The following is a 141,151-nucleotide window of genomic DNA, read 5'->3' on the forward strand; positions in this document are numbered from 1 at the left end:
GTACAGGTTTCTGTTGTGGGCATAGACCTAGGATTGGGATTACTGGGTCTTAGGATAGTTCCATGTTCCTTTTGAGGAGCCACCAAAGTTTTCCATAGCAACTGCACCATGTTGCATTCCCACCAGCAGTGGGTGAGGGTTCCAGTTTCTCCACATCCTCTCCAACACCTCGTGTTTAATTTTTTTGATCATTGCCATTCTAACAGGGGGTGAGGTGGTATCTTACTGTGGTTTTGATTTGCATCTTAATGGCCAGTGAAGAATCCCTAGTGGCATAGTGGTTAAGAGCTCATTTGCTAACCAAAAGGTCAGCAGTTTGAATCCACCAGCTGCTTCTTGGAAACCCTATGGGGCAGTTCTACTCTGTCGTACAGGGTTGCTATGAGTCGAAATCGACTTGACAGCAACAGGTTTGAGTTTTTTTGTTTGTTTGGTTTAATGGCTAATGAAGGAGCCCGGGTGGCACAATGGTTAAGCACTCGACACCGAACCAAAAAGGTTTGCACCAGCAGCTCCACAGGAGAAAAGACCTGGAATCTGCTCCTCTAAAGATTACAGCCCTGGAAACCCTATGGGGCAGTTCTGCTCTATCCTATAGGGTCACCGTGAGTTGGAATTGACAGTACAGAGTAACAGTGGCTAATGACGGTGAGCGTCTTTTCATGTGCTTGTTGACTATTTGAACATCCTCCGGTGAACTGTCTATTTTTTGATTGGGTTCATTGAGTTGTAGGAGTTTGTGTGTGTGTGTGTGTGTATGCACACCAGGCTCTCCACCGATGGGACAGAGGACTCTTTTCTACCATAAACCTTGTAGTTCAACTTTAATTTAACTTTGTGCAGGAGAGGCAGTTGCGCATAATTGTCAAGAGTCTGAGTTTTGGAGCTAAAATTGTCAGGGTTCCAATCCTGGCTCAGCTTTTTATTAGCCTGGTGACCCTGGGCAAGTCATTTCCCTCGTAAGTGATGGTAAATGTTGAACTAATATGTGAGTGGTCTTATATTATTTTGACAAAAAGTAGAATGTAATAATAAGCATACAGGAACAAAAGTAACCTTTTTTACAACACTTAAAATATATGTAAACTGGAGTAAAGGAGAATGAAGAACATCAAAGACACAAGGAAAATATTAGCTCAAGAGATGAAAGGGCCACATAAACCAGAGACCCCATCAGCCTGAGACCAGAAGAATTAGATGGTACTCAATGACCGGCCTGACAGGGAACACAACAGAGTCCCTGATGGAGCAGGAGAAAAGTGGGGTGCAGAACTCAAATTCGTGTAAAAAGACCAGGCTAATTGGTCTGACTGAGACTAGAGGAACTCTCGAAGACATGGCCCCCAGACTCTCTGTTAACCCAGAACTGAAACCATTCCCGAAGCCCACTCTTGAGACAAAGATTAGAGTGGACAATAACACATAAAATAATACTCTTGAAGAGTGTGCTTCTTAGTTCAAGTAGGTGTTGTTAGGTGCCATCGAGTCAACTCCGACTCATAGCCACCCTGTGTACAACAGAACAAAACACTGCTTGGTCCTGCACCATCCTTACGATCATCGTTGTGCTTAAGCCTGTTGTTGCAGCCGCATGTCAGTCCATCTCACTGAGGGTCTTCCTCTTTTTCACTGACCCTCTACCAAGCATGATGTCCTTCTCCAGGCACTGATCCGTCCTGACCATGTGTCCAATGGATGTGAGACGTAGTCTTGCCATCTTTGCTTCTAAGGAGCATTCTGGTTGTACTTCTTCCAAGACAGATTTATTCATTCTTTTGGCAGTGAGTGATAAAGTGAATATTCTTCACCAACACCACAATTAAAAGGTGTCAGTTCTTTTTTTCATCACCTTTATTCATCATCCTGTTTTCACATGCATAGGAGGCAATTGAAAACACCATGGCTTCGGTCAGGTGCACCTCAGTCTTCAAGGTGACATCTTTGCTTTTCAACACTTTAAAGAGGTCTTTCGCAGCAGATTTGCCCAATGCAATGCGTCTTTTGATTTCTTGATCGCTGCTTCCATGGGTGTTAATTGTGGATCCAAGTAAAATGAAATCCTTGGCAACTTCAATCTTTTCCCCGTTGATCATGATATTGTTTATTGGTCCAGTTGTGAGGATTTTTGTTTTCTTTATGTTGAGATGTAATCCAAACTGAAGGCTGTAGTCTTTGATCTTCATTAGTAGGTGTTTCAAAGCCTCTTCATTTTCAGCAAGCGAGATTGTGTCATCTGCACAATGCCGGTGGTTAATGAGTTTTCCTCCAATCCTGATGCCCCGTTCTTCTTCATATAGTCCAGCTTCTTGGATTATTTGTTCAGCACACAGATTGAATAGGTATGGTGAAAGGATACAACCCTGACGCACACCTTTCCTGACTTTAAACCACACAGTATCCCCTGTTCTGTTCGAACAACTGCCACTTGATCTATTTACAGGTTCCTCATGAGCACAATGAAGTGTTCTGGAATTCCCGTTCTTCGCAATGTTACGCATAACTTGTTATGATCCACACAGTCGAATGCCTTTGCATAGTCAAAACACAGGTAAACATCTTTTTGGTATTCTCTGCTTTCAGCCAGGATCCATCTAACATCAGCAACAATATCCCTGGTTCTGTGTCGTCTTCCGAATCTGGCTTGAATTAGTGGCAGTTCCCTGTCAATATACTGCTGCAGCCACTTGCTTTTGAATGGTCTTCAGCAAGATTTCACTTGGGTGTGATATTAATGATATTGCTCGATAATTTCCACATTTGGTGGGATCACCTTTCTTGGGAATAGGTGTAAATACAGATCTCTTCCAGTCTTTTGGCCAGGTAGCTGTCTTCCAAATGTCTTGGCATAGCACTGGAAGTGAATACTTCCAGTGCTGCATCCGTTTATTGAAACATGTCAATGGATATTCTGTCAATTCCTGGAGACTTGTTTTTCGCCAGTGCCTTCAGTGCAGTTCAAGTAGATCCACGAGATTAAATGGGCAGCTCCTGTCTGGAGGCAGGATGAGAAGGCAGAAAGGGATAGGAGCTGGTTGAATGGACACAGGAAACCCGGGGTGGAAAGGGGGAGTGTGCTATCACGTTATAGGGATTGCAAGTGGTGTCACATAATGATACGTGTATAAGTTTTTGTATGAGAAATTAACTTGAGCTGTAAACTTTCACCTAAAGCACAGTTACAAAAAAAAACTTACTACTAAAAAAAATGTAAAAATGTAGAAGTCTCATTCTACAAACTGAGGAGAGACATTTTTCTCTACAACATAATTTCTATTTCAAGCTCTTATTCTGCCTTGGTGGTGGAAAAATACAATCTATCCTTTTCCGGAAAATTGTGTGAAGTGCCAAAGCATTGGGGGATGCAAGGGGGGGTGTTTGGCTCTGCCCACACAGCATGTGCCCATCATTGCTCCTGTGCCATGATTCAAGTCCTGCTATGGTCCTTGAACTCACCACGCAGCCACCCCCTCTCCAGAGTCTTGCCCTCTCTTGGAGCTCTGGCCCTTCTGCCCTGAACTCAGAACTGCATCTCATCACTTCCACACCTTCTCTCTTCCAAACAGGTGGAGCTCTTTCTGGCTTGTCGGATAAGCTCTCCTCTCTTCCCTGGCTTCTCTCAAATGTTGTATCTGAACCACAAATTCTCAGATTCTTTAAGAGGGCTGTTGGGCTTTTGAGACCAAAAACCAGAGATACCAACAGACAACCGTGTCACTCCTAGCCCTGTCACATCTCTCCTTTGAAGCTCAGAAACAGCTTGCTTGCAAGGAAGGAAGAGAAAAGGAAGTACTGGGAAAAACAAAATTGGTTATTATCTCAAAATACTACTCTGATTTGTAATTGAGTTTTTATGGCTATTTTACTTTCTCAGTGTGGTAAGGCTAGCCCGTCTAGGACCTTGTGTTTCAGCCTCAGGAATTGAGGCACGTCAGGATCGGCTGCCTGGGCTTCTTTCTGCATTAGGCTCAAGGGGCCTACAGAAAGAACGGATCGCTCAGGGAGGAGCTGGTGGTTTCCCAAAAGGGCGGCTGCAATGAGGAGGTCAGACTGAAGGGCTGCCTCTTCCAAGGAAAGTGATGCCTGAGGTGGGGCAGTCCCTCACTGAAATTGAAGGCCACTAGATTTTTCTGGGAGATCTGCTTGGGGAGGCACAATAAAGATCATGACTGTATTGTCACCTCTTCTTCCACAGAAGCCACAAAGAAAACTAATCCCAATGTCCTGGAGAGACTAGGCTAAACTCAAGGAACGAATCATATTAAAAAGATGTTCACCAATGTTCTCTGAGGGCATAAGGCAGGCATATGCAGAGTGTGGTGCCTACCTAAACTTATTGAAGCCTCTTCATTACCTCTGAAGCAGACAGTGCTCTCCCTGTTGGGATGTTGCTTCTTCAAGAGGTTAGTCACCAACTTTACACAGCTATTAAATTGTGGCACCAGTTCAAACCCTCATGGGCCTAGTTCTAGAGACCACAAGGACTGTTTTCACTGTAGCAGGGCTTGGGCTGTTGCTGCAGAGATTTCACGTAAATGTCAAGGCAGGAAGTTGTCATTACCAGACCTGTGTCATCTTGCTTGTACCTCCAGGACAAAGTGGGAGGAGGCCAGCAATGCAGGCTTGATGATGCAGGGCTTAATGTTGCTAGGTTTCATGACCTTTTATGTCTCTGGAGTCCAAAATTCTGGAGACTGTTCAGGAACAGCCAAGGAAGTGCTGAAAAAGGACAAGGGAGACTTGCCCTGACATATTAAAACATAAAAATATTCTAGTTAGATTTGTGGTATTGAAACAGGACTAAACAAATAAGGCAGTAGACATGAGAATCCAGAAGTAGGTCCATTTTCTGTAGGAATTTAATTTACAAACAAGGTGAGAGAGCCTGTTCAACAGGTAGTTTGGGGACATCTAGCTCTCCACTTAAAATGTTACTGCAAATTTATACCAACCCCAAAATAAAATTCTTCATGGAGTAAGAATAAACCCTTCATAGAGTTAAGCATAAAAATAAAACTATAGACATATCTTTGTAATCTCAGCCTTCCTAGGCCATACACAAAGTCCAGAAATGATAAAGGATTGATAGTTTTAACCTCCTGAAAATTAAAAGGGGAATGAGAAGGCTGGTGAAGAAGAACTTTGCTGTTTTCCATTCTTCTACATTATATGAATCTTACACCATGAGACCTTACCAAGGTACCCTTTTAAAAGGGAGAGCATGTGGCTTACAAGATTGAAAAAAAAATACAAATATTGGTGAATAATTAAATTTGTACCACGGGTTTTAACCCACCCATCAGCAAGTATTTATTGATTTCCTTTATGTACTTTTTGTGGGGGTTGAAAGAAAGATGGGCCTTTCCTCCAGGGCTTGGAGTTAACCTGTGAAAACTGACTTCCACCCCAACAGCCACAGCCCAGGGTCTACTGAGAGCCTGGCTTAGTGGTGGCCTGCCATCAGTGCAATGGTTGTACAAGAAGGAAATATATAACTCTGGGGCGCTTCCTGGAAGTGGTTCCTGGAGCTGGGGCTTGCAAAGTAGGTAGGATGTCAGTAGGTGGGAGAAAAGGGTCTTCCAGACCAGAGAGAGAGAGGCCAGCAGCCCTAGATGCCCCCAGTGTTCCATACCCACCCTGTGATATGGCAAATCGAAGTGGATCAGTATTGCGCAGATCTCACACCCTGGCCCTGGAACAGCAATGGAGAAAGTGGTGAAAACAGGCACAAGCTGGGTTTGGGGACTGGTACATTGGCCTGAGAGAAGGTTAAAGGTCAAGAGAATGCTAACTGGGGTGGGAGCAGTGATGTGATTGACCTGGAAAGCCTGCTGATCTAGGCTCCTGTGAAGACCATGTCACAGAGCTTAAGGTGTGGGTGGGGTGACAGAGTTTACCCAGAAGACTGGAGGGGTATGGCTGGCATCACAGGATTAAAAATGCTGAGTCTCGGCACATGGGCAAGCCAGGCCTCAGAGAGGACTACAGCCCTGGGGCAGGGCTGTCCTTCAGTTCTCACCACACCCTGGACAAACTCTTCCCAAAGACAGAGCCCTTGATTCTAACCCTGAGCTCACTCAGCTACTTGCTGTCCCCGGATTCAGGCTCACAGCACCAGAGGATAAGACAGGACCACAAAGCTTTTTGATTCCTGGCAAGTGTCAGAGGTCACTGCACAGACAGCAGAGTCCTAGTTGGTTTGCATTCCTTATACGCTCAAAAACAAGAAAGCAATTTGGAACAACACTTTTTGGGAGGAGAAAACAGAACTTGTGATTCACTCGACAGCCAGGAGGATGCCCTCCACTCCAGCCACCACTGTGGAGGCCAGGCCCTGGCGAGCAAGCATCAGCCTCTTCTCCTAGCTGACTCCAAGTCCAGGTGTTTTAATTGAACACGTTTGTAGGCTAGTGAGGTAAGAGGAGAGGTCCAAGTGATGTGGGTCACGTGAGGCCTTAGAGGCCCTTGCTCTGAATGGAATGGGATGAGCAAGGGAGTGGTGTGACCAGCTGGTGCAGGTTTCCTGACAGGATCACGCTGCCCACTTTATTGAGAATGGATAGAAGAAAAGCAGAGGTTGAAGCAGGGAGACCAGCTAGAAATTCAGAAATCCGGGTGATGGTGGTTTGAATCAGGAGGTGGCAATGGAGGTGAGGAGACATGGTCAGTTGGTCTGGATGGGAAAGCCCACAGGATTTCCTGTTAGGTTGAAAGGGAAAGAAGAGTCAAAGATGACTATGTTCTTGGCCTGGGGGGACTGGAAGAAATTGTCATCGAGGGGATGGGGACGGCTGGAGATGGAGCAGAGTTCAGTTTTGGGCAAGTCAAGTCTGCAATGTTTGTACCCCCAAGAAGATGACAAGTAGGCAGCTGGATACCCGAGATTGGAGTTCAGGAGTGTGGTCAGGGCTAGAGAGGTTAATGTGGGACTCATTGGCACATAACCAGTATCAGCTGCCATCAAGTTGTTCGGACTCATGACGATCCCATGTGCGTCAGAGTAGAATTGTGCTCCATAGGGTTTTCAACGGCCGATTTTTCAGAAGTAATTGCCAGGCCTTTCTTCCAAGGCACCTCTGGGTGGACTTGAGCTGCCAGTATTTCCGTTAGCAGCTGAACACTTAACTGTTTGCACCACCAAGGGACTCCCATTAGCACATCCAAAACCAAAAAACCAAGCGTGCTGCTGTCAAGTCGATTCCAACTCATTTCGACCCTATAGAACAAAGTAGAGCTACCCCACAGGGTTTCCAAGGAGCAGCTGGTGGATTTGAACTGCTGACCTTTTGGTTAGCAGCCAAGCTCTTAACCACTGCATCACCAAGGTTCCCACTGGCACAAAAAGGGTGTTTAAAGGCCAGTTCAGGTGTCCTCAGTAAATACGTGGGGGGCCAAACTGAGGTTGGTTCTTATGTAGCTTCCCTGCCGGCCTCTGCTTACAGAATTTTCCTCTTCCCAAATTCCTCACATCCTTTCCCCTTAGCTGGATGAGGGGCAGGGCTCAGAGACTCGTTCCTAATGAGAAACCAGGTGATTCTTTGGAGCATTCGCCTAGAGCGTGTCTCCCTCCCTCATCCCAGCATCCTTCCCAGGGCCTGTGCTAGCAAGCAGGTGGCTTGTGAAAGGAACCTGAGCCTGGACTGCCCTGCTCACACAAAAACACAGTCTTTGTGGACAGGGGAAAGCTTGTCATTATCACTTTAAGTCTCCTGAGGGTAAGTCCCTGGGTTACCAACGCCCTACAGACAACTCATACTTCTACTTGCCCCTCAATGTCATGTAAATTTGTCCTCACTTTGAGATGATTGAACAAACCCCAACTCACAATAAATTCTCCATCACAATCATCTTCACTTGCCACGCATGCGGCTTTTAAATCATTGAAAAGCCTTCCAGCCTTTTCTTGCACTAAAGTAAGGCTAGATAAGGACTACACGCACCTGTTTCTTCCTCTTACCTACAATTCTTAAAGACGTGCTTGAAAACGGATCTCATTTGTAGCCTGGGGACCGCTGGTATTCACCATCTCTGAAGCGACAACAAGAACAGGAAGCGGGGTTGGGCTGCCGCCCCCACCCCACCTGCTCCCAACATGAAAACTTCCCGTAATGAGAACGGAAACAGAGGTGCTGTCCCCCACAGCCCCAGAACCTGGGCAGAGGGGAGCCATGGCCGGGCCCAAGCCCTTGGCTCTGCTCTTGACCCTGCTGACCCTCTGCCTCACTGCTGGTGAGTAGGAGGCCCGGCTGGGCTGGGCTGAGCCAGGCTGGAGGCCACAGCCTGGAGGAGAGGTCAGAGAGACATAGGGGCCACCCTAGGGAGAGGTGGAAACACAGCCTTAGACCTTTCTATCTCCGTATTCCACAGGGACCCCTGAGGTGTGGGTGCAGATTCAGATGGAGTCCACTAAGGTCCCATCCTTCACTGTCCGCTGTGGATTCCTGGGATCGGGCTCCATTTCCCTGGTGACTGTGAGCTGGGGGGGGCCGGACGTTGCCGGAGGGACCAGGCTGGCTGTGCTACACCCTGACTTAGGCACCCAGCAGTGGGCCCCTGCTCACCAGGCCCACTGGGAAGCCAGAACCAACATCTCCCTCACCCTGGGAGGGTCAGAGGGGAAAAGCCCCAGTCCCAACAGCACCTTCTGCTGCAAGTTTGTGTCCTTCCCTGAGGGCTCTCAGGAGGCCTGTGGGAACCTCCTCCTCAGCACAGACCAAGGTAGGTCTGATGAAGAGACGGGCCCAGGGAGGGAAGGGCTTGGGGACCAGGGAGGGCAGGGAGAGGATCGAGGACCCTGGTTGCCCAGCTGGTGCATCTCTCTCCCTGGCAGAGCCCCCTGCCCCTACTCCAGCCTACATTCTGAGGGCAGACTTGGCCGGGATCTTTGGGGTGTCCGGGGTCCTCCTCTTTGGCTGCATCTTCCTCCTGCACCTGCTTCAGCAGAGGCATTGGTAAGACTAGGCCCCCAGCCCAGCGTCAGCCCCAGCTCCAATCAAAATCCCCACACTGCTGAGCTAACACAAGCTTTGCCTCTGACTCCCTCTTTCTCCCAGGTCAGTCCCTAGGCTTCAGACGCCCCACACCAGCCCCCGGACACAAGTGCGAGCTCAGGTGAGGACTGGGGATCATGTTTGGAGTGGGGAGCAAGTGGGGTTGGAGTTGGGGGGTCATGAGCTAGGTAGAGTCTCACTTGGCCCTCTTTCCCCGTTACTCCTGCAGGCCACTGGCCAGGCCTCCCGGGCCTCCCTCCATATTCCCTACACCACCGTCAACACTAACTACTTCTGCCCAGCAACCCTGGAGATGGCCCACCACCAGCAGCAACTCTCCCGGTGGCCACCGCTCCCCACCCCCACGGCATCCCAGCCCCAGGCACCGGCCCCTGGGGCACCCCTGCCTGCCTCTGCCCACAGCAGTTTCATCTTTGTTGAGAATGGACTCTATGCTCAGGCAGGAGAGAGGCCTCCTCACTCTGGCCCAGGTGGCCCCAGCCTCATCCTTTTCCCTGACCCTCCGAAGCACAAGCCATGGAGGAATGCTTAGTTCAATGAGCGAGGCCCCAAGTCCACCTGGCCTTCCTTGCCTCCCAGGCCTCTGGAACTTGCCATCTGGCGGGAGTCTGTGTTCCTGGGCTCCCACCATCTTTGCACATCATGTTTTATTCTTAGGCCTCCATGAAGTGTCACCACACATACACAACCAGAGCCCAGTTGCCACGGATGTGGTCAGTGTGCGCACGTATGCACGTGTGTGCATGTGAGATGATAACACCACGTCCCAAATTGTTTCCTGTTTTGAACACTTCCCCAGGTGATGTTGATAAATTAAGTCAGCAAAATGGTTTGTCTGATTTGGGCCTTGGCTGTGCTTTTTTTGTTTTTTTAGGGGGGTAAGGGGTGCATAAGAGGTTGGAGGCAAGTTCAGGAGCCATGTTACACCCAGGTGGAGGGGACCTCAGGGTGGAGGCCGGAGGAGAGGGGAGAGTATCCCAATCTCAGTTGTCTTTCCCCACTGCCCCCGCAACGGTTTTTTTCTAGGCCTTTGGAGCTGGAGCAGCAGTGCCAGGCAGGGAGCCTTCCTGGCTCTGCAGATTTCCCTGAGGGACACCAGGGGCTGGGCAGGCAGGACCAGGGGCTTGATGGGCTCAGATAGGATATGCTCTGCACTCAAATCTCACCACATTCTAGGACAGCAGCAAGGGCTCCTGGGGCAGGATGTGGCCATGGCAGTAGTCTCAACCCCAGAAAGGTCCCTGTGGTGTGACCTGACATCTCTCTGACAGGGATCCCTAAGATGGCCTCAGGGTGGGGCCCTGATGCCCTCCTTCCACAGATTGACATTCATCAGGGGGGGAGTTCACCTCACATCTGTCCACAGTGACTTCCTCCCATTCTTCTCCTGTAACGAGGGTACCAGGAACTACTTCCTGTTGGCCACCCAAGGGGCAGGCAGAGAGGCCCACTCAGATATATGCTCACCTACCCACCAATCTTCCCATCCAGTAGCCTTTGCCCCATGAGGCAACTTGGGTGAGAGGGCCCTGTAAGCTTCAAGATTCCACAGGAACATGGTGGATTCTGGTGGCAAGAGGGCAGTGTGGTTTTGGAGCAGAGTGAATACCCCCTATCAGGGTGGATACGGGCAAGAATGGGGGAGAGGAAGGGACACCTGCCACTTGACCCCTTCTTTGGTTCTGCATGTGAGAAATCCCAGGTGATGCCTGGTTCAGGGAGTGCCTGCCCAGAGGCTGTCCAACCAGAATCCTCTGGCAATCCAATCCAGCCTGCTGCTGAGTGGACCCAGCCCTATCCAGGCACCAGCTCTATCCTGGGCTGGGGGGAGGTGCACCAGGCAGAGTGGATGGAGTGGTTAAGGGGTCATGGGGCCTGCCTTCCTCAGCCAGTGATCACCATCATCCTCCAAGAAGCCCTCAGCTCTGGCCTAGTCAACTCAGTGGTCACTGCAGGACTGGGGGCTTAAAGGGGAGAGGAGGATGCTGCTGAGGTCCCCAAGGCAGGCCAGAGAGGCAGCTTCAGGGGAGGGAGATGTCAGTGAGAGAACAGGTGAATCAGGGTCCGGCAGCCCTGGGACCCTGTGAGGACCAGGGACTAGGTGTGAGGAGATGGAGCTGCAGTGGTTTCAGGGGGAAGACTTGGGGGATCCCCAGGAAACCTAGCTTCTCTAGGAAGAGAATGTTCAAGGAATAAGGAGGGATCCCAGATCCCCAGCCCAGCCCCAGCCTAGAGGAGGGTTGTGCCCTGGCCTAAGCCTTTCATCCACAGCTCAGGAGACCAGCCTGGCCCCTGTAGCACTTAAAGCCAAAGATTTCAGGAACCCAGAAGTCTCCCCACGGTTGGCCTGATCCCCTCTGCCCAGATCCAAATGCCAGAACCAGCAGTCACTGATGGGAGCCCCTGAGAGAGGAGAGTGTAGAGGTGTGCTGGTGGGGCCGTGGCTTATGGGAAGTATGTGGGTGGGTGGTGGCTAGACTATAGGTCAGGAGTGGCCCTAGTCCCCGGTCTCCAGGCCTGCTTTTCGGAACGCAATCTCTACTGTTGGTTCATTCAGTGCTGTCATAAATTGAATTATGTCCCCCACCCCCAAATGTGTGTATCAATTTGGCTGAGTCATGATTCCCACTATTGGGTGGTTGTCCTCCATTTTGTAACTGTAATTTTACGTTAAAGAGGATTAGGGCGGGATTGTAACACCTTTACCAAGGTTGCATCCCTAATCCACTGTAATGGGAGTTTCCCTGGGGTGTGGCCTGCACCACTCTTTATCTTACAAGAGATAAAAAGAAAGGGAAGCTGGCAGAGAGCTGGAGACCTCATACCACCAAGAAAGAAGCACCAGGAGCAGAGTGCGTCCTTTGGACCCTGAGTTCCCTGGTGGAGAAGCTCCTAGTTCAGGGGAAGATTGACCAGAAGGACCTTCCTCCAGAGCAAAGAAAGCCTTCCCCTGGAGGTGACACCCTGAATTTGTACTTCTAGCCTACTAGACTGTGAAAAAATTTCTCTTTGTTAAAGCCACACACCTGAGGTATTTCTGTTACAGCAGCACTAGATAACTAAGACAAGTGAGTGTGGAAAGTGAAGCCCAGAGAGAGGCCGCTTGCCCAGGGCAACAGAACTGAGTCAGGCCAGCAACTCCACACCTCCCTCGGCTTCAGCTACCACAGGCGCCCAGGGCAGACCTGGGTTTGAATCCCACTGGCTGAGTGACACCCGAGCCCTTACTTAGCCTCTCCCAGACTCACTCTGCTCATCGGGTACGTTAGGGTGAGGGCACAGTGAAGACTGTAAACCAGCGAGAGTCCCACGTACTAAGTGACTTTGCTTGGAAAGTCTGATTTATGATTTACACCACCCCCAAGAGTTAGGTGTTATTAAGTCCATTTAATAGATGTGTAGCCTGAGGTTCAGAGAGGCTTTGAAACCAGCCGGAGGTCCCAGAGCTGGTCGGCAGAAATGTTCTTCTCCCCCCACGGGGTCACAGATGCTGCCGACACAAATGAGAGACGGAGGCTCCAGGCCTGGACACTTTGGATCCCCTGCTCGGGGCGCGGCCTTGGTGGGCGGTGCGGGGAGGCCAGGCAGGCTGGCAGGATCCCTCGGAGGTTGGCACCGGGCTCTGAGCGGAGGGCGATCCCCAGCCGGTTCCAGCTGGTGGGACCCTGCCCCGGCGGCTTGTGTGGGCTGGCGTTGACCGCCAGGGGGCGCCCTCAGCAGAAGTTGCCAGGCACACTGGGCTGGGTCCCGCTCGGGGGCGCTGAAGGCCGGGTGGAGACGGAGTCGTATCCCACCTGGCTCCACTACCCCATCCCCTCCAGACCCGGGCCCTCAGCCCCCGGACTGTGGCCCACCCCGTGGCAGGCCCAGCAGCCCCCTTCGGAACCTGGACCCTAGCTTGCCCTCCCAGATCACCACCCTCAAGACCTGTCAGCCTCTCCCAAGACCACCCCCCATCAGACTGCCCCCTCGCCCTCACCCTCAACCCCCAGCGCAGTCCACCCGCCAGGCCCCGAGGACCCATCCGCCCCGACTGTGTGCCTCTCTTAACTACCCCAGAGCCAGCCTTCCCAGTCCGGCCCTCCGCCACCCGGCGGCTCGCTTCCCAGGCCCGGGCTCGGAGATTGTCCCCACTCCCCAGGCCTCTGGAGCATCCTCCCCAGCGGTCCCCGGAGCCCGCTCCTTCACCTGCAGCTTGTCCCTGGCCGGAGCCCTCTTCCGTCCCCGCCAGGCTGACCCCCGCTCCTGTCCCAGCCATCCTGTCTTTGCCCTAGGCCAAGATGAGATGTGGCTGAAGGGGCCTAGAACGCCGCTGTGAGAGCCTCCGGCCTCTCTCCCCTGGATTTTTCCCAAGCTCCATCCCGGAAATATCTCCCGGAAGACACACCACAGACTGTGCCCCCCATCCCTAAGAGACACACATGCAAACGCACACCAAAGAGCGCATGCTCCCAGAAGCGCGCATGTTCTCACAAGCTCACAGGAGCCTAGATCCTGCTGGCGCAGTTATGCATGTGGGGGAGGAGGGCTCTCCAAGCTTGATTCCAGCCAAGCCCTTGCTGAGAGGGACTGGTGACGCCTGGAATTTCCATAGCTGGGCTCCCGACAACTTTTCATGTCGGGGTCTGTGAAATGGGTCAACTCACACAGAAAGGTGAGCCGTTTGGAGGAAAGTGGGGATCTGGTCCTTGTTAAGTGATGGCCCTCTATGTGAGAGGCACTAGGGGGCAGGGCTGGAAGCCACAGTTGCCTGGCTCTCTGAATAAAATTGAGTCAAATTCACCACCACAACAAAGAATAGAGTGGGGATGCGGTAGATTTTAGTTGCCTGGCAGCCTTGGCACTGCCTGGCCCCCTCCGGTCTCCCTTGCCACCTCTCCACAGAGTGTCCAGCAGGCAGAACTTTGAGTTCAGGACATAGCTGTCCAGAGCTGGTGCCAGCACCTGTGTCTCCCCTGTGATTGCAAAATAGCTGAGACAGCAAGCCTGGGAGACCTACACCCAAACAGAAGCTGCAGCTGGGACTTGCCAGCCCAGGGGAGACGATGCCCAGGGAGGTAGGAGGTGAGGGCAAAAAGAGGCTGCCAGTCTGTCCCATGCCCTGTGAAGGACTGGCCCATAAGGCTCTCCACACAGGATACATAGAGGGAAAGAGCAAGTTTCCCCTACCACGCTCCCCTCCTGGCCCCTGCCAGACCCTCTTCTCCACCTCCTCCGCATTTCCATCCTTTCATTTATGCATTTCCTTCCTTTATAAATATTTATTGAGTCCAACAAGGTGCCAGGCACTGTGCTAGGTGCTAGGGATACATTTGTTCTAGAAGGGGAAGCAATCATTATATAAATAAATTGATACGTGTTACAAATCTGAAAAGGAAAAGATCAGGTGTTCTGAGATGGAATAATGAGACATTCAAAATCAGATGACATTCAAAATAAATGAGTGGGCGTTATCTAGGCAAAGATTGTGGAGGGACCATTCCAGGCAGGGAAAGTCATGGGCAAAGGCCCTGAGGCTGAAAAGTGCTTGGCATTGCCAGGGCCCAAAGAAGGTCGGTGTGTTTGAAACAAGGTGAGCAAAGGAGAAAGTAGTAGGGAATGAGGTGAGAGCAGTAGGCAGAGCCCATATAAGGGATTTGGATTTTATTATAACGGCAGTAGTCACCTTACGGAGCCCTAGTAACACAGTGGGTAAGGTGCTCGACTGCTAGCTGGAAGGTCAGCTGTTCAAACCACCAGCAGCTCTGCAGGAGAAAGATGTGGCAGTCTGCTTCTGTAGAGATTTACAGCCTTGGAAACCCTACGGTGGGTTTTAAGCAGAGCAGGAAAACTATTAGATCTACATTATAAAAAGGTCACTCTGGCTGCTGCTGGGCAGAGAACATATTTGCTGGAGAGCATGTGCTTGAATCTGGGGTGTGTGGGTGGGTGGGGGAGGGAAGGGGTGCAAGAGTAGAAGTAGGAAGAACAGTTGGGAAGCTTGTGCAATAGTCCAAGTGGGAGATGGGGGTGCCCAGCCTAAGGTGATGGAATGTAGATGAAAAGAAGTGAATGGATTAAAAATACGTTTTGGAGGCAGAGGTGTTCCTGGCTGTAAGGAGAGAGGATCAGGATGGTCTCGTGGGTGACATCCAGTTTTCTAGCTTGAGCAACTAAGTGGAAGATTCAGGGAAGGAGTGACAATCAGAGGGCCTGCGGATCATTTCGTGTGGCCTTTCTAGCCATAGTCTTGTAACCCCCACCTAAGTGATTGGGCAGAACTGTGCAGATATGATAATTGTGGCCCACCAAAGGGATTGGTCAGTTTTACCATCCCGCTGAGCTTGAAATACGTGACCCCAGAGATGGGAAAGAGAAGAGCCCACCACCACTAAGGAAGGAGAGACCCGCAGGAGACAGTGCAGTGGGCTTCCCAGCCCCACGGAGAGAGAAGCTGAGTGCCTTTGGGCAGAGACTGAGGGACAGGAAGAGGCATGCCTGAGAGCACACTGGGAAGAGGCTGTCCTGATGGAAGAATTGTATTCCTTAAGTGTTCTTGAGCCTGAATTGTAACCTATTACTTCCCCCAATAAACCCCATAATTGTGAGTATGGTCTGTGAGTTCTTTGTGGCCATTGCAGTGAATTATCAAACCCAGCAGAGAAGTGGAGAGTGCTGTGAGAGAGACAGTTGGTGTCAGAATTGGTAAAGATGGCGGAGAGAGGAGGCGTGTCTGACCTCCACCTCATAGGAATCAGCCTTGGGCTGTTGATCTTGATTCTCCTTCCCCCTTGTGAAGTTAGAGGAGGTCAGAAGCCGCCCCCATGCCATTTTTTTACAGGGCCAATAAAAAACAGCTTAAGTTGAGATACCTGAGACACAAAATTAATGGAGAGATAGTCCATGTTCCTATATTGGAAAGCTTATTGTTAAGATGTCAGTTTTCCCCAAATGGATCTACAGATTCAAAGTATTGTTAATCAAAATTCCAGCAGGCTTTTTGTAGAAACTGGCAAGCTGACTTTAAAATTTGCATGGAAAACAAAGTACCTAGGATAGCCAAAACGATTTTGAAAAAGAAGAACAAAGTTTAAGGATTCATACTATTGGGTACAAAACTTACGTGAAGCTACAGTAATCAAGACAGTGAGGTATAGGAGAAAGTATGGACATAGAGATCAGTGGAACAGGATTAAGAGTCCAGGAATAGACCCACACATATATAGCCAACTGATTTCTAACAAAAGTGCCAAGGTTGTTCAATGAAGGAGGAATAGTTTTCTTAACAAATGATGCTGAAATAATTGGATATCCATTTGCAAAAAAGAAAAGAACCTCAACCTATATCTCCCACTATATATTAAAATAGATTATATACCTAATGTTAAACCTAAAACTATAAAACTTCCTGAAGAAAAAATCTTTGTGACTTGAGTTAGGCAAAGATTTCTTAGATTCGACATCAAAAGTATGATCCATAAAAGAAAAATTTAATAAATCGGACTTCATCAAAATCAACAACTTCTGCTCTCCAAAAGACACTGTTAAAAATGAAAATACAACCTAAAGGCTGGGAGAAAATATTTGCAAAACACGTCTGATAAAGGATTTGTAACCAGACTATGTAAGGAATCCTCAAAACTCAATAACAAAACAAAAATCCCAATTTTTAAAAAATGGACAAAGATTTGAACAGATACTTCATCATGGAAGAATTACAGATGACAAACACGTGAAATGATGTTCAAAATCATTAGTCATTAGGGAAATGCAAATGAAAACCACAATGAAGTACCACTGCACACCTATTACCCATTGCTGTCGAGTGGATTCTGGCTCACAGTGACCCTATAGGACAGGGTAGAACTGCCCCATAGGGTTTCCAAGGAGCAGCTGGTGGATTCCAACTGCTGACCTTTTGGTTAACAGCTGGGCTTTTAAGGCCCTGCACCACCAGAGCTCCTACACACCTATTAGAATGGCTACAGTTTTAACAAAAACTGACAATACCAAGTGCTGCCGGGGATGCAGAGCAACTGGAACCCTCATAGTTGGCTAATGGAAATTCAAAATGGTGCAATTACTTTGGAAAACATTTTGGTAATTTCTTATAAGTAATACATATACCATATGGCCCAGCAATCTCACTGCTAGGAAGGCCAGAGAAGTGAAAACATATGTTCTCACAAAAATCTGTATGCTAATGTTTATAGCAGCTTTATTTATAGCCATCCAAAACTGGGGGCGGGGGGAACAAATGCCAATCAACCAATCAACTGATGACTGAATAAACAAGCTGTGGTACATCTATACAGTGGAATGCTACTCAGCAGTAACTACTGATCCGTGCAATAACATGGAGTCTCGAAAGCATTTTGCTAAGTGAAAGAAGCTAAATCTGAAAGGCCACATACTGCATAATTCCATTTACATGACATTACAGAAAAGGCAAAATTATAGGGACAGAACTCAGATCAGTGCTTGCCAGGGGTAAGAGTGGAAAGGGAGCCCTGGTGCCATAGTAGTTAAGAACATGGCTGCTAACCAAAAGGTCAGCTGATCGAATCCACCAGGTGCTCCTTGGAAACCCTACTGTGCAGTTCTGCTCTGTCCTCTAGGGTGGCTATAGTGTCACTATGAGTCAGAATCGACTTGGCAGTGATGGGTTTTTGGTTTGGTAAATGTTTTTTTTAAACCTGAATTAATAAAAGCAAAAAATACAATTGTCTAAAACAGCAAATTATAAGGTACATAAGAATGAATCTAACAAAAGATATATAAGACCTTTGTGGGGGGAAAAAAAACTTCATTGAAATTTATTTTAAAAGGCATAAATAGAGTTACACACCCTAGTCATGGACAGAAAAACTCAATATCACAAAGATGTCAGTCCTCCTCAGATTAGTCCACAAACACATGCCATTCCAATAAATAGTCTAACAGGTTTTTTTTCCCTTCATGGCAATCAACAAACTGGTTTTAAAATCCCATTGGAAAAGCAAAGCACCTAGAATGAATATAAATAATTTAAAGAACAAAAGCTAGATAAGGTTAGATATGACACCAAAAACACAAGCAAAAAAAGCAAAATTGATTTCATCGAAGTTAAAGCCTTTGCCCACCAAAGGACATTATCAAGGAAGTGAAAAGACAACCTACAAAACGGGAGAAAATATTTGTAAATCATGTAACTGATAACGGTCTAGTGAGGGCAGTGATTAAGAGCTACCTGCTAACCAAAAGTCTGGCAGTTTGAATCCACCAGCCACTCCTCGGAAACCCCGTGGGGTAGTTCCACTCTGTCCTGTAAGGGTCGCTGTGAGTTGGAATCGACTCGACAGCGGTGGGCTTGGTTTTTTATCCAGAATATATAAAGAATTCTTACATCTCAACAACAAAAGGACAAAAACCCAATTTAGAAACAGGCAAAGATTCGTTCATCAAAGAACTTTATCAAAAAAGTGAAAAAACAACCCCAGACTGGGAGAAAAATTTTGAAAACCGTATATATGATAAGGGTCTAATATCCAAAAATATATATACACATATATTAAACAAAAAAACTTCTATACCTTAACAAAAAGACAAAGAACCCTATGAAAAAATGGGCAAGGGACTTGAACAGACATTACACCTAAGAGGATACTCAAATGGCCAATAAGTACATGAAAAGATGCTCAATGTCATTAAAGAAAAAAAAAAAAAACTAGCCATTAAAAAAATAGTCCGTTTCCTTGGAGTCTGTTCTGACTTGTATCAATCCTGTAGCGACCCTGTAAAACCAAAAAAACAAACCTGTTGCTGTTGAATCAGTTCTGACTCATAGTGACTGCAGTGGCTCCATAGGACAGAGTAGAGCTGCCCCATAGGGTGTCCGAGGAGTGCTGGTGAATTCAAACTACTGATCTTTTGGTTAGCAGCCGAGCTCTTAACCACTGCACCATGAGGTACAAATCAAAACCACAATGAGATACCACCTCATTACCATTAGAATGCCAATGATAAAAACCAAAAACAGTAGGCATTGAAGAGGTTGTGAACAAACCTCTGAAGAAACCTATGTAAAATGGTACAACTCTGGAAAACAGTTTGGTGGTTCCTCAAAAGGTTGAACATGGAACTACCATATGACCCAGTAATCCCAATCTAGCCATATACCCAGAAGAAGTAAAAGGAGAGACACAAATAGAAACCTGTACACCAGCATTCATTTTAGCACTTTTCACAATAGCCAAAATGTCAATCAACAGATAAGTAAGCAAAATGTGGTATGTACATACAATTGAGTATTACTCAGCCATAAAGAGAAATGAAGTTCTAAGGCTTGCCACACATGGATAGACCTTGAAAGCATCATGCAGAACAAATTCGGTCAGTCGCAAAAGAACAAACACCATACGATTTCACTTAGATGAAATAAGCAAATATACAGAAGCCAAAGATTACTAGTGGTTACCAGGAGTGGGATGGTAGGAAAAGGGAAGTTTTTGCTTAGGGGACGTGAAGTTTATGTTCATGGTGGTGAGATAATACTAAAAATGTGTAAGAATATGTATAACAAGAATTAGGACAGAGCAGGAGAAAAATGTAGAACAAAATTCAAACTCACAAAACAAGATCAGACTTACTGAAGTGGCAGAGCCTGGAGAAACCCCGAGAGTATGGCCCCAGATACCCTTTAACTCAGTACTAAATGAGCACACAAGACCAGGGGCAAGGTTGAGAAGGCAGGAGGGGACAGGAAAGCTGGTAATGGGGAACCCAAGGTCGAGAAGGAGAGAGTGTTGACGTGGCAGGGGGTTGGCAACCAGTGTCACAAAATAATATGTGTATTAATTGTTTAACGAGAAACTAATTTGCTCTGTAAACCTTCATCTAAAGCACAATAAAAAAAAATAATTGCACGAGTTGAAGAATGTGATCAGTGTCACTGAGTTGTACATGTAGAGTTTTTTTTTATGTGTTTTGTTATGTATATTTCTACCACAATTAAAAAGAATGTTTTTAAGGAGCAAAGGATTTAAATAGACATTTTTCTAAAGAAGGTATACAAATGGCTAAGAAGCACATGAAAAGATACCATCATTAGTTATTAGAGAAAGCAAATCAAAGCCACAATATCACATTACACGCACTAGGATGACTATAATCCAAAAGTCAGATAACAAGTGTTGCCAAGGATACGGAGAAATAGGAACTCTTGCGTATTGTTGGTGGGAATAGAAACTGTTGCAGCCACTGTAGAAAAGTTTGGCCATTCTATAAGTTAAATGTAGAATCACCATAAAAACCAAAATATGACCCAGAAATTCTACTCCCAGGTGTATATGCAAAAGAATTAAAAAACAGGTGCTCAAAAAAAATCCTTGTACGCAAATGTCCATAGCAGCATTATTCACAATGGTCAAAAGGTAAAAGCAACCCAAATGTCCATCTACAGATGATTGGAGAAACAAATTGTGTTATATCCACACAATGGAATATCACTCAGCCACTAAAAGGAATGAAGTACTAATACATGCTGCAACGTGGATGAACTTCGAAAACATTATGCTAAGTGAAAAAAAGACCAGACACAAAAGATCACACATTTATGATTCCATTTATATGAAATACCCAGAATAGGTAAACCCATAAAGATAGATAGCAGAATCGTTGTTGCCAGGAGCTGGGGGGAAGGGAAGAAGGGTGATGGGGAGTGATTACTTAATGGGTATATATATATATATATATATATATATATATATATATATATATATATATATATATATATATATATATATATATATATATATATATATATATGTATTATTTTTTTAAAGCACCAATAGTGACCTTCTAGGACAGAATAGAACTGCCCCATAGGGTTTCCAAGGCTGTAAATCTTTAAGGAAGCAGACTGCCACATCTTTCTCCCACAGAGTGGCTGGTGGGTTCCAACTGCTGACATTTCAGTTAGCAGCCAGGCACTTTAGCCACTGTGCAACCAGGGCTCCTTACTAATGGATCTAGGGTTTTGTTTTAAGATGATGAAAATGTTTTAGAACTGGATAGAGGTGACGGTTGTACAACATTGTCAATGTACTAAATGCCATTGAATCATACACTTTAATGTGGCTAATTTTATGTTATGTGAATTTTACCTCAGTTAAAAGCTACACAAGGAAATATAGTCAAAATTTCAACAGATAAATAAGTTAAATTGGAAAACATAAAAACACTCAAATAATCCAAAGAAAGTCAGGAAATGGGAAACAGACATAACAATAATTACAGTAACTATAAATGCTCTAAATAGACCAAATAAAAACAGAGATTGTCAGAATGGATAAAAACAACACAAGGCCCAACTCTAGGTTATCTACAAGAAAGCCAACTTTCTACATATATTACATCATTATTTAAGTATAATGATATAGATAAATTAAAAGAATAGGAAAAGATAAACCATTAAAATAGTGAATATGTATAAGAAGCCTAGAATGGCTATATTAACATCATAAAAAATAGACTCCAGAACAAGGACTATTATCAGGAATAAAGAGAGATATTAGATTATGATAAAATGCTCAGTTCTCCAAACATAACAATCCTAAATGTGTGTGCCCCTAACAACAACAAAAAAACAATAAACAATAGATGCTTCAAAATAAATGAAGCAAAAATTGACAGATAAGGAGTACTGAGTTTCGATTTGGGAGGATGAAAAACTTTCAGAAGTAGATAGTAGTGATGGTTGCATGTATGTAATTAATGTCACTGAATTGTGCAAATGGTTAAAAATGGCAAATTTTGTGTTATATATATTTTACCACAATTAAAAAAAAAAACTTGATAGAATTGAAAGTAAAAATAGACAAATCCCAAGATTAGAGGCTTCAGTACTCCTCTCAAAAAATCCATAGGAAAAAAAATCAGGCTTCAGTACTCCTCTCAAAAAATCAGTAGAACAAATAGGCCAAAAAAAATCAACAAAGATATAGATGAACAACACCATCAACCAACTTGACTTAAAGGGCATTTATGGAACGCTTTACCAGCACCAGCAGAATACACATTATTTTCAATGTATGTGGCACATTCACCAAGATAGACCATATCCTGGGTCATCAAAAAACAGTAACACAGTCTAAAGAATTTGAATCATACAAACTGTGTTCTCTGATTATGTGGAATTAAACTAGAAATCAATAACAGAAATGTATCTGGAAAATTCCCCCAAATAATTGGAAATTGAAAAACACACTACCAAATAATCCATGAGTCAAAGAGGGAGTCTCAAGGGAAATTAAAATATTAAGGTAGAGCTAAAATATTAGCCAAAAAGAACAACTGGGGAGAGTGGTTGAAATTAAGGCCCTTCTGACTGGATAGCAATGGTGCCTTAGTTATCTAAAAAAACCCCAAAAACCCATTGCCATCAGTCGATTCTGACTCATAGCAACCCCACAGGACAGAGTAGAAATGCCCCATAGGGTTTCCAAGAAGCCACTGGTGGATTTGAACTGCTGGCCTTTTGATTGGAAGCCATAGCACTTAACCACTGTGCCACCAGGGCTCGCTTAGTTATCTAGTGCTGCTGTAACAGAAATGCCACAGGTGAATGGCTTTAACAAATAGAAATTTATTCTGTCACAGTTTAAGAGGCTAGAAATCCGAATTCAGGGTGCTAGCTCCAGGGGAAGGCTTTCTCTCTCTGTTGGCTCTGAGGGAAGGTCCTTGTCCTCAGTATTCCCCTAGGTTTAACAGTTTCTCAGGGAAGGGACCCCCCAGTCCCAGCTCTTCTTTCTTGGAGGTAGGAGCTCCCACCCTCTCTTCTCCCTTCTCTCTTCTATATCTGAAAAGAGATTGACTCAAGATGTAGCCTAATCCTGTAGATTGTGTCCTGCCTCATTAACATAACTGCCTCTAATTCTGCCTCATTAACATCATAGAGGTTAGGATTTACAACCCATAGGATAATTACATCAGATCACAAAATGGAGGACAACACACAAAACTAGGAATCATAGCCTAGCCAAGTTGACACATACTTTTGGGGGACACAATTCAACCCATAACAAGTGAATTTTTTTTTCTTTTTGGTGAAGCATGATGTTGCAACTGGGTCCCAAAACTGGGCCTGACCCACAGGAAGAAGAAGCAGGCAACCCCTGGTAGTCAGGGTGGGGAGTTCACAAATCTCCCAGCAAGGGGTGTAATTATCAGTATCATTTCTCTGCCTGTGTTATGAACACGAGCAGAAAGAAGCAAAGCAGCACTGGAGGAAATTTTAGTAAATAACAAGCTGCAAATTTTGTGACTTCCAAGAGCCCAGGAGTAGTCCAAGAACTGCTCTCTTGGCCCTCAGTTATGGATTGAATAGTGTCCCCCCTCAAAATATGTTGAAGTCTTCACCCCTGTACCTGTGAATGTGATCCTGTTTGGAAATATAGTTTTGTTGTTGTTATGTTGAGGTGCTGTCAGGATAGGGTGGGTCCTAAACCTAATCCCCTCTGAGTGGTATCTTATAAAGGGGAGTACAGACATAGAAAGAGACACATAGAGGGAGATACCATGTGATAACAAAGGCAAATGCATCTATAAGCAGCAAAGGAAAGCCAAGAATTATGGCAACCACCAAAAACTAGGAGAAGGAATAGACATGCAATTTGTCCATCACCTTAAACTGAAACTCAGTACCCCATAAGCAATAACTCCCCCTTTCCCTTTTCCTCCCACCCCTGGTAACTTCTATCATTTCCTTTTAAAGCTTCACCAGAAGCACATTTAACATCCTCGTTTCCAGCAACATTCTGTTGGTGACGCCATATGTATTCTCTAAGATGATAAAGACTTTCTCTATAGCTCTCCTCACTTCTTTCTTAGCCCTCACTAGAATTGCCTTTGTTGGCCATAATTCTACCAACAGTCTTTTTAAGGCAATCCAGGCTTTTACTATTAAAAAAAATTAGGCACCCTAAAACTCTGCCAACCTCCACCAATTACCCAACTCCAAGACCACTTTCGTATTTTAGATATTTGTTGGAGCAGCACCCCACTCTCTGGTACTAAATTCTGTCTTAGTTATCTAGTGCCGCTGTAACAGAAATACCACAAGTGGGTGGCTTTAACAAGCAGAAATTAATTTTCTCACAGTTTAGAAGGCTAGAAGTCTGAATTCAGGACACCAGCTTTAGGGAAAGGCCTTCTCTCTGTGTTGGCTCCTTGGTGATCTCCATGGGGCTTGGCATCTGTCTTCCCTTCATCTTTGCTAGGTGAATCTGCTCCTTTAATATATCAAAAGAGATTGACTCAAGACACACCCTGCTCTAATACTACATCATTAACATAACAAAGAAAACCCATTCCCAAATGGGATTATAGTCACAGGTATAAGGGTCAGGATTTATAGCACATATTTTAGGGGGACACAATTCAATCCACAGTAAGGGCAGCGAGGCCTAGTTAGCTCCGGCACCTCTGCCACCCTCAGTTCTTTACTTGGTGGGTGACCCCAGGTTGTATTACTAGAAATCTTGAGCTCAGAGGTCCTTGAAACTTTTTTGGACTTTTGCATACATTTGTTTGCCCAGATTTTGGTGGGGGCAGAGGCCAGGGCCAAAACTGGCACTAAGATCAGAGAAATGCCTCCCTCCACCTCAGGGACTGTATGTCCCAGGGGACACACCCTGTGTAGCCAATGAGAGTCCAGGCTACACCAGGAAAGAATGAGGTAAGTCGCCCATCTTCTTTGCCCATTAGAGGAGGAAGCTGCAGAAACACCCTCTGGGCCAAAAGGTAAGAAGCCTGCTATATTTCAAGGTTAGTCAGGGATCTAATAGAGAAAATGCACAGGTGGGAGCTCAGAGTGAAGGAATGTAACTGCCAAAGAGAGGAGTCAAGGAGGACTTCTTGGAGGTGGTGGCTTTAAACACCCAGGGAAAGAAAAAATGATGGAAAAAGGAAGGCATGGAGAGGAGTTGACACCAATTCTACTGAAACTCTTCCAAAACATAGAAGGGGAAAGAAAACCCCCTAATTCATTCCATAAAGCCAGTATCACCCTTATTTGGAAGGTAAAGGCACTCCCAAATAAGAAAATTACAGACCAATATCTCTCATGAATATAGACGCAAAATTCTAGCGAACAGAATTCAACAACATGTTAAGAAAATCATACGTCATGATCAAGTGGGATTCATGCCAGGAATGCAAGGGTGGTTCAACATCAGAAAATCAATCAATGTAAATAAAACAAAGGAAAAGAACCACATGATCATCTCGATTGATGCAGAAAAGGCATTTGATAAAATCCAACACCCTTTCCTGATAACAACTTTCAGCAAAAAAGAAGGAAAAATTCTCAACATATTAAGTGCATATATGCAAAACCAACTGCCAACATTTTTCTCTGTAGAGAAAGGCTGATACCCTTCCCGCTGAGAATGGGAATAAGACATTGTCACCATTCATATTCAATATTGCACTGGAAGTCTTAGCCAGGCAAGAAAAATAAAATAAAGGGTATCCAAATCAGAAAGGAAGAAGTAAAACCATCCCTATACACGGATGGCATGATCCTATACAAAGAAAATCCCAAAGATTCCACAAGAAAGCTTTTGGATCTAATAGAATTCAGCAATGTTGCAGGTTACAAGATCAACACACAAAAATCAGTTGAGTTCCTTTATATTAACAGGGAGAACTCCAAAAAGGAAACAAGAAAACAATACCACTTGCAATAGTCCCCTAAATGATAAAATACCTGGGAATAAACCTAATCAGGGATGTAAAAGACTTACACAATGTAAACTATAAAACACTACTACAAGAAATGGAAGGACATCTGCCCTCTTGGATTGGAAGACTTAGTATTGTGAAAATGTTGATACTACCCAAAACCACCTATAGATACAATGCAACCCCGATCCAAATTCCAACAACATTCTTTACTGAAATGGAAAAACTAATCACCAACTTTATATGGAAAGGAAAGAAGCCACTAATAGTCAAAGCATTATTGAAAAAGAAGAAAAAAGTAGGAGGCCTCACACTTTTTTATCTCAAAACATACTATACAGCCACAGTAATAAAAATGGCCTGGTACTGGTTCAACGATAGAAGCATAGGCCAGTGGACTAGAATCAAGAACCCAGAAATAAATCTATCCATCTCTGGACAACTGATTTTCAACAAGGTCCATTCAGTGGAGAAGAAGCAGTTTCTTTAACAAATGATGCTGGCAAAATTGGATATCCACATGCAGAAAAATCAAACAGGATCCATACCTCACACCATACACAAAAACTAACTCAAAATGAATCAAAGACCTAAATGTTAAAGCTAAAACTATACAGTTCTTGGGAGAAAATATAGGGACAAAGCTACGGGACCTAATTAAAAAATACATAAATTATCAAATGCAACTATTAATGCATGAACAGGAGAATCAGATTAGATAATTGGAATCTCAAAAAAATTAAATACTTATGTGCATCGAAAGATTTTATTGATCAAACCGAACAACAGTTTAGCCTAAAAAAAAAAATCAGTTTAGCCTAACTAGTGAAAAAGGTCTGCCTTGAGCATTATGACCCTTTAAGAACTATCTATGTGGGATCAAACCGACAACAGCAACTTTAAAGATTAGATAGGAATCTTAGGGGGCAGTGAGTTTATGTTAGTGAGGGAGGAACAACTCAGAGAAGAAGGGTGAGAATGGTACATGTAGAAACTTGAATTGGTGCATGTTTTGCTGTGTATATTCTCAACAACAACAAAATAAATGAAATTTAGGAAAAAAACGAACTGAGAAAAAAAAGGATTTTATCAAAAAGAAGAAGAGGACAACTACAGACTGAGAAAAAGTCTTCAGGCACAACATATCTGATAAGGGTTTAATCTCTAAAATATATAGGAACCTTCAACAACTCAACAACAAAAAGACAAACAACCCAGTTAAAAAATGGGCAAAGGACATGAACAGACACTTTGACAAAGAGGAGGACATTCAAGTGGCCAATAAACATGTGATCATCAGCCTTTAGCCTACCTACCCATTGCCTTTGAGTCCATTCCAACTCACAGCAACCATATAGGACATAGTAGAACTGCTCAATAGGGTTTCCAAGGCTATAACCTTTACAGAAACAGACTGCTGCATCTTTCTCCCGTGCAGCAGTTGGTGGGTTTGTAGTGCTGACCTTTCATTTAGCAGCCAAGCACATAACCACTTTGCCACTTCATCTGCCTACCTCCACCCATTGGACTTTAACCCAGGGGCAAATGCCCACCTCTAATCTCCCTTGCTGGGCCTCTGCAAAACAGTGCCTGACACATAGTGGGTGTTCAGTAAATACGTGCTGAGTGAATGAATGGTAAGTAGGGCCACTGTGTGGCTGGTGGGGAAGCCAGGGACCTCAGAGAGCAGGACTGCCATAGTCTCCTCATTGCCTCCCCAGGTAACTACAGCCTGGAAGTAACATGAGCTTTAGATAATGTCTCTCCTTTACCACATTGCCACTGGCTCATGGTCGGAACTGGTCCAGCTTCCTAGTCTTTCTGAGCCCACTGGATGACCCAAGAGACCATGCCGGCCACCTTTCTCAGAGTGGAGGGTGCCAGTCCACTGTATCTGGGACTCCTCCCTGGCTTCTCCAAGGGCCCATGCTCCATCCCTCTTTCTGTCTCTGCCCCTGAGCTGGTGTGCCCATTTGGTCTCATTTTGTTTTATGTGTCTGTCTAATCTTTGGCTGAAGGGTGAACCTCAGGAGTGACTTCAGTACAGAGTTAAAAGGGTATCCAGGGGGGTACCTTTCAATTTATCAAGAGCCTTAGGTCAGAAGCAAAGAAATTATCTCAGATGAGAGAGAAAATAAGGCCAACTTCACTCTCCAACTAAAACCCAGATCAGTAAAATTTGGGTGAGCAGTAAGATTGAGTAGAAGTGGTTCTAAGTTTGGAGGCAGAAGGCCTGGGGCTAAACCCCAGCTCTGCTACTTTTCTGCTGTGGGAATATCTAATGCAAGTCATTAACCCTCTCAGCCTGTTTTCTCATCTATAGTGGTAATAATAATACCGCTGAACAGGTGTGTTTTTAGGATTAACTGAGACGGAGATACTGCTGAATCTGGGTCTGCAGGTTTGGCCATGCTAGAGGAGCACAAACCTTCGGGCCTGGGGAAGTCATATTTCAGGCCTTCCAAGAAAATAGCATGAGATCCCCTTCTGGAAGAAAAAAAACTGAATTTCTGGTTTATGTGAAGAGATGAGATGAATGATGGGATCAAAGTCTAGAACACAGGAAGTAGGTTTGGGGAAACGTGGTAGGTTTCATTTTGTGCATGTAATGATTCTGTTACTCAAATGGCGCCGTCCAGCAGGTAGGAAGATATACAGGCTTGACGAGGAGGGGAGAGAGCTGTACTAAGGATGAGGACTTGTCAGTCATCAGCAGAAAGAGGAGCGATAACCACAAGAATGGAGGAAATCAGACAGAGAGAGTATATGAAGTGGAAAAAGACTCACCGATGTACTCTTGGGGAAGACCAGCATGCAAGCGACCAGCAGAAGAAAGACTTCAGAGAAGTGGGCACTGTCTGTCCAGAGAGTGGGATGTCACAGAACCCAAGGGCAGCAAAACTTCAAAAGTGAGGATGAGTCCTACAATGCCAAATGCAGCAAGTAGGACCTAGAAGATAAGGACACAGAAAGAGAAGGATCTTCTGTGCCTGCAAATTAGGTGACCTTGGTGAGAATCACCTGATGACACAGAGTTGAGGAGTAAATGAGAGATGAGAAAGTAATACGGTTGAGGCAGAGAGACAGAGGCTAGAGAGAGAGACAGGATTAAGGGAAGGTGTTTTCTTTCTCCAGTATGGGGGCTACCTGAGCAAGTTCAAGTGTTGATGGGGAGAGAGAGGCAGTACATACAGGAGAGAGGTTGAGGGAGAGCTACAGCAAAATGCCTGAGGAAATTGGAAGGTAGGGCCCAAACCCAGGTAACCAGACTATCCTTGGACGAGAGAAGGGGGCTTAAGGCCATGCCAGGGATCAATTTATTGCCTCTTAGCTCCAAATCCACCCTCCATTGCTCTGCTTTGTGATACTGGAGCTGGTCTGGACCTTGTAAATATTTCGTCTTTGCCACTGGCTCCTTTGTCAACAGAGATCTCTGGAGGGACACTGCAGGCCATAGCAAGAGAAGGGGGCTTCTCGTCTTCTTTTTCTGGTTCCATTGGGTTCCTTCAGCAGGGCTATTACCAGGTTACCTTGTGAGAGGCCCCGTGGCTCTCAACCCAGCTCTAGTTTTTAAAATTGGGACATAATTCATGTACCATAAGTTTCGTCCTTTAAAAATATCCAATTCAAGGGTTTAGTATATTCACAGTTGTACAAGCATCACCACCATCAATTCCAGAACATTTCATCACCCCTCTAGTAGTCTACTTTTATGGGCCAGCTCCAGCCTGTCCCCGCCTTCCAGTGAGTTCTGCAACCACCCAGTAGGCTGTTCCCATGGACCAGCTCTGGTTCCACCCTCTGGCAAGTTTCTTTGCCACTGGCAGGCTGCATGGTCCTGTGGCAGCCACACCCTCTCCATCGAGGGCTCAACAGCAGCCTGCAGAGGCCCTTTCCCAACTTCTGAATTCCTTCCTTGTTCACTCTTCCTCAGCCCCCAAGGTAGCTGCTTTCTGCATTTGCTGTTTGTGTATTCCTTAAAGTCTTCTTTACTCTTTTTGGTAGTTACCAAGCGTTTACTACTTAATATTTACTGGTATTAATTTTTCCCTGTTGAAATTGGTGTGTTTTCTGCCTCCTGACTGGACCCTGACTGATACAGGGACCTTCACGGACCTGGACACTCTGAACTGCATGTATTCTACCAAACGTGCTAAGATGTACCTACCTCCCACACTGAATGTTTAAGGAAAAAAATTTTTTTCTTATTGAAATCTTTGAAAGAATTTTTATCAATTAAAAAAAAATTGGCTAATAAGCAGCTCATTTAATTTATAGTTGTCTGTAATTTCCAAGCAATCGAAATACAAACTCAGGGATTCTGTGAAGTGAAAAAAATCTTAACACAATTTTTATGGACATTAACATTCAGACTGAAATTGACATTACATTATCTTGGTTCCCAGTTAAATCAGCACACATTTTGATTTTATAGTTTTCTTTTTGTATTTCAGAGCCAATAATTTGTCTTCTAGTTCTAAAACATTTTCTTAGGCCCTTGGGGAGCTTGAGGGACAAAGCAGTCAGCACCGAAGGGAAACACCTGCTGGATGGATGTTCAGTGACAGCCTCATGGAGTCAACTGAAGATGAAATGTTGAAGAGCATGTTCTGCCTTCAGCTAAGATGATTCTTTTTCCTTCTAGGCCTGCAGGAAGGCCTTGCATCTAGGTAAAGCCATGTAGCTGAGTTCTGACCAGTGGAATGTGGGCAGAAGTGATGGCCTGGCCATAAAGCTGCCTATAAAGGCTTTTATGTTCTCTCTCCCCATATGTCTGAAAGTGAAGGGTTCCAAGATGGCAGAACTACCTGATGGAAAGAGCCTGTACCCTGAGTCACTGCTTGGAAGAAAGCCACCCAGGAACACTGAGGATCCACACTGGCCTAAGATACGATCAAGAAACAAATCTGTATTGTGTTAATCCACTGGAGTTGTATGTTTATTTATTACTGCAGCATAGCTAGCCTATTCTGATTAATACATGAGGGAAGATTGAGTTGTGGATACAGATATAGTTACATGTAGAGACAGAAAGTTGGGGGGCTCACACCAGAGAGGAATCACATTATTTTGTTGAAGGGCGACAGGCAAAGGCAAGGTCAAGGGTTTGAAGATTGAGGGGGTGAAGGTTTACAGGCCACTGAAGGAAGGCTGAAGGAGCAGCTTTGAGGACCCAGCCCATCTAAGATGTTCTAGAACTGCCCAAGCTGGGGGCATTGACTGAGTTTTCTCCAGTGATGTCCTGCAGCTACTGTGGTGGAGTGGAGAAGACAGATGGCTTCATGTAGAGCTAGTAGGTGGCTGATGGACTCAGAGAAGGGAGAGTCAAAGGCCTGGAGAAGACAATTAAGTCAGAGTGGACTCATGGCACCAGGGAAGGAGGGGGAGTGTAGCCAACGCAGTTTGCTGGGGGGTGAAGATCTCAAGGGAGAATATTTGTGAGGATGGCAAGATCCAGCAGGTTGGCTGAGCTGGGATAAACCTAAAAGTGACTTAACCCTGAGCATGGCACCATCAGCCACATGGACACTCAAGACCCCCAGAAGTCAGAGGGCTGGGGACTGGGGAGGTCGACGATCATTCCGTGGACCTCTGATCCTGAAGGTAAAGGGATAACTCGGACTCTTGCTATTGTGAGAGTTTTGAGAAGGCAAACACGGTTTGGATTGGAAAAGTCAGGGAGACTTTGTGGGAGAAGGGGATGGGTTTGGGTAGGCAAAGGGGCACAGGAGAGAGATGAAACTGGCTTCCAGGAGAGGTTCAGGCCTGAGAAAGCTGCAGTGTTTGAGGTTCCCCTCTCCCATGGGCTGATTGAGCTTGCTAAGAAACCAGCTTTGGGTTGGGCAATAAAAGATAAGATTTGTCTCAGAGTGGGCAACAAGAGGAGGGTGGAGCAGGGAGAGAAGTGAGAGGAGCATCCAGAAGACCTAAAGACACAAAACCTCCAAAGAAACAGGAAAGCTCCATCTCTGGGATGTGATCATTTTCTAAAAGGAGAACCACACCCCTCACTCAGCGGCTTCAGATGACAAACTATAATGAAACCCTGACAGCTGGAACTCAACAGGACTGCCTTGTTTTTCCAGGTCTTATAAGTTTTCCATCTTTGACAAGCTGCAGTCTTACCACTTTTCTATCACTTGTTTTAGTGGAAAATATTTGAGTTTTCTTTCTCTGACAGGTTTCCACCTTACGCAATTTCTGGCTTCTGACCATGCCCCTGTTTTCCTCATCTGTGAAATGGGAGTAACATTGTAGTGAACTAAATAACCAAAAAAACTTGCTGTCTTCGAGTTGATTCCGACTCATAGCCACCCTACGAAACAGAGTAGGGGATTTGAACTGACGATCTTTTAGTTAACAGCTGATATCTCAACCACTACGCCACCAGGACTCCAGCAGACTAAATAGTGGACCCCAAAAAGATATGATCAAGTCCTAACCTCCCCACCCAGGAACCTGTGAATATCATCTAATTTGGAAAAAGGGGTCTTTGCAGATGTGATTAAGAATCTTGAGATAAGATCATTCTTGATTTAGGGTGGGCCTTATATCCAAGCCACCACCACTCGTCTGACAGTTTGTCATACTGTGGTGACTTGCGTGCTACCGTGATGCTGGAAGCTATGCCATTGGTATTTCAAATACCAGCAAGGTCACCCGTGGTGGACACGTTTCAGTGGAGCTTCCAGACTAAGACAGACTAGGAAGAAGGACCTGGTGATCTACTTCTAAAAAAAATCGGCCAGTGAAAACCTTATGAATAGCATTGCTTTGGGCTAATCTGCTGCAAAAGACCTCTTTAAAATGTTAAAAAGCAATGATATCAAGTTGAGCACTGAGGTCCATCTAACCCAAGCCATGGTATTTTTAATCACCTCATATGCATGTGAAAGCTGGACGATGAATAAGGAAGACTGAAGAAGAACTGATGCCTTTGAATTATGGTGTTGGTGAAGAATATTGAATATACCATGGACAGCCAGAAGAAGAAACAAATCTGTCTCGGAAGAAGTACAGCCAGAATGCTCTTTAGAAGCGAGGACAACAAAACATCATCTCACGTACTTTGGACATATTATCAGGAGGGACCAGTCCCTGGAGAAGAAAGTCATGCTTGGTAAAGCAGTGCGTCAGAAAAAAAAAGATGAAGACGCTTAAGGAGATGGATTGACACACTGGCTGGGACAATGGGCTCAAGCATAGCAACAATTGAGAGGATGTTGAAGGACTGGGCAGTGTTTCGTTCTGTTGTACGTAGGGTCTCTATGAGTCAGAACCAATTTGATGGCACCTAACAACTATATTCAATAACAGGTAGCCTTATAAAAGAAAGGAGAGGGAGGTTTGACACACAAGGAAGAAGGCAGAGATTGGAGTGATGCTGCCACAAGCAAGGGACACCTGGAGCCACCAGAAGCTAGAGGAGTCAAGGAAAGATTTTCCCCTAGAGCCTCCAGAGGGAGTGTGGCCCTGCTGATACCTTGATTTCAAACTTACAGCCTCCAGAACTGTGAGTGAATAAATTTCTGTTGCTTTAAAGCACCTGGTTTGTGGGAATTTGTAACAGCAGCCCTAAAGAACTGATACAAATATCTACATATTAGGGTTGTTTTAAGGATTACAGCATAGTGCTGGGAAGGATGGAGGACTCATTATTATGTAATAAACAATTGCTGTGAAGTTTATTCTGACACCTGGTGACCCCACGTGTGTCAGAGTAGAATCGTGCTCGATAGGGTTTTCAATTGCTCATTTTTTGGAAGTAGATTGCCAGGCCTTTCTTCCAAGGTGCCTCTGGATGGAACTGACCCTCCAAAATTTTGGTTAGCAGCCTAGGGCATTACCAGCTTGCACCACCCAGAGACTCCTACTATAAAATAGGTACCTAGTCATACATTCATAGGACATTTACAAAAATCAATCTCGTATTTGACCACATAGAAATCTTAACAAATTTCTAAAAATAAATTTATTGTAAGCCATATTCTCCAATCAGAAGTGAATGTATTTAGTAATACATGATAAAAATAAGACCAAAGACATCTTAACAATATGTACTTGGAAAAGAAGATACACGCTCTTAAATAACTTTTGGATAAAAATAAAATTAAAAAGGGAAATAACAAACTACTTAGAAAGCAACGAGCAGGAAAACATGTCGCACCAGGACCCTGGGATACAATGAAAGCTGTATGCAGAGAAAAATATGCTATCTTAAATGCATTTATTATTAAAGAAGAAAGATGAAAAATATAATAAAGATAAAAAATAAAGTGTGGGGTGCTGGCAGAGACAACTATGTGCTCATTAAAACCTAGAATTCGTTTTGTACCGGGCACATAAAAATGTGTGCCCCTTTGTATACGTTACTATGCAATTTTTAGTGGATAATTTTTTGCCAGAACATTAAAGTAGTTGAAAAATGGAAAAGTTGGAGGAGTATTTAAAAATTTAAGTATTTTACTTACGCCAAAACCAAAATTTATTATAATTACTTTCCTGGCTTTAATGGAACCAAACTTATCAATAATACTTTCAGAATCTACTGAGTTTTTTGGCATCCCTTAAATCTTATGTCCTGGGTGAGTGTCTTACTTGCCTCACCCTACATCTTGGCCCTAGCCTCTCCTGCAGATAGGTGGAGTCAAGCAACTGATGTTTGGCTAAAGCAGTGTGGGAGGAAGTGATGTATATTGCCTCCAGAGGAAGTGAGGTAAAACCCTCTGGTACAACCCTCCATACTCTATGTCTTAGTTATCTAGTGCTGCTGTTACCGGAATAAGGTTCTTGCCTCTCACTGGTCAAGAATGAGCGGGTAAGGCACATAGTTAGTTTTCCACACAAGCAAAGCTTTATTGAAGAGGCTTGCAAGCAGAGACGAGGAGGGCCTAGAGCAACACTTACCCTCATCTCTCAGAACAAAAGATGGGCCCAAGTTTTTAAAAGTTCTTGGGCAGGAAGAGATTCATGTTTATCCATAGACACAGGCAGGGATATGTTAACTAAGGTGTGCGTGCAGCAGCTTTCCAAGATGGCTCCTGTCCCAGAGGCCTCTGGGATTCGTACCAGGACTTATTATGGGGTGTCACGCCTGCTCAGTCTCTCGGTCCCTGGGTTCAATTCCCTGGCTGGGGCTGTAGCCCCTCACTGCTCCTGGTAGGCGGCCACATAGCGGTCACAGGTGGATGTTCTGCACATGTCCCTGGGCCTGGTTTTCTCCGGCTGCTTCTGAAAGGCAACTTTAAAGACGTTTGCAGCTATTTTTAGATACCCTGCCCCATTGCTTTGTTTCTGTGCCCTGGCCCATTTCTTGTTACTTTGTTTGCAGATTTGGGGGCCCTTCTGTTCCCTGTCTTACTAAGTCTCTATGTTCCACACTTAACCCCCTATTACCTCCCGGATAGTGGAGTCTATTTCTCTTTTACTTGCTTCTTCTCTAACTACACCAGCCTCTTAGCTATTTCTCAAGCAAGCACCCTCCGATCTCAGGGCCTTTTCTCCCTGTCTTACTGCTATAACAGAAATACCACAAGTGGATGGCTTTAACAAAGAGAAATTTACTCCCTCACGGTCTAGTAGGCTAGAAGTCCAGATTTAGGGTGTCAGCTCCAGGGGAAGGCTTTCTCTCTCCGTCAGTTGTGGGGAAGGTCCTTGTCGTAGTCTTCCCGGTCAAGGAGCTTCTCAGTGCAGGGACCCTGGGTCCAAAAGATGCACTATTCTCCTGACTCTTGTTTCTTGGTGGTATGAGGTTCCCATGCCTCTCCACTCGCTTCTCTCTTTTATATCTCAAGAGGGATTGACTTAAAACACAACCTAATCTTGTAGACTGAGTCCTGCTTCATTAACATAACTGCCGCTAATCTCACCTCATTAACATCGTAGAGGTAAGATTTACAACACACGGAAAAATCACATCAGATGACAAAATGGTGGATAATCACACAATACTGGAAATCACAGCCTAGCCAAGTTCGCACGTAGTTTGGGGGGACACAATTCAATCCATAACACTCTGTTTCCCCACCTACTAGATGATTGGAGAGGATCCTGAGGACCCAGAGGAAAGTGAAACTGCAAGATGGAAGGAGCCTGGGTCCCTGAATCCCCAACTGGAGGAGAGACACCCAAGAGAGCCTTTGATTAGGAACATCTACACTAGAAAGTATATGAACGAGGACTAAACATTTATTGTATTCAACCACTGTCTTTTTGGGCTTGTTCGTTAGACTAGTAGTAAAATTTACTTAGTTTTCTGTGCAAGAATGAAACAAAGTAAGATACAATTTCTTTTGTTTGACTGTAAACCCCTTTTCTTTCTGTCCACATTTCACAGTTTATGTCATGGTTTTATTCTCCTGTAGCAGGGGTTTTCAGCAATCAACAAAGCAAAAGCTGCTGAGCACTTCTCCCTTTGTATCCATCACACGTAAGCGAAGAGCTGACGCATACCCTGCAGTACCTCTGTCCAATCCTGAAGCAGTGAGGGTCCAGACTAGAGACAGATGGCATTCTCAGATTAGGGCCATTTAAAAAGAACTTAATAAAGGAACTACAGTCATGTGTCACTTAATGCCTGCTCTACATCTCATTCTGTGAAACAGGAAATTATGCAATTTGGACATTGTATGAACACCATATTATATACAGTAGTCCCTGGATTAAGAACACATTTCATTCCTAAATCTGTCTTTATATCGAATTTGTACGTAAATCAGAACAGTTAGGTACAGTGGTATCTAAGGTCATTTAGTCAAATGTTTGTCTTAGTATATAGTGTACCTTTGTCTGCATAAGAAGCATTAAAGAAACACTTCTAAATACACTAAAATATCTTTAACATAATAATAATAATAATAATGTTTTGATGGGTGTTGCAAAGTAGCTCCTGTTTGTTATTACACCATTGTATGTACCTCAAATTTTTAATAGGCTTTACGGGGGTTGGTTCATAACTACAGGTTGTATGTTAAGTCAGATGTTCATAACTTGGGGACGATAGAAAGCGTAATGCGGTACATACTAAGCCCATAACATAGGCGTTTATTGTGACTATCAGGACACGTGTGTAGGTTATAGATGTGCTGTACCCTTATACGGAGCCCTAGTGACACAGTTGTTAAGAGCTATGGCTGCTAACCAAAAGGTCAGCAATTCAAATCCAACAGCCACTCCTTGGAAACCCTATAGGGCAGTTCTACTCTTTCCAATAGGGTCTCTATGAGTCAGAATCGACTCGAAGGCCATGGGATTGGTACCATTATACACCTGGCAGAGCAATTGCTTTGTATACCAGATACAGGAGATACATGTGTTGCGTGCAGGAAGCTGTTGTGCTCGCTACGTCAGGTTACTTCCGCTGAACTGTATTATAGCCTTATGGGACCCTGGAAGTATATGTGGTTGGACAGGGCCTGAACGGACTTTATGGGGTGCATGACTATACTTAGAGAGGAAGCAGTGAGCAGCATGTGGGAACACTGCAAGACACAGTGAGGTAGCCCAAGGCTGGTACAGCAAGCTCCTGTAGTTAGCAGAATCTAGTAAGAGCTGTGTGGAGAGGGCTGCTTGACAGGAGCTGTGATCAGCACCCCCCTTAGATTCAGGCAAGAGGGATCCTGCCCTGGTCCCAGGCTCTAGGGAGTCCTGTTTATCACAGATACACAGTCGACTCTATAAAAGACGCAAGAACATCTGGGTCACTTGGAATCTAGCACCCGATCCTCGCCCTGTGCAGCCTGTAACTTCTGAAGAGAAGGTCTCATGACTAACACACTTTGGTCCCCAGAAAAGTGCTTTTCCAGTAGCTTTCCCATTCCTTGACACAATAGGGAACTGGGCCCAAATGCCACAAAGGCCTGTGGGTTGTGCCCTTGGTAACATTGAAGACTAGCTCTTCTTTCGCCTGGGCAAGGAAATTGAGCACAGAAAGTACTTAGGTAACAGAAAAGACAAATTAATTAACTTGTTGAATCCTGTCCCTCAGATAGAGTCCTAGTGGCACAGTGGTTAGGAGCCATGGCTGCTAACCAAAAGGTCGGTAGTTGGAATCCACCAGCCGCTCCTTGGAAACCCTATGGGGCAGTTCTGCTCTGTCCTAAAGGGTCACTATGAGTCAGAGTCGCCTCCACCGCAATGGGTTAAATTTTTTTTGGTCCCTCAGATGACTCGAATGCAGTAGATTCTTGAATAACAAAAAAACTGACTTTCAGTTATAACAAGCAGCCCCTTTCTTTTCTTCCTGTTCCAATTCATGGTTCCAGAGGTACTCACAAATTAGCACACTATTTTTAACAGTTGTACATGCAACTGCAGAAGTTTGAACAATTTTTTCACATTTTTTAAAATTGTGCTAAATATATAGGTAACAAAACATCTGCCCTTTCAACAATCACAATTCTTGTTGTTAATTGGCGTCGAGTCGATTCTGACTCAGGGAGACCCCATGTGTGCAGAGTAGAACTGCTCCATCGGGTTTTCTTGGCTGTAACTCTTTAGAGAAGCAGATCGCCAGGCCCTTTCTTCTTTGGTGCCACCAAGCAAGTTCAAACCAACAACTTTCCAGTTACCAGCTGAGTACAAACCATTTGCACCACCCAGAGATCTACACATATGTGTACTCGACAGCAGTGAATTTGGTTTTGGGTTTGGTTTATACACACACACACATACAAGGGGTTGTATGTAACCCATGGCCATTGAGTTGATTCCAATGCACAGAGACCCTACGGAACAGAGTAGTACTGCCCCCTAGGGTTTCTAAGGTTGTGATCTTTATGGAAGCAGACTGCCACGTCTAGCGGCTGGTGGGTTCAAGCTGCTGACCTCTTGATTAGCAGCTGAGCACTTTAACCACTGCACCACCAGGGCTCCTTGGGTTGTATATATGACCCATATATATATGGGTTTGACATATAATACATGAAGTAAACTATCAAGTTGTTTTAAGAGGTAGAGAAAATCATGATAAAAGTGATAGCAGTTTAAAACCCACTGCCGTTGAGTTGATTCCGACTCACAGCGACTCTATAGGACAGAGTAGAACTGCCCCATAGAGCTTCCAAGGAGCGCCTGGTGGATTTGAACTGCCAACCTTTTGGTTAGCAGCCATAGCTCTTAACCACTACCTCACCAGGGTTTGACATTAAGGCATTTTGTAATACTTCCTGCAATAATGATAACATCGTATGTGACCCCACTGCAACACTGAAATGTGTTGTGTAAAATCCGCGACTTGTTTCTAGATACAGGTGCTGCTTTAAATATTGACAATTCCAGCTATTACTGCCTCAGCAGAAAGAAGTGGAAACTAATAAACAGCCTAAGAGCTACAATGATTCAAGAAAGGTTGTCTAATTTGGCATTGCTATTGTTGATTACTGTCAATTTAAAAAACAAATTATATGAAAATATTTGTTCTAATAACATATTTAGTGATTTTACTGAGAGAAGGCTAAAAAGTACATTTAAAAATATATATATATAATAATTTAAGAAGCTGATGTCTTCGACGGCACTGAGTTGGGTTCTGGGTAATGCCTTTATAAGTCCTCCAAATATCATCAGCCCATTAACAGAACATACAGGGTTATGCAATAGTTATTAGAGTTGTCTTTGTTTTGCCAACTTCCATTCATATAAAAACCATACTGTTCAAATTTTGCATTACGAAGGTGTACTTAGGAAAGTAGAGAGGTAGAGCATCTCTTATTTAGCAGACTATAAGCTTGATTTACAACTTTCCAGTATTTCGAAATAAGGGATGGGGGCCTCCAGTTATGCTCTTGCAAATGGTAGGGACAAGCCTGGCTTTGACTTCTGCCCACCGTGAAGCTGCAGGGACCCTCAGGGAGGAGGCCAGGAGAAGTCACTGCCAACCTCAATATCTGCCCTTCCTCCATCAGACCCTGGCACTGCTCCCCATTGTCCGAACACAGCTGGACAACAGTCCATGAAGCCTCCCAGGACACAGAGCCCAGAGCCGAGCAGACAAATGTGAGAGTGGATCCAGAAGGAAAATTGAAGATGTCCAGCACGTTGCATGAGATCCAACAGCAGGACTTGTACCCTGTTTTACTACAGGAAGTGCAACTTCATCTTCTCTACCGATAGAACAAAATTCACCAATTTGTGCTAAAGGGCATTGTTCTGTGCTTGTACCTTATTTGATCGTGATCGTGATCGAATAAGGTTCCGAGACAGGTTACACAGCAGGTCCAGTAAAGTCCAATTTCCAGATAGCATTTCTGTCTTCCAGAGAAGCCTTTTTCTCCTTTGATTCCTTGTGTGAGGAAACAAACTGATAGGCTTTATTCAGCCTGGGGTGTCATCATCGTTATACTTACTATTTTCTGAGTTCCACTGTTAACTATTTTCATTACAATTCTTACCATTCAGTGAACTGCTTTAGATCCACTGGTCCGATTTTGTGAACCAGGGATATAATGAAGCCCAACTGGAGCAATGAAAAACAGACATTGGACAAATATGAGCCACTGACACACAATGACCTGAAGTTCCATGGGCTGAGGTGAGATCAACCTGCCAGTTCAGGCCTTGAAAGCAGTGCTCAGCCTTTCAGAGAGAAAGGTTACTGAAAACATGTTGCAAGAAGGGAAAAAAGAAAAAGGATTTCCGTGTCAGTCATAACTAATCTTAGGTTTCATTCTGTGAAATACACATAAACAAAATAATTTCAGGGCCTTTTCTCCTAAATTGGCCAAACCGCTTGAAGACCACTTGAGGACCCCAGGGGCTGGAATGTGCTAGAGCCAACTGTTATATTTTCAGGAGTGTTGTTGAGCTCGTTGTTAAACACAGCCATTATTGAAAATTTAAGAATGTAAACTTGAAATAAATTATATCAAAAATGATAATAAATTCTCAAAACTCATCACTCCCTAAATATTTTATCGCATGTTACTATTATCTTGAGGTAATTTATCCTGTCCTATATTATCTGTATGGTTTTTTTTGTTTGTTTGTTTTTTTATCTGTATGGTGGGAATACTGTACAATGACATGCAACTTCACTCTCAGTGACCCTTCGTTGGCAGTTAAATCGGTTATTGTGGGAGTATTTACACTACGGAAATAGGCAAATGCTACAAATCAGGGCTCTTTTTGGGAGAACTATTTTCTAAACATCGACCAGCATACCTCCATAGGAGGGGGACCATTAAGACAGGGAACAGAGGGGCCCCCATATCTGCAATTCACATGAACAAATTAAAGCAACAAAGTAACAGGAAATGGGCCAGGGTGCAGAAACAAAGGCATTCTCCAGAACAACGGGGCAGGGTATCAGAAAACAGCCCACAATCTTCTTTAAAGTTGCCTTTCAGAAGCAGTCAGATGAAACCAGCCCCAGGGACATGCGCAGAATATCCATCTGTGACCACTGTGTGACCTTCTGCCAGGGGCAGCAATGGGCTACAGCCACAGCTGGAGAATCAAACTTGGGGAGCAAGAGACTACACAGGTACAACACCCCATAATAAGCCTGCTACAAATCCCAGAGGCCTCCGGGACAGGAACCATCTTAAAAAGCAGTTGCGTGCGCACCTTAGTTAACCTATCCCCACCCAAAACCGGCTACTTGCAGGAAAAGCCCACCTATGCCTCTAAATAAACATGAATCCCCCTCCCAAGAATTTTTAAAAACCCATGCAAGTCCTTTGTTCTGTGAGACGGGGGTAAGCATTACCTAGGTCCTCCTCGTCTCGACTTGCAAGCCTCTTCAATAAAGCTTTGCTTGTGTGGAAAATTCTCCATGCCTTACCTGCTCATTCTTGACCAGTGAGAGGCAAAAACCTTATTCAGTTCCAGCAACACCATGATCTGTTTCCACTGTGTGTGAGTGTCCTTTCTGTCCTCTAGGAGTTCCACAGGGTCAGGGGTCAGCTTTTGCCTCCTAGTTCTCAGCCCTCTGCTCCCATCTCCGAGGACTCAATCAGCCTACCAGCTAGTCAAAAGTCAAAATGTAGGCCCATGGCTCAAGAAAGTGGAGGACAGGCGAGAAAGCCTCAGTCACACAGCAAATGAAACTGAGCTTGACAGAGGCAGAGACCCCAGTTGACAGGCTCTGGAATTAGACTGCTGGGGCAAATGACTTAACTTCTCTGAGCCTCAGTTTCCTCATCCATAAAATGGGGATAATAACAGTACCACCCGTAGAGGACCTGAGTGAGGACAGAATAAGATAACACACAGAAAACACTGCAGAGTGCCTGGAAAGCTACGCCAATTACCACCATTTGATACCCATCCTTTTAAGATTTCTCTTTCCATAGGCATTTGGTCGACATTGACTGCCTCGCACAGTTTGACTGGTGACAAGAACCCAAGGCAGCACCTCAGCCCTCAAGGAGCTCCCTGTGTAGAAGAAAGACAACAGAAAAAAGGGAACCATTGGTTTTTAATGATGCCTAAGGACTACTGGCTGTTGTCACCGCATAAGGAAGTGGTTGGAAGCATGAGCTCTGGGCTCAGACCCAACACCACTGCAGCCATTTATTGGCTGGGTTGTCTCAAGCAAGTGAGGCTTATAACATCGCTCAGGACCTCAGGTCCCCCTTGCGTAAAAACAGGCCGGCCTACATCGTGGGGTTGTTGGGAGGGTTAAATGCAAAGCGCTGGTACACAGCAAGAGACAGATAGCGTCCCTGCCTGTTTCGACATTAACTTTTTAGGACTGGCCTTCTCTCTAATTGTTTCACATTGAGAGGCTTCTCTTCCCAGCCAAACTCCAATTTCTACAGGGCTCACTCCAGGCCTGTCCCCAACCAGGGGCAAGGAGAATTATCTCTGGGCCCCTTTCTCCAGATGGGAGACAAGAGCAACTAACTGAGAGGCTTCTATAGTAGAAACGCATCACAGAAACCGATGAAGATCTGTTACCGCAAATTGCGGGTTCGAGCTGCCTGTGGCAAAGCCAATACTGAGACAAGAGGAGGTAAGCAGTAAGAAGGCTTTATAGAATACCGGTATTCAAGAGACAGAGAGGGTTAAATTTCTCCCAAGTTCTGTCTGCCCTAAAGGGTTGATGGGAGGGTTTTATATGGGAAAGATCAGGGTTACCTAATGTTTTGAGCACCTAGTCCACAAATGGTCTTATACATCACAAAACAACCACAAAACCTCTTTATTAAACTAAAGGTGAACATGCCGGGCATCTGGACTCTAATCAGTATATTTATAACAGGCTGAAAAGCTTTCATAAGAATCTCTCAGCTAGTGGAGCTGTTTTGCCAAGTCCACTGTGGCTGAGATAGGGACCAAGAAAGAAAACCTTCCCGTCAGTTTGCAGGCTGAAGGCCATTTCTCAAGAGAACAAAGAAAGAAGAAGAAAGACCAAGGCCACAGGAGCTGAGATAGCTCCGCACCCCTTTGGAAGAGACTGGTGCAGCTGGTGCAATTTAAAAAAAAGTTTAGAGATTATGTAGAGCATCATTATGGCGTTAGTCATGTCAAGTTCTCAATCACCTATTTTGAATAGGGAAAAACAGGTTGTAAGGTATTAGGGCGTTCGTTATGTTTAAGAGTGGAACTGGCTGCTCAGCTATATTTTGAACAGAGCCTGCACCATTTTCCAAGGACTAGAGATTAATCACAGTTTATACAGCTATACTAAAACAAATGAGAGAATATATTCTCCCTAATATTAAAACGCTAAAGAAAATGCATTTTCGCTACTTCAGATCTACACAGCAGCGTTATTCAGAATGGCCTCACACTGGGGACAGCTCAATTGTCCACCAACATTAAAATGGAGTGATAAATAGCATCCATCCAATGGAATACTACCCAGCAATGACCATTACAAACAAGAGACAGTCCATGGGAATGGCGACGACTAAGACCTGTCCCCCTTCCTTGCCCTGCAGTGAATCACTTGTCCTCTTTCCTTGCCTTGTGTAGCCAACCTCAGCATGCTGACATCCCTCCTGTTTTGTCTCCCCAGACCTTGATAAGCTGCTGACTGAATGAAGCACTCTCTCTAGGGAGGACTTTGGGAGGACGGGGTGGAGAAGGAGATTAAACTGCTGGTCAGCTCACAAATCAGACAAACTTGAGCATGGTCCAATCTCCAGTCCTGGCCGGCAGAGGGACCAGGAATAACTGAGGTGACCTCTCTGAGTCTCAGTTTCTTCCTCTGGCAACTGGGAATAGCATTCCATTATCTCACAGGGTTGCTGTAAAAAGTAAAGGCAATGCACAAGGCAGGAGGTATTCAATGAATGTAGTTTTCCTTGCCCTAAGGCAGTGGTCCTTAAACATTAGCAGGTCTGAGATGAGGTCTAAGAATTTGCATTTCTAACAAGTTTCCCTGTGTCTGGCAGTTTGTCTTACTGTGGTGGCTTCCCTGTTGCTGTGTTGCTGGAGGCTATGCCACCGATATTTCAAATACCAGCAGGGTCAGGTTTCAGCTGAGCTTCCAGACTAAAACAGACTAGGAAGAAGGACCCAGCGGTCTACCTCTGAAAAGAATTAGCCAGTGAAAACCTTATGAATATCAGCAGAACATTGTCTAATATAGTGCTAGAAGATGAGCCCCCCAGGTTGGAAGGCACTCAAAATACGGCTGGGAAAGAGCTGCCACCTCAAAGCAGAGTTGACCTTAATGACATGGATGGAGTCAAGCTTTTAGGACCTTCGTTTGTTGATGTGTCATGACTTAAAATGAGAAGGAACATCTGGAAACATCCATTAATAATCAGAATGTGGAATGTATGAAATACAAATCTAGGAAAACTGGAAATCGTCAAAATTAAATGGAACACAATAAACATTGATATCCTTGGCGTTAGTGGGCTGAAAGGGACTGGTATTGGCAATTTTGAATCGGACAAGCATATGATGAAGACTAAAGACCACAGCCTTCAGTATGATCTACACTTTAACATAAAGAAAACGAAAATCCTCACAACAGGACCAATAAACAACCTCATGATAAAGACAGAAGTTGTCAAGGATTTCATTTTTTTTGGATCTACAATTAACACCCACTGAAGCAGTAGTTAAGAAATTAAAAGACACATTGCATTGGGTAAATCAACTACAAAAGACCTCTTTAAAGTGTTGAAAAGCAAAGATGTCATCTTGAACACTAAAGTGCATCTGACCCAAGCCGTGGTGATTGTAATTGTCTCTTATGCATGCAAAAGCCAGACGATGAGTAATGAAAACTGATGAAGAATTCGTACCTTTAAATTGTGCTGCTGGCAAAGAATACTGAATAAGCCACTGGTATTTCAAATAACAGCAGGGTCACCCATGGCAGACAGGTTTCAGCAGAGCTTCTAAACTAAAGGAAGAAAGGCCTGGTGATCTACTGAAAATTAGCCAATGAAAACCCTATGGATCACAACAGAATATTGTCTGATATAGTGCTGGAAGATGAGCGCCTCACCAGTCAGAACAACAGACTCACGCGTACCAATGATCGAGAACAGAGGCAGGACTGGGCAACCTTTCGTTCTGTTGTACACATGGGGTAGTCATGAGCCAAAGCTGACTTGAGTTGAACTAACAACAACAATGGTATCTCATGGTGGTTTTCATTTGCATTTTTTTTTAACAATGTTAAACATCTTTGCATGTACTTATTTTTTATCTGTGTATCTTCTTTGATAAAAGTATTCAAATCTTTTGCCCTTTTTTTAAACTGAAATTTTGTTTTCTTACTAAGTTTTTAGAGTTCTTACATATTCTGGATACAAGTCCTTTGTCAGTTACGTGATTTGCAAATATTTTCTCCTGGTCTGTAGCTTGTCATTTCATTTTCTTAATAGTATATTTCAATGAACAGAAGTTGTTCTTTTTTGTTTTTTTAAACATGCTGGGAAAAGTTTAATTATACATTGAAAAAAAATTTTTTTTGCCAATGATATTTTTAATGAATCTTAAATTAGAAAGCCAGTTACATTTTTTTTTAATTTATTGTGCTTTAAGTGAAAGTTCACAAATAAAGTCAGACTCTCATACAAAAACTTACACATAACTTGCTATGTACTCCTAGCTGCTCTCCCCCTAATGAGACAGTACACTCCTTCTCTCCACCGTGTATTCCCCATGCCCATTCAACCAGCTCCTGTCCCCCTCTGCCTTCTCATCTCCCCTCCAGACAGGAGTTGCCCACAGAGGACCAGTTACATTTTTAATGCTTCCTTTAGTTTTAACAACCCGAAATGCAGAGCTGTTAATTTGTGTGTGTGTGTGTGTGTGTGTGTGTGTGTGCTCAAAGTGAAAGTCTATAAATCAAGTGAGTCTCTCATACAAAAACCTATACACATCTTACTATGTACCCCTAGCTGCTCTCCTCCCAATGTGACAGCACACTCCTCCTCTCCACCCTGTATTCCCTGTGACCATTCAGCCAGCTCCTGTCCCCCTCTGCCCTTTCATCTCCCCTCTAGGCAGGAGCTGCCCACATAGTCTCATGTGTTACCTTGAGCCAAGAAGCTCACTCCTCACCAGTATCATTGCCTGTCTTATAGTCCACTGCAATCCCTGCCTGAAGAGTTGGCTCTGGGAATGCTTCCAGTCTTGGGCTAACAGAGAGTTCGGGGGCCATGACCTCTGGGGTTCCTCCAGTCTCAGTCAGACCATTAAGTCTGGTCTTCTTATGAGAATTTGAGGACTGCATCTCCATCAGGCGTTTCTCCGTTGTGTTCCCTGTCAGGGCATTGATCAGTGGTAGCTGGGCACCATCTAGTTCTTCCAGTCTCAGGCTGATAGAGTCTCTGGTTTATGTGGCCCTTAGAAGTTGTTCTTTTTGATGAAGTCCAATTTATCAGTATTTTCTTTTATGAATCATGCTTCAGGTGTTGAATCTAAGAAATCTTCATCTAATCCAAGGTCACAGAAATTTTCTCCTGTTTCTTTTTTCCTAATGTTTTATAATTTGAGTTTACATATAGATCTTTGATTCATTTTGTATATAGTTTAAGGTATGAATCAAAGTTGATTTCTTTTTGCATTGCATGTGGATGTCCAATTGTTCCAGGACCATTTATTTAAGGTATTGTCTTTTCTTCACTGAATTGCCTTTGCACTTTTGTTGGAAATTGATTGAACCTGTATGTGTGTAGGTCTGTTTCTGTACTCTCTATTTTGTTCCATTGATCCATCTGACTACCTTGACACCAATACCACACTATCTTGAATACAGTATTTTTTAATAAGTCTTAAAGTTAGGCAGTGTAAGTCCTCCAACTTTGTTCTCCATTTTAAAAGTAGGTTTTGGGCATTGTAGGTACTTTGAATTCTGATATGGATTTTAGGATTGTCTTCTCAATTTCTACAAAGAAGCCTGCTGAGATTTTTACTGAAATTTTGTTATATCTACAGATTAATTTGGGGACAATTGACATCTTAACAATATCAAGTCTTCTCATCTATGAACTCTCCATTTATTAGTCTTCAATTTCTTTCAGCAACATTTTGTAGTTTTCAGCGTACAGATCTTGTACATTTTTGTCATTTATTCCTAAGTATTTCATATTTTTGATGCTGTTGTAAATGGTATTGTTTTCATTTTTATTTCCAATTCTTTGTTGCTATTATATAGAAAGGCCATTGATTTTTATATATTGATCTTGTATCCTGCAACCTTGCTTAACTCATTTATTAGCTCAGTAGTTTTTGGTAGATTCCATTGAATTTCTACATAAAGAATCAAATTATCTGTGAATAAGAGTTTTTACTTCTTTCTTTCCAATCTGGATTTTTTTTTTTTTTTTTCGTATTGCACTGGCTAGAATCTTCAGTACAATAAATAGCGGTAGTGAGAGAAGACATTCTTGCCTTGTTTCTGATCTTAGGAGGAAAGCAGAAACAGGGTAAGTTGCCATGGAGGGGCAACAGCCTGGGGCAACGATGGGTATAGCCAGTAAGGAAATGAGAGCAGAAGCCTGAGAGAATTTAGGGGGACACCTAAAGCAGTAGCTCTAAAACTATGGTGCATAGCTTACCCTCACTGTGACCCTGCTCCTGATCACATTGCTTGTGAATCCCTTCCCCCACGGTCACCACCTGGGCTAGAGAGTTGTATTTAGGCTCTAGCCACAGTTGAATCATGAACTCCAGGCTCTCTTCCTCCTAGAAGCCCCCTCTGTGAGTAGAGAAATGGTTGTCATAGCTCAAAGCTGATTCCCAGGCTCCTATTCTTATTGGGGAAGAGGAAGATGAACAAACAAACCCAGGAGACCATATCTGGTCCCTGAGCTGAAATCACGCCCCACAATTCCTCATCTCGTGGGGATTTTATAGGGTCCAGGGGCCTGAAAATGACATAAAATGTTCGATTTGCATCTAAGGAGGCCACATGTGGGAGCATCAGGGCCTGAAGGCAACTAGACAGCACGTACCCTGCAGAAGTCACCTGAAGCCTATTTTGTAAAAGTTCTGGGTGGCCCAAGGCAATGGACCGTGGTGCTCCCTGATGGGTCCAGCCCTCTCCTCCTTGGGTAGCCCGGTGAGCATGTGACTTTCCATCTAGGTCCCACATCTGGTGGGGCAAGAAGACAGATCCCAAGTGTCACTCCGCAGACAGTGAAGGCCACCCTCTCAAGGCCCTGCCCAGACGGCCAGTGGGCCCTCGTCCTTTCTTCTGCCCAACTTTCTGGCTGTTATCAGTTCACTCCAGACACCTTTTACAGCCCAGAGGACACCAGGACATTAAGCCTCTGTGACTCAGTTTACCCATGGGTAAAATGGAGATAATAACACGTGCACACAGTCTTGTAAGCTGGATTAAGGCAATTGGCGTTTAGGCCCTGACTCAGAGGAGGAAGTTTCATAAACATGTGGACCTCATTTCCTGAGCCCATGAGGAAAGGTAAGAAAAGCAGATGCAGAGAGAAGGCAGAGTCACTTGGCTGCTAGTGGAGGAGAAATGTGGAAAGAAACTATTAAGAATAGGGAAGAAACTAAGAAAAGAAGAGGGGAAGTTTGTCTCTGCTTGCTTCAGCCTCCAGAAAGCTGATGCCACTTCCTCTGATGAAATCATGCCCTTCTCCCCACTCCCTACAGTTCACTCAACAAGCCAATGCCAACTTCATCCTAGAGAAGGAGTTGGGCAAAGCCTCTTACAGGATGAGCCCTGTGGGTTACTAAAGCCCCCAGTCCCCATGTCTCACCATCACCGACCTGTCCACAGCTGTCACAGTTGAGACAACGTGTTGGTCCATCTTCAGCCCACAGAGCTGTGTCACCGGGTAAGTCATTAAATGTTCTGAGCCTTCATTTCCTCCTCTGTCCAAGGAAGGCTTTGGATTAGCCAGGAAGTCTCAGACTCAGCTGTGGACAGAATCATCTAAGGAATTTATGAAAATACAGGCTCCTAAGGCCCACCCCCTAGAGCTTCTGCCCTCAGAAGTCAAGGCCCAGAGGTTCTATGGCACCAGCAGGCCGAAGCATCTGAAAGGAGTGGGAGGTACTGTGGATTCAGAGAGACTGGAGGTTGAGGCTTGGCTCTAGTCCCGCCTGGGGGCCCCCGCAGGAGAATGAGAGGGGGTAGAGCAAGCTGGGTGGAACTGGTGCGGCAAGAGTTGGGGCTGAGGGCACTGACCATCAGTTTCTTCCCCTCTTGTTTTCTCTAAGGGCAGAATCAGGGGCCCACTGGCAGACTCATGCTGCCTTTCTCTCACTGAGAAAGTCTGCACTGGGCCTCCTCCTGTGAGAGAGACAGACAGACTGACTCCAAAGGAGACATTAAGGAAGCCATCAGAGGCTGGAGAATGAAGGTGGGTGATCAGAGACCCCAGCCAGTCAAGGCCAGGGCCACTCCCCTCAGCCTGAGGTGGAGGCTGGAGGACCTATGAACATAACTCTCTTGCCATTGGTGCCAAGAGAAGCTCTTTTGCAATACAGTATAGGAAAAGAAGAAACCAGACTGTTGAAGGAAGTGCTGGTCATCTTGGGATGGGTGGGTTTAGGGAAGGTTCTCACACTTCCGTATAACAGAGTCCCCTCCAGAAGTGAGAAGGAGCCTGATCCTCGGTCTCCCACATTCTCCTGGGGGCTTTATCCCCAGTCCTGTGAGTCCCCCAGGTATTCCCTCTCAGAGCTCCTCTCTTGCCTCCACAACTCTGCTTGTCTTCTCATCATCCCCTGGAAGATACTGAGGTGATGAGTGTGCCCCTGCTACTGCTGGTGCTGCTGCCAGCACTTGCACAGGCAGGTGAGTAGCCAGGAGATCCCTGGTGGCGGCTCTGCCAGGGGCAATGGGAGAAGTCCCCTGGGAGAGGCTATGGCTGGGCATCTAGGTGATGGGTCTGCTGAAAGAGCCAGCCAGGCCTCCACCCCCAAAAAAGGATGATCCCAGGCTACCTCATCCTACTCACAGTGGTAGATCTACCCCAACCCCTCACCTTCCTCCTCCCCCAAACCTGGAGAGGAGACACCCAGGCCAGAGGACCATCTGTCACACTATTTCCTGTGAGAGAAGGTGCCAGACCATCCGGGGTTATCCTGTTTGTCTCCCATGGTGGCTTCAAAGTCTCTCCCCCTCTCTCCCTCCCTCCTTTAGATAACTATGGCTTTGGGGTTGAGCAGCCAGCACACCTCTCAGCCCCCAAAGGTGACACCATCCACATCCCCTTCAGCTTCTATCACCACTGGGAGTCAATCGACGTGAGTATATCCTGGAGGCGGGGTCACTTCCATGGGAAGTTCTTCTACAACATGACCCCACTTTTCATCCATGAGGATTACAAGGACCGGCTCTCACTGAACTGGACAAAGGGTCAGACTAAAGGCTACCTCAGGATCTCGGACCTGCGGAGTGAGGACGAGAATGAGTACTTCTGTCGAATCCGAATAAACACACAGAGGCATGGTGTACAGCAGTGGCAGTCCATCTACGGGACCACACTCACCATCATTAGTGGTGAGTCCAGCTGCCCTGAGAAGCCACTGTGTCCACCCACCTGAGGCTTTGAAGGCCACTGGTGTCCTCAACTCCTAGGCTTCACCCCAGGCCCCACTCCTTCTGAACTTTCTCTCAAATTCCTCTGCCCCCATCCAGCCCTCTGCCAACTTTACCCTTTTCTTCACTTTCATTTTCCCCAAACCTGAGCTGCCTTCCCTGCCCATCTTCCTCACTGCCACCACCCCAGGCCTCAGCACCTGCCAGGCCCCCTTCTTCAGACTGGGACTCCAGCCTGCCTCCCTCTGCCCTAGCCCCCATGTCCTTTAGGTTGAGTTCACCTTTTCAGGATGTGGCTCGATTCATTAGGCCTAATTTTTAAGTTCTTTTGTAGAATAGCACCCATTTCTGATCTGTCCATTCTGTTTCACAGATCTGTCTTTTCTTATATCAGTACCACACTGTTTTAATAATTGTAACTTTATCATGTGCTTCAATGGCTGATAAGACTATTTCCATCTCAACCATAGTACTCCTTCATCAAAAACTTTATTATTGCTGTCTGCCTATTCTTTCGCGTGTACTCTCTAATAAGTTTTAAAAAAATTAGAATTGCATTAAACCTTTAAAGCAATTGATAGAAACTGAGATCAGCATAATATATAACCTTCTCTTCCAGGAACAGGTCTCATTTTACATCCCTCAGTAAGACTTGCCAGTGTTCTTATAAAGATCATGTAAATGTCTCATGAGTTTTTGTTTGTTTGTTTGGTAATCAGTGTGCAAGGTTATGTTTTGTTGTAAAAGTCACGTATAAATTCTGGCCAAAATATGGGTTATATACACATGTTAACCTCTACTCCTTCCCAAAATCTACTAAAATGACAGTGAAGGGAATTTTTTAAGGCAAAACCCAGTTGCCGTCAAGTTGATTTTGACTCACAGCAACCCTATAGAACAGAGTAGAACTGCCCCATAGGGTTTCCTAAGCTGTAATCTTTATGAAGGCAGGCTCCCACGTCTTTCTTCCAAGTAGCTGGTGGGTTCGAACTGCAGCCAAGTGCTTAACCACTGCCCCACCAGGACTCCTGATTGCATTGGGCAAATCTCCTGCAAAAGAACTCTTTAAAGTGTTGAAAAGCAAAGGAGACACTTTCAGGACTAAGATGTGTCTGACCCCAGCCAGGGTATTTTCAGTCACCTCATATGCATGCAAAAGCTGGACAATGAATAAGGAAGACCAAAGAAGAATTGATGCATTTGTACTATGGTGTTGGCAAAGAATATTGAACATACCATGGAGTGCCAGAAGAATGAACAAGTCTATCTTGGAAAAATTATACCCAGAATGCTCCCTAGAAGCAAGTATGGCAAGAATTTCTCTCATTTAGTTTGGGCATGATATCAGGAGGGACCAATCCCTGGAGAAAGACACCATGCTTGTTAAAGTAGAGGTTCAGTGAAAAAGACAAAGACCCTCGATGAGAGGGATTGACATAGTGGCTGCAACAACGAGCCCAAACAGCAAAGATTGTGAGGCTAGCACAAGACTGGCAACATTTCATTCTGCTATACATAAGGTCGCTATGAATCAGAACTGACTCAATGGCACCTAACAACAACAACAACGACAAACAGGGAAGGCCTCTGGATATTAGTCAGAGCCTCTGAAGGAAACAACCACTCAAACAGGTAATTGAGGAGAGTTTTGAGTGGGCGTAGTTTAGAGAAAGCAATCAAAGATGGTGAGACACCCTGGGCCTAGCGGCAGGCCTGAAGGAACAAGGGAAGGGAATCATTACTAGAACCCTGAGGGAACTGTAGCGACAGAAGAGGGTACCCACCAGCAAGGGGCAGTGGCCCGTAGAGAGGCATACCCAACCTGCCTATCAGGAAGGCAGCCAAGGAATGAATATGGTCACCTGCTCTCCCCTTGCCCTCCTCCTTTGGGGCCTCCCATTGTCTGAACCAGAAACCAGACAGCAAAAGAGATCATGGGTGCCATCCACCAATGCCAGAAATCTCTTCCATCTGATTTCTTCCAAGGCACAGAGAGAAATCAGGCAAAGGGCTCAGTAGGAATGTCTTCAAGAAGATGAAGTAACAGAACACCTGATATATCTGACGATGAAAGAATGAAAAGTACACAGATAACAAAGCAAATTAAAAAATAATAATGATTAGTTTTAGTTTCAGTGAAAATCAGAAGTCCTACAGAAAAGGAAGTGTAGTCATAGACTCTACTTCCTGTGGCTGAGGCTAGCTCATAACTCAGCTGAGAATTACTATTTAATCAAATAATGTAAACACCAAACATTGGTCCAAATCAAAATTATGGTGTACAGTTGAAATAATTCTATATAAATTATGATAGAACTATATAGGGGAAAAGGAGAAGATGGAAGTGTAAGGGTTCTAAAACCTCAATTTCAATAGTAGGAAGTGAATATTTTTTTTTTTTTAAAGCAGCAAAATCAAGTAACAACAGTATAAGCATGTTTTTGAGAAATATAAGGTGTTGAATAACTTTTAAGAGTTAAAACAATGGTAGAGCTTTATTAATTGATCGTATTATTTGCAAATTGGACAAGACACAGTATGAGACTGGGTGTTATACCTGAGATGAGACAGTATGGAGTTTTTATAGTCCAAGGAACAAAAAAAAATGTCAGGGAAGTCTAAGTGGTTTTGGCGAGTCTTTTGGATGTTTATCAAGCTGTCCCTTGAAATCCTTTCTTCTTTAAAATTTTATTTGGCTAAGACAACACAGGTCTCCAAAGGTCAGCGCCTGCTGAGCAGGATCCCAGATAGCCAGGTGTCTGCCTGTCTGGAATGTAGGTGTTAAAGACCAGGAACTGTTAATTATGCATAAATCTACAGAAACAAGCTAATTACTATTTCTAACAGTTAGGTTACTCATTATCTTAAAATTTTGCCCTGGGAAACCAGATAGCAGCCATGCTCTTCTGGCCTTGGCATAAGTGACTCCATCTTGTTTTTAGCTTTCACAACTGCCTCTCCCCCATTTGATCGAGCCTCCACTAGGAGGTGTTTATTGCTCACTCACAATGGACAAACCTTTCTTCTGCAAGGTCTTTTACATCTTGTTGACCATTCTGTCATTTACCTTATTTTAGTGTTGTCACTTTACCTTGCATTTATTTTTGTCACCTTGCCATGCTATTAGGCCTCATCTTTAAGGTGAGTCATTTTAGGGTTTTATTAGGGGAAGGCTGAGGTTAAACATGAGGAACTCCTTGGCCAGCCCGAAGGACATTAACCAATACCTGTATATCAAAGGGCAAAAAGGTACACATAACTTTTTTGTTAAAAAGTATGAGTGATGAACCTCAGTTTATCTGCAGGGCGAGTAGGTTTAGGTACACAACATTCTGTTGAGGTACAGTCGTGCACTGCATAACGTCCATTCGGGAAACGTTCAACTGCATATGTCCATGGTCCCATAAAGTTATAATAGAGTTCAGAAATCCTGATGGAAGAATGGGACGTAACTGATGTAAACAGATGTAGCAAACGCAACAGCTTCCAGCAGGCAACCTGTGTATATCATGTCTCTTGTATACAACACGATTGCACTGCTAGGTGTACAGTACACACATAACTTATAATACATGTCTTTATAGTCGTAATAAACACTTGTGTTACTGGTATATGTACATACTGTACTTTCTACCATTATTTTAAAGTGAATTTTTCCTACTTACAAGAAAGTTTACCATGTAACAGCACATGTTTCGACTTGTAGGCAATGGCATCCAATCTCGTGTATCGTGCATCTCTTGAGTGTTGTAGCGTTATCTCTCTTTTTGATTTTCTTTTGAAAGTATTACCGTGAAGTACATCATGCTTCCCAAACGCAGCAAAACCAGTGCTGGTGACAGCAGCAGCAAGAGGCAGATGAGAAGATGGGTTTGGAAGAGAAAGGAAAGGTTATTAAACAACATGAAGGTAGAAAAGCAGTGAATGCAATTGCTCGCGATTTAGGCATGTCGCACTCAACAATCACGAAGATTCTCAAAAACAAAGAAAAAATCCCCCAAACTGTTAAAGGATAGGTGCCACTGAAAGTTACAAGGCTAACAAAAATGCAAGAGGACCTATGTCAGATGTGGAGAAATTACTAATGATGTGGATTGAGAAACAAACACAAAAGCGAATCCGTCTCCACTCGTTGATGATCACTGCTAAGGCATGAAGGTTGTTCAAGATGCTTAAAGAGAAAGCAGGACCAGACAATGATGTTGAGTTTAGTGCTAGCTCTGGGTGATTCAATGCTTCAGACAATGTTTTTCACTGAATAATGTGAAAATGAGTGGTGAATTTGTGAGTTCCGATGCAAAGGCAGCAGAAGAATTTGTTGAAACCTTAGATAAACCAATTATAAAAACCAAAAACCAAACCCATTGCCATTGAGTCGATTCCAACTCCTAATGACCCTATAGGGCAGGGTAGAACTACCCTGTAGAGTTTCCAAGGAGCACCTGATGGGTTTGAACTACCAACCTTTTGGTTAGTAGCCGTAATACTTACGGAGGTTATTTGCCCCAGCAAAATTTTAATGTGGACGAAGCCTCCTTATTCCAAAAGTGATTGCCTGAAAGGACCTTCATCCATAAGGAGGCCAAGTCAATGCCAGGTTTTAAGGCTTTTAAAGACAGTAACAGTGTTGTTAGAAGGCAACGTTGCTGGCTACAAGTTAAAGCCATTTGATATTTGCCATGGTGAAAACCCCAGGGCTTTCAAGGACATTAACAAACACACCTTACCAGTTTATGGCAGATGCAATAAAAAGTCCTGGATGACACAAATGCTGTTTCAGGTTGTCCTTCTCAATTGCTATGCCAGTGAAATGGAGACATACTTCTCAGAAGAAGACATACCTTTCATGATTTTGCTAATTGTAGAAAATGCTCCAGAGTATCCCCCTTTCACTGGTGACCTCCACCCCAACATCAAAATGGTGTTTCTCCCACCAAACACCACCTCTTTAATCCAGCCAATGGACCAAGGGGTTATTGCAACATTCAAGGCCTATTACCTGAGGAGGTCCTTTGCTCAGGCTGTTGCTGCAACCAAGACTCTAGCAAGACACTGATGTAGTCAGTTCTGGAAGGAGCACACCATTTACCACTGCATAAAGAACCTTTTCTGGGCCTGGGATGATGTAAACAAAGAGTGCATGAATAGAAAAAAATATTGAAGTGATATGTTCATGACTTTAAGAGATTTGAAAAGGATGATGAGATTGCAAGGATTAATAGAGCTGTTGCCAACATGGCAAACAACAACCTGAACCTAGGCATAGATGATGAGGATGTTGAAGACCTCCTAACAAATGAAGAGTTGCTGGAGCTAGAGCAAGAACAAATAGCTGAAGAAGAGGCAAGTAAAAAAGGAAACTGCAGAAGGAGAAGATCAGATGCAGAAGAGGTTCAGTGTTAAGGGGTTAGCCAAATTCTTTGCAGACCTTAAAGCTTGCTGAAAAGTGCTGAAGAGATGGACCCAAACACTCAACGCTTTGCACTGATAGAAAGGGATGCAGTGTTTGCTGCATATCTAGAAATTTATGAAGAAAAGAAAAAGCAAACTAGGTAAACAACACTGGACATATTCCTGAAGAAGCCAACACCTCCCCGAGAAGACCTTCAGCCAAGTCCTTCAGGCATTACAGGAGCTGATATCGTCATTGTTGGTGACAGTTCATCAATGGAGGTTATTTGACCTCAAAGTCTTCCAGTGGAACAAACACTATGAGGAAGTTGAGAACACTGACATGGATGGTCCTGACCCTCTTTGTCAAATTGTGTGTGACATAGGCTGAGAAAGCAATTATAGAAAAAAGTTTAAACTGTGAAAAAAAAGAATTTAAAAGTTTCAAATGAAATTTACGTTCTAAAATTTTTTTTTAAATTTATAAAGTAGCCTAAGGTTAGTTTATAGAAATAAAATAAGAAAAGTATTTATTGTACATACAGCTGTACAGTATATTATGCTTGGTAGAGGTTCAGTGAAAAAGAAGAAGACCCTCAATGAGATGAATTGAGACAGTGGTTGCAACAACAACGGGCTCAAGCCTAACAACTGTCATGGGGATGGCGCAGGACCAGGCAATGTTTCATTCTGTTGTACATAGGTTCACTATGAGTTGGAACCGATTTTGTGGCATCTAACAACAACAACAACAGTAATTTAGTGTAAGTTCAGTATCTTGTACAACACAGAACTGTAACGGCAACAGCCTCCAGACTCACCCAACACTATGTTAGCCCTGCAAGCTCCAATTGTGGTAAGTACAGATTACATATTAGTCCATGTACACAGTAGTATGTATTTATTATGTATTATTATAAAGTATTAACCTACTTAGCCCATATTACTATTATATTATAATATGTACAATTATATTATGTATGCAGTATGAACTTACTTAGCCCATATATTATGTTGGCAGACACATTAGCTGAAATACAGTACTGTATGTGTACAGTATCTTGGCTATTTAGTCAGTACAGATACACCACAGTATCCCATATAACTTCGCTAAGTATGTATATAATATGGTGTTTGCACGAAGTCCAAGTCACATAATGCCCTATTTCACAGAATGTACTGTGGATGTTAAGCTACACATGACTGTATAATATTTGATTAGCATTTCATAATTATAAAGATACATAGAAAGATGAACAGAAACAAAGGAAAATGAGTATTTTTTTTTCTTCTACCACCCACCCCAAGAACCAAACTAGGTGTTTAGAATTTCAGATAAAGAGGGAACAGGATCATTGATGTTTGACACTATGCATTGCATATGGGAGACATAGTGAGTGATGTTAGCACTGTTATCAGGAATATAAACACAACCATCAGTTTTAATGATGGCACAGGTGCCTCCTTGTGCAGCAGTAAGGATGTCAAGGGCTATTTGGTTTTGAAGAACTCCCTGTCTCATCGTAGTCATTTCAGTGTTCGTTTCTTGGAGCCCATGGGCGGAATCATTTAAAGCACTCTGAATATATTTAGTCAGAACCTCTACATGTCTTATAACATTCTCTAGACTTATCTGGGTATGAAAATAGAAGCTAAATGATCATTCCAACGAAATACAGATTTGAACCATTGAGCTCTTAAGAAGGGGATATTAGCTGGAAGCGGCAACTCCACCTTGGGTCCAGCTGAATCCTATAGTATATCTGCAAATCCATCCAGGTGGAAGCCAAGGCCAAAGGTTAGAGCCACATAACCAGTATTTGTCGTTTGGAGCTAACCGGTAATAGCCTTGGCATTGCAACCAATCGGTGGCAAACCAAATGGTAGCTGAAAGAGAAATAGTGGCTTTACAATCAGAGCTTTGAAGCCCTGGATGTCTCTGGTAGTCTTTGGATCATGTTGTTTGTTATGGTTGGCTTGTTCCCAGTAGAGAGAGAAACTGTTTGACTTAACCTCCCTGCTGTAGGTGTCGGCCAAACAAAATTGTCCCATGCTTGTCGGTAGGGGGCTCTAATACGGGAGGTGCTATTTAATGATTTTTGAAGGGATGTTATAAATCTTCCTTGAGCAAACATAAAGGCTAAGGCCTGAATGCTACTTAGATAAAATGTCAACTAGTGTCCTTTGTTCAATAGGCCAGTGAGCAAGAGAAGGTTTTGGTATGGTAGGATTAGTTAGGACACCTGATTCTTCCTTAAATTCTTTAATTAATAAATCAAGATCTGTCTAGTCTGCCCATTTTAAGAGGGACACCCATCAAGGAAGTCCCAACTGGCTAGAAATAGGCAGGGCTGCACAGATCTAACAAGCAGTTCGTTTAAAACGATGAGCGTATCAGCCCAGGTTAAAAAGTCATTTGTAGAAGAATAGAAATTAAGAAACCTGGTAGAGTTTTTTTTTTAGGTAGAGTTAGGAAAATAGCCATATTAAAATAATATATTTTAGTCATTTTTAACTTGACAAATAACCTGTTAAAAACCAAACCAGTTGCCCTCGAGTCATTTCCTACTCATAGGAACCTCATAGGACAGAGTAGAACTGCCCCTCAGGGTTTCCGAGGAGTGGCTGGTGGATTCGAACTGCTGACCTTTTGGTTAGCAGCCAACCACTTAAGCATTGTGCCACTTGACAAATAGTTTTAAATCCTCAGTGGGACTGCTTTCTCAAGGGAAAGGTAAGGCTCTTTTTAATTGAAATAAAATCCCCTTTGGCTTGGCTGTACAAGGCTTAGCACGTAGGACAGGGTAAGATCACTTCCAGCAAGGTTATAAACTGTTTTTTAATTGATGTCTTTTCCAATAGATGGATTCTCCAAGCAGCAGGTCCTTAGAGTCCTGGGAGCCTAAAGAAAGCATAGTGCATTAATGATTTAAGAAGATCTAGCTGAGTTATATTTGGACCTATAAATTTAACACAAGGCAAAATTGTTGGGCTTTGGTAACAATTTTATAGGGTGTGAGTTTATGTTTTTTAAAGAGAGTTGCCCTTAGGTTCAGTAAAACTAAAGGAAGAACATTAGTCTAAGACAGCTTTAAAGAACTATAAAGTTTAGCTATCTGATTCTTAACAATTCCATTTGTTCTGTCTACCAACCCAGAAGACTGAGGATGGTAAGGGCAATAGAATCATTGATGAATGGGAAAGACTTGACATAATTCTTGAATTTTTTGCCCTGTGAAGTGTGTTGCTCGATCACGATGCAATTCTGCAGGAACACCCCAACATGGAATGATATTTTCTAAGAGCTTTTTTGCCATAAAAGTAGCAGCTGCTTTTCTGCAAGGAAAAGCTTCTACTCAGTGAGAAAACGTACAGATCATTATTAAAGCGAACTGATAACACAGAGAAGGGGGGCAATTGGATGAAATATGTTTATCATAGTAACGTAGGCCCTGAAGGCTGTAGAAAACGACCAGGGGAAGGATTTTTTTTAAGTTTCTTCCAGGATTAAACAAAGGACAGGTGGGACAAGTCTTGGAAACATCTGTAGTGGCTTTTTTAAATTTGCCCCGCCAAGAGTTTTGCATATTTTGTATCATTTTATCCATAGCATAATGACTTGCTTCACGTAACAGACAAAGAGTTGAATAGTGTAAGGATGAGGAAAGGACAATTCTCTTATTTGGTCTAATCCATAACCCAGATGTTGGGTCTATTGTGCATCCTTTCCTTTGTCCATAAAACTTTTTCCCAAGGTTCTGCGTGTTTTTGTTGGGTTATTAAATCATCTTTTGAAAACTGAGAAATTTTATTAAGTTGTGGCTCAGTTATTTCTGACAGCAGGATTCTATTTTCACAAATTTAGGTAGCTGCCTTTTTTGCCATACAATTTGCAAAATTATTTAATTTCTATAGATTTAAGTTCCTTTTAGTTGGCTTGTATTTTAATAATGGCCAGTCCTATTGGTAATAATAATGTATCTCATAGTTCCTTAATGAGCTGGCTATTTTTAATTTCAGTTCCAGCTAATGTTAAAAATCTCTTTGTTCCTATAACAGTCCAAAATCATGAATAACTCTAATCACATATCAACTGAATAAATATTGGCTGTTTATGCAGGCTCAAGTCATAGCAGATAGCTCTGCTTGCTGGGCTGAAGTGGCTTTAGGGAGGGGTCCCATCTTTATTACTTTAGTAGGGGAGACTACAGCATAGCCAGCCTAAAATTTGGAGGAGTTTGGGGAAGGTTTAAGATATGACCCATCTACAAACAAAACAAGGTCAGGATTTCTTAAAGGCGTTTCTTGTAAATCAGGCCTGGGAGTTAGTAATTTTTCACTAAAATTTAGGCAGTCGTACGTCAGCTCAGATGAGTCTGTGACAGGTAGTAAAATGGCTGGATTTAGGGCTTTGACATGCTGAATGTGAATGTGAGGAGAGGAAAATAGAATAGCTTCATAGACAGCCATTCACATGGTGGATGTGTGCTAAGTTGCCACAGAATTTAACAAAGCATCAACTGCTTGGAGAACAAAAATATAAAGATTTTTCCCCGTTGTATATCAGCTGTGTTTTCTATTAATTTTACAGTGCTTGTGGTAGCTCCCAAGCAAAGGAGATAGGCACAAGCCACCAGATCTAGTTCCAAACTATAATATTCTACAGGCCTTTGTTGAACGTTATTTGTGTGTGTGTGTGTGTGTGTGTGTGTGTGTGTGTTAGCACTCTAAGGCTAGTCCCTTGTCTCTCATGAATGAACAGTGAGAAATCTGAATTATAATTGGGATATCCTAAAGCCAGAGCAGGGTGCAGGGCACCTTTTAAATTATCAATAGCTTTATTTTCATTTGAGCTCAGAATCAGGGGATTGGGTGTATTTTTCCTTAATAATTTTTATAAGAGTTGAGCTATTAATGAGACATTTGGAATCTCTGACAATAACTACAAAAAAAAAAAAAAAAAGCCAAACCCTTTGCCATCGAGTCGATTCTGACTCATAGTGACCCTATATAGCCACACAACCCCCAAAAATCCTCTCAGTTGCCTCTTGGTTTTAGGAGGCGGACAGTTAAAGATTGCTGTTTTCCAGCGGGGTCTAATGTGATACCTTCAACAGAAAGAAGGTGACTCAAATATTTAACTTGAATAGTGGTCAGCTGGAGTTTTTTTTTTTTTTTTTTTTTAGTATGTATGTCCCTATGAGATAACTGGATAAGTAAAAACATGCTGTCAGAAATATAATCAGCTTGAGTTGTAGAGCAAAGTAAAAGATCATCAATATATTGTATAAGGACTGATTTCTGAGGGAATTGCAGATGTAAGTCTGCATGAAGAACCTGAAAAAAATAGCTGGGGGACTAAGCGAAACCTTGGGTCATGACAGTCTAAGTAAATTATTGATTGTTCCAAGTGAAAACAAACATTGACTACCTGGATGTACCAGGATGTTAAAGAATGTACGGTATAAAGCTATTACTGTAAAGTAAGTGGGTTTAACAAATATTTTAAAAACCCACTGCCGTCGAGATTTTAGCTAATAATAAATGGGGCTTAGGGACTACAGGGAATCTGGGTATCACTATTTGGTTTCTTGTCCTTAAATATTGAATAAATCTCCAACCTTGATTGTTAGATTTTCACACTGGGAACACAGGAGTGTTCCAAGGAATAGTGGCGGGGAGGGGGGTACCGAAGAAAACCAAACCCATTACCATCGAGTCAATTCCAACTCATAACGACCCTATGAGTAGAACTGCCCCACAGGGTTTCCGAGGAGTGGCTGGTAGATTTGAACTGCCGACCTTTTGGTTAGCAGCTGTAGCTCTTAAGCTATTGTTAATTTAGAGACAGTATCTTTTAAAGAAGCCAATTTAGACTCTTTTGTCTCTTAGACGCTTTTAAGTATTAATTAAAATATGCATCCCATTGAGCTTGTTTAATTTTAGATCCTCAAGATTCTAATTTATTGTGCAGAAAAACAAGCTTGTCCAAGGAGAAAACTCCCCATAATGGCCACTGATTCTCTAAACTGTTTTTTGTTAGAGTGAGTCAGAAAGACAAAAACAAACATGACCCAGGCCCCTAGGTCTTGATCACATGATGAGCTGGTGTGCCCAGGGGCACATCTCAAGCTCCCTTAGAGTTTTTACTAGCCATCATGACCCCAGTTTTAAACTTTTGAAGTTGACAACCCAAACACAAATTTAAAAATAAATCTCAGAGAGCTAGTATACCAAGTGTGGAGATGAAAAGCCAATCAGCTCAGCTGGTACCGAATCATGCCCAGTGAAATCCGAGCTGTCACAGAGGATTCAGCATCCTAAGGATCCCACTTCTTCGGACAACAGAAACGTTGAATAATTTCTAAAGCTCAAAAGAAAAAGTTAAAACAATGCTAGAGATTTATTAGTCGATCATACAATTCTCAAATTGGACAACATACAGTATGAGACTAAGTGTTGCACCTGAGATGAGACAGTATGGGGTTTTTATAGTCCAAAAGGAACAAAGAAAGTCAAGGAAGTTATAAGTGGTTTCGATGAGTCTTTTGAATATTCATCAAAACATCTCTGCAAATTTTTCTTCCTCAGAATTGTGTTTGGCTAAGAAGACAAGTGTCGACGGGTCAGTGCCTGCTAATCAGGCTCCCAGATAGCCAGGCATCTGCCTGTCTGGAATGCAGAAGTTAAAGAGTTAAAAAAAAGAAAAAAAAAAGAGTAGGAACTGTTAATTATACATACATCGCCAGAAACGAGCAAATAACCATTTCTAAAAGTTAGGTTACTCATTATCTTAAACTTTTGCCCTGTGAAACCAGGTAGCAGCCATGCTCTTCTGGGCTTGGCACAAGTGACTCCATCTTGATTTTAACTTTCACAGCTACAGAGGTTAATATCAAAAGAAATAGCTAAAGTTACTGAAAACATTTGCCTCTAGGGTATGGATAGTGAGTAAGGGCCTCCATATGCAGGGGGCTGCTGTTTTTTATAATGTATGTGAAATGTATTGATTCTTTAAATTATGTGTATATATAACTTTGATAAAAAATAAATGTTAAATTTTTAAAATAATAATGGTACTGATAATACTTAAACATCATTTTTTAAAAGTCCAAACAATATAGAAGGGAATCAAATAAAAAGTCCCCTCCTCGCTTTATCTCCCTAACTATTACTCTTTTCTGTGGAAATTTCCTCACGTACAGATAAATATAGATTAGGAGCTCTGGTGGAACAGTTGTTAAACACTCAGTTGGTAACCAAAAGGTCGATGGTTCAAACCCATCAGCTGCTCCAGGGGAGAAAGATGTGGCAGTCTGCTTCTGTAAAGATTTACAGCACTGGAAATTCTATGGGGCAGTTCTGCTCTGTCCTGTAGGGTCACTATGAGTCAGAATCAACTGAATGGCAATGAGTTTATTTATTTTTGTATAGCTATAAAACACAAATGGTATAGAATTGCATAGTATTCTGCACTATAATTTTTATTTAACATATCTCAAATATCTTTCCATCCCAATAGATATACATCTATGCCTTTTTTAAAATGGCTGCATGGTATTCCATTGTAGGGATGTATCATAATTTATTTATGGACACTTAGGCTGTTATTACATTACAAGCAATGCTACAAAGAAGATCCTTAAATGTATACCTTTGAATATTTGTGAAAGCATTTTCATAGGATAAATTCCTAGTACTTAAATTACTGGATTAATGGGTATGTGTATTTTACATTTTGATAGATATTCCCAAATTGCATTCCCAAAGGTTGTACTGCATTACTCACATACTTTCACTAACTGATTATGAGAGTTCCTCTTGCCCTAAACCTATACCAATACTTGGTATTTTTCTCCACCCAAATCAGCAAAAAACAAAACAAAACAAAACAACAACAACAAAAAAAGCCTCTTCTTGTTTTAAACTGCATTTTTAAAAATTTGAATGGATATTAGCATTAGGGTTATATTATCGCTTTATGCAGAAATTAGAATTGCATAGTTTTCCATAGTTCTGTCTGTGTTTCAGAACCTTCTACTGGGAATTATCTGTTCCTTAAGTTTTTATAAGAATTTATCTATAAAGCCTCCTGAGCTTTATGAAAGGTAATTCTTTAATAGCACTTTATACTTCTTCTTTGTCTACCAATCAGTTAAGGTTTACTGCTACTAAGTCCATTTTTTAAAAAATATTTTATTGTGTTTTAGATGAAAGTTTACATAGGAAGTTAGCTTTCCAATAACAATTTTTATACACTTGTTCCATGACATTGGTTACATTTTTCACAAGGTGTCAACATTCTCATTATTTCATTCTTTTTGTTCTATTTCTACTAATTTATATTCCATGGCCCTCCGTAACTTCTCTTCTAGTTTTAGGGTAAATATTGACCATTTGGTCTCATATAGTTGATTATTTAAGGAGCACAGTATTCGTAGGTGGTATTGTTTTTATTTATTGTTTTTTTGTAAGCCAATCTATTTTTTGGATGAAAGGTGACCACTGGGAGTGGCTTCAGTTCAAAGTTCAAAGGGTTTCTTAGGGCAATTGTCTCAGGGGTTCTTCTAGTCTCTGTCAGTCAAGTAAGTCTGGTCTTTTTTAGGAATTTGAGTTTTGTTCCATATTTTTCTCTCATTCTAACAGAGGCCTTCCGTTTTGTCCCTGGTCAGAACAGTTGGTAGTGGCAGCCAGGCACCATCTAGTTCTTTTGGTCTCAGGCTAAATGAGGCCATGGTTCATGTGGGCTATTAGTCCTGTGGACTAGTTTCTTCTTTGAGTCTTTGGTTTCCTTCATTCTCTTTTGTTCCAGATGAGTAGAAACCAATAGATGTATCTTAGATGTCCACTCACAAGCTTTTAAGACCCCAGATGTTACTCATCAAACTAGAAGGTAGAACATTATTGTTATGAACTGTTGGTTCCAACTCATAGTGACCCTACGTACAACAGAAGGAAACACTGTCTGGTCCCACACCATCCTCTGACTAAGTTTCCCCTGGGACTACCATCCCAAGCCTTTAAACCCAGTAAAGCAATCCCACGAGGTCTTTGGTTCTGTCTAGGAAGTATCCATAACTGTGCCCCCATGTGGTTAATTATGAATATACATGCAGTGCACATAAACATGTATATACATATGCCCTCAGATACACCTGTACATGTACACTCACACACTCACGTGTGCCTTCCTATACATATATATGCATATATATCTACTTATGTGACCACACACCTATTTTTTTGGTTGTTATTATTGTTGTCGCAAAATTGTATGTTATAGCATTTACCAAAATCATCCTTTATTCCTGAGTACTTCTTAGTGTCTTTATTTATTTTGGACAAGTTGTGAAGACTTCACCCATATTGGATATTTCATTTCCCATCACCAAAAATAACAAGTGTCTACTATCTAGAAAGTGAATCCCCCTCTACCCTCCCATCCCTGGTAACCATCAAAAAATGTTGCTTTCTGTTTGTATGCCTATTCTTGACTTTTCGTAAAAGTAATACCCTACAACATTTGTCTTTCTGTGATTAACTTATTTCACTCAGCATAATGTTCTCCAGATTCATCCATGTTATAAGTTGTTTCATAGATTCCACATTATTCTTTTTAGTTGCGTAGTATTCCATTGCATGTGTGTACCACAATTTGTTTATCCATTCATCTGTTGATGGGCACTTTGGTTTAAGTCAATTTTTAAAGTGTTTGTCTCAGAAAATCATCCATTTCATAAGGTTTTTTTAAATTTATTAACCTACGATTGAGTCCAAGCTGCACTGAAGGCATTGGTTAAAAACAAGGCTCAAAGGATTGACAGAATACCAATTGAGTTGTTTCAACAAACGGATGCAGCACTGGAAGTGATCACTCATCTATGCAAGAAATTTGGAAGACAGTTACCTGACCGACCAACTGGAAAAAGATCCATATTTATTCCTATTCCCAAGAAAGGAAATCCAGCCAAACACGGAAATTATTGAACAATATCATTAATCCCACACACAACTAAAATTTTACTGACAGTCATTCAAAAGTGGCTGCAGCAGTATATCAACAGGGAACTGCCAGAAATTCAAGTCGGATTCAGAAGAGAATGTGGAACCAGGGATCTCATAACTGGTGTCAGATGGATCCTGGCTGAAAGCAGGCAATACCAGAAAGGTGTCTATCTGTGTTTTATTGACTATGCAAAGGCATTGAACTGTGTGGATCCTAACAAATTATGGATAACATTGTGAAGAACGGGAATTCCAGAACACTTGATTGTGCTGATGAGGAGCCAGTACATAGATCAACAGGCAATCGTTGGAACAGAACAAGGGGATACTGATTGGTTTAAATTCAGGAAAGATGTGCATCAGGGTTGTATCTTTTCACCATATCTATTCGATCTGTATGCTCAGCAAATAATCGGAGAAGCTGGACTATATAAAGAAGAATGGGGCATCAGGGTTGGAGGAAGACTCATTAACAACCTGCGATATGCAGATGACACTACCTTGCTTGCTGAAAGTGAAGAGGACTTGAAGCAGTCACTGATGAAGATCAAAGACCACAGCTTTCAATATGGATTACACCTCAACATAAAGAAAACAAAAATCCTCACAACTGGACCAAGAAGCAAGATCATAATAAACAGAGAGAAGATTGAAGTTGTCAAGGATTTCGTTTTACTTGGATTGACAATCAACACCCATGGAAGCTGTAGTCAAGAAATCAAAAGACGCGTTGCATTGGGCAAATCTGCTGCAAAAGACCTCTTTAAAGTGTTGAAAAGCAAAGATACCACCTTGAAGACTAAGATGCCTCTGACCCAAGCCATGGTGTTTTCAATCGCCTGGTATGCATGCGAAAGCTGGATTGACATCTTTGACCTGTGATGTTGGTGAAGAATATTGAATATACCATGGACTGCCAAAAGAACAAACAAATCTGTCTTGGAAGAAGTACAACCAGAATGCTCCTTAGAAGCAGGAATGGCAAGACTACATCTCACATACTTTGGACATGTTATCAGGAGGGATCAGTCACTGGAGGACATCATGCTCGGTCAAGTAGAGGGTCAGCTAAAAAGAAGAAGACCCTCAATGAGGTGGACTGACACAGTGGCTGCAACAATGGGCTCAAGCATAGGAACAATTGTGAGGATGTCGCAGGACCAGGCAGTGTTCCACTCTGTTGTACGTAGGGTCACTATGAGTCTAAATCTACTTGAGGGCACCTAACAATAACAACATAATTGAGTGTACACTTATGATTTCAACAGACTCTTTTTGTTGTTGTTGTTAGATATGTTAAAGGTTTGGCTGTTTTCTTTTTTGTTTTTTCCCTAAAACACCAGTTTCTGCATTTATTAATCCTCCTGCTGTTCTGTTCTCTAATAAATTTATTCTTACATATGTTTTCATTACTTTCTCCCTCTGATTTTCCTTAGGGCTGACTCCTCTTTGTTTTTGGTATTTTTTCTTTGGAAATTGAAAGTTTTGTTCATTTATTTTCTCTCTTTCAATTTTAAATAAGGAAAGTGTTTAATACTATGAATTTAGCTTAGAGTCTTTTTTTTTTTTTATAGCTTTAGTCGTATCCCAGGGGTTTTTCTAATATGCATTACTCTGATTTTTATTTTCTAAAGAGCATGTTATTATATTTTTTGACTAAGTAATTTTTAAATTTTTTTAATTCTCAATTTACACTTTTATTATTAATTTATAATAAGAGTGGTCAATGAGTTTGGTCCACACTGATCTGAAAATTTTATTGGAATTTAATTTTTTTCTCCCTGTGAATGTGTATTTGGTTTTAATGATCCATTATACATTTACAAAGAAGGTACAATCTGTTTGTAGGAACTAAAATTTAACCTTAAAAACATTTCCAATATACACTAGGTATTTTACAGATGCCCTCTCACTTATTAAAACAAGCCTGTGATTTAGCCATTTTTATCCATATTTTGTGGAGTCTCTGGGTGATGCAAAAGGTTAGTGCTCTGGGATGCTAACCCAAAGGTTGATGGTTTGAATCTGCCCAGAGGCACCTCTTAAGAGAGGCCCGGTGATCTACTTCAGAAAAATGAGCCATTAAAAACCCTATAGAGTACAGTTATACTCTTATACACAAGGATTGCCGCAAATAGGAATCAACTCCATGGCAACTGGTTATCCCTATTTCTAAGTGATAGTAAAATGAGGTTCCAAGGCCACACAGCTGGCTGATAAGTAGTAGAGCTGGTATTTAAACTGAGTGGTCTGAATTCTGGAGCCCTGGTGGTGCAATGGTTTTTAACCAGCTGCTAACCAAAAAAAAAAAAAAATTTTTTTTATAACCAAAAGGTTGGCAGTTTGAATCCACCAGCAACTCCTTGGAAACCCTATGGGACAGTTCTACTCTGTCTATAGGGTCGCTATGAGAGGGAATCGACTTGACAGCAAGGGGTTTGGTTTGGTTTGGTTGGTCTGAATTCTAGCCTTTCGCATTTCACCTTGTTACTCCCTTTGTGTAAGGGCTGGAGAATCCAGTCTCTCTGCAAACAAGATGTGACCTTTCACCCAAATACCTCTGCCCCTCCAGAGAATTTGCAGCCAGGTGCCAGGACCACCACCCAGGGCCCCACCACCACAGCCAGCCTCTTGATGGATGAAAGCTCAGCGTCTGGGCCTCTGAGTCTGGGAGCCAAGGTTGGAGTGGCAGTGGCCTGTGCTGCATTCATAACCGCAGTGTTGGGATTGATGCTATTCCTCAGGTGTAAGAGAAGAAAAGGTATGTGGTCAGGACCCCGCCCGATCTCCAAGCTTCCCAGCTGGTGTTGCTTGGGGTGTGACCTGACGGCCCACCTGCCTCAGAATCACCATAGGAGCCTGCTAAAAATGCAGATCCCTGCTGGAAGAGTCAGACTCTTGGATCATTGCTTGGGAATCTGCATTTTTAAAAAATACTTTATTGTGTTTTAGGTGAAAGCTTACACAGCAGGTTAGATTCCTCTTCAACAATTCATACACAAATCGTTCCCTGACATCAGGTACAATCCTTGAGATGTGTGTGTCAGCACTCTCAACATTTCCACCCCATCCATCCGGTTTTCCTGCCCCATCGTTGCCTTCTCATCTTTGCTTTTGTGTAAAGTTGATCGTTTGACCTTGTTTAGTTGATTGTTTAAAGGAGCACATTCCTCACGGGATGTGCTCCTTTATTGTTTATTTTACAACTCAATCCATTATTTAGCTGAAAGGTGACCTCCAGGAGTGGCTTCTGTTCCAGGTTAAAAGGGTATCTTAAGGCGATAGTCTCAGGCAGTTCCTCTAGTTTCTATTGGTCAGTAAGTCTGGTCTTTTTTACAAATTTGAATTTTGTTCTACGTTTTTCTCCCATTCTAACCGAGACCTTCTATTGTGTCCCTGGTCTGAACCGTTGGTCGTAGTGGTATCCAGGCACCATCTAGTTCTTCTGGTCTCAGGCTAGAACAGGCTGTGGTTCGAGTGGGCCATTAGTTCCCTGGACTCACTTCTTCCTTGAATCTTTGGTTTCCTTCACTCTCCTTTGCCCCAGACAGGAAGAGACCAATAGCTGTATATTAATGGCCTCTCAGAAGGTTTTAAGACCCCAGACACTACTTGCCAAATTAGGATGTTCAACATTACCTTTATTAACTAAGTTATGCCAATTGACCTAATTGTTCCATGAGACTAGTATGGTCCTGAGCCTTCAAACACAGTAATCAATCTCACGAGGTATTTGGGTATGTCTAGGAAGTACCCATAACTGCCCCCTATGTGCTTTATTGTATATATGAATATATATGCAGCACCTACAAACATGTATATACATATGCCCACAAATATACGTATATATGCACATGCATGTACTCCCATACACCTTCCAACAGCCATGTAGTATATACATATCTATGTAACCACTCACGTATTTTTTTGCTTATTACTGTTGTTGCAAAATTGTGTATGTTATAACATTTACCGTAGTTGTCCTTTATTCTTGCATACCTCTCCGTGTCTTCATTTACTTTGGTCAAGTCGTGCTGACTTCCCCCATATTTTGTATTGCCTTTGCCATCACCAGAATTAACACGTGTAAAAAAAAAAAAAAAATTTTTTTTTTTTTTTTTTTACTATTTAGTAAGTGATCCCCCCCCTTTCCTTGGTAACTATCAAAGAACGTTGCTTTCTGTGTGTATACCTATTCTTGACGTTTATAAAAGTGGTATCATGCATATTTATCCTTTTGTGTTTGACTTATTTCATTCAGCATAATGTCCTCCAGATTCAACCATGTTTTAAGATGTTTCACAGACTCATCATTATTCTTTATCGTTACATAGTATTCCATGGTGTGTGTGTACCACAATTTTTTTATCCAATTGTCTGTTGATGGGCACTTAGGTTGTTTCCATCTTTTTGCTATTGTGAATAATGCTGCAATGAACATAGGTATGCATATGTCTATTCATATCACTGCTCTTATGTCTCTAGGATATATACCTATGGGTGGGATTGCTGGATCATAAGGCGTTTCTAGTCCCAGCTTCTTGAGAAAGTGCCATAACATTTTCCATAGTGGTTGTACCATTTTACAATCCCACCAGCAGTGTATAAGAGTTTCAATGTACCCAGAGCCTCACCAGCATTTCCTTTTTTTTTTTTTTGATCAGTGCCATTTTTGTGGGGGGTGAGATGATAATCTCATTGTAGTTTTGATTTGCATCTCTCTAATGGCTAATGATCACGAGCATCTCTTCACGTGTTTGTTAGCCACCTGAAGGTCCTTTTTGGTGAAGTGTTTGTTCATGTCCTTTGCCCATTTTTTTGATTGGATTGTTTGTCTTTTTGTTTTGAGTTGTTGAAGTTTTCTATATATTTTAGAGATTAGACCCTTGCCAGATATGTCATTACCAAAAAAATTTTTTCCTAGCCTGTAGGTTCTCTATTTACTCTTTTAGTAAAGTCTTTTGATGAGCACAAGTATTAAATGTTTAGGAGGTTCCAGTTATCTAGTTTATCTTCTGTTGTTCATGCATTCTTAGTTGTGTTTGATAGTGCATTTGTGCTAAAAATTAGGACCCCTAGATTTTTTCCCTATTATCTTCTAGGAACTTTATAGTTTTAGTTTTAACATTTAGGTTCTTTGATCCATTTTGAGCTAGTTTTTGCATATGGTGTGAGGTATGGATCCTGTTTCTTTTTCTGCAAATAGAGGGAATCTGCATTTTTAACATGTTCAAGAAGCACTGCCCCAAACCTATCCCTGTCCACACAATGTGATCATTTTCCAGTTCTTCTGTCTTGACATGATTATTTCCCATCAATCCTCACCCTTTGGTTCATGGGGCGATGAGGGTCTGCCCTGGAAAAATAAGGAGAGAGCAGAATGGACAGGGAATTGGCTCAGCTCAGCAAGCACTGCTTGAGAGCCTCTCTCCTGGGCCTGGCTTGTAACTGGAGAAACAAAGTACCGCACTGACACAGCCTTTAAAGAACCCAGTCTGAGGATAGAGGTCTGCGGGGTAAGGGGTAAGAACAGTCAAGACAAGGCCTAATTGCCTCATATGGAAAGAGCTATATGATAATACCTAATAAGGTTGGGAGGAAGGAGATGTGGTAGTCAGGGAGGGCTTCCCAGAAGAAGTGACACATGGGAAAAATCACAAAGAGTAAAAAGGAATTAGCCAGGTGAATGGGGAAAATAGTAGAGAGGTCACTGTCCTTCGAGGCAAAAGAAACTATTTCAGGAACAGTAAAGTATCTCAGTATCAGTGGAGGAGGCAAGAGATGAGAAAAGAGGCAAAGGACAATGGAAGACGACATTGTAAATCACACCCAAGAGCCTCTGATCCCAGGGGCAGCGTGAATTGGTGAAGTGACAACCTCAGCTTCATGTTGTGGATCCACTATTCTGAAGGCCAAGACTGGGATCATCTAATACAATGGCAGCAGATGGAGGGAAAGGGCAAGCTCCTGGAAATATTCAACAGCAAAACCACTAAGACTTGGTGATTGATGTAGGGTTGAGAAGGTAGGAATAAGTCCCATGTTTTCAACTTGGGGTAAATAAAACACACACACACACACATAAAAACCCATTGCCATTGAGTCAATTCTGACTCATAGCAACCCTATAGGACAGAGTAGAACTGCCCCATGGGGTTTCCAAGAGCACCTGGTGCATTCAAACTGCCAACCTTTTGCTTAGCAGCCGAACTCTTAACCACTATGCCACCAGCGTTTCCAGGGTAAATAAAGTTATGATGTAATCACTGAGTAAAATAGAGAACAGGAGGAAGACCATCTTTGCAGGGAAAAGATGATTAGCTGAGTTTGGGATATGTTATGTTTGAGATACCAGTGTAGGATCAGGGTAGAGATACCCAGCAGAAACCGGAATACATGCATTTAGAGCTCAAGAGAGAGGGCAGGGATAGAGGCATTGGCTATTGCCTTAGTCATCTAGTTCTGTTATAACAGAAACACCACAAGTGGATGGCTTTAACAAACAGAAATCTATTCTCTCGCAGCCTAGGAGGCTAAAAGTCTGAATTCAAGGTGCCCACTCCAGGGGAAGGCTTTCTTTCTCTCTGTCAGTTCTGGGGGAAGATCTTTGTCATCAATCTTCCCCTAGTCTAGGAGCTTCTCAGCACAGGGACCCCAAAGGACACACTTCACTCCCAGCACTTCTTTATCGGTGGTATGAGGTCCCCCTCCTCTCTGCTCACTTCTCTCTTTTATATCCAAAAGAAATTGACTCAAAATACAAACTAACCCTATAGACTGAGTCCTGCCTTATTAACATAACTGATCTCTGGAAGGACTGCCTCGCAGAGCATGAAGAAGCAGGGACGGGCAGGATGGAGAAATGCTGGTCTCCCTGGAGGTGCAGCCACATTGACTATTTTGGTTCCAACAGGTCGACAGACTAAAGCCAAAACTCCTGCCAGGTGAGTGCTTGTCTTCCCAAGGGGGGACCACTGGTTTGGGAAACAGGAAGTTTCCTCGTAAGAACACAACATGAACTATTCTTACAAGGAAACTTCCTGTTTGGAAACAACACAGCCCTTCTCATCCTCCAAATTTCCCAATCCATGTCCTCATCTGTCCTCTAAGGAGTCATGCTCTTAACTTCCTGAGACTCCGTCTCCTATTTCTGCAAAACAAGAACAATAGATCTAAGGGTGCCAGCATAACTTTCAGATTCCCTTTTCTAGAATGTCTCCCCTTTTTCCTCTTGTATCCTCTTTCCTCCCCATTTCTAAACTTTTCCTTTTGTCCATCCTATGTTCTCTCATCTTTGAACACCATCTTCCCTAACACATCTACTTTTCCATATTTTTCCTCTTCTTTCTTGCTCTTTGTCCAATTTTTCCTTTTCCCTTGATGAAATACAGAAAAGGGCCTGAAGGATTCTTCCGCCTTCTGCTCCTCTCCCTGTCTCCTTCACTTCCTAGCCTTGACCTCCCTCTTCTGTACCAGCCCTAGCTCTTCCTTCCTTTCCTTGGAACACTTTCTCTTGAACCTCAAATCTCTCTTTCCTTTTCTCCTGTCCTTTCTTTCCATCACCAAAATTTTCCTTCTCACAGCCTTCCTCCTTCCTCTCTCTCTCCTTCCCCCTCTATTGCCAGGTACCCTTCCTTCAGTGGCCTTCCCTGGGAGCCTCCTCCAGGGACCAAGTCCTGAGCACCTGCCCAGAGGACATGAAACAAGCTTAACTGATTTTTATTGCTCCCAGTTTTAGCCAAGGCAGTGCCAACAGAGAAAACAGGAGCTGACCCTTCCTATTTCTCCTCTTTGTGTCCCTCTCTGATAAAAGCAGCTTCCCTCGAATCTTCAGCCAGCACTCAGGGACCCCTACAGTACTATACAACAAAGGGCCTCAGCTCCTCTCCAGACAGCTTCCTCTGAGAGCCTAAAACCTCCTGAGTATTTCAGGGCAGTTTGGAGAGCACCCCACAAAAGGAACTAGCCCCTGAGGTATGCTTTAACTCTTTTCTGTGCAGCCTCTAATACATTTCCAACCCTCTCGTTCCAATCAGGGAGCCCTTCCAAAACACTGAGGAGAAATATGAGAATATTGGGAGTAAAGGTAAGTCCTTACCACCATCTTTTCCTAATTCCCACCCTTGACCCTTACTATTCTCCAAACACTCCCTACCTTCATATATATGTGCCCCCATCTCAGTATTCTTCTTTCTCCCATTCCTCACCCCATCCATCTCAAATGACCTCTGAGCCTGACCTAACAGATGACCTTACTTCTGAAACCTTCTTCCCATTTCTCTACCCTGGCTGTTACCCACCTGAATCTAGCATACCTTGATTCTTCCCAAGGACAAGATACAGATCCCAAGCTGGACCACAAGGTAAGCAGCTCAGATGAGGGCCTGGAGGAATTAAAGGGAAGCTTGGGGAAGATGGGTTTGGAGTAGACAGACTGTAGCAGCAGCCCAGTGCTCAGGTTGTGGAATCTCTGGCTTAAGACGGGGACAGCTCTGCCCCACTGTCTAACAGCTTTCTTTTTTGGGGACTTGCCCAGGACAACGGCATCGTCTATGCCTCCCTTGTCCTCTCCAGTCCGACCTCCCCAGAAGCACCTCCCTGCCAACCTCACCATGGGAGCCTCCAGGCAGAGACCCTTTACACTGTCTTAAAGGCCAAATGAGTGTGACAGTCCTCTCACCTGAACCAAGACTGAATGACAACCTCCTTCGAGTAAGCTATGCAGAGAGATCACAGCTTCCAGTAATAACCAAGACCAGACTCAGGTGCCTCAGAAGTCAGCAGGTGTTAAAAGGCACCAGGGATCCCAGAGAAACACAGCAATGTACTACAATTCCCTCTTCAACTTCCTCACCCTTGTCCATAAAAATAAAAGTACACAGTTAATTTGTCCGAATGCATCTAAGGAGAAAACTGACATCACCTTCAACTTCTGTCCCTCCCAGCAAAATTATAATAGATACCACACCCAAGACCCCTCCTCTAGTACTTTTTTTCAGTGACTGTCTCAGGCCAGAGAACAATAAATTCCAAATACTGGTAGCCAGTCCAGAACCCCAGGTCTGTACCCCTAATCCAACCATGCTACTTCCCTTACAATAACAACTAGCATGTATGGTGTTAATTGCTTTACGTGTATGACATCACTTAAACATCTCAACAACCCTCTAAGTAGGTGATGTATTCATTTTGAGGCATGAAAACTAAGAACAAGAATGGTTAAAGTAATTTCCTAAGACCATATAGCTTCTAAGTTGCTGAGCCAGGATTTGAACCCAGCATACCCTTCTTAATGTTCTTCCAGGACTCGGGTGTCATTGCCTTCCCCCAGATTCCTCCTATATTGTGTAGGTCAGTCTCCCACCAAAAACAGTGATGTGCCACAGTGACCCTGAGGAGGAGGCAAAGAAGCAAAACGGAAGGATGTGGTTAGAGACAAATGAGGCCAACTAAAGCAGTAACCTGTTTTATTAATACATGAACTATACAACTCTGACTTTAACTTTGTAGCCAATTAACACCACTAAACTTCTCAGGGACCCCACTGAGAGGCTCTCCCTCCTGCACTCTAGGCAAGGGGAGGGAGAGAACAGAAAGAAGGGCAAGGTCACTCAGTTATTCCTCAAATAAGGTCACGGTGAAGTCTTCTTCTTCACCTCTACACTGTGACTGCTCTCTCAGCTCAGGCTCATGTCCAATATCTTCCAGGAGTTGCTCCAGGTCCAGGTCACTGGAAGCTTCATCTTCAGGAAGGACACTTCCAGCATCCCGAAGCAGTGGTTCCATGTACCCAGGACCTTCTTTCTCCACCATGGGGTGGACCTCACTAGGAGTGGGTGGGGCCAGGCCCTTGGGCACCATTCTAGCTTCTCTTTCTTTAGACAAGCTGGTTACCAAAGACTTGCTTTGGGGAGCTTTAAATTTTTTCTTAGAGCCTATATGAAAAGGTGACAAAATTGAGAGTCCTATTAAGTCAGTCTATCCTCATCTCTGCACAAGTGAAACTCCAAGATTCCTATTTCCAAGGAACTTCTGGAAAATATGACCTAACTCAGTAAAAAGAATGTGGACTTTGGAGTCAGAAAGACCTGAATTCAAGCCATGGGTCAGCCATATGCTAGACATGGGTCTTGAAGAAATTTTAGACCCTTTGAGACTCAGTTTCCTTATCTCTAAAATGGCAAACAACCAGCCATAAATATTAAAAAAACTAAACGAAACATGCATGGAGGTACCTATGTAGCCCGTGGCAATACTCAAATGTTAGTTCCCTCCTCCCTACCATTCATCTGTGTCTGGAGTTAATCAAATCAATAACTATTAAGTTTATAGTGTGTTCTGTGTACTACAGTCTGAGAAATGCTTTTTAATTTTTGTTCTTTCTTTAAAGTAATAAAAGCTACAGAAATGTTTTTTTAAAAAATGACCAAGGGATATGAACCTTGTTTTCCCCATAGTTTTTCCCAGGCCTTGATCCTTACTTGGTTGGTGAGGATCTGAATTCCCTTGGCCTTCTTTCCTTGCCATTATGAGCACAGGAGGAGCTGTGGATTCATCTCCCAGAGATCTCTTTGTCTTCTTTTGCAGGGTCCCAAATCGTCCATCTGCTAGGCCTGTATTACCCCCCACCCCAACCATGGAGGAAATTTGTTTATTTTTCTCTAAAAGACAGCTTGGCAAGGGTCTATGGCCTCCCCACATTTAAGTCTCTGCCCTCACCACATCTTCTTCTCATTCTCAATCTAGTCAGCATTTTCATCCCCTATTTTTTCCTGACTGTGCTTTTTTCCTGGATATTTCTCTCCTTATACTTCTCAGAGGCTGCCTTCTCCAGGAAGTCATCCTTCTTGGCTAAGAATTTAAAACATTCCATCTTCAACCTAAGATTTTACAATTCGATACCCAGAAAACCTACAGTTTCCCCAGATGACACTACCAGTTACATCTGCCTGTTATCTCCAGTTCTGGAACTGAGAGAATTGAGAGGGTCAGGCCACCTGCAGTCCCTTACACTCACTGCTTCTGCCCTGCCTGAACAGTGTACCTGGCCCACTCCCAGCTGGCTTGCTTACCTCTTGGTTTGGGTTTTTTTTTCTGTATTTTGGCTGGCTTGGGACCATGCAAAGTTGGATCCTGAGAATAAGAGAGGAAATAAGAAAGTTAAAAATTAAGTCATATAATTTTAATAGAGTGGGATGCTACAAAAAGATGCCTGGACTTAGAAGAGTCAAATTAGTTCTGTGAACCTGATACTGTTTAAGGCGATAGCAACAAAGAGGAAGGTATGTGATCATCTTCCCTTTACATTTAATAGTAGTCAATGCAAGGGTTTACACACAAGGGCAGCAAATAAAAACTAGGCCACAAGCATAGTAAAAATTAGTAAATTTAAAGATACACAGATAACATCATACTCAACGGAGAAAGATGAGAGCTTTCCCCTTAAGATCAGGAACAAGACAAGGACGCCTACTGTTGCCACTGCTATTTAGTATGATACTGGAAGCTTGAGCTAGAGCAATTAAGTAAGGTAAAGAACTACAAGGTATCCAAATTGGGAAGGAAGAATAAAATTATCCCTTTTTGAAGATGACATGATCCTATATATAGATAATCCCAAAGAATCCACAAGAATACTACTAGAGTTAATAAATAAATTCAGCAAAGATCAACACCCAAAAATCAGTCAGGCTTCTATGCATCAGCAATGAGCAATCTGAAAAGGAAATTAAGGAAACAATTCCATTTACAATAAAAGAATAAAATACCTAGGAATAAATTTAACTAAGGAAGTGAAATATTTGTATACCGAAAACTATAAAATATTACTGAAAGAAATGAAAGACCTAAATAAATGGAAGGGCATTCCGTGCTCATGAATCAAAAGACTCAATATTGTTAAGATGTCAACACTACCCAAAGCAATCTATAGATTCAATGTCATTCCCCTCAAAATCCCAACAGCCTTCTTTGCAAAAATGGGAAAGCCAACTCTCAAATTCATATGGAACAGCATGAGACCACAAATAGCCAAAGCAATCTTGCCAAACAACAACAAAGCAAGAGGATTCACACTTCCTAAATCCAAAACATATTACAAAGCTACAATAATCAAAACAATCTGGTACTAGTACACTGACAGGCACATAGCCCAATGGAATAGAATTGACAGTTCAGAAACAAACCCACACATCTACAGTCAATTCATTTCTGATATGGGTACTAAGTCCATCCAATGGGTAAAGAGTAGTCTCTTTAATAAATGGTGCTGGGACACCTGGATTTCCACATGCAAAAGGTGAACCTGAACCCAGACCTCATACCATATACAAAAACTAATTCAAAGTGGATCAAAGACCTAAATGTAACAATGAAGTCATAAAACTCTTAGAAGAAAACACAGGGGTAATACTTCAGGACCTAGTTTTTAACAGTGGGTTCATAGATATGACATCAAAAGCACATGCAACAAGCAGCCATCTAAGATGCATCAATTGGTCTCAAGCCACCTGGATCAAAGAAGAATGAAGAACACCAAGGACACAAGGTGATTACGAGCCCAAGAGACAAAAGGGCCACATGAACCAGAGACTACATCATCCTGAGACCAGAAGAACTAGATGGTGCCTGGCTACAACCGATGACTGCCCTGACAGGGAACACAATAGAGTACCCCTGAGGGAGCAGGAGAGCAGTGGGATGCAGACCCCAAATTCTCATAAGACCGGACTTAATGGTCTGACTGAGACTGGAAGGACCCCAGTAGTCATGGCCCCCAGACCTTCTGTTGGCCCAGGACAGGAACCACTCCCAAAACCAACTCTTCAGACATGGATTGGTCTGGACAATGGGTTGGAGAGGGATTCTGGTGAGGAGTGAGCTTCTTGGATCAGGTGGACACTTGAGACTATGTTGGCATCTCCTGCCTGGAGGGGAGATGAGAGGGTGGAGGAGGTTAGAAGCTGGCGAAAAGGACACGAAAAGAGAGAGTGGAGGGAGAGAGCAGGCTGTCTCATTAGGGGGAGAGTAATTGGGAGTGTGTAGCAAGGTGTATATGCATTTTTGTGTGAGAGCCTGACTTGATTTGTAAATTTTCACTTAAAGCACAATAAAAGTTATTTAAAAAAAAAAAGCACATGCCACAAAAGATAAAATAGATAAATGGCACCTCATCAAAATTAAAAATTTCTGCTCATCAAAGAACTTTATCAACTAGGAGCCCAGTGGCACCATGGTTAAGTGCTCAGCTGCTAATGGAAAGATTGGCAGTTCAAACCCACTCAGTGGCTCCGTGGAGGAAGGCCTGGAGATCTGCTTCCATAAATATTACAACCGAGAAAACCCTATGGAGGAGTTCTGTCAATGGGGTCACTATGAGTCGAAAATAGACTTGACAGCACTAACAACAACAAAAGGTAATCATAAAAGCTGAATCAGGAGAAGGTTGTAACAAACACCATCCTATATTAAAAAAAAAAAAAAAAGATTGGTACTTTAAGATTAGACAGGAAACTTAGGAGGCAGTGATTTTATTTTAATGGAGGAGAAACAATTCAGAAAAGGAAGATGAGAAGGACTGCACAACTTGAAGAGTTTATTCAATGTCACTGAATTGTTCACGTAAAAATTGTCGAATTGGTTATGGTCTGCTGTGTGCATTCTCAACAGCAACAACATAAAATAAAATAAATTGCTTTTAAAAAAGGATTTTATCAGCAAAGTGAAGAGACAACCTAAAGCTTGGGGGTAAGTTTTTGGGAACCATATATCTCACAAGTGTTTAATATCCAAAATATGTATATGCTGTTGTTGTTGTTGTTGTTGTTAGGTACTGTCGTGTTAGTTCTGACTCATAGTGACCCTATGTACAGTAGAACAAAACACTGTCTGGTCCTGCGTCATCCTCACAATCACATTTCTAAGGAGCATTCTAGCTGTACTTCTTCCAAGACAGATTTGTTTGTTCTTCTGGAAGTCTATGGTATATTCAATATTCTTCGCCTACACCATAATTCAAAGGCATCGATTCTTCTTCAGTCTTCATTATTCATTGCCCAGCTTTCACATGCATATGAGGCGACTGAAAATACCAGCTTGGGTCAGGTGTACCTTAATCCTCAAAGTGACATCTTTGCTTTTTAACACTTTAAAGAGGACTTTTGCAGCATATCTGTCCAATACAATATGTTGTTTGATTTCTTGACTGCTGTTTCCATGTGGATACAAGTAAAATGAAATCCCTGACAACTTCAATATTTTCTGTTTATCATAGTGTTGCTTATTGGTCCAGTCGTGAGGATTTTTGTTTTCTTTATGTTGAGGTGTAATCCATACTGAAAGGTGTAGTCTTTGATCTTCATCAGCAAGTGCTTCAAGGCCTCTTGGCTTTCAGCAAGCAAGGTTGTGTCATTCGCATATCACAGGTTGTTAATGAGCCTTCCTCCAATCCTGATGCCATGTTCTTCGTACATTCTAGCTTCTCAGATTATCTGCTCAGCATACAGATTGAATAAATACGGTGAAAGGATACAAACCTGAAGCACGCCTTTCCTGATTTTAAACCACTCAGTATCCCCTTGTTCTGTTCGAAGGACTGCCTCTTGATCTATGTAAAGGTTCCTCATGAGCACAATTAAGTGTTCTGGAATTCCCATTCTTCTCAATGTTACCCATAATTTGTCATGATCCACACAGTCAAATGCTTTTGCATAGTCAAAAAACACAGGTAAACATCTTTCTGGTATTCCCTGCTTTCAGCCAAGATCCATCTGACGTCAGCAATGAATGATATCCCTCGTGCCAAGTCCTCTTCTGAATCCAGCCTGAATTTCTGGCAGTTCCCTTCGATGCACTGCTACAACCGTTTTTTAATTATCTTCAGCAAAATTTTACTTGTGTGTGATATTTATGATAATTTCTCCATTCTGTTGGATCACCTTTCTTTGGAATGGGCACAAATATGCATCTCTTCCAGTTGATTGGCCAGGCAGCTGTCTTCCAAATTTCTTGGCATAGACAAGTGAGCGTTTTCAACATTGCATCCATTTATTGGAACATTGCAACTGGTATTCCATCAATTACTGGAGCCTTGTTTTTCACCAATGCCTTCAGCGCAGCTTGGACTGCTTCCGTCAAGACCATCGATCCTTGATCATATGCTACCTCCTGAAATCTCCATTCTTCTTCTTCTTCCATTGCCATCAAGTGGATTCTGACTCATAGCGACCCTATAGGACAGAGGAGAACTGCCCCGTATGGTTTCCAAGGAGCAGCTGGTAGATTCGAACTTCTGACCTTTTGGTTAGCAGCCTGAGCTGTTAACTGCTTTGCCACCAAGGCTCCGAAATCTCCATTAAACCAAAAAAACCCATTACTGTCGAGTCGATTTTGACTCATAGCAACCCTATAGGACAGAGTAGAACTGCCGCATAGGGTTTCCAAGGAGCGGCTGGCGGATTCGAACTGCCAACCTTTTGGCTAGCAGTTCTACCTCTTAACCACTGCACCACCAGGGCCCTGAAATTTCCATTAGGGAGATGCAAATCAAAACTACAATGAGATATCATTTCATACCCACTAAAACGTCTAAGATTAGAAATTCAGAAAGTAACAGTTGTCGGTGATGCTGAGAAATCGGACCCCTCATCCATTGCTGGTGGGATTGTGAAATGGTACAACCACTGTTGAAAAAAGTTTAGCACTTCCTCAAAAAGTTAAACATACAGTTCCCATATGATCTAGCAATTCCACTCCTGAGTATATACCCAAAAGAATTTAAAAAAGAAATGCAAACAGACACTTGTACACCAATATTCAATGCAGCATTATCTGCAATAGCCAAAAGGTGGAAACAGCCTAAATGTTCATCAACAGATGAATGAATAAATAAAATGTGGTACATACATACAATTGAATATTACTTAATCATAAAGAGAAATGAAGTCCTGATACATGTTACAACTTGGATGAAAACATTATGCTGAGTGAAATAAATCAGTCACAAAGGGACAAATATTGTATGGTTTTGCTTACATCAAATATCTTATAAGCAAGAGTATAGAAACCAAAGTCTATCAGTAACCACTGGTAATTACCAAGGGCTGGTGAGAGGGAGGGGAAAAGAGGGACTCACTGCTCAGCGGACACAGAGCTTCTGTTAAGAGTGGTAGGGCAATTTGGAAGTGAGTAATGATGATAATGGTCAACCAACATGATAAACATAACTAATGTCACTGAATTATACACATGAAGAACATTGAAAAGGCAAATGATTTGTTACATATTTACCACAATAAACATATTAAAAGATAATGTAAAAATCTATATTTCATATGCTTGGAAGAGAGAAGCTGAGGAAACAAGTGAATAAATATCCTAAGTGGCCTCATAGGGAAAAAGGGAGAGTGAAGGGACGCAACCTGCTAATCTCTGAAGTTGCTCCTTTAAGAACCAAAAAAAATACATTTAGAACTGAGATTATCATCAAGAAAGAAGTTTATAGAGATGTGAGAAATTAGAACAATTGAGGAAGAGACCTGTAAGAGATAACACCAGTCAATCTGGGCTACCTTGAGACACGGACAGGATGAGTCCTTGGAAAATTAAATCTACATAACCAGATGCCCTATAGGAATCTCCTAAAAGGAAACCCCAAGATCTTTATTTAAACCAACAGTTAAGGTAAATCTTACTTTGTTTTCTTCCTCCTCTTCCATCTCTGACTCCACTTCCTCTTCTTTCTCCAAGCAGGAATCTGGGCTGTTAGGCGCAGAAAGCATTAAGTCTAGAACAGAAAAAAGAAGGTAAGGGTAAATAACTTATCCAATAAAACAGTAGGTGAATTAATGAAGCTGATCCCAGAGAATCAGTATTTTCACTCCACCCTTCATGTCAGTGGTATTTTCTTCATAAAACATGATCCCAGATTATCATGGTTCCACCCTTTCAAAGTCCACCAGTATCCAACATGCACCCTCCCTCCCCACCCCCTTTTGTTTATTCTCTCCGTGCATTCATCCATCCGAGATACTTGGTCAATGACATTCACAGAACGCCTCCTACAGAATCCAGAACTAGGCTGATACCGGTGGATATAAAACAAAGAAAAGCTTCAATTGCTGCCCTCAAGAAGGGATCCCTTCTCTCCCTCTCCACTCCTCACCCTGTAATGGTCATCCAGTTATCCTACCTTTTCCTTCCCCAGTACTGTCAAATCTGTTGTACCGGCTGCGGAAACCAAATAAGTTAACCCGCTCCTGTTGAAACCAAGAAACGAAAGCATCATCTACCTTGGGAAATGTAGTCCACTACACTCCCAAGGGTTATTTTTGTCCTGTCTTCTAGATTTTAATAATGAAGATTTTTATTTTCATTTTCTATACCATTTTCACTTGGAATTTCACGTTAGGCTTATCTGGATTTTCATGGAGATTAGATAATTATAATATCTTTTTCCAATTTATTTCATTTATAATTCAATAAATAAGTGGGAAGGAGAAATTCAGTTTGTCATTTTCCACCCTGCCCCATTCCCAAAGGCAGAGTTTGAGGGTAAAAACTGACTGTGCAGAAAACAGAGGTTAGGACTTAAGAGTATCTGAGACTCAGAGCTAAACAGGGAGGTAGAATGGTCCCTACCACAAGCTGTCTCTATCTGAGCTGACAGAGGGCCCCACTTGTCAAAAGGCAGGGAAAGGAATGGATGATTAAAGGAGTCAAGGGAATCTGGCCTGGGAAGAAAAGAGTAGTTCTAAGACTATAATGGGGAAGGACAACCTGGTTTTCTGCAGTGTGACATGTATGGTTTGTTTTGTGTTACAAGTCCCAGAGAGGAAAGGGTATGTAGGTCTGAACACTCTCCCACCTGAATGCTGATCTGTTCTGCCGCTTGAGCCATCATTAGGGCTGCCCCCAGTTTCTGTCTGCAGTCCTTGTTCCTGCACTTTTTCTGAAATGGAAGATAAGAGTCAATGATAAATACTGACCTGAAGATTAAAGTCAGTAATAAAAATTAGGGAGGTGACCCCAGTACACTGCTACTCACCATACATTGTCTTTAACTACATTTATTTCCAGTTTCTGGTAATAATATGATACTCCCATTCTTAATCTTTTGGGGTCAGAAACATCCTCCCTGCAACAAACCTCTACCAATTCCTAGCAGTATTTTCAACCAATATTTTGGTATCCTCTCTAAAAGGAATCCCATGGAAATTTGAAAAGACAAGATGAAAGAAGTTCAAGTGATTTCGCTTTCAAGCTTCTCAGAAGATTGTTTAGATCCGGATGCCTGATATATCTACTGCCTGAGCTGCTGGGCCTCTGCTCATTTGTAACCCAAAGTGACTACTGGGAGGATACGTGATTTAGCTAATCCAGTGGTTCTCAGTGAGGGCAGGTTTGCTCCCTAGATGCATTTGGCAGTATTTGGAGATACTTCTTTTGGTTGTCACAATGTGGGCCCAAAATGTCAATAGTGCTGTGATTGAGAAACTGAGTTAACCTATGATCTCATTTCTGCCACACGGGCTTTGGCTAAAACCAGGGTTTTCAAGAAGGCTCCCTCTGTGCAGGCAGGGAAGGAGACTGAGAAAAAGCAATACCCTGCTGCAATCCCGGTAGAAAGAAGAGCCCCTCATGAATAACCTCACCCTTGGCACACTTGGTCAGACAGTGGACTTTCTCCCAACACAGCTTCCCCTGGGAGAAAATCAGGTATAAAAAAAGGGAAGGTTTAGTTTTCAGGTTCCCTGTATCATGACTGATTCCGGAAGGTTGCTTACCACTCCAGCTAGCTCCAGGGACAGCTCCTGAAAGTTCTTTAGCATGTTGACTGGGATCCAAGCACGAGAAACTGTTTCTCCAAAAAATGTCACGTGGTACTTAGACTGAAATAAAAGATGGTTCTGTAAGGGCCTCCTGTCCTTCCCCGTGCTTTGGCCTTCTAGCCAGAAAAAGCAGGGGAAGAACTGAGAATTCACAGTGAAGGAGATACCTGGCCTCATCTGCTCCCTTAAGCCTGACTCACTGACCCTACCTCATTCCATTGTTCTTCCACTCTGACTTCAGGAATCATAGTCAAGGTATATTTATCAAAATCATAAATGTCCTAGTAATGAACACTTAATTAGATACAAGTTTGTTTCTATGTGTGAATACTTATGTCTGTATTTGTTACTCTAGTTCAGTGTCTGTTTCTGCTTATGTCTGCGGGCTGTATCTATGTTTGTAACTCTGTCCATCTGTTAGAATGGATTTGTTCGTTACTTTGGCCTGAGCACCTGCCTCCCCCGAACTTCTTGCTTCATAAGGGAGATGAACTGTTAAGTGAGAGGAAACTCACCGGCAGAGAATCAAGATGAGAAGCAAAAAGAAAATATTCCCCCAGGTCAGGATCAGATTCTACCATGCCTGGCCACCTGGAGAAGATGGATGGTGCATGGGAAGAAAGAGAAGGGGTTGAATGAGCAAAACAAAAACTCATCAATATATATGTACAGAAAAGGGCAATATGTTTTTCAAACAAAAGATCCCAAAGATAGACCCCCTCTCAGCCCTCTCCAGTGGCTGCTACCAAATGACTGAAATGACTTCCATGCACATACAAAAAAGCTAAGAATCTTCCTAGTAAACATACCTCACCCTTCCACACCTTCCCTCAGTCCTGAGAACAAAATCTTCTGACTAGGGACAATTCCAAAGAAGAAACTGTCCTACCCTTCCTTGTTTTCTTTACTTTGTATGGCTCTCACATCCAATGTTAAAAAATGCCCTAAATCTACCCTCCCCTTTCTACCTACTGTCAGACTCTTGTTTATATAGAGATACCACCTCCACCCTACAAACTCTAGAAAATATGCTCTTTCAAAGCCTCCAAGCTCAGTACTTTTATCTTCTCCCTCACCCCATGCTCTTTCTAAGACAAGTGCCATCCCCATTATAAACACTTTCCATTTCCTCCCCTTCCTCCTTGAATCTACCATTCCCAGGTTCATGAAGAATGCTCGGACTAGTTCATGGTGACCTACCAGGGGTAACCATATTGCTTGGCCCAGATGATGGATCCTGGGATGTAGGAGGCATAAGCCACATCACTCTCATGACCTGTCCAGGTCTCCTCAGGAATATCACAGCTATTATACTCCAAATCTGCCAAAAAAGAGATGGAATGAAGGGAAGAGAAGAGGCTCATCATGTGAAAATACAGATGAGGGCTGGGGGGAGGCAAGAGATGGGACCAAAAGAGCATCTGGGAGAAGGGCATGGAGGAGGAAGAATAAAGATCCAGAGGGAAAGTGCAGCTAGAGCCAAGAGAAGTAGAAGTGCTGCCTCCGTATACTCTATGGAAAGTGATTACAAACATCTGCTCTTATCGCACTCTGTCTGGCTCTGCTCCCCTCTAACTAACACCACGACAGTAACTTCTATGAGACTGCTTCCTCATCTATGAAATAATTGAGCTGGACTACATTGCCATAATCCTTTCTAATAAAGTTTCATTCTAGAATTCTAAGCTCACTGGATCACTCTCATCTGCTTTCCCCCATATAGCCCATTACCCTCCCTATCCACCAGCCCAATGTCAATAATCTAATGAGGATCAACAGGGTCAGACCAGGGCTGAAGAAAATGGAATTCACTCAAAACATAAGTTTAAGATTCCAGGCCTTCCCCTATAACATAACTCTGCAGGATGTCTTCCTCCAGCTCACTGCACCCAGATTCATCTTGATATGATACGAAGACCCCTTCCTCTCTTCCAAGCACTACAAGGACCACTTGTGTGATAATGACACCTATGTCATATTTAATCTAAAGGATACATGCAGAGAAAGAAAGGAGAAGAACAATAAAATCTGGAAGAAAAAAAATTTCCACTCCATTCTACCTGTATTCTGGTCACAGGACCAATTATCTGGAAGAGCAGAGGGGTCTATATTCCCATGCAGCCGCCTCCATTTCTCACAGTTTGGGGAAGAACACTGGACCCAGACTAGACATTGACCTGTGACAGGAAAAAACTGAAAGACTCAAAAATATGCTCTTCCTTCTATAATATAACTAAAATTAATATAAACCTCTGCCCACCAACAAATCACACAGGCCCAGAGACCTTAGAGATCAACTAGTCCAATCTCTGACTTAAAAATGGAAAACCAAGGCTCAGAGAAGATAATGGACTTGAAGAAAATCATCCATTGGTGACAGAGGTGGACTCAGGACCCAGGTTTCACATCCCAATGTTTCTCCTATACCAAGCTATCATCTCACCTCCCATCAAGGCACAAAGGAGTTTTTCTAGTACTGACAGTACTTTAAATAAAAAGGTTGTCTGGCCTCTTTCCCCGTAGTACCTGGTTCTCTGTCACTTTCAAAAAGTTCTTTTAAAGGGCTAACCAGCATTTCTTTTGTATACAACAACCAGAGTTCTTATCTAAATAACAACTGATTTACTTGTCACTAAATCATCAAGTTGTGGCTTTGGGGTCAACAGGCTCACCTTCTTCCAAAAGACCCAGGTCTAAGTCTGTCATTTCTCAATCAATTATTTACCCTCAGTCATTGCTCACAGGCTAAGCATTCTTTTTATCCGTTACCTTCCAAATCCCCACACTTCTCTGTATCCCCACATCCTCTAAGCTGATCCAGTGCCCCCACACAGCTTCCCTTCTCTCTTCCATCTCCAATTTTCAAGCCCACAGGGGTTTTCCAAACCATAGCCAAACTCACCAAAACCACCTCCCTCTCTTTTTTGCTGGTCCCTGATCTGAGAATGATTCTGAACTGTTTTCTTTGGTTGGTCTTTCTGTCTGTGCTCATGTTCACCTCGGAATTTCTCCAGTTCTTCATTTCCTAGAAAGATAAGGCAAAAGGGTGGGGAGTTGAAAAAGAGAAACTGTATAGATAGTATAGGCCAGTGAAAGATGGAAGAAGAATCATAGCCTAATAGTTTCAAGCCTTCAGCTGGAAATTCTTGGCCTTCCCGCTATCCCTTACCCCAATTTCCCAGAGTACCCCACTTTCCCGTCAGCCAAATGACAAAGTATACCTGATCATACTTACGAGCTTCCTTCTTTCTTTTGTTTAATGAGAGTTTATCGAATTTCTTCTCAGAAGGTGGGGGATCTGGCTGGCCTGGCTTAGATGCATTTATCTCACGGACAACTCCATTTTCCTGAGATGCTGAAATCTCTGGAGTATGAGGTACAATAAGCCTTTCTCTGAAAATAAGAGTTTTTGTGTGTGTTGTTGTTGTCGTTGTTTTTAATGCAAAGGTAGAAAGGAGAACTTTGCAGCACGCTTCTTCTGAAACAACTCACGAGTAAAAGTTAGGGGAACAATAGAATCCTTGGCCCTCTAGAGCCTCCTGAGGTCATATTATCCATCTACTTGCCATTTACTTGCCTATTTTTCCCAACTTAAACAGGCATGTTTCCAGAGCTAAGAGAAATCGATAGAGAGACAGACAGATAGACAGATCACTATTCACCAATGTTAAATCTACCCTGTGATCAACTCACCTCATTGAGAAAAACTTACCCCTCAGCATTATCATTATCCACAGTCACAGAGGCAATCTCTGGTTCCTTGTCTGATTGGGTACATGCTATGGGCTGGGCACAGGCTGTTTCTGCCAAACCAAGGCCAGATCCTACCCCTCCCAAAACAAAATATTATAAGCAAAGAAACAATAAAAGAAAACAAATGCTCCATTATTTCCGAACTGTCTCTTTTACTAAAATGTCTCCCACCCTCTGGGAACCATGGTTTCGGGGGACATCTGGGCCAACTGGCATAACAAAATTTATTAAGAAAATGTTTTGCACCCCACTTTGGTGAGTGGCATCTGGAGTCTTAAAAGCATACGAGCAGCGATCTAAGATGCATCAATTAGTTCCAACCCATGTGGAGCAAAGAAGAATGAAGAACAGAACACCAAAGATACAAGGAAAATATTAGCCCAAGAGACAAAAGGGCCACATAAACCAGAGAATCCATCAGTCTGAGACCAGAAGAACTAGATAGTGCCCAGCAATGACCACCCTGACAGGGAATACAACAGAGAGTCCCTGACAGCAGCAGAAAAGTGTGGTGCAGAACTCAAATGCACATAAAAAGACCAGACTTAATGGTCTGACTGAACTAGAGGAACCCCAGAAGTCATGGCCCCCAGACTCTCTGTTAACCCAGAACTAAAAGCATTACTGAACCCAACTCCTCAGACAAAGATTAGACTTGACTATAAAACATAAAATAATACTCGTGAAGAGTACGTTTCTTAGTTCAAATAGATACATGAGGATAAATGGGCAGCTCCTGTTTGGAGGGGGGATAAGAAGGCAGAAAGGGATAGGAGCTGACTGAATGGACACAGGAAACCTGGGGTGGACAGGAGAGTGTGCTGTCACATTATAGGGATTGCAACTAGGGTCACATAATATGTGTATAAATTTTTGTATGAGAAATTAACTGGAGCTGTAAACTTTTACCTAAAGCACAATAAATAAAAGAGAAAAAAAAATGCCTCCCACCCTTTGCCTGGAAAAACCCTTTGGCCTCTTGTCACAGACTAAATTCTCAGAAAAAATTACAAATCTGTATCTTTTTGCAAGCCTTTCCAGACTGATCTGCCTCATTCCAGGATAGTCAGGTAATGTTACTTTTATTTTGTATACATAATGGAAATTATATGTACTGCATTTTGTATCAATTGTTCCTCAAACTCCTGCCGGAGTACAAGTACACCTGAGAATGACTAAAAATGTCAGGCGATTCTCCTTAGCCTCAATGACTGTACAGAGAAGCCTCAGGGCCTACACTATAGAGTTCTTTAAAAATCAATTCCCTGAGCATATGCTAAAATGGTACTGGAAACAGAAATATACAAAAGTAAATGGAGACTGAGTTCTTCAAATGTGGGAAACACAATTTATCATTTCTAAGGGGTTTGTAAACACATAGAAATGAATTTAAATTGCAGTTTAAAAATCTGGGTGAGACTATATTTAAATTCTGAAATCAGTGTAATACAAACTTTTCTAAAAGTCTATACAGTCATGCATCGCTTAATGTCCACAATACATTCAGTGAAATGGGACATTGTGTGATTTGGACGTTGTGTAAACATCATATTATATACAGGCACTTCCCAGGTTATGAACCCGTAGTTATGAACCAATGCTGGTAAAGCCAATTATAATAAAAATCCAGGTACATACAATGGTCATAATAACAAATGGGTGCTACTTTACGACATGCATCAAAACATTATTTTTAATGTATTATTATGTTAAAAATGTTATAGAGTATCTGGAGGTGTTTCTTTAGTGTTTTTTTATGCATAGAAAGGTACACTATATAACCTTATGGGACCACAGACATATATGGGGTCAGGTGTTGTCCAAACGGGTGTTCTGAAGCACATGACTGTATCCTTTATCTAAGGTGGTTTACCTATACTCCCACTGATAACAAGTTAAATTTTTTTCAATATTTCAAAGTTCCATGGAATATTTCCTTACTCAGGAGGTGAGGAGGAAAGCCATCAAGCTTACTCTACACCTCAAATAACAGTCACTTTGTGCAACTGAAACCCTGTTTCTCTCACTACAGGCCATACCCAAGCACTCCTGTAGGGACTTCCGTAGCACAATCTGGACAATCTCTTCAAATTCTGCATTGGTAAGACTTCCTCTTTCCTGTAGAGACAAGCATAACCAAAAAAAAAAAAACACAAACGCACTGCCGTCAAGTCGATTCCGACTCATAGCGACCCTATAGGACAGAGTAGAACTGCCCCCATAGTTTCCAAGGAGCGCCTGGCAATTTGAACTGCCAGCCTCTTGGGTAGCAGCCATAGCACTTAACCACTATGCCACCAGGGTTTCCTGAGACAAGCATAGGAGACTAAAACTACTTATCTTTCCATAGCTGTCCTCTATGACCAGTCAGGGAAGCCTCCTTTAGACAAGGCAGGAAGTTCATAAGACAGAGTATGAAATCAACATATCTAAGAATTCCATAAAGGCTATCCCAGATCTACTGGGAATAAAGGAGTCATAGAAAAGGAAAACATTTATAAAGTCTCTGTCCACTTCTACCCCCACCTTCATCTGACCTCGACCCATTTTTTTCCTGCTAAGTGCTTTCATCCAAGCAATTTTTACCTCTTTGAGAATAAAACAGAAACCCCCAAAAGGAACAAAAAACTGAAATTTTGAGATGAATTTCCTCAATGTGAAAAGATTCTGTTTGTCTAGTTTGGGTGGAGAGTGGAGAAAGAGGGACTGCCCTACTAGAGCCCTTCCATGTTACCAATACCTTTTCTGCTTTCTTCTTTGGTTGCTTGTTGTATTGATCCTTTCCTTTCTTCTCTTGGCCACTGCCTTGACCATTCTCTGTGGTTGCTTTCTCGTTCTTCTTCTCCAACCTGGCCTTTGGCAGGCTTGGATTGCTCTCTACCTCTGGTGAACTGATCCTCAGGGTGTCCGCCTTGAGTGAGTTAGGGCTAGAGGGCATCAGTCTACACAATTTTTGTGTAGGTGGGGCAAAGGTTTTCCTTGGTTCCTTCCCACATTCTGAAACAAATTTGATCATCACATGGAATTTACGAACCATATAATCCAGCACAGATGCTTCCAAACATTGCCCACTGACTGTCCGTATCAGGTTTATCTGGAAGAGCTTTTAACAAATTCAGATTCCTGGGCCTCTCTTTCCCCTCTCCAACCCTAAGATTTTGATAAAGTAATCTGGAGTGAGGCCCAGGAATCTGTAATTTTATCAGGCTATCTAGATGTTTCTGGTATCCTGCCAGGTTTGGGAACCACTGAATAATTCAAAGGAGATAAACATAAACAAGCGGGAAACTGAATTATTCAAATGTGAAATTTTTAATATGCTGATTTTAACTTTGGACAAAATTTTATGGAATACTGGGTTAACAAAAAATAATTTTTTTAATATTTTTTAAATAAAACTAGAGATGGCAGAGAGTTTCTACTTACAGCATTCCTCCTGCCTTACCCTTTAGTCAAACTATTCAAGGCCCAGCTCTTATGCCACCTTCTCCACAAAAACTACACTGATCCTCCCAAGTAAAAGTAATCTCTTTCTTCTGAGCTTCTATAGTGCTTTGCACGTCCCTCGTGACATTTACCACATTCAACCTTATGTTATAGATATTTAAATGTCTTTTCTCTCCCTACTAAATCATATGCTCCTTGAGTACGACTATTTCTAAGTCATATTAAATCGTTCAAAGTATCTAACAGTATAGTCATTTGAACACAGTAGACACAAAATGCATGTGAGCTGAGCTGCCCTTATTTTAGCAAGGGTGTCCTGATAATCAATGGCTGAGAAAGAAAAAAATGAGAGAAATGCAAAGCAAACCTCGCTCACTCTTGACTCACCTTCTTTATTCTGTAATGTTGTCATCTTTCAGCCCTAAGACTCTTCTTTTGCCTCTGTTAGAAGAAAGAAATTAAATGCTTTGACTGATTAAACATAATTTTAAGCTTTCTTCTCCCCTTATGTTCTGGAACTCAGGATCTCCTTGACTAGGATCCCTGAGCTACATTTTCTGCCTTCTAGTCTAGGTAGACTAGACTCCTACTTCTTCAGCAATGCCAACTACACACCAGGAAATAGAGTTACTATTTTAAAAATTAGCAATGGTCCTTAGTGTTTTAAGTGCCTAGAACCGTGTCCAAAGTGAGATAGGCACTCATAGGCAGAAGTAGTAATAGTAGTGATGGATGAATAGGTAGTAGTAAAGCAATGATAGTAGAGTTTTGACAGTCCTATATTTTTTTTAGGAGTTAAATAGTGAGAGTTTTCTTTGAGGGATGACCTCATTTTACACGGTTCTCCTAAATACTTGGACACAAATAATTTGGCAAATCTCCGACCTAATTCAGAGGTCTCTATGCATACAGAGAACATTATAATGTAGGTTTTCCCTTTAACTTAGATCTTCAAGTCCAATAAATTTCCCAATGTGCTGGATTCTAGCCATCTGTATTCACGGCTCTACAATGTCTGGTAACCAGTAGAGGTCCCCAGAGAAACTAGCAGTAAGAATTTAGCACCTTTACTTGATATTCACAGTTCATCTGCAGTAATGTGTTCACAGATGCTCTATAGTACACCAATATGTTTTTTTTCAAATACTACCGATAGTGCAACTAATAGTAACAGCTAACATTTATTGAGCACTGACTATATGCTTTACCCTTTACATATTTTACACAAATAATGTACACGTTACACTTGTGTGTGTGTGTGTGTGCCAACCATGCAACCCCCTCACGTATTATTTTCCTAGGCACGCTATGTGCGTTATATGTGTGGACACGTAATTTACGTGGACACATTATTTGAAAAAAATACATTATATCATCTCATTTAATTCTTACAATAAATCTATGAGATAGATAACATCTTACACTTGGGGAAACTGAGGCTTAGAGATATTAAGTAACTAATAAATGACCAGGACTAGGGTTCCTCTGATTTTGAAGTTTGTGCTATTAACTATATTACACTGCATCCCAACAGTCTAATTCAGTGCTTCACAATCATTTTCATATTACAGCACACACAGAAAGCATTCATTAAAAGTACACATTGGAAACACACACAGAATATGATATTTGTAATGTAAAAGGACCAGGCTGCTCACAGTCATAGGCAACTGAAAGGCAGGAGTAGAGGGCCTCAAACCACACCAAAGGCTGAAGAGTTCTAGCTCCGCACAGCTATAAGTCATTCATGGCACTACAGGGTCCTAAGATGAGTCCTGGGAAGCTCCAGTAATTTGCACATTTTTCCCATTTACACTTTCCCACTACTGATAACTCTACCCAGTTGTGAGAAGATAAATACCTTTTGTTTTACCAACCTGAACTTCTTATAGACCTTCTACCTGGTTTTCTTTAGGCTTAGAACATATAAACCATTCTTAGTTTTCTAAGAATTACAAGGAGCATTGTAGCTCTAGGAGAGCATCTAGAGGTCATAAAGTTCCACTACCTCTTTTTTACAGAAGAGGTTACATGGCTTGCCCAAAGCAAGCCTGGTAACCATGGTAGAGTCAACATGACCCCAGGCCTTGTGCCTCTAAATTCTACTAATAACTCTTCTATTCTTCTCAATGATCTTATTACTGGCTGTTGATTTTGAACATTTTGAAGTCCCTGTACCGGAAACTCACTCTTCCAACTCTACCATCTCCCACCAAAGAGACTCAAAAGCAGCATAAAATGGATCCCCTTGTTCAAGGTAAGGATTCCTCTCTCTACATCCCAAGGTGAACTCAAAAGCTGTTAAGGGTTTGACTTAGTGTGGCCATAGCATGGCTGAAGGTGTTTTTAAAAGTAATTATCCTTTGTCATTTTTCTGTTCCGTTTCATACTTCTATAAAAAAAAAAAAAATTCTATAAAGGTGAACAATTCAGATGTGCTGTTGTGCAGCAACTACTTTTCCTTTCTATTAAGGAGCACATTTTCTCACTATTTCCATCTTAATTCATCACCACCAAGCCCCAAAAGTATTTGTTCCAGAAAAGACAAGTAGGAAATTAGGAGAGAAACACTGCAGCAAATTTTTCTCCTTCTTTATTATAATCTTAAATATTATAATATAAACCCTCATATATACATTCCATATAATCCTAGAACCTGAATAAAATTAGGGCTGCAAGATGTATATTAATTTGACCACAAGTAAGCAAAAAATCAAACTAAACCCATTGCCGTCAATTCTGACTCATAGTAAGCCTACATGACAGAGAAAAACTACCACCATAGGGTTTCAAAGGCTGTATTTCTTTATGGCTGCCACATCTTCCTCCTGTAGAGTGGCTGGGTGGGTTTGAACCTCCAACCTTTCAGTTAGCAGCTGAGTGCTTTAATCACTGTGCCACCAGGGCTCCTCCACAAATGACAAACATATCTTATCCTGGACTCCAGAATTCCAAGAAAAAGAAGCCCCTGTGAAGGTAATCTAAATTAGAAGAGCTATACTGGGAAAAGCAAAATGAAAATTAGTATGCTTGAGATTATAATATTTGATTTTTTAAATATATACCTATGCAATACACTTGCATATCTATACGCTATCACTGGAAGAATACATGAGAAACTGTTAAAAGTGCCTCTGGGGAGTGGAACTGGGTGGCTGGGGACAGAGTAGAAGGAAACTTTTCACTGTGTCCCCTAAGTATCTTTGGCATTTTATAACATACATACATTACCACTTCAAAAAATGACTTTTTAAATTTTAAATTCTTTAAGTAAAATAAAAAAAGAGTATTTTAATCAACCTAAAATGCAAAACTTTCCAATATTTAGGCTCAAAATCTTATCTAATCCTGTACAGACCTATCTAGGCTAAAGTGTGCTTCTGGAGCCCCAACGAACTAGATAAAATTATGGATCGTTGTTGAATTAATAAGATGTAGTAAATCTATAAGAAGTGATGTATAATTAAAAAAATAATAACAAGTTGCCCTTGAGGACATCCAATTTCTTAGATTTAGAAAATCTATAGAGGGTTGGCTGTACAGAGACTACAGGCAGATTTATTTTATCAGCTAGTTTGCTGTTTTTATTTCATCTCTATTCTCTCTCTAATCCTTCTTCTCACTGTACAAGAAATGTTAATGGCATTTCAGTTTCTTTTGGTCATCTGTTAGATTCCATGTGACCTCACTCCCATGTGGCCTTACCTGATCAGATGGGGTGTCTACACCTGACCCAAGGGCAACTCATTGAAAACATGAGTACAACTAATTAGAGTACTTTGTTGGGAATTTAGAATTTGCAAAATTGAATACTAGAGTTATTATTGTTGGGAACTCCAGGCAACAGGTGAAGAGCAGTGTGGTCAAGTAGATCATGCAGGGTCAGAAGAGATGGAGCCATACATGCACGTGTAAGTGAACAGGCAGAAAGACAAACTGCAAAGGAGAATGGAGCATGCGGGAAGAGAGGATGAGAGACAGAAGAGGGACAGAATGAGAGGAAATAAGAGTGAATGTACACTTTTGGCTCCCAGTCCCTGGTCTCTGCTCTCTTGAGGTCAACTACACTTCAGTCTCTTTCTTTTGGTCTCTGTGAGATTCTTCTGAATCCTTGCAATAAACATTTTGTTTCTTATACCGAAAAAAAAAAAAAAAGTTGTCCTTGAGTTGATTCTAACTCACAGCGACCCCATGTGTATCAGAGTAGAACTGTGTTCCATAGGGTTTCCAATGGCTGGTTTTCCAGAAGTAATTGCCAGGCCTTTCTTCCAAGGCACCTCGGGGTGGATTCAAATTTCCAACTTTTTGGTTAGCAGCTTACTGCATTAACCATTTGCACTACCCCTTAATCTAGATTGGGGGTATGATGAAGAACATTACTTTTAAAGAAAAGCTCTAACCTGATCCAAAGAGAATGGAAAGCCAGAGAGTCACTTTCTGACACTGTTCCTCTGTTTCAGACGAATTCTTCCACAATAACAAATATTAAAAGCTAATAGAGAGAGAGAGAAAAAATAGACAGTTGACAAATATACAAAATGACTGTAGGCACTAGACTCCGGAATAACATTTGAGGTTTTAATTTGTTTTCTCACCTTAGATGAAAAGGTAAGGAAACAAAAAAATTCAACAAGGCTTTATGTAAGAAAGTAAAAGAACCAGGATAGTTCCATAAACACAATCTCACCCACTCGACATATAAAAGAGGGTGAATAAGCAGAGGGAAAGAACTTACAAAGAAATAATAAAAGAAGGGTGAATGAGGCTCTCCAAAAACTAGAAACAGCTTTCTTTCACTTAGAACACTAAAAATTATCACATTCATTTCTAAATGAAATCACCTAGCGTGGCGGTTCTCAAAGTACGGTCCAAAGACCCCTGGGAGACTCCTCCCTTTTCCAGTTATATATCTGTGTTAGGTTGGATTTTCTCATATACTTCAACCAAAACAAGATGTCAGGTTGAATACGGAAACATGAGAATCCAGCTGTCTTCTAATAAGGCAGACACAAAAGAGATTTGCAAAAATATAAAACAATGCCATTCTTCAAACTAAATTTTCTTTTGTTTTGGAAAATGTATTTTTCATTAAAAATGTTAATTATGGTAACATGTAATGGGTTTACGGAGCCCTGGTGGTGCAGTGGTTACAACCCCAGGCAGCTAACCAAAAGGCCAGCAGTTCGAATCCAGCAGTTGCTCCTTGGAAACCCTATGGGGCAGCACTACTCTGTCCTATAGGGTCGCTATGAGTCAGAATCAACTCGATAGCAACAGGTTTGGTTCCTTTTTGGTTAATGGGCTTATGATTGTTATTTTTAAATTAATTATTAAGTAAATATTTTTAAATTTTCTATTTTAATTTCTAGTATTTCAATACGAATAGTTATAAACCATATAAACAAAAGCTTTCTGGAGTCCTCCACAATTTTTAGGAGGACAAAAAGGTTCTGAGACCAAAAAGTTTGAGAATTGCTCTAGCTAAATAATTCAGTCTTGCAACATTTCTCAAAAAACTTTAATCCTCCTCTACCCCATTTAGAATGTGCTCAAAATTTACAAACAATAAAACTGTTCCCTCCTTATATTATGTCTGGAATCCTGGGTCTAAAAGAACAAAGGTAAACCTTAGAGTTGTCCTCTAACACACACTCCAGAGCCTAAAAGACATTAAAAAAAAAAAAAAGAAAAGCCTATATTTAAAGCTTCTTTAAGCCTGAGTCTAATTTTCTTCAGCCTGTATGTCTAATGGCATGTGTACTCCTGCTTATTTTCATGCCTGGATAACTAGTACTGGTTTTTATCTCTTTTTGTGCTCAACAGGCATGATCTGAAACAAAACTTTTTAACAAGAAAGAAAAAGAAACAATAAAGATTCCAGCTACCCTTACTGACCATTATACATGTAACAAGGTATTTACTGTCGCATCTAATAGTACCTGCCTGAACTAAACTTTGTACAGAATCTTATAAAGAAATTAATGGTGAACTAAAACCTCCTGATTCAGAGAGTGCAAGAGAGCACAGACATGGCCACTTACCATGGCCACTTATCACCAAAAGAATCTTTCGGGGACTGCTGATATCTTTTATATTCTTCCTACCACAGACGCACACATTTCCCAAACTGGTACCGACCTCAAACTAGCATTGTTGTACTTAAAGGAGCACATCCCCGTAAAACTCCCAGATCCCCACACCATTGCCCCTCAGAGGGTGTCAAGGTTTGGAACCGAAAATGCCTAATTCCCCCTTGAGAAACCAAAGACAAGAACTTTGAAGGATCTGTATTTTTGCTCTCTCGCCTCACCAATTTCTCTCAGGGACAGCAATGAAGACCTGACATATCGCACAGTTAAATATCCTTAACTCTCCTCAGAAAGTACTGTATAGTGGCTTTCTAGCCTCTCTTCCACATCAAGAATCCTACCAGGAGGGAATTTCTCCTCAGCTAACCCTACTGCTGAGGTATCAGGATTCTTATTCCCGCTCAGATCGTCGTTGCCCCCCATTACACTGTGGCATTTTTGTTTGTGTTGAGGGTGAGGTTCAAGTTAGATTCTAAAGCGGAGGGGTAAGAGCTGGTTGTCGCCCTGAAGAGACAGCTTCTCCTCAGACAACAGGTACTGGGATCGCCCGCGCCTAGCAACTGCATCTGCAACCTAAGAAGAGTCTAATACCTTCTAGAGCGAGGAGCACCTAAAAGCAAGCAGTAGAGTGAGCACCTGCAGCGATTATGCAAGCCCCTACAACCTGGATCCAGTTTTCCCGCCACGAAGAAAAGGCGCGAGGACGCGCACAAGCTCCACCCCCCCAGCGGCGTGCTCACGAGGCCGAAGCGCATGCGCAGCTGAAAACGGCTTCTGCGCTTGCGCGCGAATTATTGCCGCCATTTTCCAATCTGTAAAACTACAAGTCCCATAATGCTCACTGCTTCACCCGTGTTTTAGGAGGCGGTAGCAGCGCCTGATTGTTCCTGAAACACTTCTTTCTTCTATTATCTTTCCTTCCCACTCTGCCTTGTCCTTCTTCTTTGCTTTTCCTGATGCCTATTCTTCCTGTTAGGCCCCTTCACGACCTTATTTTAACACTTTCAGCCTATCCTTAGCCCCACTCTCCGCCTCTTCTCAGCCATAAGACCTGCATCCCCAAGCACTCTGTTGGGAAAGAAAACGGGCCACCTATCACCCTGTGGAAAGAGCGTCAAATAACTTTCCCTCATTGGCCGAGACAAGGGGCCCCAAAGCAGGCCGATTCCTCTTCTCCGCCCACACACGTTTTTATATAAGGCGGCGCGAAGCCGCAGCGTGCGTTTGGGAAGGACTGCGTGCGAGGTGGTGTTGGTGGGTGTACTGCTATTGGTGGGTGTACTGCTATTGGTGGGTGTACTGCTATTGGTGGCTGTGGTGGGCGTCGGGCTGGTGGGCTCGTGCGCAGGCGTCGGATGGCGGGCGGGGGCGTTGGTGTCCGGACTGTGGGTGTGGAGGCGGAGAGGAGGGCGGGGTGTACCTAGGTGATCGCGATTGGGGGAACGCGGAGGAGCGAGAACCACTCAGCCATTTCGGCACAGGAGGAAGTTGGAAAACCTTGGCTTTTTTAGTGTTGTTTTTCAGTCCAGCAGAGAGTATTTTCGGGGGAGGGGGGTGAGTTAAAATGATCTATTGCATATTACTGAGAACAGTTCGTAGGAAGGCGATCAGTACACTCCGATCCTTCCCTTCCTCTACCTTTAGGTTCACTCCTCGGCTCCCTCTGAAGCCCTAAGGGGATGGGCTAAGGGGGCAATTCGTTATGAATAATTCATGAGCCCGCCCCTTTTCTTAAGAAGCCACGCCTTTCCGAGCTGCGCTGACGCACGTTGCGTGTCCCAAACCTGAGGAAGCGACGTAACAGTCCCCGCCCATAGGACGGAGGGCGGGGTGTCGTCTCCAGCACGTGCTGCTTCTACCCGCGCAAGCCCAAAAGGGTGTGCGCAGGCGCTTCTCACTAGGGGAGGAAGGAGGCGGGGTGGGGAGGTTGTTGGGTTGAGCGCCGGGCGGAGACCGCTGAGACTCATTCCTCAGGAACAAGGGTCGTGTGTGAAGGAGACCTTTTCACACCAGCTCCCCGGCCCCCGCCTACGGTGGGTGGGATCGCGCGGCAGAGACAAAGGATATCAGTAGGGACGGACATAGCCACGAAGGGAAGTAGGGTGTCAGCTTGGGGCGGTGGGTTTTTGGGGGGCTAAGGGAGAGACTATATTTAAACTCCCTGGAGCCGTTAAGTTGGTTCGTACTCCGATGCGCGCGCAACCAGGGTGGTGGCGGTGTGCGCATGCGTGATTCTGGGGCCAGGGGAACGCGCTTAAGTAGTGCGCGCTCGCGATTAGGTGGTAGTGGTGGAGGAGAAAGGGGTCGGCGCAAGCGCGGTTGGTTTCTCGAGTTCGGGTCTCGCGGGCTTCTTGTTTTGGTCTCGCGGGCGAGCAGGGAGCGAGACTAGGCGAGAAGAGCAGAGCTGCGTGCGCACTCGGGAAAGGGGGGAAGGGAGCAGGGTCTAGGAAGGGGGGTGAAGCCCCCTGATCCCCCCTCGTTACCCTCGGCTGGGACGGAGTAAGGGGAGGAAATGATCGAGATGGCAGCGGAGAAGGAGCCGTTTCTGGTGCCGGCCCCGCCGCCGCCGCTCAAAGATGAGTCGAGCGGAGGGGGCGGCCCCACGGTGCAATCGCACCGAGAGGCCGCCTCCGGGCACCTCCGCGGCCGGACAGAACGCGGGCCGGGCCCCCGCGTACAGTCGGCGGGGGCCCCGGCTTTAGGGGTTGGCAGGGAGAGCCCCGGAGCTGCATCCGCCCCTCGAGCGGGCCAGTCGCAGCAGCAGCAGCAGCGAGGGGGCGGCCCCCAGGCACAGTCTCACGGGGAGGCCCGCTTGTCGGATCCCCACGGGCGGACCGCTCACTTGGACGTGGGGGAGGAGCGACGGGGAGGGGGCGGGCCAGAGCTGTGTACCCCTGCCCCTCCTCGGCCTCGTAATGGCTACCAGCCCCACAGGCCCCCTGGGGGGGGTGGAGGCAAGAGAAGAAATAGTTGTAATGTGGGGGGAGGTGGCGGAGGCTTCAAACATCCGGCCTTCAAGAGGCGCAGGCGAGTTAATTCGGACTGTGACTCTGTGTTACCCTCCAACTTCCTACTGGGGGGCAATATCTTTGATCCACTGAACCTGAATAGTCTTCTGGATGAGGAAGTGAGCCGCGCACTCAATGCAGAGACCCCTAAGTCATCCCCACTTCCGGCCAAGGGGCGTGATCCAGTGGAGATCCTCATCCCCAAAGATATTACTGACCCCCTCAGTCTCAATACTTGCACTGATGAGGCCCAAGTAGTTCTTGCCTCACCACTCAAGACTGGTCGGAAGCGGCATAGACACCGGGGACAGCACCATCAGCAGCAGCAGGCATCTGGAGGAAATGATAGCCACTCCTCCGTGCTTCCCCCAGCCCCCCTCACTCCTTCACTTCATGGGGAGGGCGCCACGCAGCAGCAGCAGCAGCAGCAGCAGCAGCAGCAACGGCATAGAGGCCAGAGCCGGGATGCCCCGCAGCCCTATGAACTCAACACAGCCATCAACTGCAGGGATGAGGTGGTGTCTCCCCTTCCAACTGCCCTACAGGGTTCCACAGGCTCCCTTTCAGTCCCTCCAGCTGCCTCAGTTACCCCTGCACCCCCGTCTTCCTCCTCTCGACATCGCAAACGTCGCAGGACTTCCAGCAAGTCGGAGGCAGGGGCCAGGGGTGGAGGCCAGGGTCCCAAAGAAAAGGGCCGAGGGAGTGGGGGAGGCCGCTACCACCACCACCCTCTCCCTGCAGCAGGCTTCAAAAAGCAACAGCGCAAGTTCCAGTATGGGAATTATTGCAAATACTATGGGTACCGCAATCCTTCCTGTGAGGATGGTCGCCTTCGGGTGTTGAAGCCTGAGTGGTTTCGGGGCCGGGACGTCCTAGATCTGGGCTGCAATGTGGGCCATCTGACCCTGAGCATTGCCTGCAAGTGGGGCCCATCACGCATGGTGGGCCTGGATATCGATGCTCGGCTGATCCACTCTGCCCGCCAGAACATCCGACACTACCTATCTGAGGAGCTGCGTCTCCCACCCCAGACTCCCGAGGGGGACCCAGGGGCAGAGGGTGGGGAAGGGACCACCACCATCCGGAAGAGAAGCTGCTTCCCAGCCTCGCTGACAGCCAGCCGAGGTCCCATTGCTGCACCCCAAGTGCCCCTGGATGGAGCGGACACATCAGTCTTCCCCAACAATGTTGTCTTCGTCACGGTAAGAGGGTCTTAAGTGCATTAACTCCTCACTAGGAGAACCAGATCCTCGAGAAGGGTCTGAATTAGCGAGTGAGTGCCTCCACTGGGTGTCTCTCCCTGCCTGTAACCTGGGAGAGGTGGGGTCTCTAACCTGGGGTCCTTTCTCCTGACTGCAGTTCTCTTTCCCAAGACAGTGGTTGACTCGTTTTGCCCTGCTTCCAGCCTGGGCTATGTCCAGCCTTCGCTTGGGGGCTGTAGCTACTTGCTCACTAGGGGATTTTGCGTGTGTGTGTGTTTTTGACTAAAGTTACACAGCAACTTAGGTTCCCATTTGACAATTTCCACACAAAGTGTTCAGTAACGTTAGTTACATTTTTCACAATGTGTCAACATTGTCTTTGTGTTCTGGTTGTTCCATTCCCAGTACTCTAGTTTCCCAGCCCCCCTTTACTTTTTATCTTTGCTTTACGGTAAATGTTACCTTTAGGTCTCATACAGATTTTTTTTTAGTAGAGCATCGATCTTACAGGTAACATGTTTTGTGTGTCACTTTGTTATTTTGCTAAAAGGTGCTCTCAGGATAGTTTTGATTCACAGTTTAAAGAACGTCTCAGTGCAGCAGGCTCGGGGTCCTCTGGTCTCAACTGGTCCATTAGTCTGAACTTTTTTAAAAGAATTCGAGTTTTGTTGTACATATTTCTCACATTTTCTCCAGGACCATCTATTCTGACCCGCCCCCCCCCCGCCCCCGTCAGAATGGTGAGTGTTGGTAGCTGGACACCATCTAATTCTTCTGGTCTTAGGGTTTACTAGGGGATTTGATCAAGATGGAAAATTGTCCTCAGACATATTGAAGAGGCATGAAGGGGTGGGCATCACATGGCATTTGGGGGGTGGGGGAGGTGACAGGATTTAGGATAGTGGCAGACTAATATTTACAGTTTCTGACCTACTTTGCATCAGCTGCTTTTGTTTCCTTAGAGCTGGGTGAAGAGTATCAGTGGTCAAATCCAAGTGGTTTGGCCTTATTTAGATCGAGATCACGTGGACCCTAGGTAGTGGGAAGAGTCAGAGTCTCCACTTCAGAAAGGAGATTATGGTCTCTCACAGAGGGCCTATCCCCTGACTGCACATACCCGCTGCCGTCGAGTCGATTCCGACTCATAGCGACCCTATAGGACAGAGTAGATCTGCCCCATAGTTTCCAAGGAGTGCCTGGATTCAAACTGCCGACCTCTTGGTTAGCAGCTGTAGCACTTATCCACTATGCCACCAGGGTTTCCCTGACTGCACATAACCTCCATCAGACAGGCTGGTTGGGCCATTTTGCAGGAAAAGTTGGCACTGTGTTGGGTTAAAGCCTGAAAGAATGGACTTCCCGGGTTTCCTAAGGGTGGCTTTTCATTTCTCTGGGAGAAAGGAAAGGATGGGCCTGAAGCTTTGCCGACCCCAACTACAGGAAAGGTCCCCTTTTCAAATCTGGGGTAGGTGTTCTTACATAATGTTGAGTCACCTGCTTAAGGTTTGTAAGGTGGGAATAAGTACCAGATAGGGTCTGGAGAGAACTCTGGCATTGTCTCTCTGCAGTTTGGCCTCCGCTTTGAAAATCTGTTGCATAATTTGTTCTATTTTTTAAAAAAATTACCCAGGTACCCTTTTTGTTTGGTTTGGTTTCCCACCACTAGGAAGCCAGGGCAGGAAGGTGTAAAGAGAAAACAAGAGTCAGAGGGCACCATATGGGAGTTTGTCTGAGGAGTATCAGAGAAGATTGTGACCAGGGGCTAAAATGCAGCTGCAAAATTTTGTCTTAGAAGCTGCAGAGTGGGTTGTATAGGGGCAGTGGTTCTTTTAATCCCTCTGTTGACCTCATCTCCAATTATTGTCCACAGGGTAACTATGTGCTGGATCGAGATGAGCTGGTAGAGGCCCAAACGCCCGAGTATGATGTGGTGCTCTGCCTCAGCCTCACCAAGTGGGTACATCTGAACTGGGGAGACGAGGGGCTGAAGCGCATGTTTCGCCGAATCTACCGGCACCTACGTCCTGGGGGCATCCTTGTCCTTGAGCCCCAACCCTGGTCATCCTACGGCAAGAGAAAGACACTCACGGTAAGTTAGGTTCAGTGGAAATGGTAACCTTCCTTCAAAGCAAGAAAGGCTATAAAAAAGAAGTACAGTAAGGAAGCAAAGAGGGAAGGACTTTCTGAACAACGAGGTGAAGAGGCTGTCTGGGTGGGCATCATTCTTGGCCAAGGGAGGAGACAGCAAGCTGAAATGGTCCCCTGCTTTTCTAGGAAACAATCTACAAGAACTACTATCGAATTCAGCTGAAGCCAGAACAGTTCAGTTCCTACCTGACATCCCCGGAAGTGGGCTTCTCCAGCTATGAGCTGGTGGCCACACCCCACAACACCTCCAAAGGTAAGGCTACCCTATTTTGTTGGGGGACAGGGAGGGAGGGAGCTATTGGCTGAGATAGTGCAGACCCTATATAGAGTTCTGAGAAGGTCCTGCCAACCCTTCCTGATTGCACACTTTCCCCCTCAGGTTTCCAGCGTCCTGTGTACCTGTTCCACAAGGCCCGTTCCCCCAGCCACTAAGTGGCCTCTTGAACAAAAAGAGTGAAGAAGCTTCCCGCTGCTCCTAAAGACCTGGGGAAAGAGGAAAGTATCCCAAGGTCTTTCCTTTCTGGCTCCAAAAATAGTTTCCTTTTCTTGGATCTGCAGAGAAAGCTTTTCCTATGTTGCTGCCCCAGCCTTCTCCCTACACCTCTGGCATCTAAGCAGCAAGCCCAGCTGTGCTGGAGTTACCATCTTCTTCTCCCCCAGCCTGCTGGGCCGGATGGCATGGACTGTGTGCTGACCTCTGTTCTCCTAGGGCATGGGAGGTGGGGGTATCAAATTCTCTAGCCCTTTCTTCCTGTTCTCCCCAGGAGAGAGAGTCCCCTTTCTCCTCAGCCCTTGTCCCTAGCTGCGTTTCAGTGGACCACGGATAGATGGACTGAGGGTTTGAGGGGGAAGATTGGCAGGGATGCATGGAGGTACTGTGAAAATCCTTTCCTCTGCTGTCCCCCATTGGGAGGAGGGGTTGGGTTTTGAATGTGAGAACAGCACAATAAACTTGATGTTTAAGGCAGTGGCCCCCACACTTGTCTGTGACACTTTCTGGCTGATGGGAAAGGGAGTGGCACCTCCCAGGAGAACCTGTGCTTCCATACTAGTCTAAAGAAGACAGCATGTCTTTCAGTAGTTGGGAAGATTGTGGAATGCTACTCAAATCTATATACAAGTATACCAAACCCTAGTCAGGAAAAAGGGTGTAATACAAACTTTGATGGAAAGATTCAAGGAAAGAGTCTCATTTTCCCTTGCCCAAAAAATCCCTGCTGACATTTTTTGATGGGAGCTTTGAACAGAAGGCTAACCCTTGGAACAGAGTTAACAGTGGAGCTGGAAAAAGGCACGTTGGACCAGAGTCACCAACTTGGCTCTAGGCCACCCACCCACTCCCCATATTTGGACTGGGGAATCAGACATATAGACAATAAGGTGACACTCTTCAGTGGCTTGTCAGGTGTTGCTGCACAATTGTAGAACACTGAGCACTTGTGGGTCAAGTGTAAATAAGACAAATAAGGTCTTTAAAGGTAAAGACAGAGATAATTTCAGTAACTCAGGGGAAGCAGCTGCCTCACAGCCTCCTTAAGATGGGCAGTTGGGGAAAGGCCTCCCTGAAGTGGGCTAAGACCCAGACGTCAACGGAATGCACATAGTGTCATCAAAAATAGAAAGGTGGTGGTAGTTGTGACTGAAATCAGGGGAAGAGGCAACTAGGGTGGTGAAAACAAAAACCAAACCAGTTGCCATGGAGTTGATTCTAACTCATGGCACTGCCGTGTATGTCAGAGTAGAACTACACTCTGGAGTTGTCAATGGCTGTGATCCTTCAGAAGGAGATTACCAGGCTTTTCTTCTGAGTGCTTCTAGGTGGGTTCAAGCCGTCGACTTTTTGGTTAACAGCCAAACCTTTTGCTCACCCAAACAGTTGGGTGGGGAGGGGAGGGTACTTAAAGCCCTGATTTGGACGGTGTTTTCCACTTGCCATCCCTTTACCAATCTCCTAAAAGGAGGGCCAAAAATTCAACTTCCAAGCAGCTTTCAATCTCTGGAGGGTCAGCCCCATCTTAACCCACTGCCATCTTTAAAAAAAACCCGTTAGCCATCTTAGGATCCCAAAAAGTGTTCATTTGTTAGCAAAACGACTTTATTCTGGGGAAAAAACAAGTTTTAACACAAAAATATGAACTTGGCATTCAGGGATCTTCCAGGCCTAAACTTCCCATCGCCTCAGTGTCCGATGCATGAGGAAAGTATCCTCTGAAGGCCGGGGCCGGAGCTGAAGCCGGAGAGGAGGCAAGCCTTCCAGGGTCAGGTGTGGAGATTCATAAAATAATGTTTCAGGGTCGCAGAGGATGGTCATGTCTGGCCCTGCCCCAGGTGGCTCCTGTGGAAGTTGGAACCCAAAGTAGGGCTACAGAGCTGGGAAGGGGCCGAAGCCGCGGCCGGGGAAGGGAAGTAGGAGAGAGGAAGCCGCGGAGCCCCGGTCCCTCACCTTTGGGGGCGGGGCTCGGGGCTGCGGTGGCAGGACCGCCAGTTTCTCCCTCAGCGCCGCGCTCAGAACCTGTTCCTCGGGCACCTGCAGGCTCACCAGGTCCCGGAAGAGCCGCCTGGAACGCGGCACGTTCAGCCCTGCGACCGCAGAGGGGACGGAGGTGAGCGGCGCCCGTCACCCCCGCTCCCGGCTGGCCGTCTGTAGCCCGTCCTCACCCTCGGCTAGGCTCTCCTCCAGGCCGCAGCGGGTCTGGAACGACTTTCTCAGCTGTTCCTCCACGGCCTTCGCGGCGTCGAAGTGGCCCTCCGCAGCGGCCCGCGCGGCCTGCAGCTCGAGGCCCAAGGCCAGCGTACTCTGAAGCGCGGGCGCCTCCAGCTCCTGCGGCGCCGAGGGCTTCTCGCTCGGTACGGCAGCCGCCGGCAGCGGCTCGGGCCGGCTGGGCGAGGTCGAGGTCGGCGCCAGGCGGAATCGGACCTGGGAGCAGAGGGCAGGGCAGTGAAGAGCCGGGAGCGGGGTCGTCGGCGGGCCAGGCGGGCCGCGGACTACACCGTAGCCCAGCTCACCTGCCTCCCTTTCCGGGCCCCGCCCCGCCGGTTCGCCCGCCCCTTCCGCCGCCCCGGGCTGCAGCAGGGAGGCTCGGGGCTCGCGGGGAGCGGGCTCAGGCTCAGGTCCAGGCCGGGCTCGGGCACTGGGGCTCGGGGCTCCAAGGCTCGAGGCTCGGGGGGCGGCCCCGGGGCCGCCACGGCCTCTTCCGCCGACTCCAGCTCTGACTCCCCACGGCCCATCATCTTGGCCTTGCTACAGGGGTGCGGAGTCTCAGGGCGGGGGGCCGAGGATTGTAAGACACAGACCCCCCCTGCTTTCCCGGACACCGCTACCGGAAACCGTTAGCCTTTATCCAAGAGGGCGGAGAGATCGGCCCCAGCCACGCCCAATCGGCGCTCCCGTCAGTGTCATTCTTCGGCTCCGCCCCCAGCGTCCAGTTTCCCGGCTTCCGCCCCGCGGAACCTTGGCACCGCCCCTAATCCCGGAGCCAAAGCACATTGAACCCCTACGGGTCCTCATCACGACCAATCTCTTTTGAAGACCTTGGGTTTGGCGGTCGGAATTTTCTCTGGATTCTGTTGGAGTCCGGAATGTGTCATCCCTCCCTCTCGGGGTGCCAAGCAGAACAGCTTTAACTAAAGGGTCCAGTGCCCCCGCATCTGCACCTTCCCACTCGATGCCTCCAGAGCGCCTCCGGGTGTTCCGTCGCCCCGAACTCGGATGGGAGCCTCTTCCAGAGGTGAATCGGGGCGGGGCTCTCCCATGGGACTCTGCCAAAGGTGGTTGCTCGGAGGATAACTGCCTCTTCCATCCTCGCGGCCTTTTGTGAGTTATTTTTTCTTTCGAGGGACCCGTAAGATATTCACCTGTATGAAAATAAGTACCTGTATGTTGGATACAATGAAAAAGTTTCGGTGGATTTATCTTGAGTCCCAAACTTCTCCAGGTAGCTGAACATCCTAGGACTTCGGGACAAGTGACTCGAACTCCCACCGGCTCCCTATGTTCATTGGAGCAGGTCCCCTCAGTTCTGTGGGTCTTCGTTTGTTCATGAATAAAATGTAGAATTTAATACGCCTGATGCTTTCCCAGAGTGGGTTGGTGCTCAGTCAGCAGACATGTTTGTGAATCAGTTTGCGAGCCTTCAGATTCTTATCTTCACCAGAGATGTAGGGGATGACCAGATGAAATGGGTAGCATTCCGCCATTGAAAATAATAATAATAAAGGCAAATCTTAATTGTGAAACACTAGAGACCTTCCTGCGAAAGTCAAGAATAAGGAGGTATGTTCAGTGTATCTCCGCTATTGAACTGTGAAAAAAAGGGTTAAAAAAAAGAACACCAAACCCTTTGAAAAGGAGTAAAAAAGAGTTAAAAACAAACCGTTGCCCTTGAGTCGATTCTAACTCATGGCAACCACATAAGATTTTCAGTATCTCATTTTTCAGAAATAGATCACCAGGTCTTCTGAGGAAAGAAGCCCTGATGGTACAATGGTTAAGCTCTTGGCCGCAAACCGAAAGGTCGGTGGTTGGAACCCACTCAGAGGGAGAAAGATGTGACAGTCTGCTTACATAAAGATTTACAGCCTTGGAAACCCTATGGGGCAGTTGTACTCTGTCTTATAGGGTTGCTGTGAGTCAGAATCGACTTGATGGTAGTGGGTAATGGGTCTTCTTCTGAGGCACCTCTGGGCGGACTTGAACCACCGACCTTTCAGTTAACAGCAGAGTGCTTAACTATTTGTGCCACGCTTTCATATTGTGAAAAGGAGTTAAAAAAAAAAAAAAAAGAAATGAAACCTGTTGCTGTTGTGTCAATTCCAACTCATAGCGAGTAATAGAGGGGTGCAAATATAAAACCATAACGTAAGCCATAAAATATAAATCGGTTACTTATATGGGGAAGGAGAGAATAGTGTGTCGGAAAAAGGCTAGACTTCTCTGAATGTACTTTGTTTAGTATATTTGACTTTGGAAACATGTATATGTTTTACATGATAAAATTAATTTTAAAAATCAATCCCTAAAAGATGAAAGTAAATGAAACAAATAAGCCACTGGATAATTTTAAAACTCAATAATTTTTTTCTGTACATCTCTAGTAGGATATATCCTAGGACAAAAATAACTGCTATAAATATCTTATATTGTTTTCAATAGTCATATTGTTGGAAATAGGTGAAAATGTGTAGGATAAAACAAATAATAATGTTGATATCACCAGAACTGGAATGTTGGTGGGAGAAAAGAGATACAGATTTAAGATCAATGATGCTATGCAAATTCCCTATAGTCTTGAATTTGAGTAGGATGTGTCTGTATGAGTTCATGGTATATTTTAACTTAAATTTTACAATATATACTAGCTCTGTCCACTGAAAAACCCTCAGAAACAATGACAAACTTAATCAGCATCTCTGGCCCCCAGAATGTGGTCTCTAAATTCCATATTCCTGGACCTTTAAAAACTTGTGCAGGAATGTTCATAACAGCTTTATTTATAATAGCCAAATACTGGAAACAACCCAGATGTCCATCAATGGGTGAACAGTTAAACTATGATACATGCATACTATAGAATACCATTTGTTATGGATTGAATTGTGTTCCCCGAAAAAACTATATGCGGAATTTCTGGCTTTTATACCTGTGGAGGAGCCCTGGTGGTGCAGTGATTAAGAGTTGCGGATACTAACAAAAGATCAGCAGTTCAAATCCACCAGCTGCTCCTTGGAAACCCTATTGGGGCAGTTCTTCTCTGTTCTGTAGGGTTGCTATGAGACGGAATCGACTTGATAGCAAGGGGTTTGGTTTTGTTTTTGGTTTATACCTGTGGATGTGATCCTGTTTAGAAATAGGGGTTTCTTTTGTTACGTTAAAATGGTCATACCAGTGTAGGGTGGATCCTAAAAAAAAAAAAAAAACAGAGTAGACACAGAGACCCCACACTGGGGGGAAGGAGTGAGTAGACAGATGATATGTAAGGATCATCTACAAGCCAAGGAGTGCCAAAAAGCCAAGGAACCAAGGAACATCCAGGGCTACTGACAAAGAAGGAATCGACATGACCAAGACCTGATTTGGACTTTTAGCCTCCAGAACCATGAGAAAATAAATTTCTGTTCTTTAAACCCACCCGCTTATGGTATTATGTAACTAAGACTAACCATGACACCATGAATACCCCAGCCCCTTCCTCCCTCCTACTAAGGACTCCCACTTCTCCCTAGATCTCAGCATACCCTTCCACATTGGCCAGGGCAGCCTCCCCATCCTGCCCCCACCAAGCCTCACTCCCAGGAGACAGCTCCGAAGACTGTACAGAGCATGTGCATAGCAACTAGGCTTGCCAGGCACCTCAGGAAGCAGCAATTCTGATGCAGATTAAAAGTGGTGTGTTTGAGGTCACTTCTGGGGACCAGCTGCTCCTTGGCAGTACATAAAACCCTAGAAGCAGAAAGATGAGGACAGTGAGAGCTGGAGGAGTGGGGCAGGTCACATCCCCTGCCAGAAGGGAGTTATGTGATTTGGAAGTCATCCAGTGAGAGATGGGCTGAAGGAAGACAGGGTATGGGTTCAGATGGAGATGGCAGAACAAGCGGGGTGAGTACCACCCTTGCAGGAGAGCCCTGCCGTGGCCTGGGCTAGGGCACTGGTCATGAAGTCCAGGTTTCCCCAAGGGGATCAACCTGTCCTCCCTCTCTCTTCTCCACCCTCAGGCCAGGGGTCCTAACCCAAGGTGGGACCCACTGCAGCATAGGTGCCTCTTCCACTTCTAGGACACTGGTCCTCCACATCTTCCTCCTCTTCTCCAGACCCCAGGCCAGCTTCTACCACCCCACCCCCAGAATCATTGCTGCCCCACTTGGTGCCAGAACCATCAATGCAGTGAACCTGGTGTTCCTGAGAGATTTATCCTCTCCAGATTCTCTTCCCCCAACATCGGCAGGTGCCTAGTGTGGTTATGGGGCTGGGAGGATCCTTGCAGTAGTATTGGTTTGGAGGGCCAACATGCCACAGACCAAAATGTGTCTCCTGTGTGCCTCTGGATTATACAGCTCATCCACCTGCCCTATGCTCCCTTACCACTGGAAAGATTCATCTTGATCACAAGACACTTACCTGCGTGGGGATGGGAATGGGGTAGTTATGACCTGGCAGAAGAGGTGACCTCCCAACACACACACACTCACAAGTAAGCATGTGCTTGTCCACAGGTACAGATCCCATCAAGAATCAGTATCCCAAGTTGTCACAGGGTACAGTTACCCTGTCAGAGGAGATTAGATCCGCTGGATCAGGACCTATGAAGACCTCCTTGATCCCTGTAGGAAGCCAGGTGAAATGTGAAATCAGGATCCCAGACCCACCAGCAGGCATCACCCCACATTTCATCTTTCTCTCCCCAACAGGGATAAAACTACTTCGTGCAAATTAAATAATGTACCCCTTCTTCAAAGCCCTTTACTGCCATCTGATGGAAAATTGCCCTAATGGCTCTATGAATCTATGTTGACTATGGAGCTGTGCCGGGCACCATCTGGACAATGGTAAGAGGCGGCCTAAGGAACAGGCATGGAGATACAGGGTGGGCTCCAGGAAAGGAGGAACCCACAGGGCCCAGTCAGGGGTGTGGGGAAAGCAGTGGTGGGAGACAAGGGTTTCGGACTGGGCAGACAGATGGCTAGTCTGATACCACTAACTGGGACCTCAGTGGAGTTACCGAACCTCTTAAAGCCACAGTTACTTATTTAGAAAATGAGAGTGGTGGAAACACAACCTTGATGGACCACCCTTAGGACTAAATGAGATGATAAATGCAAAGCTTGGCTTGGCATGAAGTGCCCTGACGATGGTAGAAATAACAACAGAAATAGACAAGAGAGGGAAAGAGGAAGAGAGGCTGTTCTCCAGGCAGCAGACAAGACACCACTAGCTTGAGAAGTTTTTAACTAGAAATTAGCTGTCCCATGGAACCAGTGTCACCAAGGGCCTATGTTACCATGGACAGAAGACTGGATGGTGACGGGGTGGAATGTTTAAGGGAATGGGGCAGGGGCTCCATCAGCTAATGCCCAGGCTGAAGTCCCATTGGCCAGGGCTTTCATACAGGGACGCTTCCCAGTTCCTGGACACAACCTAGAGCTCCTCAGCCACCCCCGTAAGGCCGTTGTGAGCTGCCGAAAAAGTGAAGGCCAAGCCAGAGGCCAAGGCGTGCTTGGCCAAAATGGCCGAGACACTGGCAGAAATAGATGTCCACGTACCGCAGCGCCACCAAGAGCTCAGGGCTAGAGCAGACAGACTGTCCGTGTTCCTCTGCTCTTCAGCCATCCCCCCTGACCTCCTAACATCTCCACCCAGGTCCTACCCAGAGCCTAGTGCCTTCTGCCGGGGACTCTCCCACCAGACCTGAAGGTTGACTAGACTGAGGGTAGAGGCGTGAGAGACTCCTTCCCCCCAGGCCCCAGCCCCTTGACTTGTGGCCTAGGCTGGTGGGCTAAAGAGAGGGGCAGTTGGCAGTGGGCACACGGTCCCTTCATTTTGGACACTCCCTGTTAGGGATTGAATTGTGTCCCCCCAAAATATGTATTGTAAATCCTAAACCCCTATACCTATGAATGTAATCCCACTTGGGAATATGACTCTCTGCTATGTTAATGGGACCATATCATTGTAGAGCGTGTGTTTTAAGCCAGTCATCTTTGAGATATAAAAAGAGCATATTAGGCACAGAGATGGAAGCACAGATGGAGGAAGACAGATGCCACACCACATGAAGATGGCCAAGGAACCAAGAAGGAACAGAAGCTGAAAAGAGACAAGGACCTTTCCCCAGAGCCAAGAGAGAGCCTTCCCCTAGAACCAGTGACCTGGATTCTGACTCCTAGCCTCCTAAACTGTGAGAACATAAATTTCTGTTCATTAAAGCCACCCACTTGTGGTATTTCTGTTATAGCAGCACTAGATAACTAAGACACCTCCCTTCCTCAGTGACCTTGGGGTAAAGTCCAAATTCCTCAGGGGCATTAGAGGCCCCACCTCTTCTCTCAAGTTTTATAACCCCTCCCCTACCCAATAGGAACCAGTTCAGTGTCACCAGAGACCTTACCCCAGTGCAGCCTCTGGTGCAGGGACTCCCCATCAAACTCATCTCCTATTAAGTATAGACTCCCAGGCCCCACCTCAGATATGCAGAGTCAGTCTCTGGTTTCTAGGCCAAATCTGTATCTTTAACAAGCTCCCAGGTGATTCTGACATGCCCATAGTTTCCGGAACCATGACAGTCCACGCTCCCACTCAGTGCGGCTGTGGTTCTCAAATGTCAGTGGCCTTCTTAAAACAGATTGCTGGGCCCCATGCCCCCAGAGTTTCTGATTCAGTAGGTCTGGGGTGGGGCCTAAGGGTTTGCATTGCTACCAGTTCCGGGAAGGGGCACGATACTGATGCTGCTTATCTAGGGACCCCACTTTGAGAGCCACTTCTTCAAGAACTGTCAAAAGAGAAAAAATCTGAGCAATAAGTCAATTAGAGTTCAAAGGTTTCATGGGGTGGAAAAAACTGCTTAAACAGGGATCACCCCTCTGAAGGGATGAGCTTGTCACATTACAACCTTGATAGCTTAAAGAGTACAAACTGCTAAGGGGTTTCCCAAAAGGGGCATTTAAAATGATTGGTTTTCTTTCATTTAATTGGCAGGAGGCAGCTTGGATTGGTTTATTCAGTTTGCATGTCTCCATTCTATAGGCTAGCTACTGCTTATCTAATTATTTAAGCTTTTCCCAGAACTGTCTTTATCAAGACTCTTCAGTTTCTGTGAAGGGTTGAGTTAAGTTTAAACAAGGGGAGGGCCATTTTCTTCAACATTTTACAACTTCTTGTTCACCTGCATGCCAGTTCATTAGGTACCAGGCCCTATTGCAAGGTTCTTCACATCATACAGCTGTATAGAATAAATATTTAGCTTATTTTTCAGATAAGGAAAGTGAGATCTAGACAGATTAACTCAATTCCTCAAGGTCATACAGCCAGGAAAGGCAAGATTTGAACCCAGATCTTTCTGACCCAAAAGGCTGGACTGGTTTCGCCTCCTGTGCACTGCCAATTGTCACCTCCTAGGGGCTTTTCTTTTTTTTTAGGGGCTTATCAGCACTCAGCAGCTAACCAAAAGGTTGGCAGTTTAAATCCACCAGTCTCTCAAAGTAGAATAACCCGGAGATCTACTTGTGTAAAGACTGCAGCCTAGGACACCCTATGGGCAATTCCACTCTGTCCTACAAGGTTGTTATGAGTCAGATTCAACAGCACACAATGACAACAACAGGGAATTACCTTGTCTTTAGAGGTTGACTAAGCACTCCCTGAAGCCTGAGAAGGTGTAGGATAGGGTTCTGAAGCCCCTCTTCCCACACAGCCTGGGGTTCAGAGGACTTTGCAGGGAGCCAATTTCTCTGCCCAGAGTGCTCATGAGAAGGTGACGGAAGCTAACTCCTAGTGTAGTCCTGAGCCCCAGTTCCTTCCATCCTCTGGAGGAAGAGCCTGGAAATGGAAGGCCCCCTGACTTCTCTCCGGTTGGTGTCAGGAAGAGTTTCCTGGATAGAGAACCAGAAACCAGGAGAAGGGAAAGGCACTCAGGCACTGCAGGCAGAGCAGGATGAAGGCAGGTCCTGTGGGGAGAAAAGGAGGGCTGTGCCATGCAGTGGCTGGTGTCTCATAAGTGCTGCCCAGAGGTTTTGCCCAGACAGTTCCCAGGTGGAAACATATCCTTGGGGGCAGGGACCACACTAAAGGCTGGATCAGGCCACAGCTTCGGATGGGGTGGAGAGTTGAGCAGCAAATCCCAATGAGACGCTCAGATGAAAAACAATGTGGTGAGGAAAATGACAAATCTGTATGGGCTAGCAGGGATGAGGAAGAGGGAGGTGAGCCCAGGGTCCTCCTTTCATGACTTTCCTCACCTGTGACCTCTGACCCAGGATTCTCCCTTGTCACTCCCCACTCCCCACCTGTGTGGTATGGGCCTGAGGTCCCTCCTGACAGTGCTCATTCCCCTCTGCCTGTTCTTCCCAGGCCCCGGCTTAGTGCATCTTCTTATTGGCTCCTGGATCTTAAAGTGCCTCTTGGGTGGGGGAGGGGAGAACACAGCCTGGGAGTGAGAGTCAGGGGCTCAAAGGTAGTGACTCGCACCCCTGAAGCCCATACTGATCACATTGGGTGAGAATGGCAGAACTAAGCAATAAATATCCTTGAGTCATCCTTCTCTATCCCATTCATTGAGCACCTACTGCATGCCAGGTACCATGTGGGAACAGAGCAGTGAGCACAGTCCAGGGGCAGAGCATGGGAGGGGATTTAGGGAAGGCCTCCTGAGGAGCTGAAGAGTAGATCTGAAAAAGAATAAGAACAAGCCAGGTGAAGAATGTGGTGGGCAGGCAACTCTCAAAATGGAAGAATCAGCATTTGCCAAGGTACAGGGGAAGAGAAACAAACTTGCCAAGGTACAGGGGAAGAGAAACAAACTGAAACTAGCCAAGAACAGGAGAAGTAACAGTGAGGGGAAACCTGGAGAGATGAGCTTGGGCAAGCAGGCAGGGACCACAGCCCAGAGCAGAGGTGAGAGCCTGGATTCCATCCCAATTGTAACAGGATGCCCTGAAAAGTTACAATGAAAAGATCTCTCTAATCTCATAAACATTATTTTAAAAATCTGCATGCTAAAAAAAATAATAAAATATATTCTTTGAGAAGAAGAATAAAGTGAGGAATCACTCTAAACCCAGCCGTCAAGTCACTTCCGACTCATAGCGACCCTGTAGGACAGAGTAGAACTGCCCCATACGGTTTCCAAGGGGCCCCTGGTGGATTTGAACTGCCGACCTTTTGTTAGCAGCCATAGCTCTTAACCACTATGCTACCAGGGTTTCCTTTTTATATATAGCTACAGTAATCAAGACCGCGTGGTATTAGAGAAGGGACAGAGATATAGATCAACGGAAGAAAACAGAGAACCCAGAAATAGACCCACACAAACATGGCCAATTTTTGACAAAGGTGCAAAAGGAATTCAATGGAGGAAGGATAGCCTTTTCAACAAACAGTGCTGGAGCAATTAGACACTCATAATGAAATAAATGAACTTTGCCTTAAACATCACACCTTATACAAAAATTCATTCAAAAAAGGATTGCGCCCCCAAAACTATGGCACCCGGACGCTCTGTTAACTCAGGACTGAAACCATTCCCAAAGCCCACTCTTCGGGCAAAGATTTAAAAAATAGACAGGACTATAAAACAAAAAATAATACACGTGAGGAATGTGCTTCCTAGTTCAATCAGATATACGAGACCAAATGGGCAGCTCCTGTCCAAAAGCAGGATGAGAAGGCAGGAAGGGACAGGAGTGGGACAAATGGACACACAGGAACTCAGGATGGAAAGGGGAGGGTACTGTCACATTGTGGGCATTGCAAGCAATGTCACAAAACAACATGTGTATACATTTTTGAGTGAGAAATTAACTTGAGCTGTGCTTACCATATGGCCCAGCAATTGTACTCTTGAGCATTTATCCCAGAGAAATGAAAATTTACGTTCACACAAAGATCTGAACACAAATGTTCATAGGAGCATTCTTTGCAATAGCCAAAAACTGGAAACTGCCCAATTGTCCTTCAACTGATGAATGGTTAAACTCCAGTGCATCCGTACCATGAAGTACTACTCAGCCATAAAAAGGAACAAAATATTGATAGATGCAACAACTTGGATGAATCTCAAGGGGATTGTGCTGGATGAAAACAACCAATCCCAAAAGGTTATATATTGAATGATTTTGTTTACATAACATTCTTAAATGGCAAAATTACAGAAAATAGATCAGTAGTTGCCAGAGGCTAGGGAATTGGGAAGAAGGGAGATGGCTGTGGCTATAAAAGTGTAACAAGAGATATCTTTATGATGGAACTGTTCTGTACCTAGACAGTGGTGCTGGTCACACCTGTTATAAAATGCATACAACTAAACAAGTACACACACATAAAAATAAGTGCATGTCAAACTGGTGACATCTGAATAAGGTCTGTGGATTTTATCAATATCGATTTCCTGGTTGTGATATTGTACTATAGTTATGCAAGATTGTTACCACTGGGGGAAACAATATGAAGGGTATACAATATCTCTGTGTTGTTTCTGACAACCGTATGTAAATCCTAAATTATTTCAAAGTTAAAAGGTAAAAAAAAAAGAATAGAGGCCTAACTCAGTTAAATATTTGCAACTCATATCATAGATGTTGTTATCTGCTGTTGAGTCAGTGTCATGGATTGAACTGTGTCCCCCAAAAATATCTGTCAACTTGGCTATGCCATGATTCCCAGTATTGTGTGATTGGCCACCATTTTGTCATCTGATGTGATTTTCCTATGTGTTGTAAATCCTATCACTATGATGTTAATGAGATGGATTAGCAGCAGTTATATTGATAAGATCTACAAAATTAGATTGTGTTTTAAGCCACTCTCTTTTGAGATAAAAAAGAGAGCAGCAAGCAGAGAGATGGGGGGGACCTCATACCACCAAGAAACAAGAGCCAGGAGAATACCACATCCTTTGGACCCAGGGTACCTGCACTGAGAAGCTCCTTGACCAGGGGAAGATTGATAACAAGGACCTTCTTCCAGAGCTGACAGAGAGAGAAAGCCTTCCCCTGGAGCCAACGCCCTGAATTTGAACTTGCAGCCTACTAGACTGTGAGAGAATAAATTTCTCTTTGTTAAAGCCATCTACTTGTGGTATTTCTGTTATAGCAGCAGTAGATGACTAAGACAGTCAACCCCCAACTCATAGGGACCTGATGCACAACAGAATAAAATGCTGACCAGTCCTGTATACCTGCGCCATTCCTATGATCAGTTGTGGATCGTAGGGTTTTTATTGGTGGATTTCCCTGAAATATAAAGAGCTTCTAGACATCAATAAGAAATTATAGCAAAAACAAACATGTATATAGCACATAATATGTGCCAGGCACTGTTCGAAGTGTCTTCCATGCATTAATTTAGTAGATCTTCACAACAATCCTACATCATCTCTACATAGCTAATAAGCGGTAGAGCCAGCATTTAAAGTCTCTGGCTGTCTGGCTCCAGAATGCAGGCTCTTAAGCTCTATGAGTCTCTAGAAAAGACTCACAACCCTAGAGTCGAGGAAAAACAACTGGCTTTTAAACTTTGGGGAAGAGAAAGCAAGAGAAGGATGGTACCCCCACCCCCTGCCACCCCCAGATCAGCCTTCTTACATCCTCATCTGTTCCAGATTTGGGCAAAGCCAGTCCTGCCACACCTCAATTGGGCCAGTACTCAGACTCCTCCTTCAACACAAAAGAACAAGCCATGTCTTCCAAAACCTGTCCTGCAGCCACCGGGGAGAAAGAAAGGCAGGCAGAGGCCATGCCTCAGCTTCAGCAGGGAGACAGACCCCAGCATGCCTGATTAAGTGAGCAGACAGCTGTGGGGCAGGTGAGCACAGCATCCCAGGCTCCAGCAAGGAGAAGATAGGCAGCTCCAGTAAGCAGCCAGGGGACAAAGAACCCAGCATAAGGCCACCAGGAATGCCTGCTCCCAGACTTGAGGCCTTCCCAGTGTCTTGGAAAAACTCCAGCCTCTACATCCCCAAGCCCTGGTAAACCATGGAGATATCTCAGAGAGCGAGGTACAGACAAAAGAGGCTAGCTCAGCTTCCTGGGCTCCCAGAAACAGTCCTAGAGACTAACCCTTCATTTGACGGGCTACTGTGACTTCTTCCTTCAAATGCTGCCTTGGTTAGCTAGTGCTGCTATAACAGAAATACCACAAGTGGGTGGATTTCACAAACAGAAATTTATTTTCTTACAATTGAGGAGGATAGAAGACTGAATTCAGGGCACTGGCTCTAAGAAAAGCCTCTCTCTCCCCTCTCTGGGGGAAAATCCTTGTTTCATCTTCTCTAACGTTCTTCTCAGCATTTCTTGGAGATCTCCACATGGCTTCCATCCTTTCCCCATTCGAGCTTCCTTGCTTCTGTGTCTGATCTGCTCCTTTTATGTCTCAAAATTGATTAAGACTTAACCCTACACTGATATGGCCTCACTAACAACAAAGAAACCCCTATTCCCAAATGGGATTATTTCCACAGGTATATTAAAAAAAAAAAAAAAAAACCATTGATGTGGAGTCTATTCCAACTCATAGCAACCCTATAGGACAGAGTAGAGCTGCCCCATAGGTTTTCCAAGGAGTGGCTGATAGATTTGAACTGCCAACCTTTTGGTTAGCAGCTAAACTCTTAACCACTCTGCCACCAGGACTCCTTCCATAGGTATAACCAAAAAAAAAAAAAAAAAAGCCAAACCCATTGCCATCGAGTCAATTTCAACTCATAGTGACGCTATAGGACAGAGTAGAACTGCCCCCGTAGGGTTTCCAAAGGGCGCCTGGTGGATTCAAACTGCCAACCTTTTGGTTAGGAGCCATAGTAGCTCTTAACCACTGCGCCACCAGGGTTTCCTCCACAGGTATAGGGGTTAGGGTTTACAACACATATTTTTGGAGGACACAATTTAATCCAGAACAGATGCCAACCAGGTAGAAAATGCCAGTCCTACAGTCCTACACTCTTTCCCTCTCATTAACCTCAGTCGTGCCACACCTGAGAGGAAAATGGGAACAAGTTAAAATATAACTACAGAAAACCCACAAATGCATCTATGTACACACAGCTATACACACAGCACACCTCTGCTGTGTGTCTGGGCATAACTCCAAGGCCAAGGCCTTAATTCCTGTGCACACCTCTGTTGTGCCTTAAATACCACACCCGCAGATAGGAACCCTCAGCATTACCCTGCCTGAGCCCAGCTCCCCTCTCCCAAGGCTCAAATACTAAGTGGGATGAGGCAGAAGGGGAGGCAGAGGCATGGGTAGGAAGAAGCTCTAGTCTCCAGGACTAGAACTTTGTGTCTGAGTCGGGGAAGAGGAACTGTTCCAAGGTTTAAGCAGAAAAGGTTTTACTTAGGGAAACTCAGAGACAGCTTAAGAAACAATTCACTTTGGACTGCTAGGAACAAGGTTGAAGGAAGTTGTGTGTCCTCAAACCCTGGACTATGAGGTGGACAAAGGAAACCCAGGACTCAAACCATAGTTTCCGGAAGCTGGCAGGGAAGCAGAGTAATCGGATGGTTCAACCCTAACATTTTATTTGAAAAAACTAAAGTTCAGTAGAGGAAGGTGACCCTCTCAAATTCACACAGCAAAGTGGTGGCAACACTGGGACGAGCACCCAGCTCTCTGTACTCTTTGTCAAATACTCTTCCTCTTACTTGCTCCACATGGCATTCTTTAAAAAAAAAAAAAAAACTCCCAAAATGGTTGCTGGTTGGAACCACAAGACCGCTGGTTGGATTGTGCTTTCCACACTTCTGGTGAGGTTTACTTTCCAGTTCATTCAGCACCTTCTATGTGCTAGGCACTATTTTAGGCCATAGGGATAGTAATCATAAACCATAATTCATAATAGCCATTATCATAACAATAGCAGCTAGCATTTATTTTGCCCTTATGTTGTGCCAGGCATCATCCTCATGACAACCCTATGATACAGGTACTACTACTATTATCCCTGTTTTACAGATGAGGAAACTGAGGCACAGTTTACACATGCAGAAAGTATTAGTTTAAACCATTTCCCATGCTCTTAACTACTACGTTTCACTGCTGAAACGAGGATAACTAAGACAGCTGGTTTAAGCAGGAGAGTGACATGTTTTGCAGCATGGTCAATGGATTGTAGGGGTCCCAGGGAAGAAGCAAGAGAAAAGATTTGAAATTTTCAGGCAATCTGATGACTAATGGAGGAAGAGGGGTATGTGGGGCAGGACTAGTGAGAAGCTAGAGCGGATCTGGGACCAGCACTCTCACGTTGCACTCTACACTCCCAGGACCCTCTCTCTAATAGAACGGGTGGTCTTTAAAAATAAAGACCCTTCCTAGCTAGGCCCACCCATAGCCCTACCACTTTTACCTTATGAAATTGGGCAGCCTTGGGGGGAGGGGATGGCGGAGTGCCTGGGGTTGGATGTGGAGGGGAGGGATGGTATCTGAGGTAGGATTTTTTCTCAACACCGTCATCAGGAGGAAACACTGGTGGTGTAGCTATGTCTGCTAACCAAAATGTGAGCAGTTCAAATTCACCAGGTGCTCCTTGGAAACTCTATGGGGCAGTTCTATTCTGTCCTATAGGTTTGGTTTTTGCGGGGGTGGGGGAGTCATCAGGAGGCAGATTTTTTTCTGCCCAAGGCTCACTCTGTTGCCTCCCCTACTGCTCCCTACCAGCAGAGAGCTGGGGTGGGTATTAATCCCCCCTCCCTAAATCTATACCAAAGGAGATCCTGCATGCTTCTTCTTCCAAGTTGGGAAGTTCCTCCTCAGGTCTCACCACAATCCTTCTCCAGGGCTCTGGGCTGAATTACTTGGGTGTACTGAGATCTCTAGGACAAGAAAGTTCTATGGACCTTCCTTCCCCTTCAACCCCCACCCCCCACCCCTGCTCCTTCTTCTCCTGGAAATCTCCCTGCCCCCTCTAGGCCAAGCCCAGACAGGACTTCATGTCTGGAGAAGAAAAGCGGGGGTGGGATGTGCCAGCAGCTCCCTTGGCTGCTGGCTGAACTCATCTTCTTCCTTTTCCCCCTTCCCACTCCCAAGATGCTCAAGAAGCCCAAGAAAAATGAGAGCTGTATTCCACAAGCCCATAGTCTCAAGCCAGGACTGGCGCCTGGGCCTGCAGCTACTTGCAAGGCTATTTACTAGTGATCCTCAAAAGCCCAACCTTCACCCTACCATACATACCCTTCTCTCACAGAAAACTTAGGCCCCCAGGAGGAAGAGGAGCTGGTCTCTAAGGAGTCATAAAAAAAAAACCCAAAAAACTAGGAGGGGCTGATTCTGGATCTTAGTGAGGCACCACTCCAAAGCCCTGCAACCTATTAAACCTCAGAGTTCCTGGGACACAAAGAGTGCACCAATGGTGTTCAGTCCCAGAACAGTTCCTGGCACATAAGGGGGACTTGATGAATAATTGGTGATTGAAAGCTCCAGAAATGAGCTACTGTACATCAGTCTGATTTGCGGCCCCACCTGAAAACAGGCTTTGACTTTAGGCTAAACCCAGAACTGATTTCCAGTGAAGTCACTTCATTCATCTATTGAACACCTCCAAGGCAACATGCCCTGTGTGAACTAGACTCATTAGCTGGAGGAATAAAAGCTGCATGACCTTAAACATGACCTTTCTGTCCCTCGGTTTTTCCTCTGAAAAATGGAAGCAATACTTCATCATAAAGCTCTTGAGAATTACATAGAATAAGACTTATACAAATAGTCATGTTTTGTGCCGCTAAATCCATTCTGACTCATAGCAACCCTACAGGACAGAGTAGAACTGCCGTAGGGTTTCCAAGGGTGTAATCTAAACAGGAGCAGATTGCCAGATCTTTTCTCTGGTGAGTGGCTGGTGGGTTCTAACTGACAACCTTTCGGTTATAGTTAGCAGCTGAGCACTTTAACCATTGTGCTACCATGGCTCCTTAAAAATTGTCATTAAAAAAAAAAGAAACATTGCCGTGGAGTCTGTTCCAACTCATAGTGACCCTATAGTACAAAGCAGAACTGCCCCATAGAGTTTCCAAGGCTGTAATCTTTATGGAAGCAGGCTGCCACATATTTATCCTGCAGAGCCGCTGGTGGATTCAAACCACCAGCCTTTTGGTTAGCAGCCAAGAGCTTTAACCACTGTACTACAGGGCTCTTTAAAAAAAAAAAAGAAGAAGAAGAAGAAAATACTCATTTAAAAAAAAACGAACCTGTTGCCTCGAAGTCAATTCTGACTCATAGCTACCCTATAGGACAGAGTAGAAGTGCCCCACAGGGTTTCCAAGGAGCACATGGTGGATTCAAACTGCCAACCTTTTGGTTTGCAGCCAAGCTCTTAACTACTGCGCCACCAAATAAATGGTGGGTGATGTTAGTGTGGTTTTAAGTATTGAGGGGCAGATGGCTAATAAACTCAGGCGTTTCCTCCTAGGCTCAGGGTAGGGAGCTGTAGGGAGGGGCAGCTGTGCTGCTTGGGACTCCTGGGAAAGGTTATGTGGATTCCTTGCAATGGGGCCTTAAGGGGGGGATTTTGGCTGACTTTTCGAGTGAATTGCCTGCCCTGTAGCTCCATCACTACTCCCTTGCTTTGCTCAGGCCACTCCCTGCAGCTCACAACTAACGTCTCTTTGAGCAAGCTCTCTTCTCTTTGAGCACAGTTACCTTCTCCCTGTGCCCTCTCCCTTACCCGGCGACCTTTGCTGCCCTGCCTCCTGCTCTTTAGGCTCGGCGCCCTGCTGCCATCCCTTCCTCCTTCCCTAGCCCCACCTCCTTGCTTACCCCCGCCACCTCTAAGTCCTATGAACTGTCAAATTCCCGAATTTTCCTGTCAGTGAAATTTCTAGTCAAATATTCCTGTCTTTTTCGAGGGAGCCACCTCTGCACCTTCCAGGGGCTAAACCGCAGAGGGGACTCCTGGCTCCATGGTCACTCTGTTTTGCCAACCCCCTATCCCCTCCAAATCGCCAGACTCGGATCTGGCAGTTCGTCCAGCAGCCCGCAAGGCCGGGTACCCTCCTCTGAGTGGGTGGGGTCAGCCAAAGCCCCGCCCTCTCCGCCCCTCACCCCCACCTCTTGGCCTAAGGTGGGCAGTCTCCGTGCGCGCACCGCGTCGCCGCCGTGAACCCTGGGAGGTGTAGTTTTCGACCGCTCTCGGAAGAGGCGAGGGTGGGCAGAGTCTGAGTTCCTCGCTAACACTTAACTTTCTAGTGACCCTGATATGCGTCTTCGGTCCCACTGAGCCTTGGGACGACCAAGCCCAAGTGCGCGGGAGACACAGAGCTGTGCGCTGGCTTTTGGAGGCTGGCGGTTTCCAGCCTTTGATAAGTCACATAATTTTCCCAGTCTCAAGTGACCCATTGTAAATACCTTCCTTGTAGGATTGTTAGGCAGAGCTGCTGGCTCGGGACCTAATACACAGCAGGTCCTCAATAAAAGGGTGCTGTTTTAGTTTTTTGGTACTAACCTTTTGGAGCCCTGGTGGTGCAGTGGTTAGAGCGCTCGACTGCCAACCTAACAGAAAGGTGAAACCACCAGCGGCTCCGCAGGAGAAAGATGTGGCAGTCGTTTCAGTAAAGACTTACAGTCTTAGAAACCCTGCGGGGTCGCTATGAGTCGGAATGGACTGGCAGCAGTGGGTTTTTTTAGTGGGTACTAACCCAAAGGTTGGAGCTTGGAGTCGGCCCAGAGGTACTTCGGAAGAAAGGCCTGTCGATCTATTTCTGAAAAATCACTCATTGAATACCGTATGGAGCACAGTTCTGTACTGACACACATGGAGTCACCATGAGTCCTAACTTACTCAGAGGCAGCTGGTTTGGTTCTTTTGTTTGATTGCTATAGCTATTAGCCTGGCGGAGTTGCCAAAGGCAATTGAGCCCCTAGAAGTGTGGGGGGACCTAGAGCTGGAACCTGTTGATCCTGCCCCTTCCCTAGACCCACAGGTTACTCCCACAGAGTTGGGTTCCCACCTCAGGTGCCCCTTCCTGTCCCATTCCTTGACCCATGCAAGCTCCCCTCATTGCCTCTGGCCATCCACAAACACACTCCAGATCTACTCAGAAATATCTGATATTTATTTCCCAATATTTTTGATAATTTTTTACAAATTGAATAAATGAAATGAAGGGGAGTATGTGGGACCCCAGGCCTGGCCTTGGGCTCCCGATCAGAGGAGACATGAAAATTTCTCCTGACCCACATCTCTTGGCCTGCTGCCCTGATCCCTCCTATCAACCTCACCTGACAGTGAGGTGGGGGCTTTCTGAGGGTCTGGGGATGACCCCTAGAGGGGGCTTTGGGCATCCTGTTTCGGGCCCATAACTGGGTCAGGTTGGTGGCCTGTGTGGGTCCGGATGTGGCGCCGTCTCCGTCTCTCCTGCCTGCGGGCCAACTGACGCAGTTGTTTCCGAATGGCCCACAGCACCAGGTACACCTCTCGAAGCATCTCAGCCTCCGGTGACTCCAAAGGGGACCCAGTCTTTATTTGGGAGGCAACTGAGGCAGAACTCGCAGATGACTATAACAAAGAGAAAAGATGAGTGTACGTGTAAGTAGCTTAGTCTGGGGAGAGACCACTGGACAGAATAACCTATGGATAAACAGCAAAGGGCCAGTCTGATTCCACCTCCTCCATCAAGCTCAGCCCAGGCACTACCTTCTCCAGGAAGCCTTCTCAGACTGCAGTAGGTGCTACTCTCGTTTTTTTTTTTCCTGTCATGCTACGTCTCATACACGATTGGTTCCACGGACTCATCTGCTTTCTCCGCTAGAATGCAAGCTCCTGGGAAACAGGGACTATGTCTGATCTACCTTTGAGTCCCTGCTCAGGACTTCATGAAAATGAAGGAGAGAATGACAGCCCAACCTCTCTCCTGACCTCACCTCCAGGTCTGTTTATCCCATGGGCTCTAAGACATCTCTACATAGATGCCCTACCAGCATCTCAAGTCATCTTGTCCTAATGCCCTAAACTCATTACCTTCTCCCCTAAGTCTGCTCTTCATCTTTCATTCTCCACCCCAGTGAATGGGTTCCAGCCTACCCTGACTTCTGTCCCTCTCCTTCTTCCCATCACCCCCATCTAATCAACCACCCAGCCCATCAATTCCACCTCCTAAATATTGCTCAGATTCATAACCTGTTCTACCTGATGACTCTACCCCAGTCCAGGCCACCCTTATTTCTCAGCCTGGACTGTGACAGCCTCCAGTGGATCTTGCTGCCCTCTCCTTTTGTCCCTTCTGAGGCTCCCCTACAGGGCAGCCAGATGAGATTTTTTTTTTTTTTAATGTAATAATACTTTGTTCAAGGCCAAAATAAGCTGATTTGGTAGTGACCTAGACATTTAAACTTTTATTTTGAGATAATTGTAGATTCACACGCAGTTGTAAGAAATAATAGAGATTTTGTGTAACATTTACCAAGTTTTCCCCAATGGTAAAAACTTGCAAAACTATAGTACAGTATCATAGTCAAGACATTGACATTGATACAATCCACTGATTTTCTTCAGGTTTCCCAGTTTTACTTGTACTCATTCGTATGTGCTTTATCTATTTTATTACATGCTCAAGTTCATGTATCCAATTACAACAGTCAAGATACAGAACATCTTCACAGGATTCCATCCTGTTGCCCTTTTATAACCACATCCATCTACCCCAACCCCTGTTCTCCATTTCTATAATTTTGACATTTCAAGAATGATATATAAATAGAATCATATAGTATATAACCTTTTGGGATTGGTTCTTTTCACTCAGGATAATCCCCTTGAGAGTCATCCAAGTTGTTGCATTTATCAATGGTTTGTTCCTTTTTATTGCTGAGTGGTACTCCATGGTATGACTGTACCAGAATTTAACTATTCAGCCATTCATCAGCTTGAGGGACATTTGGGTTGTTTTTGGCTATTGTGAATAAAGCTGCTAAGAACGTTTGTGTATGGATTTTTGTGTAAACATAAATTTCCATTTATCTGGGATAAATACCCAAGAATACAACTGCTGAGTCATATGGTAGCTGCGTGTTTAGTTTTACGAGAAGCTACAAAATAGTCTTCCAGAGAGGCTGCACCATTTTACATTCCCACCAGCAATGTAGGAGTACAGGTGAGCTTTCTAAGTCAAAATCCGATCATTCACTCCTCTGCTTAAATGTTTTCAAGAGCTCCCGTTGCTCTTAGGATAAAAATACAAACTCCATAATTTGGCCTACCCACCCTGCCTTGTACAAAATGCCCTTGGCTCCAGGATTGCTTCCACTCCGACCCATACACCTTGGGCCAGTGCCCCCGCCCCTCCCCCCCTACACACACACACCTGCTTTTCTCTTTTCATGAACAGCTCCTCCCACCCCTCCACTCCAGGCTAACTCTTTCAGGTTTCAGCTCCACCCTGTCTTCAGTTAGGGAAGCTTTCCTTGACTTTCTAGGTCTGGATGAGATGCCCAACTCTGGGCTCCCACAGCCTCCTGTACCACCTGTGTCGCACTCTTATGACACTGAACCAACAATGTATGTTATCTTGTCTGTAGTCCCCTAAGACTGGGTAACTCTTGTTCACTCTTGTATCCTTGGTGCCTGCCTCAATGCTTGGCATTTAGTAGAGATACAGGAAATAATTGAACAAGTGGATGGAGGGAGGAATGAGTCATTGGAGGTTGGGGAAGGGAACTGTTGGGAACAAGGGGAACGGTGCTGACCTTCCAAGAGCACATCTGCCAGCCAGTCTGCAGAGCTGAAACCATGAGTGTGGAGACAGACTGGGCGGCTGTCTGGGGCAGTCGCAGCAGGGATCGGCCCCTATGGCCCAGCTCCGTTCCACCTGTTGTCTCGGCCAACAAACAGGGCTCAGACACTTTGGGGGATTCATCCGTCTCGGGGAACTCATCCTTCTTGGGGAACTCGTCCACCTTGAGGGATTCATCCATCTTGAAAAACTCATCCATCTTGAGGGGCTTAGCCTCTTTGGGGGGCTTGACTTCTTTGGGGGTCTCAACCATCTGAGAAGGCTCAGCCATTTTCAGGGGCTTCTCCATCCTTTTCAACACATTTTTCGTGGAGTCAGCGTGTTCGAGGACGGACAACTTAGCTTTCTTTCTCCAAGACAAAATCTGTGAACCAAGATATGAAGAGCAGAGACATCAATCAACAGAAAGGAAGACACAGAGACCTGAGATTGGGGGTAGTGAGTTTCATGGCCTTCTTCCCCACAACACCTTCCCCAACTGTCTGTATTTTCCTCCCTCTCTGTCTTGTTTAGCCACAGGAGGCAAGGAGTGGTGGGAAGGTAGGTTGGGGTGGGGCGGACTGCTATGACCTAGGGGTCAATAACAACCACCTCTCATCCCAGCACATCAGGAGGACAAGGGAGTCTCTGAAACTCACCCAGCAAGAAATCTTTCGCCAAACCCATCGGAAGAACTTCACGACCACAGCCATCTCTCCTGATATGATGACCCCGAAATAGGGGGCAGAGCCAACAGTTGGTACAGGCGGGGCACAGGCTTCAGGTCAGTGGCCACCACCCAAGTGGTCTTGTAGGAACTGAGGAGCTTCAAGCACAGCAGTGAAGAAAGAAATAGGGAATCTGGGGGAGATCTTCCTCCAATGATTCATTCTAGGCCTTTCCTCCCCTCCCTGGGACAGGGAGAGGAGTCAAAAGTGGATGAGAACCTAGAGTGAAGAAGAGTTCTAGACCATTGTGAGAGCCTGCTTGGCCTCGACCCCAACCCCCGAGGACCTTTCAAGACCTAGGAAGCCAATCCCTTACGCCCTTTCACTCTTCTTTCCCCATATTCACAGAAGAGAAACTAACATTACCGAGTGTTATGTGCTAAGCATTTTCCACATACTATGTCATGTAAATGGAAACCCTGGTGGCGTAGTGGTTAAGAGCTACGGCTGCTAACCAAAAGGTTGACAGTTCGAATCCACAAGGCTCTCCTTGGAAACTCTATGGGGCAGTTCTACTCTGTCCTATAGGGTCACTATGAATCAGAATCGACTCGACAGCAACAGGTTTGGTTTGGGTTTTTTTATGTCGTGTAATCCTCACAACAGCCTTTCAGGGGAGGTATCACCGTCAGTGTCATTTTACTGATAATCTGAGATTTGGAAAAACAAAAAAACCTGTTCCAGGTCATAAATCTAGGGAGCTGTAGGACAGGTCCGTCTCCAGGGGTTCAGCTTTGTCCCAGTTCCCTCCAGTATGGGTCCCTTCTGCACATTCCCAGGGTCCTTCTAAGGCAGAGCTGCTGCTTTCCTCCTCTTCCCCACTAGATGGGGTCCTTCTCCCTACCTGCCTCTACTGCCACCTAGGCAAAGGGGAGAGCAGGGAGGTCCTGGGACTAGAGCCAAGGCCCTCCAGGGAGGGGCCTGCTCACCCACAGGGCCTGTCCTCAGCCAGCTGAGGGTGGAAGCCACGGCGGCCAGCCAATCCTGGCGAGGGCACCATGTGCCCAGGGAGCCTGGCCTACACCCAGCCCCAAGACAAGCAGCCTATTCAGGGTCCCTCGCCCCGCCCCCAAGCAGCCACCCGGATCCAGCCCGCAGAGGGGACACGCTGGGAAGCTGGGGGTGGATCCTGCACAATCACCAAAGGCCTCATTGTTTCCCTCTCCCCACTTAGCACGTGGGCAGACCCCCCCTCCTCTGCCTCTCCTCCCGTCCCTTCCCAGGACCCGGAGCTGCTGGCTCCCTGTTCCTGCATCTCCATCTCTGCCAGCCACATTAAACCTCCCCAGTCTGGACAAGCTCTCCAGGGGGGCTCACAGCCTTGGTCTCTTCTCCTGCGAAAGGAAACTACCAGCACAGGACCCCAGTCTTGACACAAGCAAAGAGATGCCAGCCCCCAAATTCAAGTTTCTTCAGATTTTTTAATTATAATTATTATGTTAATAACAACCTGAACCCCAGACTTCCAGATACTGTCCGTACTCCCTCCCCTGAGCCAAGGACAGGAGGCACTGCTCAGGAACAAGGTGGGGGGTGGGTGTCTGCCAGGGAGCCTCCAACTCCCCCAAGCCATCTCCTGCTGTGGGTCCCAGAACACTGACACCAAGGGAAGGGGAGGGGGGAGGGTGGGATTCCTCATGGAGGAGGGCTCCATCTAACACCCCATCCTGTAGTCTTCCCTCTTCCATCAAGGCCTGTGGACACCCTAGCCCAGGCCCTGGGGACTATGGGAAGATGGGGGTAGGGTTAGGGGACCGGCCGATACTGAGCCTTGAACTCCCATCCCCAGGGATCAGGAGGCATTAAAGCTGCATAGGAAGAGGGGGCAGGCAGCTGGCACAAGGCCTGGCAGCCGTGGCAGCCCCCAAAGGCACATTGTGAGGGAAGGGAGGCCGCTCAGACGGAAGGCCCATTAGGCGCAGGGGGCCCGAGCCGTGGGACTCCTGAGGAGGGCAGCTGGGCCAGCTGCTCGGGGCTGGCCAGGGCACGCAGCAGTCCGTTCTCCTGCTCCAGTGCGGCATTTCGCTCGGCCAGCTCCCGGATCTGCTCCTTCAGCACCTCCACCTCCTCCCGGACCGCAAACATGAGGTGGGATTTCACCAAGTCCTGGGGACCCAGGGACAGGCAAAGCGTCGGGCTCCAGGCCATCCCAACCTCATCCCCTGCCCAGTGCCTTCCCGGCCTGTGTGTGAGAGACTTCCTGCTCCCAAGTGATGAAGGGTACACTGGGGAAGAAGCAAAGCAGGAAAAGGGCAGGAGGGCAAGGACACAGGAACACAGGTAGTCAGGGCTCAAGGGCAGAGATAGGGGGCCAGAGGCCAGGTCAAGATCAAGAGAAGTCAAGGGTTCTGGTGGAAAGCATCCAATGGAATCCAGCTGGAAGCAGGTTGAAGAGCTGGGGGTTAGTAATTCCCTAGTAATGAAGAGTGCGGCAGTGAGGCAGAGGGACAGCTAAAGAGGGCAGGTGCCTGAGCATCCACACATAAGGAACCCGGATCTCCTGGGACCAAGATGTCTTCTCTTACCATGGCTTGTTCGATCTTGTTGTCAATGCCAACCAGGCTTCCGGAACCACTGGAGAGACAGGGAGGTGAGAGATGAGGAGAAGGAGCAGGCACCAAGCCAGGCCAGGACACCTCAGTCCCCGCCTACCCAGGTGCTTCTCAGAGCAGGCTCTGGCCTCCACCAAGGCCCCTTCACTGTAGCCTCCCACCCACACCCCTGCCCGTACCTGTGACAGTAGAGAATCAGGGAGAGGAGTGTTTTGTCCATCCCCCGGCGGGGTAAGGGCCGCTGCCCAGGCCCCCCGAGGCCCCAGTGGGGTGGGGGACCAGATGCCCCTCGGATGGGGGATGCTCCCCGAGGGGAGCAAGGGGAGGAGACACAGCCCCTTTTTCGGGGTGGCCCTGGAGCCATCCCTACCACTCGGGTCTCATAAGATGATACCAGGGACTTGACAGAGACACCCAGCTGGGCCATCCCTGAGGGGAAAAGGTCCTTGGGCCACCCAAAGAGAGCGGGCTGTGTCAGAAGGAGTGCCTGGGGGGCTCAGAGCCCCCCGGGCAGAGCAAGACCTGGCTGATGCCAGGCAGGCAGAGAGGAGACAGTGCGTTGGGGGTGCTGGTCTGAAAGATATACACCGCCCCCCAGGGCCAGGCCTGGCTGCTATTGGCTCCTCAGGGACACGGGGACCCCCCCCCCCCACCAGCTCCACGGTGGGCGGGAATTCCCAGACACGGTCAGTGCCAGTGTCCCCTTCTCACCCTGGCACCAGTCCCAGAGTGGAGAGGAGGGGGACAGCTGAGGGAAGTCAGCTGGTGGCCCAGCTCTGGGGAGGGGCCGTGGGACAAGAGCCTGGGGAGGGGTGTGAGGGTGAGGGACAACCTGGCCCTAGGAGACCCCACCTCTGGACTAACACTGGCTGCCCTCAGCACTTCTCAGCTGGGGTGTGAGAAACAGAGTAGGGGTGATCATGGGGGAGGAGTGGGGGAGTTTCTGACATGGTTATGGTCTTCCTTGAACTCCAAACACCCCCCCACCTAACACGAAGCCTGTATCATGAATGACCTGAGGCCTGGGCCATGAGGTGCCCCACCTCCCATGGTGGGGATAAGGAGGATGAGAAATGTTACCACGGCAACAGAAATAGAAACCAGAGCCCTACAAGCCAATGACAGCCTTGGAACCTGGCTCTGGGGTCTTGGAGGGAGCCAGGGCTTGAGAGGAGGTGGGAAGGCGAAGCTGGAGGTGGGACATTGGGAGTAGCAGCAGGAGCTTTGGCAGAAGAAAGCTGGGAGCTGGATGATACGCAGGGGAGAGCAGGTTCTGCCTGCAGTTTGCTAAGTGGCCACCAGAGGTCGGCCAGGCCTGACAACAGCCACCAGACCACTGGGCTCCCAGTCCTAGAGCCTGGCTCTCCTTCAAGCCACCCTCTCCATGGCCCCAGGGCCTTCACAGGCCTTTGCGCCCTGCCCCATCCATCCTCCATGGCTCTTTTTCCTCACCACTCTCTTCCCATGGCTCACAGTCCCCCCTCACCCCAGCTTCTGCCTCTGCCCCACTTTGGGCCCACTGTATTACAGAATCCTGCTCTCCAGCCCCCAGCTTCACCCCTTTTAGACTGGGGGCCCCCAACATGCTGCATCCCCTGCCCTTGTGCTCCCTTGTCAAGCTCCCCTCCTGGATGACAGCTCTAACTTGCTTCTCTGTGGGGGGACCAGCACTCAACTCAAGGTGACCCTTGGATGAGGCCCTGCAGCCAGAAGGGAGCACAAGGGAGCTGGGGATTTTCCATTTCCCGCCAAAGCTCTGGGTGCAGAAGGCGCTGACAGGTGGGGGCCGGAGTAACCAAGGGGGATGGCCAGGCCTGAGAGAGCAGGACAGGGTGGTTGGGGAAAGGACACCTGCAACTCCTGGTAGGGAGGGAGAAGGCAAGTTTAAGAGCAGAGGGCAAGCCAGCCAGCTGGAGAGAGGAAGCAGTTTTCAAGCTCTTTCAATCTATGACACTGTTCCCTAGGACAGACAGAGACCCAAGAAGGGCACATTCAAAGGACTAGGAACACTGGCCTTGTTTTGGTAGACACTCGGGTAGAGACGCCAAGTAAGTTGTTCATTCTTGCCAGAAATAAAGGAATAATATAACAGTAAACATTTGTTGGCTGATAGATGACTATCTCCTGTTTGTCTAGCGCTTTAGAGTTTTTGAAAGCACTTTTCCACTATCACACTTTAACATTCACACTTCAAAGGGCCGGGACTCGAACAATGAAGCCTTCCCTTTGAGAACCCCTGAGTCAGGGACTATGGGCACTGTTGGAATTCCTGGGCAGGGTCAGAAGCAGGAAGCTTGGGGTCAGGTGGAAGGGATCAGTCCTCACAAGCCCCAAAATCAACTGTGTGTGAAGTAGAACTGCCATCTTCTGGAAAACCATCATGACCGTGACTACAAACGTGAGTGGTGCCCCCTAGAGTTGAGCAATGTGTGCCCTGCACAAATGGGACCTAGCCCTGCAGGACTCTTGGGTCCTGGGCAAGGACAGCCCTAGAAGCTGGCCTTCCTCTCTGAAGGTCAAATGAAATAGCCTCAAAATGAGGATCAGATGAAGCAGCGAGACCTCTGGGAGAGGTGGGTAGGTGCTGATCTTGGGGACAGAGGCTGGCCCTGCTCCCTCACTGTGTTCTAAGGAGCCCCCAGGGCTTGGGCTTGAGGCCAACAAAGTGGCATCCGGCTGTCCTGTCCACACTCCCTCCCGGATCTGTGGTGCCTTTGGGGTGGAGCCAGGCAGGGAGGAGGGCTGGCTCTTTGCCCCACTTGAGAGAGCTGTCCCTGCTTCTGTCCTGGAGAAAAAGGGCATCCTAGAGACAGTTGACTCCCCCTGGGTTGCCTCCCTGTCTCCTTGTGAGCCACAGGCATCTCAGTAGGACAGTAGAGAGACCTTGGCTTTGAGGTCAGACCCAGGCTCCCATTCTAGTCCTGCCACTTACTAGCTGGGTGACCTTGGGCAAATTTCTCTAAAATCCTCCTTCTGAGTCTCAGCTTCTTTATCTAGAAAGAGGAGATCATGACATTGCTTTTAAGATTTGGTAAGAGAGTTTGCACCTAATTTAAAGGATGAATACCCCACCACAGTTGCCATCAAGTTGATTCTAACTCATGGCAACCCCATGTGTGTCAGAGCAGAACCGAGTTCCACAGGATTTTCAATGGCTGATTTTTCAAAAGTAGATTGCCAAGACTTTCTTCCAAGGAGCCTCTGTGCTAACCTTTTGGTTAGCAGCCAAGCATGTTAACAGTTTGCACCACTCAGGAACTCCAAAGGATAAATAAATGTACCTCCTTCCCCACCCCGCAAAGTCCCAGGGATCCATTCTCTATAATGCCTGGATCCTGCAAGTTGGCTATTCATCCACGCACTCGTCCACCCACCCATCCACTCACTCATCCACCCACCCATCCACTCGCTTATTCAGATCTTTACCAAGTGCCTGCCATCTGCTCGGGGCCACGAAGGTTCTTACGACCCAGAAGTAGGTGAGCAGTCTGAGTTCACCAGGTACCCCCTGTTCTCCCATCCCCAGTTACAGATTTTGGGATTGGTCCAGCATCCCCAACTCCCTGTCTGGGATCCATGCACTTAACATCCAGAGGAAAGCGAGCTTCCATGCCACGTGGACCTTGTTCCCCTGCCAGCTGCAGGCCCCCAGAGGGATGAGGTGGGGTCTACACACCCCATTCCTGGGGAGGGGGGTAGCCCAACCAAAACCCGCTGGCCCAGTAGGGTGGGGCAGAAGGGGCTGGGCTGGGCCAGAGCGTGGGAGCCCTGGAGCTGAGAGCAGGGTAAAGTGGAGGTTGGGAGCCTGACCGGTCAGACTGGGGTGTGTGGAGGGGGTGGGAACAGAGGGAGGGAGGGGATATGCCAAAGAATAAAAGAATAGAGCTGATGAGGCCTCTAGAGGCAGAATCCTCTAAGACAGAGAAAGCAGGAGGTTGGGCTAGAAATCAACAGGGGTGGGGGAGGGACAGTAGCCCTCTTGCCAGGGAACCTCCCAAGTAGGAGGGGAAGAGGGTGGGAAGAGCTGAGAATAGCAGCAATGGGGGCAGGTGACTCTCCAGGCCCTGGCAGACCTTACCCCTCTCACACATTCCTGAGAGCTGGGAGTCCAGAAGCTGCCTGGCCCTGCTTGGCTTTGCCTATTCTCCACACAGCCCCCCACCAGCCTGCTGGCCCTCTATCCCACTGTCTCTGGGCCACCCCATTCTCTATCCTCTCCTGTCCCTGCTCCCTCCAATGCCTCAGGCCCTTTTCTTTTGTGGGACTCGGTCTCTGTTTCTAGGGGGGTGAGGCCTCATCAGGGGAAGCCAGAAAGGAGGGACTCCCATTTGGAATAGGTCCCTCCAACACCTACTCACCCACTCACTTGCTAAGTTTCACCCCTTAGTGCCTTCCAAATAGGAAGTCCCTCCCTTTGAGGGCCTCAAACCGGAAGTCCCACTCCCCACTCCAAAATAAAAGTGGCAACTCCCTAGTCCTTCTCCCTGGTTCCTATCAGTCCACAGCCAGAAAGGAGCAGCCTAACTATCTGACTCAAGATTTCATTCCTCCCTTTTCAGCTTGCTGACATTCTTATGTTGAAACTTGGCCCTTGAAAAAGGAAGTTCTGCCCACCCTGCAACCAAACAGGCCATTCTCTCCCAAAGTGCAACCAGCCTGCTCTCCTACTCCTTCCCTGCTCCAATACAGCCATCCTCTCCACAGCTCCTCACAGTGTTTCTACCTCTGCCTGTTGGCCACATTTGCTCAGGGAACAAAATCTTAGGGAATTGCTTTCTTGGTACCAGAAATCCTAGGATCCTAAAGCAGTCCATACAGACTACAAGGTGTTACTTCTAAAGGCAGAAGTCCCATTCCCTTCATTGGAAAGGGGAGAAGGAGGTGGGAACTGGGAGGAGACTGATTCCTCAGTCTTGGCTCCAGCACATTTGCCCATAAGTTCTTAGGGTTGGCCAAATGATCTCCAAATCTGCAACAGCTCTGGAATTTGACAACAATGACTCCCTTCAAACTCTAAAAAAGTCTATGACTTGACAGTCCGAAGCCAGGGAGTCCCACCCAGCTCTATCCACAGAGAGGGAGTGGGTCCCAAATCAACAAATTCAGTGGTTATGCCCAGGCCAGGCTTCTCTGTTTAAGAAGTCCTCTCCAATCTCAACTTAGGGGAAGAACACTTACCAGGCAGTTTCATGCAGCTACCCCAGGTGCTGGGTGGGGAGCCTAACTTCACATCCCACCATATGAAGCCACCTACCTATCATCATCACTGTCCAGGTGGCCACTGATGGCCAGCATGGACCGGGCCAGGCTGAGGCTCTGGGCTGCCGCTGCTCCAAAGGGGTCCGGAGACTTGTGAACCAGACTGGAGTCAGGGAAGAAATAGAGGGCTGGGGAGCTTGGGTGGGAGTCGAGTTGGGGCACCTGGAAGCAGACAAATAAGGATCGTCACATTGAGAGAAAGGAACCTGCCACCTGACAACTGGCTTCATAGTCTTCCTCCCTCTCTCCCAAGGACCCAGGAGTCCTGCCTCTGCAACCCCTCTCTTCCAGCTCTGGGTGAAGGCATTGGGCAGTGACTGGAAGCAAGGGAAAGTGTCCATCCTGAGGACTGGGGTGAGTGGCATTCATTACATCAGGTACCAGAGAAGGGCACCCTTCCTCCAGGTAAGCCAGGACCCCTAACTGGAAGCTAGTCAGAGAGTCTTTTGTAACCTGGTGTCTTATTGAGGCTCAAATGTCCCTTCCTCAGAGAGATATTTCCCCCATCATCCGCTAGTCCACTTAACTATTTTAACACTACCTGAAATTGAAGTATTCATTGTATTTCCCCTGATAGAAGGTAAGCTTCAGGGGGACCAGGGTTTCTAGTTGGTTTAGTATCTATTTGCAGAATGAATGAATCTTCCAAAGCTGATCCTCCCTGCCACTTCAGCCTCTCCCCTCAAACCTCTCAGAACCCACGTGAAGTTCTGCTTCTCCTTGACCTTGTGCATGCATACGTGTGTGTGTGTGTGTGTGTGTGTGTGTGTGTAAGGGGGGGAGGTGGTTTTGGAGACAGGGAGAGGTGGAGCCTGGGCGTAGACCCACACAGCCCAACAGGCAATGGGGGCGGCTGCAAAAGGGCGGGGGCGACAGGAACAAGACGCCTCTGTGAGGCCCTGGGAGGCCCCAGCTTCTCGGAAAAGCCAAGAACAGAGAGTCCAGGGTGGTTAGCGGGACAGAGCAGAGGAAGGAGGCCCAGGTGCTGCCCTGGCTCTCTGGCCCTCCTCTCCCTTCCCACCTCTGCTAGTGGCAACTGACTGAGAAGAGGAACGGGGGACCGTAGAAAGGAGACCAGGCTTTTAAACGGGAAAATAGTTACACAGCTTCAGCAGGAAGGGATCAGGACTTGGAAGTTGGGAGCACTTCAGAAAGAGGGAAAGGGTGTAAGGACCGAAGGGAAGCTCAAGCACAGCTAAAGGAGAGCAGAGGCTGGGGGTAGAGGGGGCTTGCTTTGGAAGAAACAATTTTGAAGACAGGGACCAGTGAAGAGCATCGACTCCCCTGAGGTAGGAGCTGAATGGAAGAGCTCAAGAAAAGTAAGGGGGGGATGTGAGAGATGTACGCTTGAGGCCAGGAGGGGGTGGGGGGAGCCGGTCCTGACCAGTCCTGACAGGACCCAGACATCCAGTCTCAGGTTATTTTTGTACTGTGGTTTGTGCCCAAGGCCAGGAAGGGGGAAAAGTTCTCATCTTCACACTCCCTGCCTTTCCTCCAGCAACCCAAGGTGTTATTTTCTCCTCCAGGACAGAAGTATACAGCCCCCACATCCCTAGTTGCCCCCCCCCCAGGGACCCAGGCATCCTGGCCTCCCCCTGGTTTGTTCCTCTTTTGGAGACCGGAAGCAGAAAGAGCAGATGACTTAACTCTTTCTCAGCTGCTTTCCACCTTCTCCCAAGGAAGGTAGCACTCAATGGTGGCCACCCCCTGGAGAGACCTACGGAACTGGGGGTGGAGAAGGGAAACTAGCAAGCCCCCTATTCCTATAATGTGCCCCCGAACCCAATTCTTCAGGAAGAGAAACTTGACTTTATTCATAGATGAAAATGGGGCTCAGATGGGGGCTAGTGGAGAAGACAGAAGACCCCACATGCAGAATGGGGCTGCCATGGAGAAAACGGCTTACAGTGGAATGCTTACTTTTTGCTCCTATCCCCCAAAACCCTGGAAGCTCCTTCCTCAGAGGCCCAACTGCCCAGCCCTACTGGGGCCTCCACCCTCAACTCCTGGAGTTGGGGGGAAGGAGTGAGACCAAGATAAGGTGAAGGCCAAAGTGAGGAAGCCACAGAGAGGTGGAGAGGCTAGAACTGGACCACAGAGATGAGGGACAAAGGCAACAAATTAAAACCAAAGGGATAGAAAATGCAGAACACAGTGGAGGGGGAACCTGAGAGAAAACAAAGTGCGGTAAGGAGTAGGAATGGACCTCAAAGTGAGGTGGCAGGAAGAGAAAGGAGAGGCTACTGAGCAGATAGAGGATAATGGAGTGAGGACGGAAGGCAGTATGGAGGTGGAGGCAGGAGGCCCAGGATGGAAGTTAGGCCAAGACTGAGATGGATGAGCACTGCCCCCCAGGTGTCTCCTTCACCCTGGGACCTGCTCTTACCTGCCCTGTCTCCTCTGGAGCCACCAACTCCATCCTCAGCTGCAGGGCTCCATCATTCCTTCGGGACAGTGGAGGAGTCCCCGCTGCTGAATTCCTAGGCTCCACTTCCACCCTCAGGGAGGGCAGGGGGGTGGGGGCCCGGGATGTGCCCTCGCTATCCCGGGTCCCAGGCTCTGGGGGGCGCTGCTGGGGCGGGGAGGCCGACAGGGGGGATGTTTCCACCATTGCCTTGCCGGTTACCGCCATCTGGCCCAGCCCTCTGGTTAAGGAGCGGGCCTGAGGTCCGGGTGAGGTGGGGGGCGGGCGGAGCCAGGAGGTGGGGCCCTGAGACAGGCCTGGCTGTGGGGTGGGGGTGCCCAGGCCCAAGCTGGCCACCTCCAACCTGGAATCCAATGACCTGCCTCCAGTGCCCCCCGAGGCCCCTCGAATTCCCTCCAGTAGGCGGCCGAAGTTAGGGGGCTCCAGGTCTCTATCGTAAACATCCACACACGTCCACCGACCTCGGCGATAAGGCTCTCCCAGACCCTGGGGCAGCTTTACCACCCGGAAACGGGAAGCGGGGGCCCCAGGCGGTGGGGAGCCGTTCCGGGGGGTGCCCTTGCCCCCTGGCTCAGGGTTGGGCTCCCCGTTGGGCAGCCGGAGTGGGGGCCTGGTGGGGGCCGGTGGGGTAGGGGAGTCTGCACCCCCCGGGCTCCCTGGGCCCTCATAGTCCGTGGTGACGCTGGTGATTTGGAAACTACTCTTCTTCTTGCCCCCACTCATAGTCCCTGGGACTCAGGACTAGGCCGAGGTGGGCGGGGGCGGCTGGGGCTCCTCGCAGAGGCTCAGGCGCCCCTGGAACAGGGAGGCCACATGGCGGGGACATCAGAGCCCCTGGGGACATCTGGGTCCGACATGGCAGGAGGGTCTTGGGGAGCTGGGGGTGCCTGGTTGGTGAAGGGAGAACAGGGTAGGGAAGGGGGGGTGGAAAGGGCAGGTTTTTCCTGCTGCTGTCGCTATCGAACTCCACAGCTGAGTTTGCAAACTGGAAAGAGAGAGAGAGAGAGAGAGTGAGTGAGGGAGTGTATGTGCCTATATTGTGTGTGAGAGAGAGAAAGCAGTGGGCAGGCCACCTCTGGGGCTTCCTCTCTGGGGAGCATGATGTGGGGCGGGGGGGTGGGGAGGAAGGGGAAACCACCAGAGACCCAGAGACAAAGAGTCTGGCAGAGATGGCAGAGATCAGAGCGCGGAAGGCTGCGATCCCAGAGGGCGCACGGAGCAGGAAGAGGCAGACATGCCCCAAAGTTTGGCACTTCTTGCCTTGGATTACAATTCACAGGGCCCGAAAGTCCCTAAGGCAAGGGCTCCGTGGCCCAGGTGAACAGAGGTGAAGCAGCTCCTCGGCCTGGCCTCAAGACCCCATACCAGCTCCCACATCCAGGGGGCTGGGGCCGCCAAGCATGCCCTGCCCCCCACCCCTACCCCCGCCCCAGCGCCCCGCCCAGCCCAGAGTCCTACCTCTCAGGCCGAGCTGGGGGTCCTGGCTAAGGTGTCAGGCTGTCCTTCCCCTGGTGCCTCCGGCCCCCACAGCGCCGAGAGCAGGCGGCGATCACAGGCTGCCCAGTCCTCTTCGGGGGCCGCACCTCACCCCACAAGGCATCTCCGGGGAAAGTTTGCTCTCCAGAAAAGCAAGGAACCTCTAGGATGGAGCCTAGGCTCGGCCTCTGAAGCCCCAGGCGTCTCCCAACCAATTTGGGAGGGGGCGGCTCGCCCGCCGCTCTTCCAAATGGAAAGCCTCCCCCTGGGGCAGCTGGCGTCGGTGGTCTTGGCGAATGGCTGTCCCAAGTCTCCTCCCGCGTGGCAACGCTGGTTCTGTCTCTGCTCCTCAGCTCCTCTCGCTCTTGGTCTCTGTCTTTCCCCTTCTGGGCTGTTGACAACCCCCACACCAGGAAGTCCTGCCTCCTCGGGCCTGCTGACTGCTTCTCTCCTCCGCCTCCTTTCCCTCTTCCCCCTCCCTTCTTCCCTCCTTCCTGGGGCTCCCGGCCACTTGGCCGGGGGCCAGGCCTGCCACAGCCGCCACGGCTGTTGCAGTTGCTGCTGCTGATCTTGGGGCCCCAAACAGGCTCCCTTAACCCCACACCTGCTGGGCCCGAGCCCAGCTCTTCCTCGGAGGGAGGGGCTGTGGAGGGCGGAGAGAAAGGGGAGGAGTTTGCAGGGAGGCGAGGGATTCCCCTACTTGTAGGCAAGTGCGGGCATTGGCCTACAGACACACATAAGAGTCGGAAGGAATACACCAGGCACTGTATTGGGTGCCTGGTACCCCATAAAAAAAAA

The 141,151-nt window shown here is 45.3% G+C and overlaps 7 protein-coding genes across 11 annotated transcripts; 3 read left to right on the forward strand and 4 right to left on the reverse strand.

The window, feature by feature from the left end:
- Positions 1-7,990: 7,990 nt before the first annotated feature.
- PVRIG (PVR related immunoglobulin domain containing) lies at positions 7,991-11,754 on the forward strand. 2 transcript variants are annotated; one of them, XM_049904603.1, is made up of 5 exons: positions 7,994-8,226; positions 8,365-8,715; positions 8,828-8,948; positions 9,051-9,108; positions 9,217-9,630. In XM_049904603.1, exons 1-5 carry the CDS (start codon positions 8,106-8,108, stop codon positions 9,538-9,540), a joined length of 975 nt encoding a protein of 324 aa, XP_049760560.1. In that variant the 5' UTR covers positions 7,994-8,105; the 3' UTR covers positions 9,541-9,630. The 2 variants fall into 2 exon arrangements, with proteins under 2 accessions (XP_049760559.1, XP_049760560.1); XM_049904602.1 differs by lacking the exon at positions 8,828-8,948 and having other exon boundaries at positions 7,991-8,226; positions 9,217-11,754.
- Positions 11,755-42,469: 30,715 nt separating this feature from the next.
- On the forward strand, positions 42,470-75,835 carry PILRA (paired immunoglobin like type 2 receptor alpha). 4 transcript variants are annotated; one of them, XR_007519609.1, is made up of 11 exons: positions 42,477-42,663; positions 48,744-48,928; positions 49,314-49,456; positions 49,747-49,893; positions 50,242-50,601; positions 68,609-68,797; positions 72,950-72,980; positions 74,073-74,122; positions 74,347-74,399; positions 74,573-74,748; positions 75,745-75,835. XR_007519609.1 is itself a non-coding variant. In XM_049903623.1 (10 exons), the coding sequence occupies exons 4-9, from the start codon at positions 49,842-49,844 to the stop codon at positions 74,354-74,356; spliced, it is 714 nt and encodes a 237-aa protein (XP_049759580.1). In that variant the 5' UTR covers positions 42,471-42,663; positions 48,744-48,928; positions 49,314-49,456; positions 49,747-49,841; the 3' UTR covers positions 74,357-74,399; positions 74,573-74,619. The 4 variants fall into 4 exon arrangements, 3 of the variants coding, with proteins under 3 accessions (XP_049759581.1, XP_049759580.1, XP_049759579.1); XM_049903623.1 differs by lacking the exon at positions 75,745-75,835 and having other exon boundaries at positions 42,471-42,663; positions 74,073-74,121; positions 74,324-74,399; positions 74,573-74,619; XM_049903622.1 differs by lacking the exon at positions 75,745-75,835 and having other exon boundaries at positions 42,479-42,663; positions 74,573-74,928.
- On the reverse strand, positions 75,652-96,665 carry ZCWPW1 (zinc finger CW-type and PWWP domain containing 1). The gene is made up of 17 exons (XM_049905051.1): positions 96,464-96,665; positions 92,451-92,504; positions 91,357-91,613; positions 90,656-90,734; positions 88,576-88,693; positions 88,099-88,256; positions 87,766-87,888; positions 86,924-87,040; positions 86,064-86,184; positions 85,379-85,454; positions 84,819-84,923; positions 83,900-83,983; positions 83,225-83,291; positions 82,728-82,819; positions 77,109-77,169; positions 76,518-76,649; positions 75,652-75,971 (listed from the first exon to the last, which is right to left on the reverse strand). The coding sequence occupies exons 2-17, from the start codon at positions 92,473-92,475 to the stop codon at positions 75,652-75,654; spliced, it is 1,935 nt and encodes a 644-aa protein (XP_049761008.1). The 5' UTR covers positions 92,476-92,504; positions 96,464-96,665.
- A 2,900-nt stretch (positions 96,666-99,565) lies between these two features.
- MEPCE (methylphosphate capping enzyme) lies at positions 99,566-105,524 on the forward strand. Its single transcript, XM_049904238.1, has 4 exons — positions 99,566-102,362; positions 104,233-104,451; positions 104,637-104,763; positions 104,890-105,524. Exons 1-4 carry the CDS (start codon positions 100,665-100,667, stop codon positions 104,940-104,942), a joined length of 2,097 nt encoding a protein of 698 aa, XP_049760195.1. The 5' UTR covers positions 99,566-100,664; the 3' UTR covers positions 104,943-105,524.
- Positions 105,525-106,578: 1,054 nt separating this feature from the next.
- On the reverse strand, positions 106,579-107,923 carry PPP1R35 (protein phosphatase 1 regulatory subunit 35). The gene is made up of 4 exons (XM_049904615.1): positions 107,517-107,923; positions 107,169-107,427; positions 106,954-107,090; positions 106,579-106,845 (listed from the first exon to the last, which is right to left on the reverse strand). The coding sequence occupies exons 1-4, from the start codon at positions 107,739-107,741 to the stop codon at positions 106,672-106,674; spliced, it is 795 nt and encodes a 264-aa protein (XP_049760572.1). The 5' UTR covers positions 107,742-107,923; the 3' UTR covers positions 106,579-106,671.
- Positions 107,924-125,256: 17,333 nt separating this feature from the next.
- On the reverse strand, positions 125,257-129,896 carry SPACDR (sperm acrosome developmental regulator). The gene is made up of 3 exons (XM_049903851.1): positions 128,573-129,896; positions 127,888-128,298; positions 125,257-125,701 (listed from the first exon to the last, which is right to left on the reverse strand). Exons 1-3 carry the CDS (start codon positions 128,624-128,626, stop codon positions 125,468-125,470), a joined length of 699 nt encoding a protein of 232 aa, XP_049759808.1. The 5' UTR covers positions 128,627-129,896; the 3' UTR covers positions 125,257-125,467.
- Positions 129,897-130,044: 148 nt separating this feature from the next.
- TSC22D4 (TSC22 domain family member 4) lies at positions 130,045-141,003 on the reverse strand. The gene is made up of 5 exons (XM_049903850.1): positions 140,336-141,003; positions 138,839-139,862; positions 136,448-136,614; positions 131,167-131,215; positions 130,045-130,747 (listed from the first exon to the last, which is right to left on the reverse strand). Exons 2-5 carry the CDS (start codon positions 139,598-139,600, stop codon positions 130,538-130,540), a joined length of 1,188 nt encoding a protein of 395 aa, XP_049759807.1. The 5' UTR covers positions 139,601-139,862; positions 140,336-141,003; the 3' UTR covers positions 130,045-130,537.
- Between the last annotated feature and the right edge of the window lie 148 nt (positions 141,004-141,151).

Source organism: Elephas maximus, chromosome 12 (genome assembly GCF_024166365.1).
Source record: "Elephas maximus indicus isolate mEleMax1 chromosome 12, mEleMax1 primary haplotype, whole genome shotgun sequence".
Taxonomy (NCBI): Eukaryota; Metazoa; Chordata; class Mammalia; order Proboscidea; family Elephantidae; genus Elephas; species Elephas maximus.

Coding starts and splice junctions, on each gene's coding strand:
- TSC22D4 (XM_049903850.1), bottom strand. CDS start 139,600: ATGAGTGGGGGCAAGAAGAAGAGTAGTTTCCAAATCACCAGCGTCACC. Junction 136,615..138,838: donor CTCCAGAGGAGACAGGGCAG/GTAAGAGCAGGT, acceptor GTCTGCTTCCAG/GTGCCCCAACTCGACTCCCA. Junction 130,748..131,166: donor ACAAGATCGAACAAGCCATG/GTAAGAGAAGAC, acceptor CTGGGTCCCCAG/GACTTGGTGAAATCCCACCT.
- PVRIG (XM_049904602.1), top strand. CDS start 8,106: ATGAGAACGGAAACAGAGGTGCTGTCCCCCACAGCCCCAGAACCTGGG. Junction 8,227..8,364: donor GACCCTCTGCCTCACTGCTG/GTGAGTAGGAGG, acceptor CGTATTCCACAG/GGACCCCTGAGGTGTGGGTG. Junction 9,109..9,216: donor GGACACAAGTGCGAGCTCAG/GTGAGGACTGGG, acceptor TTACTCCTGCAG/GCCACTGGCCAGGCCTCCCG.
- SPACDR (XM_049903851.1), bottom strand. CDS start 128,626: ATGGCTGTGGTCGTGAAGTTCTTCCGATGGGTTTGGCGAAAGATTTCT. Junction 128,299..128,572: donor GGCGAAAGATTTCTTGCTGG/GTGAGTTTCAGA, acceptor CTTGGTTCACAG/ATTTTGTCTTGGAGAAAGAA. Junction 125,702..127,887: donor GGCAGATGTGCTCTTGGAAG/GTCAGCACCGTT, acceptor TCTTTGTTATAG/TCATCTGCGAGTTCTGCCTC.
- MEPCE (XM_049904238.1), top strand. CDS start 100,665: ATGATCGAGATGGCAGCGGAGAAGGAGCCGTTTCTGGTGCCGGCCCCG. Junction 102,363..104,232: donor ACAATGTTGTCTTCGTCACG/GTAAGAGGGTCT, acceptor TATTGTCCACAG/GGTAACTATGTGCTGGATCG. Junction 104,452..104,636: donor GCAAGAGAAAGACACTCACG/GTAAGTTAGGTT, acceptor CTGCTTTTCTAG/GAAACAATCTACAAGAACTA.
- PILRA (XM_049903622.1), top strand. CDS start 49,842: ATGAGTGTGCCCCTGCTACTGCTGGTGCTGCTGCCAGCACTTGCACAG. Junction 50,602..68,608: donor CACACTCACCATCATTAGTG/GTGAGTCCAGCT, acceptor CTGCCCCTCCAG/AGAATTTGCAGCCAGGTGCC. Junction 74,400..74,572: donor ATCCCAAGCTGGACCACAAG/GTAAGCAGCTCA, acceptor GGACTTGCCCAG/GACAACGGCATCGTCTATGC.
- PPP1R35 (XM_049904615.1), bottom strand. CDS start 107,741: ATGATGGGCCGTGGGGAGTCAGAGCTGGAGTCGGCGGAAGAGGCCGTG. Junction 107,428..107,516: donor GGGCCCGGAAAGGGAGGCAG/GTGAGCTGGGCT, acceptor CTCTGCTCCCAG/GTCCGATTCCGCCTGGCGCC. Junction 106,846..106,953: donor CCCGAGCCCCGCCCCCAAAG/GTGAGGGACCGG, acceptor CAACTTCCACAG/GAGCCACCTGGGGCAGGGCC.
- ZCWPW1 (XM_049905051.1), bottom strand. CDS start 92,475: ATGACAACATTACAGAATAAAGAAG. Junction 86,185..86,923: donor GTCCTGTGACCAGAATACAG/GTAGAATGGAGT, acceptor CTTTTTTGGCAG/ATTTGGAGTATAATAGCTGT. Junction 76,650..77,108: donor AAAAAAACCCAAACCAAGAG/GTAAGCAAGCCA, acceptor GGGGTAATACAG/GCCTAGCAGATGGACGATTT.